Here is a 107,757-nt window from a genome sequence, read left to right on the forward strand (position 1 = left end):
CAATAAAACACAAGCATTCTTTATTTTCCCGCGATTAGCAACCCTGGTAAAAAAAATCTTGCGGGTTGGTGGTGCGTCAAAATCGGTTCTTGTGATGTCGAAGCAGTGAGAAGACCAACATCGGTTCAAATTTAGATTTTAGACGCTGTTTATGAGGACCGGTGTGTTTTGCTGCACTGATGTACCGCCAATAGTCCAAATACTCGAATGGCACGTTGATTCTAAATGTGGAAGGTTAAAAACCGGAGGACCCGAATATAAATCCACGGGACCACGGGGAGAGAGAACATGCAAACTCCAAATATACAGCAGTCGTGAGGGTCGGGATGGAACCCACAATCTCATGTATACCAGGCGAGGTAGTTAACATCTCGCCATCGCGGTATCACCAAAAAGCCTTCGGTTCTGGAACAGAGAGTTAGTTCATGGAGAAGAGTTGAGCAAGATGAGAGTGCCGACATGCAGGCGCAAGTTCGTGAAGCATCTTGAAGACGTTGAGAGCAACCTTGAAATTGATGTGGCATTGATTGGGACCCAGTAGAGAGATAACAGCATTGGGCTGACGTGGTCTCATCTATTGGTGCGGGTGAGGAGTTTTGGCATCGTTATTTTGGATCGTCTGCAAGTTTGGAGGGTTAGGGTATCGGGAAGGCTGTCGAGTATGCTGAAGAGACACTTGCAAATGTCGAGTCGGGTTTATTCAGTTGAGTATTGGCGCCCTCTGTTGCCCACAATGCGTGGTATGGTGCAGGACAGCCGAGTGTAAACGCTCACCATCATCATCATTAAATAACAGCCCTTGCATCACAACAACAACAACAACGATTACACCAAGCATCGCTTGCAGCTGTGCTTGGCTAGTGCACGTTCATGTTTAATTCCATTTTTCAAAAAGTCGAGGCGAGCCATCGACGGGGAAGACGTGCAACTCTTCCGCTGCGGGCGTGCTTGTTTTGCGTACGACCGCATTTGAGCGTTGATAGCGCTACGCAACTTCTGCGGTTGCTCACCGGGGTCACACGGTGAGCTGGAAGCCATCCCCTCCATCAGCCACGATCGCTCAACCACCGGCCCATCGCCGTGCTGCGCTCTGGCGTACACAAGCCCCTCGCCTTGGACGGATGAGCATCGCCATTCACGAACGAGGTTATGATCGGGCTGCATTGGGGTCATCACGTGGTGGGCAGCAGATGGCAGTGTGGCAAAATCCTCTGCTGTACTGTACTTCTAAGCTCCCACATCTATCCATCACCCACCTTCACCAACCGAGCGTGCGGTAAATAGTCAGAGCAGCCTCGCACGACTCGCGCATGTGTGGGGAGGCCCCTCATCCAGCAGTAGACTGACACAAAACATGGGCTGTCCACGCATATACATGGCTGCTATCCATCTTCACCCGCATTCCTGGCCACCTGCTTCTCATTATCATTGTTGTCGTCCTCCTCCTCCTCCTCGAAGAGGCTCCGGACTATGAGCGAGCGACGCCACAGCGCATCATCGATGCTCCCCTGTAGGTTTATCGGCGACGGCGGTCGGATGAAGTCGTCCCACGAGGGAGCGCTGGCCGCCAAGATGAAATCGCCGGCTCGGAAAGCGCCGCTCGGCACATCATAGTCGCCACCGCCGCCACCACCACCGGCGAAATTGCCGTACCTCGGCCTCTGCGTGAACTCGCGAAGGCTGCTCTGGTTGTCCTCTTCGCTCCCGATCGCCACAGCCAGACTCGCGTCGCGCCAGCTGTACCCTCGGCTCGCGTTGCTGCCACTGGTGCCGCCGCTGCTGCACTCCACCTCATCGTCCACTTCTTCCTCCCCGTTGCCCTGGAGGAGCTGAACTCGCTCGTCCCCGACGCTGAACCTCACGGTCGACCCCAGCGTGGCGCCGTCCCCCACGCACCGGGGGCTCGGAGGATCCGGCGCTGGCTCCCGGACCTCTCCCGCCAGCGCCGGTCTCACGCTGTCGTAGGAGGCGCCCTTGACGTCCGCGTGCTTCAACGGTGCCGAGTGTCTTCCGTTCCGCTTCGCGCGTCGCTTTCGCGCCTCGTCCGTCATCTCCGCCTCATCCTGCTGCTGCCACCGCCGCGACGAAGAGGCGGCGGCGGCGGTGAAACCGGCGCGGGGTCCGCGACGCAGCCACAGCGACGACGCGGCACATAGAGCCAGCGCGGCGCACAGCTCGCACACGAGACGGGCGGCGAGCAAGGGCGGCCCTACCCCGGTCCCCGCGCCGACCCCCAGCACCGTGAAGACGGCCTCGGCGCCGTGCAGGCAGCACGCGAGCATCAGCAGGCACGACGAGCCGGCGAAGCACGCTCTGATCGCCGTCGACGCCTGCCGGCGGTCGCTCCGGCCGGTGCCGCCCACGGGCCCGCAGGCCGCTGTGGCCAGGCAAACGCCGGCGAGCGCGAGGCCCCAGACGACGAGGAATCCCCGCGGCACGGCGAGGAGGAAAACGGCCTTCGCCGGCCGCATCGCGAAGGCGAGGGACGCCAGCGCGGCCACGCACAGGTGCGTCGAGAAGACGACGGCGAGCAGAGCGCCGCGGGCGCGGCCGCTCGCCGGCGACGGAAGGGACGACGAAATCAGCGACAGGGAAGAGGAGGACGACGGCGACGACGGCAAGGGGCAGGGCTTACGGGCGGCAGCGGCAGGTGGGACAAAGTGCAGGAGCAGCGCCGCGAACGCCGTGGCCAGGCAGGGCAGCGCCAGCTCGTGGAGGCTCACCGCCGCCACCAGCACGGCGAAGCCCGCGGCGGAGAAGCCGCCGCTCCCTCCGCGGAGCTGCGGCGGCAGGGAGCTGGCGATCAGCCCCTGCAGCTCGGCCGACCAGAGCACGAGCGCCGTGAGGGTGACGCGGAGGCCCGCGAACGCGAGCAGGAGCGCGTTGGCGGTGGCGGCGAAGCAGCGCAGACGGTCGGCGGCGGCGGCAGGGGCGACCACCCCACGCCGCGCGAAGATGGCGCAGTTGAAGAGCCCCCAGAGGAGCAGGAACGTGAAGGCGGGCAGCGCGGAGCAGGCAAGGGGCCTTGTCCATGAGCTGCCCTCCTCGCTGCTGCCATCTCTACTGCTGTTTCGGTTAGCATCGGTGTCATTGCCTGGGTCGAAGTGCGGAGGAGGCGTGCGGTCACCTGCTGGGGAAAAACAAAACAAAAACACGCGGGATTAGTGGAGGAATAGGAGGAGCGTGAGAGGGTGAGAGTCGGTGATCCGAACACAAATTGTCGCTAAATACATAAACATCACAACTCGTGAGGCCAGAGCGCTGAGATCCTGGGTTTGAACCCAGGTTTCAGCTGCCTGTGATGCAAACGAGTTCTCGAGTGGAGTGGACTCCAATGACTGCACACCAAAGAAAACGTTACAATTTTATTTCATTCTTCACTTCACTCAAAATTCAAATCCTCCTGTATTGTCCACATAAATACATCGGCGATGAGCGGTGTCACAGTGGTTAGCACACTCGACTCCAAAGCAGGCGAAATGAGTTTGATTCTCAGTCACAGTTAACATAAGCGGCGAGCCATATCTGAACCAGTTTTGGGGTGCCGCCTTAACCAACCCCCACTGACTGGCAAGGTGAAGTATGGTCAAACAGCCCCCATAACTGCCACGGCACGGGGAGGCCTTGCCACTGCACTTGGGTGACAATGGGCTGTATAAAAGTAAAATTCATATTTTGTTCTCCGTGTTTCCGTTGTACCGCGTGCTGTTGGATAGGTGTTCGTCATTTCGCTCAATGTGGAGGCATCTGGAACTTTCCTGGATCGGTTTCTGAACAAGCTCCTAGTTCGAGGAGTGAAACGTTGGACATCAACTCGAAAACGACCTCGAAAACCTACGTGGTCTCGTTGGTTCGGATTCTGTTATCGCAGTAAACTGCGCAGTTCTGATAGACCTCGCGCCGACTGAGAAACAGGTCCCGGTTCGGTATACAGTGGAAAAAGTGTCAGCGTACGGTGCGAAAGCAGTTCAACATGCATACATGCAACCCTAAGTACCGCTATGATTGTTGTTGTTGTTATAAAAACTGCTACCATTAACGTTCACCCTCCCCACGTGGCGCACGACTCGTGAGATATCTGATTGGGCCGCCTCCGTCTCCGTGCTAGGAAGCCGCTGTGCATTGATCTGTAACCCTGCACGCAACGCGAGGAATGCGTGTGTACACGGTGCCGCAAATGGGGCTTGGCTCGTCCCCGGTCTCAGTGTTGTTGTTATGCTTTAGCGGGAATCTCATAACAGAGTGGGGGTCCCTTCTCAGCCCCCCCCCCCCCCCCCCCGTTGCACAATCAACTTAAAAAGCGCAGTGAACTCAAATAGTGGTGCACGATGCAATCACAAGGGCACCGGTGATATGGGCCACTGCGTAAAGACTGTAGTGATAATAAGTCAAATTCCAGCGTTTTGTCAATCCACGGCTGGATGAAGGCATCTGCCCCACTCCCCCCGTCCAATCCATTGTCAGTCACGGAACTTGTTTGACCATACTTCACCATGCTGGTTTAGTGCAGGTTGGTGCAATAGCGGTGGACCCAGGATCGGTGTATTAACTACCCACTGTGGATGTTCGGCCGTGGCTGGGGATTTAACTTTGGCTGCCGATGATATACGAAGGCTATATGAACGTTATGGCGGAACCCCGGGGTCCCGAATAAACGGAAGTTAAAATCGTAATGAATCTATTTATTGTTGGCGACTCCGTCCCACCGCTCACACAAACATCGCGACCCGCCTGGCGCGGATCATTCTGTTGTCATGTCACGTCCAAGCGCAGCAGCGAGGACGAATGCGCAGAAGAAAAAAAACTTTGAAACTTTGATTAGCGCATCGTGTTGTACTAGTGGAGAGGAATAGATCCCCGTATCGTTCGCCTTCAACAGACATAGAATGACGTCGCAACGCAGTTTATGCGAGAGCCGGGGGCTTACGGGACCCCGGGGTCACGCCAAAAGGTTCAAATGTCGCAGTGCGTTCACCACTGCGCCGATTGCTGCCCTGTAGCAGGGACGAGTTGGCAGAGTCTGGTTCGTGCCATCTCTCGCAACAATGATTTCCGCAAGAAAGCCTCACTGAGTCTCAATAGGAGGGTGTTTTTTTTTCTGGAGAGGCTGCATTCGGATATTTGGCCGATTCCGTTCATGAGTGGCTTCGCGTGGCAAAATATAATCTGAGGAGCGTTAGAAAACCCACCACGCGTTCCGCGAGGGGGTGACACAGCACTGCCATCTCCTGGCACCCCGATAACACCTCACCATGGCTCGGAATCGAGTAGAAACCCACACGACCATCATCGAACAGCGGATTGGCAAAGGTTTTCACACCTGATGATGATTGCTTGTGTTGCATTCGAAAAGTCGTGAGAATTGTATTGTTTTATATTTTTATTATTTTATTGTTTCCCTTCAACGTGACTTTACCGAAAGAACCAATAATATGAATCCCTGCAGTCACGAAAGCTTTAAATCAAAATGTATTATTTATTAAACAAAAGCACAGTATATGATTGACGTTCGATTTACCCTTTGCAGCAATGTGAGACTTTAACGTAATTATAGTAGTTGGTGGTCATCATTCTGATGATGATGATCATGATCATTATGAAATCACTTGATGGTGAAGTGGCTAGCATTCGTGATCATGAAGATCACGATCATTTTAGTGGTCGCAGTCGTTCTGATCATGATTGCGACGATTAATTCCTAACCTTGGCCCCCGCTTGTACCATTACACACAGAGCGAGCATCCTGACATCTGCGTCGGGCAGTTTTACCGAGGGAAAAGGAAAAAAACATCGCTTAACAAAAACCCGGCCGCTGGCCACTCATGGGGGGGGGGGGTTGGCCCAGCGCTTGGGTAAACACGGGGAAAATGGCAGGAACGGCCCCGTGGGCGACTCGCTCGCTTCCCGTCCCAGCGGCACTAATTGAGGTCCCCAATGCGACGGTCATTATCCGCCCCAGTTACCCGCGCGGGCGCTGTGAGCGAGCGTGGAGGTGCGTCCGCGAAGCGAGAGTCGTCGTTCGCGTGCTTTGCGATTCTGAGCTGCGTTTCACAAGTAGCCGAAATTAACGCGATTTTTTTCCTGCTCAAAATGAGCATTGACGGACTGCTGAGATTATCTCCGGTTTGCAGCCCTGAACTTCGGTGGTGGACATTCAACACTGCTGTGGCAAGAGTAGAAAAAACACTCACAAAGTGGTAGAAATTGTATCTACCACTGAAGGAATGATGGTGCTGATTCAACCCACTCCCCAACCAAGCTTTGAACTCGCAACCTTACGATGGCGAACAGCTCGCTCTACCGCTCAGCCACGTGGCTGGTGTTTATCAAGATTGTGCCATTAAATATGAGTTGAGATATGAATTCTCAATAAACTGGCGAGTTGACTAGGAGCGAGCCAGCCTGCGGGATTACAGAGAGAGAGAAAAACCACCAACAAATGTAAGTACGAGTGGCCCATTCCGTGCGGCTATTTACTGGGAAGGCGGATTATCGGGGCTAAATCTCAAATTGAAATGAATTCCACCGGCTCAGTCTAAATATGGGGCGACCGAGCGGTGTTTCCCGTGGTGAGCGTGCGTTCCTGAGTGAGCGTAAACAATCCACTCATGGCAGGCGGCGAATTCATAGATGATTCGACCTCTAATGACTAAATAACTAGATAGGCTACATTTTGTAAATAGCCAACTAAAATACGCTTCAGTGACCCATTGGCTAAAAATAATCGTGAGTGCCAAATTACTATGATAATTAATCATCACGGTGCTGTATTTGCGCCGCCTCACCACTGTAGCTGCTGGTTCTCGAGTTAAATGTAGAATTAAAAAGTTTAAATAATTTACCAGTTATATGATGAAAACTAAAACAAATGAAGTTGATCAAAAGTGATACGATCGATGATGACAATGATGGCAAAGTCTTTTTTTAAAAACATCAATAGTCCTGCACAAGGCCGTAATTATAATATATATTGGGGGGGACACATCTCCCCAATATTAAAATATGCTCAAAATGTCCCCCCCAAAATATTGCTATAAAATAGATTTCTGTTTATATGATTGTGGTTATGGTTGTACTTTATTAATCCCTAATCTCTGCCATTACATACAATGAAACAAGAAAAGGTAAAAAAGAAAAAAATAGAAATGTAATACAATACACTATTGGACATTATTGTAAAAAATAAATAAAAAGTCCATCCTATGTGTTTGTAAATTTTTTTGTTATTTTAGGCAGGAAATTCGTTTTCAAATCTAGGAATTTTTTTCTGGGGGGACCCCCAGACCCCCTGGAAGATTTGGTCTCCCCCAATGTTGACTCCATGGCTACAGCCTTGGTCCTGCACCTGAATGAAATAATTCACACTTCCGTCAATAAGTTCCTCCATTGGCAAATAACAAATCGATCAATATCTCCGCCATGTAATGTGTTTGTCCGCTCCCCAGGTCACGCCATGCACTTTTCATGAAGACTAAACTATTTTTTTAATTTTACCAGGTAAGACCCACTGAGCTATATAGCTCTTTTTCAGAAGCGACCTGGCCACAAATGATAGCTCAACGAAGTGGCTTGTCGTGTGGAAAATGATTCCAGCCAAATACTCTAAACGTGTGTTTCTAAATGTAGAGGTAAAAATTGGTGGACTCGGAGAAAACTCCACGTGACCATAGGGAGCACATGCAATTCGAAATATACAGGCATCAGGGTCAGGATCGAACCCACGACCTCCTGTATACCAGGCGAGGAAGATGACATCTTGCCAATCTGGAAAGGGTGAACTGTTGCTGATGGTTGGTGTGTTTCTCAACCTTGGACCACTTTTAATACCCAATTTAAAATTATTGCGCACCCACTTCACTAACCCGCATGTTTAATGATCCCCATGACTGACATGTTGTGGAGAGGCTTGAATCCAGCAGTGGATTGATTATGGCTGGCAATGCTGATGATGATATATTTACGAGGATATAAAACATCTGTGCCTGTGAATCTTATTCACCACATCCTGAATGAGGTGTCTTGGAACAGCATAGCCTTCTATTACGAAGCTCATATATGGTACCTGTGCAAATGTTAAAAATATATACTTTTTGGTTAGGCCACAAAGATTTGGCCAAATATATCAGAATCTTTATTTAGACTGGAAGAATCCGATAAGCTATGAAGCTATTTTTCATAGGTGTCCAGTAGGGGCGGGTCATCAACAACAACAAAAATAAATAAATAAAGATACAAGGTAAGAGAGAAGGTAAGCAAGTTGCTCAAATAAATACTAATAAAGAGTAGAAGTACAATTTAGTTGTTTCACCTGATTATTGCTTGTGTTGCGCTCGAAACGCCGTGATATTTTTGTATTATTTTTCAATCTACGTGGCTTTACCGAAAGACTCAAAGAATATAGTAGAAGTACAACTTGCACAAGTTCGCTGAGAGCCAAACAATTTTTATTCGTCTCGTGTCCAAGCGTTGAACGAGGCGCCAATTATTCTTGATTCAGCCCACTCACAGATGAGTCCAAGAACAATTCTCACGCCCAGATTGAGCGTGTACTGCAGATGCAGCGTTTAGTGGTGGAAAGGTTTAACGACACGAATCTGGTCGAAGCCAAAAATTAACGATGAGACTTAACAACCCACCCCACCCCTTCCCCCTCGTGTTGTATAAAGCGTATGAGCAATAAGAATAGGTTAAACCTTCTCTGGGGGCAATAATAACACCGGAGGTGTTAAGATGTTCAAACAACAAATATTAACCTTTTGCAAGGAATAAAGTCTGCATTAACCACACGGACCTGTGGTGAACATATATACAAACAAACATGCTTTGATCGTATTCAAAGACAATGCATATATAATTATAATTAAATATGCATTGTCTTTGAAACTGATCGGTCTACACCAGAGACAAGCAGCCTTATGTATGGCCTCGTCCCACCAGTGTCAGAGCAGAGAACGTCAAAACAAAGACAATGCACTACCAGAGCATGTATCGCTCGGCGGTGAGCAGCTATATCATGGGGCCTTATTTATACAAAACGTGTCGACGACGTCAGGAAGGTGAGATAAACGTGTAATGCCGCCTAATTTGTACTAATATGGATATACACGCACACACAGTAATAGAAGACTCCGGCAATAGTGCACGTTTGAACCCAAATGGGTAAAATGTTTTACTAAATATACTGTTCCACGCTTGAAACAACTGCGTGTCTACTTCCACTGTGACATTTCTATATTTATGATATTATTATGCAAATTCTAGATTTGAAGCTTTCGTGACTGCAAGGAATCATACTCTTAGTTTTTTCGGTAAAGTCACGTAGGTAAAAAATTACTTTACCGAAAAAACTAAGAGTATTATGATGCAACTTGATGTTACAACTCACACAACCCAGCCTCTCTTCTTCTGCAGGCCAAACTGCCTCTTAGCCATCCTTCCACCCCCTTCTATCTGCCCTTCAACTTCCTTCACTGCCCTTCCAACCCCTTCACTGCCCTCAACTGACAGCCTCGTGGCTGTCCGCCTATCGCACCCCACGTCACATCCACGAGCTTGTAGGGCCCCTGGGCTCTGTCCACTCGGTGATGATGTGTTGGCATTCACATTAAGCACCGCAAGTCGGGGAGCCTCATCCCCGTAGCTCCCCGTTGTGGTGCCGCATCCTTTGCCGTACAGCCAGGGCCGTGTTATACAATAGGCACAGTGCCTTACTAGGACCTACGAAAACTAAAGGGCCTACGAAAACAAAATGTGACCACGTGTTTCTTTGTTTGTATGATAACAAAAAATGTAACCAAGATATCTTCGTAAATAAATACATTTATATAGCAAGGATAGCCACAGTTTATGTACAAAGAGGCAGAATCATGTCAATGTCAATCGTTGTTTTCATTAGGTGAGAGAAATTAACACCGGAGATGAACTTTTGGAGATTTTTTTTTCATTGCAAAATTAGCAAATAACATCTTCAAATGGTGTTTTTCGCACAATCTCATTCTCAATATAGAGTCGTTGTTGTCCTATGGTTGATCGGAGACAGTTTTTTTTTTAAATCAGCTTTAGCGAGTGACAGTGGCGGTAGTAACACGGGGCAGCAGCACCAACTGTACAGAGGTATCAGTGAAGGCCTACAAAACGGAAGGGCCTAGGGCCTACATGAACCTTAATCCGGCCCTGCGTACAACCCCCTCAATGCCTTCATACACGAGGCAATCTAAATATAGACTTTCATCTGTACGTCTCAAAAACCTCGAGGGTACTTCCTGACAAGGTAGAACGCTGACATTTGGTACATATGTAGCTTTTAGGACACAAACAACAGGAACAATCTGAAAATCCGAGATTTTTTATTTTAAGGACCCCAAATCTCGCCTTTAAGTGCCCCATAAACGTGCATGTCATTCAGAAACCATTCAGAATATAAGATTGCTTTTTTTTCATTTGATAGAGCGTTAAACATCAAATACAATTTAAGCGAGAACCATTGTTCTATCTTTAATTGTTTTTGAGATATTTCGGATTCAATCGGATTTGAACGAAAAAAAGAAGCATTTTATTACGTTCAAAGCTGAATAATTCAAAACAGTAAAAGATAGGAGCTTCCCCTCATAGAGTATTAAGTTCATGAAGTATTGTTCTGTCTAATAAAAAAATAACGGAATATTTAAATTGAGCAGTTTCCGATGGGTATATCTTTAAATATAAGAAGTTCAATCAAGTCGTCAATAACTTTTTTTTTGTGGTCATGGTCAATAATGTTGCTTTTTCCAGGGCTACACAGTCGGGCAATGTAAAAGTCAAAGTAATGAATGGAGCCCATCAAGGACAGCTCATAAAAACATCTCTAATTATAGTTTTACAAGGAATATCTTTATAGGGAAATATTGGGACCTCTTAGTGTTCCACAATAAACATTGTAAAAAATCATATGTGTTTAATTATTATATTTATTGAAAACGTTTGCCTGGCTTTATAAACTAGTATTTGCATAAGGATCGTGTTCCACTGCAAAGGGAAAGTAAATGGTGAGATTCTTTCAGTTGTTTTCTCACATCACTGCTGGCAGAATGGGTGCCCACTAGGGGCATTTGGCCTACTCTTTTACAGGATGAAGCCTTGTGACCCCTATTTCATTCTCTAAAACTGCATATTTCTAAAGTAAGATTTATTTATAACAGAAATGAATATACAAAGGAAAAAATGTTAGGGGGGTCAATGAATTGGGGGGTTGCAATACACCTGTACAACGCTGTACACTGGTCAATATGCTTTAAAAGAGGTGAAAGCACCCACACTTCACTTCACCGCACACGACCTTGCCCATTCTGTAATTCATCTGGAACCGGCGACCTCTGGATCGCAAGCCCAACTGTGCCGACCGCTCCACCAGGGCAGCGTCTCTCAAGGGAGGCGCGAGATCACATTTATCCTCACCTGACTCGGTTGCCCGACTAAATAATGGGGTGGTGGGTCGAAGGGGGTGACCGGGGTCCAGCGTGGTGGCGGCTGAGCTCCCGCCCATGGCCTCACCGCCTCCCCCATCCACCGGCTCGTTATTCCCGCTGCTCTGTCCCTCCTCGCCGGGCGCCGGGCTCCCCTCGTCCAGCGTGACCCGTGGTCCTCCTTGCGCCGTGAGCAAAGCCGGGGGCTGCTGTGAGGTCACCGCCCTCGGTCGTCGGTGCTGCTGCCGCCACCTGTCCAGGTGCGGTGTGGTGGCGAGGCCCGGTGAGTAGAGGCTGCAGCAGTGGGCGCTCAGAGCCAGGAGGAGCAGCGCCGAGGGTAGGAGGCTCGGCATGGTGCTGTCACAGGGAAGTAGCAATACAACATGGGCGACGGTGGTTATCATTAGTCTGCAAGACGATGGTGGATGAGTTAGGTGACATCAGTTCGTTTTGGTGTTTTTCCCCCAATTTTGTCCCGATGGTGCTATCGGTGTCATGTCACGAGACAAAGAATACACTCGGAAATGTATCAGAGCAGTACCACCACCCTTCGTATTTTAGAACAGCCCACGGAATTGGATATCATGGAACTGCCTCTGAGATCCCTTCACGTGATCTCTGTTGGACACAGTTGGGGGCAGCACTTTCCCAGCCACCCTGCCACAAAGAGTAATGTTCGTCGCTTGGCAGTCAAACTGATATTTTTTTCGTCTCAGATCTGAAATTTTGCCAAATTATGAACAGAACCAAATTTAATGATAGATTTTTTTGTGCAGCTATTGGTGACTGGTCTTATATCATCAACTCACCACCGTTGGGAACCTGGTTTAATCACGAGCAACTGCCTGGATTCAAACTCGGCTCTGTACTTAGATTTCTGAGCCACCCAACGTTCTTACCCCTAGCCCCTACTGGACATCTGTGAAAAAGAGCTTTATAGCTCATCGGATTTCTCCAGTATAAATCAATATTCTGATTCTGATTGACCTCCAGCTAATGCCCATTCAAATTATGTACTCCAAGGGGCTAGAGAAGCGTAAATTTGTACAAATATAGTCAAGACGATGTTAATAACCACACAATGTTCAGAAAATGACAATTTATCTCCTTTGGGCTCCAGAAAAGTGTGACCCTCCAACTTGTTTTAGCCTTTTTGTTTACCTAGGCCTATGCTCGTGCATTGGTGCCCACATCATAGATCCACAGCCTATGATGACAACCTCTTCCTTGCATGGTGGTCACCCATCCTTGCACACTATCCAGGTTCAGCCCCGCCGCGAGATTCGTACTCGGCAGAAATGGCTAAGGCTCAGACAGCCCAAGTAAGGCACGGTTGAGGGAGGCCATGTGCGAGCGTGCGTCATCCTTAGTCCCTTGACCTTCTCGCTCGCTGTCTCTGGGAGCAGGACGCATGCGGCTTCTGCTTGGAGCGACCCGGGGGGCGCCAGACGCGCGTGGACTTTGCCCATCTAGTGGTTCTTGCGCAACGAGAGCGAGGAGTGGAAGGGAGAAAGAAGGGCGAGACGTGGAGTCCGCGACTGCCTCCTTGGCGGTTTGCGCGACTGCGTGGACTAATGGGAGAACGGTGCGCATTGACACGCTGAACAAACGCGGTTGACGTATGAATGCGTTATTATAGTGGACTGATGTACTGAATATGTGAGTAAATGCCCAGTAAATATGCCAACATTGTGGTTAGGAACCGTTGGACCAACGTCGAATATTTACTGGGTATACACAGCACTGATGTAGCTCTCCGATGTAGTTTTGGGTTGTGCCGCCCCGCGCGTTGTCCAGCACGACGTCCGACGTTTCACTCCTCGTCATGAGAGCTTCTTCGGGAACTCAATTGAGCCGCCCGCTGTCTCCCTCGAGTGTGTAGGTACAGCGTTGTCAGCCGCTGCCGATGTTGCCGGTTCTTGATTGGGCTCAGCTCGCTGATGTCTGCCTGCGCAAGTTGTTTCACGTCGTCTGGGTGAAAGCCAGAGTGGCCACGGACAGCTCATCGCCGTGCACACAAGGGCAGACGAGAAGGCGCATCACTCGGGCATACAAGGGGATATGGCACTCTCTCAAAGTCCGCTCAGCAGAGTGGTTTCGTAAAACCACGTCTGCGCCTTCACCTTTTAGGCGAACATGATGGATGCATTAATATTATAACGGACGAATGGATGTTAGATATTAATTACTTTGTACTCCCGTGGTCACTGCCTTCACAAACTCATGCCGAAGATGTTTGGTTTTGTTTACCATCAAGCAAACTCCCACTACCCGCAGAGCGTGGGGTGGCCCTCATCCAGCAGTGGATTGACAAAGGGCTGTCCATGTCAGTGGGGTGAGTCGATGAGTGGGGTGAGTGTATGGGTGAGTAGGGAAGTGAACGGGTAAATAGGTGAATGTTTGGATGGGTGAGGTGGACCGAGTGAAGGAATAGGTGAGTAAGTGGACGAATACGTGAGTATAGTGGGTGTGCGAGTTGGTGATTCCATAAGTGAGTGAGTAAAAGAGGAAGTGGATACAATTGAGTGAGAGAATATGCGAGTGAGTTCGTGAATGAATTAATGAGTGGGTGAATATATGGGTAGGTAAGTAAGTTGGTGAGCCAGGTGAGTGAGCTTTTAAATGGAGGAGCACGAGTTTGATTGGGTGAGTGAGTCAGTGATTGAGAGAGTTGGTGAATGAGCAGATGAGTCGGTGAATAGTCCAGGGAGTGATGGAGTGGATGAGTCAGTAGGTGACGGAATTAGAGTGTGAGTGCGTGACAACATGAGTGAGTGAGCAGGTAATCGAGTTATAAAATAGAGCGGGTGAGTTATTCGGTGATTAAGTTAGTGAGTAGGTGAATAATGTATTTAACGAGTGAGCAGCTGAGTGAGTGTATAAGCAGATAAATAACTGCATACAGTACTTGAGTTATTAAATGAAGGGACAGGTGAGTGAGTGGGTTTGTAGATCAGTGAGCGAATGAGTAAACGTGTCACGAAATAAACGTGAGCGATTTTGGTGTGCAGGTAAGCTAGGAAATGAGCTGCTGAATAAGTGATCCAACGAGTGAGTAGGTGAGTGACCACATCGGTGAGTGAGTAGGTGGGTGACCACGTCGGTGAGCGAGTAGGTGAGTGACCACGTCGTTGAGTGAGTAGGTGAGTATAGTTCACTCACCTATACAGAGGTCACCCTCTGCTCCGAGCAACAGACGCCCTTCCAAGCGCGCTTGCCGAGTGATGCCCTCCCTCTCACGCACCGCTCCTCAGGAGGAGCAACGAGTGGTGAGAGTACACCCCAAAGTAGCACCGCCCAGAACCCCAAAACCACTACCCCTACCACCAACCCCCCCACCACCACTCCTCCTCCTCCAGCCCGGCGTTTAGTCCCACTGAGCGTTCGGGCAAAGCCATAAACGAACGGGAACACGCAGCATCGTAAATGAAAGCAACACAATGGCTGTTGTGTTCCACAAGTTATCGTGGTTATCGTCATCGGCCACGATCTAGCTACTGCTGGACGAACGCCTCCCTCCTCCAGCCAGCCAGCAACCCGCGCGCGAGCTGAATTCACCGCTCCGTCTCCGCACTAGGACATCCTCTCTCTGTGTGTATGGCTCGTCATGTTCCCTTCTTTGGCTGTCGCTCCGTTGTTAGTCGACCACCGTCCCGTCGTCCTTTTCCAGCGACGAGTCCCCTTGCCCCAAGCCGGCTTTACTTTTTTTTTTACCCATAAATGCGACGTCTCCAAAACGTTGCGTACATTCTCCGATCCATGAGCTCCTCTCTCCCTATCTCTCGGTCTATCTATCGGTGTAATTCCGATCGTTGCCATCGTTATATAAATTATCTTTATGGCGGTACCCCCGGGTACCAAATAATACTAAATGGCCGAGGCAATTAAAAATTTTATTTCTGGGACACAATTTTTTTCTAGGGGTGTACTTAACTCCGCGACTGGGGTACCAATCAATCCGACATCAGTGCCACTCAGCGATGTCGAAACGCCAAACATGAGCATACAAAAATATATCATTGAAAAATTCTACTTTGAAATGTTCATCGTGTATAGCTCGTCGAGATGAGTCGATTGCCGCATCGCCGACCATCAACAGACTAAAAATGACTGCATCAGGGACATTATGCGAGAGCTGGGGTCCTATGGCACCCCTGAGTACCCCCATAAGGTTCCTATATAAAATGCTGTGTATATTTGTAGGTTCCTATATAAAATGCTGTGTATATTTGTAGAGTATGGGCGGTGGTGTGGCTTTGCGTCATGTTGTTGGGCAAACGAACACTGTAAAACCAACGTCCTGGGTAACTTCTCATCAGTCACACAGTCCAAGGTCTCATTTTGTGAGTGAAAGGGGGCTTGTTTCCCTAGTGTGTGCTCACCTACCCATAAATTCGAGCCGTATTGTTATACAGTAATTATATATGTGTGTGTGTGGTTACAGCTACATTCAGTATCTCCATCCTCGTCATCGTCTAACAATCTAAAGCAGATTATTCTTAACATGTCGTGGGCAAGTTAGAGTGAAAAGGCAATGGAGGGAACACAGCCCAAATTATATTGTGCGTACAAATACCATTTAATTATTCTCCTGGCAAGTGGATAAGTTACGTGATTGCTCAGTGGCCTCTTACATAGCATATTATATATACAAGTTTAGTAATAGTAATGTTATTTATTTCACTCATTCTGCTCTGTTTACCATGGGAAATAGAGGTCAAATTTGTTAAAGATGTCAACCCTGTCACCGGCATGTTTAGAGAAGTAGAGCAGACGTGTTTTAATCACGGTTTCGGAGCACAACAGGCCAAAACGGCCAGCCACAAACAGCACTACGGAAGGTGTGATAGATAAGAGTTGACACATTTCTTGAATGGAGGAAGATTGCGAGGACTTGTGAAAAGGAGATGATGGCAGGGAATACGAGGAACAGTCAGTGCGAGGGAGGAATTGGAGAGCAGTTTAACACGTAGGCTTCCACGACCAATATTATCAATAATAGGGATTACCGTTTTAATACACGCAATGGACAGGAAGGACAAGATCAATGGACTCGCATAATGAGCATGCATCATGTGCGTTGACTCAAGAGCATAGAAGTGTGGTCACCACATCTACGCCTCTATATAAGGAACGAAACAGGTGGACTTCTCCAAAAATTTGGCTGTCACCTGATTAAGCTATTTGTAATTACTGGCGAAGCGTCGAACTCAGATTGTAAATGTTGTGACTTGGTTCTCCAACACACCGGTGTACTATACTAGTGACGAATTGGCATGTTCTGTTTACGTGACAACCCTTACTAATTGGCTGTGTCAGGTGGGGGACGGGTTTAACGACACATTGATATACTTACGCGATCAAACCCAAAAAAAACTCTCATTAAATCGGATAATGGCGTAACGAGCAAGGGGTGGCCAAAGCTACGAGTTTGGGCCCCTTGACACCCACCATGAGAGACAAATCAAATATTGGGGGCCCCGACCTGACAGACTGGGGCACCCTCTGAGCTGATAATGTAGTTAGCTATTATACCCACCGTCGGAGAGCGAGAAGTGTTTTTTTTGTACACCTGCCAGTGCCGCTGATGGTTGAAGACGGTGCCATGGACTGATGGATGAGATGGTAACAGGCAGTCTACTCGACCGAAGTCCCCAGCAATGGGTTGGCTGGGATTAGCGAGTATTGATTTTTTTAGCAAGAGGCGCCAACAAAAAAAAGGCACCGTAAATGGCAGAGGCCGTTGGCAGTTTCACTTACAATTGCTCGCGGGGTCGTTTAGTGTTTGTCGAGGTCCGACAAACCTTCCTGTTTAATTGAGGCTGTGTGACACCGCGCCCTCGCACTCCGATTGTGTGCTTACTGACGGGACGGGAAAAGGTAGCCTTGTTTTCCTTGCCTTTGTTTTCTTTCCCCTCGTTTTGTTATGACTTTAAACGCGTCGGTGTGGGTTTTTTTCTCTTTTCCGCAACATTTTTGATGTTTTTGGTTAATGCTCTTAAAAAGAACATTTTGGAAATAACAGCTCCAAAGTCAAAAGCCTGGCAGAATAATATTGTTACGATTGGAAGGACGATTTAAAAAAAAAATGGATTGTGCTTCGAGTTTAAATTGATCCCACTCTTATCCCTTCCCCCAATTGAGTTTGCGTACGCTTGTGTGATTAAGGCAGGGCCAGTTACACACACAGGCCCTGTCCACAATGGTTTGGCACCATGTGAGTGAGTTATCATGGAGAAGGTGCAACTTGAGAAGTTGCTCTCCGAAACCTCTCGGCCTACGCCGAGACCGCGATGTTGGAATACTCGCTAGGAGAGGGGCTTATTCTGAAGATGATGATAATGATGATGGTACTAAAGCAAGTGTGATGAGGCCAATACAAGTTTTCAGCTGAAGACTTCCAGGACGGCTGATTCATCGCTGGCAGCCGCTGGTGTATTTCAGCTGTCTCCCAGAAATGTGGAAGATTTATGAAAGGACAAAGGAACGTATATTCTTGGTTCTTTCGGTAAATAAAAATATAAAACAATACAATTCTCACGACGTCTCGATTGCAGTCGAAACGTTTCGATTGCAGTCGAAACGTCGTGAGAATTGTATTGTTTAATATTTTTCTTATTTTATTATTTCCCTTCTACGTGACTTTACCGAAATAACCAAGAATATGAATCCCTGCAGTCACGAAAGCTTTAAATCAAGACGAAGGAACGGTTAAATAATGATTATCACTCAACACCGATGTTAGGTGGATGGGTTCATAACGCATTGCGTAAACACTGGGCCACCTCTCCACCGAAATATTAGCATGTCTGAATGTATATATGTTTTGGAATATAAACTCATAGGCTTTCGCGACCAATATCCATAATAGAGAGTTTTTGGGTTACGCGATCTAACCCAAAAAACCTCTATTATGAATAATATCACATGTTTATTCATAAAAGTCTCAAAATCCCGTGACACTTTCCCCATGAGTCGCGCTTGGAATCGCTGGCCAAGCACGCGGTGTTTATTTGCTTTAGTGATGCCCATAGACGTAACACCTGAATAAAATCGAATTTTAAAACCAAAATAATAGATGTTTCGAACACAATTTTGCTCTGGATCGTAATTATCGACATAGGTATATGTCAATCGACTACTTTATAACACAGGCGTGTTAATTGCATATATGCCACCCAGGGGAATTAACAAGGAACGCGTGTGCTGTGCTTATGCCCCCCCAACCATCCACAATGCCCCCCCCCCATCTCATCAAATATCAAGCTAAGCAGATTTCAGCCTGTGTGTATGAACTTCTTTCGCACTGTACATAGCTAACCGTGCTCATCGGATGTGCGGGTAGTACTGCAAGCCTGTCAATCTATACGGTTTACCCGTATTCTTGTACAGGGAAATTGAGTTTTCAGGTCCATACGGCGTACAGCCGTTTCAATACGGGTAAAGAAAAGAAGAATGTCTGTTTGTGTATCTCCCTTGCAATGGGACTTTGTAGGATGAACTTTGAGATGTATAAGGGGCACGGGGTGACGAATAAGGTCTGAATTTGTCTGTAATAAGATAGGCACTGATAAGGGGTTGGAGGGCGTCCATAAATGACGTCACGCGATTTTGGTCGATTTTTGCCCCCCCTTCCCCCTCGTCACACGGTGTCACAAAAAGTCAGACCCCCCTCAAATATGACGTCACAAAGCTCTGCCCCCCCCAAACCATATTTCCATTTTGAAAATAAAACATGCTTCAAATCGCTTTAAACTATTGTCATTGTAGTGCGTATTTAATGTGGCGCTGCACCCTAATGTTGTAGGAGTGTTGTTATAACAATTAGTGTTGCTATAACAATTGTATACAGTATTTCGATTTATAGCTTTGAAAAAAGTGACGGTTTTTTTCTTGCTGTGGTTTTCAAACCTGATGATTGCTTGTGTTGCAATCGAAACGTCGTGATACTTTTATTGTTTTATTTTTTATTATTTTCCTTCTACGTGACTTTACCGAAAAACAAGAATGTTAATTCTATATTTATTTAAAGTTGCGCATTTTGATGTAACGTCACATTTCTCACCCCCCCCCCCCCGGTCACACATCGTCACAAATGTCTGACCCCCCTCCCCCCCTCGGTGCGTGACGTCATTTATGGACGGTCCCTAACAGGTTGTTATCGGCCGTTGTGTGACTACGTGATCAGTAGGGGATCGTGCATCAGCAAAACACAGTTACCGTAGAAACGTTGGAGCATATAGGACCTGAACTAATCCACACTGACACCAGCGCTGGTGAAGTATGGTCGAATAACTCCCACGGATCTGCGACGTCGTGGGGAGGCACTCATCCAGCAGTAGAGTGGCTAGACATGTTCGTGCATCGTGTTGTGAACTTGTAAAGCTGTGGATTTTTTTTTACATATTTGAGAAATTTGACTTGCTTATATTAGCGTGCAGCTAATGGCAAAGAAATGTAAACTGACGGTGCAATCTGTTTGTCGTTGTAAACTTAGAAAACAAATGAGTACAGGATAGGATAAACAAACATTGGCTAAAACGCCTCTTGAAATAAACAACAACGCCGTCAAATTGCCACGGCCCCTGGCACGTCCATTCTCAACCAATTCAGGCGATTCCATTTAGTTGTAGGGGTGTTGGTTGTTAAAAACGAATTTATATTCAAATAAAACAACATTACAAGTCGCTGAACATGTACACCTTGAGATTCTAATAACTACATGTATATACAGTTGGTTGTATAAGTCAGGTAAAATTATTACATATTTTAAAAAAATACAATTGGATGTTCTTCCCCCCTCATTTCTCATTCCCGAATGGAGGCTCCCATCATCTGGGAAGCGCGGGTCCACGTGTCCTCGTACAGTGCGGCTTGCTGGGGTCATCCCCCTGCGTGCCTGGCTGGGCTCCTAGGAGCTCTGAGGATCAGTCTCGTGGGTCCACGGTCGAGAGCTCTCGTCTCAAGCCCTGGGGCCAAGTTTCGGGCTTTTAATCCGTCGATCAGAGACCGGGTTCCAGGTTCTGCAAGGTGGGTGGGGGGGGGTCGTTGGCATCCCGTGGCCGCAATGGAACTCACCGACCGAGGCCTCCCCGCCTTTGAGGAGCCGAGCAAAGAGGCCAAGACCCACTTCAAGCTCTGCCGCTTCATCATGGAAGCAGGTGCTGTATTGTACTCGAGCGGGCATGGCCCACCAATGTATCGGCGATACAAAGACCCCCATGATAACTCACTCACATGGTGCCAAACCCATGTGGACAGGGCCTGCGTGTGTAACTGGCCCTGCCTTAATCACACAAGCGTACGCAAACTCAATTGGGGGAAGGGATAAGAGTGAGATAAATTTAAACTCGAAGCACAATCCATTTTTTAAAATCGTCCTTCCAATCGTAACAATATTATTCTGCCAGGCTTTTGACTTTGGACCTGTTATTTCCAAAGTGTTATTTTTAAAAGACTGTCCGGGCAAGTGCTATTAACGAGTAGCGCCTATGAAGGCCAACACCACGCCAGGCCGCCTTTATCTCCCCAGTGGCGATGGTTTATACACAACACCGGGTACACGTGCTCATTTGAGGCTGCATCGACTTAGGGGAGGCCCGTGACCGGTTCAGACAATTGTCACTGGTGTTGGCCGTGAGCGGGAATCGAACTCGTGTCGCCGGGGTTTCGTAGTTGCTAACCTTTGCACTACCGCAATTAGGCCGCGTGGAATGGCCACGATATCGGAAGCGAAGCTAATAAGGTGTGAGCCTGTCACCGCGAGAGAGCAACCCGCTCGTAGTGACAGATGCGGTTGAGCGCACTAACAATTGGACGCAAAGCAGCGCTGTCAGGTCGGAAATGCTCCCCTACAGTGCGCGATGAGTGCTACTAAACACATTCCTGAGGAGGAGGGAGCTGGTAGGAACGTTGGGTTGCTCGGTCAATGGCCAGGATCAACGGCGGCGTGGTGTATTCCGCAAATATGGCCGACTGTGAGGGCGAGCACAAGCCGGCGTGGGTAGGTTAAACGTTGAGTTTTATAAGGGCACCACGGGGTGACCAGCCCCTCCCCACCCAGCCCCACCCCCCACCCAGCCCCACCTGCAGTGTTGGTGGGGATTGAACACTTATGGATGTTATAAATCAGCCGGGCTGGTAGGGATTCACAAACTTGACTTCTTTTGCAAGGGGTGTAAAAGTCACCGCAATGGCACAGCGACCATGCGGCAGTTTCACTTAAAATTGTGTTGATGAGCGGTGTGCTCTGCACGTACGTTCGGCTCAGAACTTGTAGTGCATTGCCTCGAATGTCACTCGGCTTCAATTGAGCACTTTGCCCCCAGCTGACCCTGCAACCAACCGCTCTGCTCGCAGGCGTGAAGCTGGGCATGCGCTCGGTGCCCCTGGCCACGGCATGCACCCTCTACCACGCCTTCTTCTCCGAGGTCAGCCTGGACGACTACGACCCGCACCTGGTGGCCGCCTCCTGCCTCTACCTGGCGGGCAAGGCTGAGGAGCAGCATGTGCGCCTCCGCGACATCATCAACGTGGTGCACAGGTGGCGAGAGCGGCCCTCGTTCACCCGCGCCACGGCGGTTGCCTTCCAGCTTCATTCGTTCTTCTCGCGTCCCCATCGCGCCAACTTAGTCGCACCTCCGATTAGCACGGCTGGCTACCTTCAACACACATACACGCGTACATAGTCGCACCTCCTGGTTTTGACGTTCCTCCTCGAAGACACTGGTGTGACCGTTCGCCGCGTCACATTAACAATGGGCTGATGCTGCAGCGCGTCTTTATGAATGCAAAGTTAAACGCGCAAGCCACAGTAGCAATTGTGACCACGCAACACAAACTATGGACCTTATATAGCAAACCACCGTACTGCAGTCCGCGCTGCTTCAACGGAGGAATAGCCAAACTACACGAGCTCTCTCCTGAAGGCCTCTCGTCATGGCTAGCAGGCCTCACGACGTTGGCATTTAGCTGCTGAACGTATTGCCTCTCCACCCCCCTGTGCACGGTCAGCCTTCCAGCTGTTCCACTGAGTCTTCCTCAATGGGTTTTTGGTGATTTAAAAACATATAAATCGTTAGTCAGTGGAGGGTGACGAAGGGCCATTTCCTGAAATGTGACTGTCATGTGTTTTTTTCTTCTTTTAAGGGCACAGTTTTATTGATTAATGTTTTTTGTTATTAATTGTGCTTGTGCACTGCTGCCAATGCAGCATCGCCAAATAAATTATTTAATGTTGTGATTTCGGACAATTTGCTGGCCCTTTGCTTTCTAACCTTACCCCACACTTCCAATGCACTAACCATTACTATGCTAGTTTGTGGATTATGTAAAGTGGTGACATTTTAATAGATTTACACCTCTGTATTTCAATCTGTTGCTTTTAATTAGTATAAAATCTGACCGGATTTGTTGTTACATTTTCCATTATTGCTGATTGGTTGGTGCTGAATATATGCACGTGTCTTTGCACTGACAGGCATCTGAACCCTGACAAAGAGCTGCTGCAGTTGTCAAAGGAGTTCTGGGAGCTGAGGGACAGCCTGGTGCAGTGCGAGCTCCTCATCCTACGAGTGCTCAAATTTCAGATCTCCTTCACACACCCGCACAAGGTAAATTGTCACCTTTACTGTAGTCATGATCTACCCTATGATAAATAAAGGCGTCCCCAAGAAAGGCATCACCATCTAGCTCCCGCACGTGAGCTTGTTTTATCGCTTCACTTCCGTGGCGGACGTGTTCTTGGGTATAAGGATGTCTACCACAGGCATACTCATTGGTTCTTTCGGTAAAGTCACGTAGGTATAAAATAAAATAAATCACGACGTTTTGGGCGCAACACAAGCGTCCGTCATCAGGTGCGAAAGCATGATCTGCTGTTGAGGCAGACTGTGACTTTACCGAAAGAACAAAAGAGTATGGATTCCTGCAGTCACGAAAGCTTCAAATCAAGATACCACAGGCCTCTTGCCTTCTCGTGACAAATCCAGTGCATTGTGAAAGCTATCACATTTCTTGGATGCTCAACCAGGCAGGACACATGGTGAGATGATAGCCCCTCCCTCCATGAGCACCACAGAGCGAATGTCCAGGATACTGCTCATATGGCCCACCCACTCCTCTTTAAACCATGCCCACTACTCATTTAGCCCAAACGAATACAAAACATCGCAAATGCTTTGGTGGGATACCAGGATAACTTTTCGGAACTGGGAAACATCCCTGTCAAACAACCAGGGACGTTTGGTAGATGTATACGCACCACCCCACACCAGTACGAGTAGAGCAAGTTTTCACTACTTCCCACCGCAGTACTTGCTGTACTACCTGACATCGCTGCGCAACTGGATGGGCACGTGGGCGTGGGAGCGGGCGGGCCCCCTTGCCGAGACGGCCTGGGCCCTGCTGAGCGACAGTTACCTCCGCGGCGGGGCCATCCTGCGGCACCGCGCGCAGCACGTCGCCGCCGCTGCCCTCTACCTGGCGCTTGAGTGCCGTGGAACAGAGGTTCCGGGCAACCGCGAAGCTCGCACCTCCTGGTGGCAGGTGTGTACCTCCCGATTAGCTGGTTACGTATGGTGCGAAATAAGTTCTACACACAGTCTGTTATCCTATAATGCGGTAGTTGTGTTCCTGAAGAACACCGTGTTATGGAAAAATCGGGTTGGAATATATAATGTATAATATAGGGAAAAAGCACAGTCACGATAACACGTGAGATGCGTACGCAGGCGTGTGGGTAGCATCTAAAAGGATCCAGCAGCATCCCGCCTTGTATGATGCAATGCCGAGGCAGCGGTGCAACCGCTTAATCTTTCTCACGCGACTTAGCTCTGTTCACCCAATCGCGTTATATCCAATTCACATCCGGTATATAAAAAAAAATTTTCTCTAATACGTTCATCGCATTGTATCCAATTTTCATTATGAAAACATGCGTTATAGAACAGACTGTAGATATTACTGCATCATCATCTTGTGACGTGTGTTGGGGTAAAGTGTGGGTATGGCCCACCTCTTTCTTCCATGACATCTGGCCAGCATGGACGAGTAGGCTCAAATACCGCGTAGATGGGCTTTAAAGGTCTCCCTCTTGTGGTATCCCCATTCACGCCAGTAGTGGTGCGAGCAAGCAATGGCAATTGCAAGACTGCACCATTGCATTTTTTATGTTTTATCATAATCATCCATGATCTGGCCACTCGCTCTATAAGCGCCTCCCCAAACCGTCGCTGTCTTGCATGGTCTTGAGATGCAGCGATCCTTCAAGCGAATTTAATCCATTCATCTCCGTGATGGACGTCCTCTTGAGCTTGTTCCACGTTTGGCTCTCACTGTGTCGTGAGTCTCAGCCTTTGGCTGTCGTCCATACTCGTAATATATCTTTCCCAAACCCACTTGACTTCACAGTCAAGAAATATGATCTCATGCGTTGGTTGGTGAAAGCGGAGACCATAGATGCAGGTGCATAGTAGTACAGTACAATAATGGACTTTGCTGTCCGCTGGCTACCACACAGCCCCCCCCCCCCCGCACACTACATTAGCGCAGTAGAATGATAATGTAAGAACATCAGTATCAGGCAGTGCACCTGGTGACTTTGCATCATGTTGCTCTGAACGCTTGTCTGTGGACAGGCGCTGTGCGAAGAAGACCTTTCCTATGAGGTCCTGAACGAGATCGTGTGTGAACTCATCTCCACCTACGACCTGGACGGCCGCGTGTGACTGCCATGAAATGTGCGATGGAAGAGAAGAAAACCGTCGCTTAAATGACATGGCAATATCGGGACAGTCAATGTGTCGACACAAGGGATTATCCATGCAGTTGATGATTTATAAACTGGAAAAGGTGTGATTGTGACCATAAGATGGGTCTTCCTATTATACCTTGCATATGAAGTGACATCACAGTACTTCTTGCATCTAACTTGCGCAGAGCAACTGTTTATGTGCCATGCCCTTTTTCAAAGATGTCACCAATCATGGCCTTACATTTAGTTCTGTCCATAATATTACTCAAGAACTTTGAATTTAACTAGATTCGAAGCTTTCGTGACTGCAGGAATTACTCTTTGGTTCTTTAGGTAAAGTTATGTAGAAATAAAAAACACATTTCTTTGGAAGAATGTAATCAACCAAGTGGGGTGTTGACTGTTTTGTTGGCCGACTCTGTTGTATTGCATTATATTTCCAAGTTGATTATGTTTGTTTTCTCATTCATTTGTACCTGATAATGGTTGCTTGTGTTGCAATTGAAACTTAATTTTCTTATATTATTTAATTAAATTTATTTCTGCGTGACATTACCAAAAGAACCAAAGAGGAGCATTTAATTAGTTACTCCCAGTTGCATCACATTTATTTCGCCCTTAATTCGCTGTCTTCCCTGTATTTTTGTGGTACCTATAAATTTCACAATTATATTAGGTCTCTTTTCTCATGACGTCCAAGAAATCTATGACTTTCCTCTCTATTTCCATTAATTTTCTTCGTGTACCTGCTAACCGTGATACGTTTGCTACTCACCTTGTCTGTGCGTGACGTTTTGAACAACCGTAACGTTTATAGTAGATATAATGTGTTTTTATTCGCAGATTAAAACTTATTTCACAAGTGATACTCATTTTACATTCACGAGTCTCTGTAATCTGAGCCAGGGATTAAAAACTGTGCCCTGTCCGCTCAGCTACAACGTCTTGTGACATGGGACGGCATCACCTCTGGCCTGACCATATTCCCCACAACTCTGCTGCCTTATGCCGCCCACCTGGAATCGGTTTTGGGCCCCCTAACTCGTAAAATGGCAGCGCTATTTATTCAAGAGTGCTGTCGTTTTCTTGGAGTTGTGATGTTCCACACTATTTGTACATATTTCTTCGACGACTTACGTTGGTGGACTCTCAACGAGCATTTTTCTAATGTTTTGTCCAATGTTGTAAACTTGTATCTGTATCAGATGCAATAAAGCTTACACTCTGGAGCACTGAAGTGTTTCATTCATTTGTTTTCAGTATTCTGCAGTCAGAATACTGAAAGCAATATTTGTGCTTCAGGTATTTTTGTAAAGTAACTTACAGGCTTGTATCAACCTGCTGCTGGATGAAGGCGTCGTCACGCTCTGCCTGCAATGGACATGTTCGACTAATTGTCAGTGCGGGTTGGTGGAGAGAATAGGGCGTGGGCAGCATTGCGAGGAATCGAACTCGGGTCTCCAGGTTCATAGTGCGGTGTTCATCTTTGTGTAATGCGGGCGTAAACGACCTCCCGGAAGTGACGTCATGGGGGGAGGAGTTACGTCACGTGGGGGAGAGGGTAAGGGTCTATAAGGGGGGTAACCGGAAGCAGTCGGGAGTGATCGGGGACTGGGAAAAGTGAGAGGCCACGCAGGGCGAAGGGTGAGAGAGAGTGGCGAGGTCGCCACACACCCGAGCCACGAGGATCGGCACCGTCGGCCAACGGTGACCGACCCCGGGGCAAGAGGAGCAGCGAGGAGGCTGCAGAGAGCAGCGGGTCTGCAAAGGAGGAGTCGGCAGCAGGGGTCTGCACGACGTGACAGCGGCGGGGCTGCTAGGAGGGAGTTTGGGCTACGTGAGCGACAGCAGCCTGGGGCTGCAGAGTGGAGAGTATATAGGGGAGTACCGTGAGGGAAAAGAGATCGAACCCAAATAAAGGACACAGGACAGAGAGAAGCGTCCGAGTCTTTTATTACATTTGTGCCAGCTTTCCATCCCTGCCTCGGTAGGGTTTAGATGGAAAATTTTGCGTGTATAGAACAGTCTTTAGCTACTGTACATTTAAAAAAATTCGTTTCCACCAATTACAACCTCATTTATAAATTGCATTGAGCGCACCATTCCGAGGTTTGACAGGCTCACCACGCCTGCCAGCTACAATACGGAAGTATGGTATCCAGGATGTCAGCGGTGGTATTCGGACCACAAGAAATAACACTGCTAAGCATTAACAATTATCAAAAAAGACACCAATGCCAGATAAACAATGCATCGATGAGAGTTGCATACCTTGGTTTAATTTCAACATGAGGGCATGAACATTCTGATCTATCCAGCTACGACAAGAATTGTAATACTGTACCAATGTGAAATTGCGCATTTCGCCTTTGCGGTTTTCATCGCCCACATGTCACCACCACCAACTAGCAAGGCTTGCCAGCTAATTCAGTCTGAGCCCACTACAGTACAGCATTGGATATCAGGGTGTCTGCCCACATGCCACTGCTACCCAGCGCTGTCAGCTGATAGTCTGAATATAACTAACCGTAGCATAACATGAACCAATATAAATGCATTTAAAACAAATTGGTGATGCTACTGCATTGGCAGTTGTACACAATTGACAATAACACATTCACCAACAATGCATTGGGAGTAAAGACGAATAAATAACAATACAAATGTATGATGCAACGTTTCAGGCAAAACGTCACATTCCAAATTTTTGTACTTTAAGGCCAATGTTATTGTATTATTTAAGTTGACCTATTGCACCGTACGTAGCCGACTTTGCTGATCGGAGGTGACACATTTGTTGAGTTATTTTTTTGCGAGTTGTGATTATGCACCATTACCAACACAGCAACATCACCAAATCAATTTGTCAAATTATAGTACTGGACATATTTCCAATTATTGGCATTGCATTATGTATTGAGATGTTGCTGTCCACGTGCCAACTTTAACGTTGATCGGAATCAGGAGGAATCCGCTGAGCTATAAAGCTCTTTTTCACAGGTGTTGGAGCGGGTAAGAACGTTACGAGGCTTTTTTGAGGGGGGGGGGCTGTACTCAACAGCCGTGCTTATAAGCAAAATTACGTTTAATAAAACATTAAAAAATATATAAAACACGTTTTAATGAAATGTACTATCCGAGCTGCCTCTCCCCCTGCCCCCTTCCCCCATCGCCCCTCCCCTCCTTCCACACCCCCCGCCCCTGGGCGTGGCTCCCCGAGGCTTGCCGTGACGTAAGGGACCGTGGTGATTTACAGGCAACGTCAGTTGAGCGTGGACAATTGGAGCCGTTAAAAAGATTGTTTAAAAATATGTTTAATTTTCAATGATAGAATATAGTGTTGTCATCAGTATGACATAGCTATATGAAGTTTGCAGTCGATAGCACATTGGGAAGTGTGTTCAAGCTCACTTATTAGGTATAGCCCTGTGAGCCATTCGGCTCTTGAATCAGGTGCAACCGCAACACAAAAAATATGAACAAGAAAACATCTTAAAATGACTATGTGACTATGTGCAAATAGAAAATTCAAGAAAAGACTGCAAAATATTTCAGAAAAAGCACCGTACACCAACGCGGTGTGCAAAACTCCCAGTGGGATGCAAGTCAAACAACAACCACAAGACAACTTAGATTAAGGTCATCAGTCTAACTCTGTACTACAACAAACAAACATGGCCAAACCAAAAAACTTTTCGAAAAATCACCAAAATAAAGCCATAAAAGCAATGAAACAGTGACCATAGGAACTGTGACCGAATTTTCACAATAAACGACGTAAACAACATGTACTACCAAACTCTGCAGTGTAAAAATTGAGCAACAAGATTTCTTTCTTAAGGATACAACAGACGAAGTGAGTTAAATAAAAGCGTATAATAATAATAAAAAACACCCCTGCTGGCTGGTTTGAGCTCCCACTAACCCAGCCCGATGATGATGACACCTGCGCATGCGCGATGGGGGGGCAGGCGAGACAGCCTCTAAATCCCTACGGTGGATAAGCGCGGCGCGGGCCCACGTGACCCGCGTCCCAACGCCGGAGCGCAGTGCGGAATGTGAGGCGTGGGGCTTGATGGAGTAGACGCCCTGTGCCCCCGTGTCCACATCAGCTCCTCTGTCCGCTGTCTCCCCGTGTCTCCTGTCTCTCTACCGTGTCTCCATCAACTCGCGTGTCCGCTGTCTGTCTCCCCGTGTCTCCATCAGCTCCCGTGTCCACATCAGCACCTGTGTCCGCTGTCTCCCCGTGTCTCCTGTCTCTCTACCGTGTCTCCATCAGCTCCCGTGTCCACTGTCTGTCTCTCCGTGTCTCCTGCTCCCGTGTCCGCTGTCTTCCCGTGTCTCCTGTCTCTCTACCGTGTATCCATCAACTCCCGTGTCCACTGTCTGTCTCCCCGTGTCTCTCTCGTCTCCAGAGTGGTGTCTCCTGTGCCCCAGTCCTGTATCAATCACCAGACCGTGTCTCCCTATCTGCCCTATCTCGGTTGTTTCTCTTTCCCGTGCCTCTCCATAAGTTTCCCTGTCTTCCCCTCACCTTCTAATCCCTCTGCCCCTAGTCCGTCCCCCCCGTGTCACGCCGTGTCCCCCTCGACATGCCAGGCATGGACAAGCTACCACTGGAGGACGCGCTGGAAGACAGCCCACAGGTGCGCGGACATTGCACATTCCCATGCCGGAGACTTGTACATCCGTGACACCGCTGCTATTGACCTGTGAACTTACAGAGTTGAACTCGATTGTATCGACCGCTGAATTGATGGCTGCGAGACAAAGTCTCAGAGCCTCTGCGCCACTTTGGTTGGGTGTAAATCCAGGTCTGGATTCCACTCAAGACGATCGCCATCATTGGCTTATTGGCATCATCGTTGGTCGTAGCTTCGAGGGTCGATACAATACGTACTGGAACCAATTTTGGAGAAATTCAAGCGTGGTAATTTAGACCGCGGGGCCAATTATGAATACAATTAGGCGCAACTTTGTTGGCTGAAATTACAATGACAAATACGTTCCGATTGCAATTATTACAATGACACTATTACAGTATTCCCCCCCCCCCCAGGCCTGGAGGTAATTCTTTGGATAGACTTGTCCTTTCCATGGGAATGTGGATTGGCCATCACTGAACTTATTTATCCCTCGGTGGTAGCAGAAAGCCCCCCGGAGGTAGGCAACAACCCCTTTGGACCAATGGCAATACAAGAATAGCAATCCACAAATATATTCTAAATACAATACAGTGATATATTACAGATCTCTGTGTGTATACTCTTTGAGTGAACATATATGTATGTTCACATTGCAGCTCCTTTTATAAGCATACATCTTTCTGGACGACGGCCCTTTTTCCGCCTTGTGATTAGTGGGGGTTATTGTGGCCATACTTCACCACGCTGGTCAGTGCGGGTTTGTGAAGACGTGGTAGCTTTGAAATGCAGTGCATTAATGCATTTTGCTTCACTGCCCTCGGCTGGCCCACCACATATCCCACAGAAGAGCCTGTTACAACCGGTTGTGCATAGTGGTCCGCCCATTCATTAAGGGATATCTATCCAGGCTCAACTCGGCTTTGCTTCCAAGCTGTGGGTGACACATCTGTGAATGCTATGCAACGTGTTAGCACACCTCCTGTTGTTACGTTTCTCTCAAACATTTTGGACAGCGGCATAATGTAAAAGGATAAATAATAACATAGCCACTTATGTTGCTTGTGGCCCTTTTCTTACGACGGTCAAGTCAAATTCGTTTTGCCAGGACCATTTTTAAATGCCCTCCACCATACATGTGCGAGTTGGAGTGAGCGAATTGTTCATGAATGTATCGCCAGCGTGCTATTTACGCCGGTCAGCGTTATGCAGTGGCTGAGTGAGTTATTGATTTTGTTGTTTTAATGGGCTGTAACTGTGTAACATGTGTACTTGTAACACATTCCTGCGGAGGGAGCTGGTAGGAACGTTGGGTTGCTCGGTCAATGGCCAGGGTCAACGGCGGCGTGGTGTATTCCGTAAATATGCCCAACTGTGAGGGCGGGCACAAGCCGGCGTGAGTAGGTTAAACGTTGAGTTTTATAAGGGCACCACCCGGTGACCAGCCCCTCCCCACCCAGCCCCACCTACCGTCCCCTCTCCACCCAGCCCCACCCCTCCCATGTTTGGATGCAGGACGGACGGACGGACACAATAATCCCCTGTGGGCTGGTGTAACCAGGAGGTTCCTACCAGTATATTGCCCTCCTGTGTCTTGGTGTGCCAGTCAGATTGTTGAGGGTTCGCAAAAAAGGTTGTGAACTTGAAGCCAGTGGTTTGTGAGACAAAAAAACACTCACTGCAAGTGAAAAAAAATGCACCTTGGCTTTGGTATTTCAAGTGGCACACGTTAAAGGGAAAAACAGTGAGCCACTCGAGTGTTCACACAGATTGCCATGTACATTTGGAATGAGTTTTGGATTTAAAAATATATGATTAAAGAATAATTTGAGATATCTTTCGAATCATTTCCATTATGTACCCACGTTAAATGCCTTCGTGCCAACAATAGTCATCACACCCGATGCCAGAAAACGATCAGAAGTGACGTGTGATGTTACCGATATCAATCCCGGTTTTCGGATCGGCCCGAAATTTAATGTATCGACCTGATTTTTCGGATTAATCAGACATTCGTGAGCACGACTCTAATGTACTGTACATGTACAAATGCACAGCACTTGTGCCGCGTGTACACATCTACATGTCCAGTACATTAGAGACGTGTTCAAGCAAGCTCACTGGTCCAGAAAACACTGGACCAGTGTGCTTACTTGAACAGATGCTGCTGGATAATATTGTTCTGGAAAAACAATGGACAACGTTTAGTTTGAATGTGGAGATGCAGAATGAACATCAGACTTGTTACGTTCTTACCCGTAATAACACAACGCGTTTGTATTCATTATTACGAATACAGTAATTTTATCCTGCAGACTGGATGAGCGATTGGCTGTCGGGTGGCTATTGGGTTCAATCCAATGCGCTTGTTGAGGTGCAGTGGCAATTTGCAGGGTTATCGATAACCAGGACGCCCCGCCACTCGCGCATTAGCCTGGCCCTCGTTCAAGTTCTGAGTGTCTCTCAATTCCGTGAGCCTCGTCTCAAGCCCGTGGGCTGTGCAAGACACATCTATTCAGACGTGTCTTCCCATTAAAAATGTGAAATTTCAAATAGAAACTGTTTCTTTACTTATTATTTATTTTTATTTACTATCTTACCTTTTTCAATTTGATTTAAATCTTTCGTGACTGCAGGGATTCATATTCTTGGTTCTTTCGGTAAAGTCACGTAGAAGGGAAATAATACAATAATACAAATAAAAAATAAAATTCTCACTACTTTTCGATTGCAACACAAACAATCATCATCAGGTGTGAAAACCACAGCAAGAAAATTTGGGGGGGGGGAAAACGCCACTTTTTTCAAATTTTCTTGCTGTGGTTTTCACACCTGATGAGGATTGCTTGTGTTGCAATCGAAACGTCGTGACAATTTTATTGTTTTCTTTTTATTATTTTATTATTTCCCTTCTACGTGACTTTATCCAAAGAACCAAGAATACCTTACTTTTATTATGCTATTCGTTGGCCGCAATTGCACTTTGTTTTGCGCCCGGTTGTAATTTACTTTGCTCAGTCGGTGTTGGCCGCTGAGGTCGGGATGGATTTCTTAATTCCTGTTGCTGTATGCCCCCTGTACCCGACCCCGTTCCCTTGCAATGTGCACTGATGCCTACTTTATTGAGGGCGATACTGGCACTTATAATAAAGCATGATTGATTGCCGCGCTTACACGTGACGATCCCGTGGCCACGTGGGGTCAGAGTCGTGTAAAACTGTAGACCCTTGCGTGCGTTATACAACCCAGTGCTGTGTGTCCTGTCAATGAGTCAAGGCCTTTATTTCCCCACCGACGTGTGATTTTAAGTCAACCAGTTGTGGGTTGCACCCGGATGGCCAATTGTGGCTCGTGTGACCTGTCAGGTTTGCATGTCTTTGCAGGACACGTGCCTCAAGAGGTTGTTAGTGTTTTTTATTGCCGAAAGGGACAGCTGTGCAAAGTTGGTGCAGTGACAATTCATGGCTCTGTAGCTCTCCATTGTGCTTTTAGGTTCTACAGTACTGCGTGTTGTTCGGCACAATTAATTCGGTTCCTGGAGAAGCACCTGACACGTTGGAGAGAAATGTCCAATGGCATGCCGTACAACGTGGAGTAAAACCCTGATACAACGTGGAGTAAAACCCTGATACAACGTGGCGTAAAACCCTGATACAACGTGGAGTTAAGCCTAAGAACACAGCGAAGAGCAACGCTTCACAACCGTGATGACTTGCGCGGTAACATTCTGGCTTCCCCCCTACCGCCAACACTGTTATAGAGGCTGTAATAAAAGTGTATTTTCTTAGCTGGGGATTTGGTATTCAGAAAACTATAAATAGTTTGTTTTGCCTGGTGGCAGAGTGCAGATGGCAAGCCTTCCTGCTTCGAGGTATAGTGTTGTGTGGGAGTTTTTATTTTTTATAATCATGATTTATATATGGAGTGAAGTGGTGGCGGAGTGGTTAGCGCACTTCACTATAAACCTGGTGACCTGAGTTTGATGTTTGGCCACAGCTAACGTCATTAGCAAGTGATATCTGAACTGGTTCTGGTCCCCCCCCCACTTTACTAATCCACATTGACGAGCATGGTGGAGTGCGGTCAAACAAACTCCACGGTCTACTCAGCAGAGGAGGAAGCCTTAATGCACCAGTGAATTGACAAGGACTGTAAATTATAAAAAATAATATATATTTTATATTATTACACACAGTGAAGGGCGTGACCTTTGGAATGACCTTCAGTTGGTGATTGTAAACCACAATTGAACCCAGCAGTACATCAAAATGAATGGATTTAAACTTGAGCTGTCTCTGTTTCGGACACAACACTTACTCGCCTACAAGTTGAGCTTATGTATGCCCTGGGGCATATGAGATTGCCTTTTTACGTGGGTTCAGTCATCCATAAAAGGGACTTTTTTTAGGGCATGTAGGGTTTTAAAAACGAATATCTTAAATGTCTTAAATGTTTGTTGCAACCCTCACCACACCCCGACTGGGTCTGGTGTCAAATGTTTATTTTCGTCATAATCTCTATTGCAAGAGGGTTTTTTTTCAATCTGCTCTCTTGTCTGGTTAGATAAAAGGATTTCGAATTTGCTCTCGGCACTCGGTGTTGCACTCACACCAGTGTTGAGCGTAGCTTTGGCAGCCAAGTATTGTGTTCTGCTGAAGTTATTGCCTCCGACTAAAGCACTTAAATCTCAAAAGCTTAGCATGTTTGAGTGTGGACAGTGCCTGGATGGGTTACCACCATGCAGGTTGTTTTTTGACCTGTATGGCATCGGTAGGCCATCATCCAGCAATGGATCGTATGTGTGTTGTGCTAACAGTGCGACTGGGGCTTCGGGGGGCTGTTGCATTTCTCCGAGGTTGTTGACACGAACTGGCCATGGAAACCAACATCAAACGGAAATCTGTGGTCGCTTGAGTTAACTTCCACCTCCTTGCCCAGTGCCGCAGTAGTGTGCCCTTGACTGCATAGCGCACACATAACCATTTCTTCTGCGCTGGAACCACACTGATCTGGAGGGAACTGGGAGATATCGGAGTGCGCTGATGTATTAACATAGCAGAGCTCATACACACTTCGAAAAAAACCTGCTGCAATGTTATAATGACATGCAGCATTTGCAACTGTGTTGTTGTTTTATCTAAATGTTCTGTACAACTTTCCGGATTGAGTTATGAACGATGTTATTTGCAAAATAAATTGGCCATCATCGCTAACATCGGTGACAGTAAATATGTGAACCAGTCCTGGGCCCTTCCCTGTATCAGCCCACACTGACCTGCATAGTTAACTATAGTCAACCGGTAACATCTTGGGGAGACCTTCATCCAGAAGTGGCTTAAGAGGGTTATACATTATTATTATTGATGTAAGTGACTTTTCACAAAATGATCATAAAGCTTTTGGACCAAAAAGAAAGTCACTAAACTCCCTTCTCGAGCACCCGTTGATGCGCTAAATCTTTTCCCACACCCCACTGTCTCCACAATTGCAATTGAGTAAATTTCATGGCATTCACGTTCAAAATTACCTTGAGCTCAGATGAACGAATCTGAACATAGCCTTGTAAATAGAGCTGAGTTATCTGATTATTTAAGGAATCTCTTAACTCTAACAATTATCAGATCAATTACTCGACTAAATTGGATAACAGTAACAAAAACATCTCACCTTTTTTCCCATGTGTACCCCTGGACGGGAGGTGATGGGGGGAACTTGGTGACATCGGTGGTATCATCATTTGCTTCACTGCCGGACTTGGCTTGTAGGGGTTTTCCACCTTCGAGAGGCAGGGTGTGAGGGTGGCCACCATTTTAAAATCTGGACATCTTTGTAAAAGAGGTGCATAGCTCATCGGATGTGTGTATTTACCGACTAATTGTCCCAGCTCTACTGATATTTTATTATTCTTTCAGCCAAAATCCGTAAGTGACAAGAACAGCCCTTCATAACAGAAAAACTGTGCAAGCCAGAAAACGATGACTTTCAAAACAACTCGCTTGAAACATGTAAAAAGCACTCTGTGTGTTATGCAAAAAAAACATCATTATTGTCTGATATTGGTCATCCCAGACAGGAGGACCACAATGCAATTCTTCCAGAAATGTTGATTGTTTTTGCATCGCGCACAATTCAGCCACACACTGGAACATGACTGCCTCCTCTCACTTGTCTTTTCCACTGCACACTCCCAACAGACTCGCTCGCTGATGAGCGTGTTCGAGGAGGACGCCGTGATGTTTGCGGAGTTCGCCAACCGCCTCTCAGGCGCCATGCAGAGGGTCCACCAAGCACAGGTGCTGCCCGTTGTCCAGCATCAGCGTACACATCCCGCATCCGCATACGTTTGTAATATACTCGGGATTTCAGCGGTGCCGGCTCAGCACTGACCCCTGAGCAGCCCAGCCACCTCTCTCTCAACTCATTACAACGTGAATCAGGTTTAATCTTGGCTAACTGCCTGTATTTTAACCCAGCATCTTAGCAGTGTAATAGTAGTCTCAGCAGTATTATAATACTTGCACAGTGTGATGCATTTATCCTAAACTTGCCCAAATCCAGATCATCTGGAATGCACCCGATCTTGTCAGATCTTAAAAGCTAAGCAGCATTTAGTTATGATAGTGTTTGGATGGGTGACTACCATGCACAAACATGTCATAGGCTGTGGGGCAAAGTGGTTGACAGGAGAGACCATTGCAGCAAAATCCAAAGTTTTACTGTGTTGCTTTGCTCCCACATCTGTGCTCCCCGCCTTCACCAACCTGCACTGTCCAGTGTGGTGAAATATGGTCAAATAGCCCCCACAACTCACACAGGCTGTACAGATGCCCGCCACTTTACCCCACAGCCTATAACATATATAAATATATGTACATCGAGCTTAAGTCTTGACTTAAATATTTCGTGACTGCAGGAATTCATATTCTTTGGGTCTTTCGGTAAAGTCACGTAGATAGGTTGAAAGAAAATAACAAAAAATTACGACGTTTCCATCTCAACACAAGCGGTCGTCATCAGGAGGAAGGGGAAAAATATTCGAAACGTCGTAGTTTTTTATTATTATTTTCTTTCAACCTATCTACGTGACTTTACCGAAAGACCCAACAAATATACATCCAGCTTATTATCAGAGTTGGTCACACTTGACAGACGTACAAATCAAGTCCTGTCATTCCGAAAGGCTGCAGTTCCGCGCCCCGTGCACTCGCACCGCTGTGTGATTCTCTGCCGCATGTGTTGTCGTTGCAGAATGAGCTTTCTCTGGCGACACAAATGCTCTCGCAGCAGCTGCTTGGCTATGGCAAACAGGTGACGAATTTATTTTTTTACACAATGCATTGGTGCACATACATCTCGTCTTGCAGCCTTGTCAAATTTCAAGAAGTCATTTGCTTTCTCCATCTGATTTGTTGGTTCCCATCTTCTTTCACTGATGTGAGGTTTGGCTACCTTCCTGGTCCTCTTTCTCCACTCATTCCTGTCAATTCCTGTCAGGGGGGGGGGGGGGGCATCATCTCCACATCTACTCCACAGTCCTTCATATCCTGGTGCACCACTTGAAGATCCCTCTTTCTGTTCCTGCTTCTCAGTCTCCATGCTGGGGCTTCTATGCTCATTTCCTTTTAGATGTGGTTTCCTCTTTTCTTAGGACATGTCCTAGCCATCAGAATCGACTTTCTTTTGGCTTGTCCTCATCTCTTAATTGCTGACCCGATCAATTCTTGTGATCCGAGATCCACCTTATCATCTTCATTTCTATGGTGCACAACATCTGCTCATCCTTGATTTTTAGAGATGGTTAGATCCATTCGCTATCTTAATCCATTTCGTTTTCTTGTTTTTTGTTCACAGCGTTTCCCATTGGCTGGCGACGATGAGGTCATGACGTCGACCCTGCAGCAGTTTGCCAAGGTCATCGATGAGGTTGGTTGTTGCAATCTCAAGCTTTAGCATTGCAGCGCCTGCATTGCTGATGATCTATCATCGTTCCTACTTATTTTAATGCAGAGAAAACTTAAAGTGCATCTCATTTAGGTGGCTGGGTGGCTCAGAAGTTAGAGCACTGAGTTGACACTGCTAAGATCCGAGGTTTTAATGCAGAAAGTACGCCTGTGATGGAAACAAGGTTTTCAGTGTAACTAGTTGATGATTCCAGCCTGGTTACCAGTAGCTGCACTGTGCAAAAAAACACATTCTGAAATGTATTCGGCTCGATTCCATATCTGAAAATGTAAAAGTTTAGTTTGACTGTCACAATGCGATGAATATTAGCCTCGGCGGCAGAGCACATGATAAAGTGTTGCCTCCTCTCTTATCCAGAGGTCACTTGAATGGTCATATCTCCTTCCATGGCATGTTCCTGAACACTGATCTGCGAGCGTTCCGAATGAATTATTTGTATTTGATTACCACAATCGGGGTGTAACTGAGTGAAAAGACGTGTTCTTTTCACATGCATTTGTCATTTCTGAGTGTGCAGTTGAGTATTAAAAATGCTTTCACAACGTATACGCATCGGATCGCTTAATCTTGCCACCTCACCTTCCTCTTTTTCTCTCTCGCTCTTTCCTTCCGAACTTTTGATCATTGTTGCCCCACAGCTGAGCTCCCAGCATGCCGTGCTCACCACACAGATGGCCGACGCCATGATATTTCCCATGAAGCAGTTCAGGGACAAGAATCTTGCCGGTATGAAGTAACGATTTTGAATGAAAACACAAAGACAAAAATCACCTGTATAGCCTTAACAGACTGTTGGGGCAAGTGCTGTTACGAGCAACTATGAAGGCCGGCACGGCATACGAAGGGGTGGGTGGCCAGCACTACGCCCGGCCACCTTTATCTCGCACACATACATACAAGAATGTGCAATAAAAAAATGTGTATGACCTATAGAACAATCATGTCTTAATGCAACCTTTCTTTTGTGTTTGCGTCTTTTCTGTGTTGTGTGTACAGAACTCCTCAGCCTCAGGCAGATGATGCAGATTTCCACCAGTGGTAAATGTCACTATAGACAGAGAGACGTCCTGTGCATAAGGAGTTGAACATATAATATCCACACATATGTACGTATATGTACATTCAGCCGTTTTGTCCATCCACTGCTGGATCAGGGCCTTCCCATGCCATGGAAGTTACTTGACCATATTTCACATGCTGGTCAGTGCGTTTTCGTGGAGGTGGAGAGGATAGATGTGTAGGAGTATAGAAGTACAGTACAGCAATGGATTTTTTGCACTGTTCTTTGCTGCCCACCATTTAACTCCACAGCCTATAACACCTGCTATGCATGGCGGTCACCAATTCAAGCATAATTTATCTAGGCTCGAACCTGTTTAGCGTCTGAGTGCTGATGACATGTGCATTGTGGGTGGTTTAGTCAAAGCTATATAGATAAACAACCGCCATTCGCCACTAAGTGGCGGTGACGTCACCACGACGCTTGTGCCAGGCCATGTGCACCTTGAGGCCATGTGAAGTGTCGAACGCCCGCTGGCAGGAGGTCACGGGGCAGACTCAGGTGCCATAATATTTCAGTCGTGGTTTAGTGGTAATTTATTGAAGGTGGAAGGGTTACCAGCCCCTCGCACCCATCCAGAGCTACATAGATGTACACCCACACACTCGCACTGTACGCCTAGATTGACCTTAGTAACTAAACATCTTACCACGCACATTTACTCAGTGCACAAGAAAACCCTTGCAATTCAAGATGTTCATCGAAAATGTCTGCAGTCGTAAAAATAAATACAAAACATGATCAGCAATAGATTAAGTACAATGCCTAATCGATGACCAAGGCAGAGAACACGCCCGAGCCTAAGTGTGCCGTGGAGATGGAGCGATGAAATCAGCTTGTGCGCTGGTGCTCGGTGGATTGTGAGAGATGGTGATGCCATTGGGAGGCATGAATTCAGCAGTGGATTGATCATGCCTTTTCATGACGATGATGATGATAACGATCGTAATGCATTTTTTATTGTGTGCGTCCGTTATTCTGACTTTCAAATGTTGGCCCCGAACTTGATTTTCTCAGAGCACGAAACTGCAGTGACAAAGTACAGCCGCCTCTCCAAGCGGCGCGAGAGCGAGAAGGTGGGTGGCACAATGACAACCAAGGCACACGCACACGCTGATACGCACACACTGGTACAGACGCAGACACTGGTACACAAAAGACAAAGATCCCCCCTATAGCCTTAGCAGAGTGTTGGGGCAGGTGCTGTTTGCGAGCACTCATAAAGGCCAGCAGGGCACACGAGGAGGTGGGTGGCCAGAACGACACCCTTTGTCTCTCATTTGAGGCTGAGCCAACCTAGGGGATGCCCAGGACCGAATCAGATCAATTTCACTGGTTTTGGCCGTGAGCGGGAATTGAACTCGGGTAACCGGGTGTGATGCGCAGCACGCTCGCCACTTCACTACCACTCCACACACACACTGGTACACACACACACACTGGTACACACACACACACTGGTACACACACACACACACTGGTACACACACACACACTGGCACACACACACACACACTGGCACACACACACACACACTGGTACACACACACTGGTACACACACACACTGGTACACACACACACACTGGTACACACACACACTGGTACACACACACACACTGGTACACACACACACACACACTGGTACACACACACACTGGTACAACAACAACAACAACCGCCATTCGCCACTAAGTGGCGGTGACGTCACCACGACGCTTGTGCCAGGCCATGTGCACCCTGAGGCCACGTGAAGTGTCGAACGCCCGCTGGCAGGAGGTCACGGGGCAGACCCAGGTGCCACGGGTCGACTGACCGAGATGACCGAGATGACTGGCTGATGCACCACCTGTGCCCCCTACTGTGTCAACTTGCTGTGCTTTAGCCACCCGGCGCTCCGCTCGTTGTTGTGAGCGTCGCTCCTCCGCCCTCCGTTGTTGTTGGAGGGCGACTGCCTCCAACTGCCCAGTAGCGTCCTTCACGAGCCTCCTCCACTGAGGCCGATCTTGACACCGCTGGTACCAATCATCGGCAAGTCCACTCAGCTCCACGTCCTCCTGTACCACATCACTCCATCTCTTCTCTAGCCCGTGCCGCGCCCGTTTAGCCCCCTCGATCCGGCCGAACAAAAGCTGTACACACACTGGTACACACACACACACTGGTACACACACACACTGGTACACACACACACACTGGTACACACACACACACAGGCATACTCTGGTACACAATCACTCGCTCGCACACATGGGTGTGTTTCATTGTCGCGCACAGGCGAGGCACGACGCCGCCGAGGAGGTGTACGCCTTCCGACGCAAGCAGCACCAGACGAGCCTGCAATACTGCGCCACCCTCAACGCCATGCAGTACCGCAAGAAGGTTGTCACTCTGGAGCCCCTGCTCGGCTACCTGCAGGCACAGGTGTGCCGCCGCACTGCCACCGCCGTCGCCCACGTAAATCGTCGGTGCACAAGCTACCGCGGTCGCGACGTTCGGCTCTCTCCGTGGTCGATGTCGGTGTTTTTGTTGTAAAGGCATTGGTTATCTGTCAATGTGTCTGGTAGGAATGTAACAACTGCTTGTTTCATCGATTTACAAATTGATTTTACGTTCATAATATAATTACTGCACGTAATTAGCGATTATGTTCGATTAGTGTTGGCATCGGCTATAATCTATCCACGGCTGAGTGAAGGCTTCCCCAAGTCATGACAATCTCAGTCCTGCAAAGCAATAAATAGAAATATGAGCAAAAGCAAAAGTCGCTTACAACAAGATCATTGGTTTTTTACTCTTCTATCTGGCAACAAAACTGACACCTTTTTTACAAGGAGTCATGTTTGCATAGACCACAATACCTGCAGTCATAATGCAAACAAAAAACACAACTCTGATAATGTGCACTGTCCTTGAAGTTGATTGGTCCACACCCGAGACAGCTTTCCTTAGAGCCTAGTCTCACATGAGTTGGACCAGATAACACCAAAAGGCGCACAACTCAAAGACAATGCACCATCAGAGTATGAGAGCTCGGGGTAAGCATTTACACCATTGGAACCTCATTTGCCAAAAATTCTTACCCCGAGTTCTCATACTCTGATGGTGCATTGTCTTTGAGTTGTGCGCCTTTTGGCGTCATCTGGTCCAACCCATGTGAGACTAGGCTCTAAGGAAAGCTGTCTCAGGTGTGGACCAATCAACTTCAAGGACTGTGCACATTATCAGAGTTGTGTTTTTTTTTGCATTATGACTGCAGGTATTGTGGTCTATGCAAACATGACTCCTTGTAAAAAAGGTGTCAGTTTTGTTGCCAGATAGAAGGGTAAAAAACCAATTATGTTTTTACTGGCAAATGAGGTTCCAATGGTCGCTTACAACAAGTTTGCTAAGCAACATAAGTTATATGTCGGAGGAACAGAACTGGAAACACGAATACCTAGCATCGTACAAGATGCAAGAATCGAAAAAACCTTGATTCTTACACTCACGATTTGACATATGTGTTGTGAGCATAAGAATCGGTTTTAATCGATTAATTGAGGAATTAACATGAGATGTGTCAAGACAGCAGACTTAAGTGTCCCTCCATGAATATGTGAATTTCATCTTGTGACTTGGAACTATTTCCAACGACTGTAATGTTGAAAACGTTTGTGTATTAGCTCTGTCAGTCCGTCCATAACGAGGGTGGTGGGGTAGGGGCTAAAAACTTTCGTTAAGATGGTCCGGTTTGAACTAAACTGGCGTAAAACGTTCTGTTGCTATTAGGGACTTACTCATTTGAAATCCTGCCAAATTGTTCAAACGTTGTATCCAATACTTGGAGTAACAATCCAGAGCAAAACGGACTATTAGAAGATATGCAAATGCATATTATCTTTACAGCTTCCCAGCAGCTATAGTACTGCCAATTTAATAATTCTAAGGATACGTGCATGTTGGTAAGTGCGAAAATATAATCCGAAGTTAAGTGATTTTTCGACAATTTGTTATACACCAGGCATGTTGTAAGTACCACCTGTTTAACGGTGTTGTTTTTAATGTCGTTTGGCCGTGTTCAGTTTGGATTCTTCCGCATGGGGTCCGAGAGTCTCTCCCAGCAGCTGGAGGAATTCATCGGCAACATCTGCGCCAGCGTTCAGAGGTAGGGTTCTCAACAAAGCGTGTACTTACTTATACATGCAATTCCAGACCCTTGCAACATTCAGTACATTAGGTGTTTGTATTTGACTCGATACAGAATCGGAATATTTATTTATACTGGAGGAATCTGATGAGCTCTAAAGCTCTTTTTCACAGATGCCCAATAGGGGCTGGTCAAGGCGTTACAACAACAACCAATACAAAAACACGATAGGAGTGAAAAGTATAGGAAAGTTAAGCAAAGGAAAAAAATACGAATAAAACTAAGCAATTTTTACTTCACAAGTTAAGGCCCACTGAGCTATTAGCTTATTTTTCAGAAGCCACCTGGCCACAAATGACAGCTCAATGAAGTGGCTTAGCATGTGAAAATTTAAAGCAGCCAAATCTAAATGTGGAGGGTAAAACTGGAGGACCCAGAGAAAAAAATCCACGTGACCACGAGGAGAACATGCAAACTTCAAATACACAGGCATTAGTCTCTGGATCAAATCCCGTCCTCTAAACCAGGCAAGGAAGATAACATCACGCCACCCTGGCGCCCCTCATTACATGGCCTGTGAACAAATTAGAAATAGAATGTGCCTGATCTCATCAGATTTGAGAAGTTAAGCAGGTTTGAGCTTGGATATTTTTGTCCCAGTTCGACTATGAAGTAACCTCTCCTCTCCCACGCCTGCCCCCCCATCCCATGTCCCTCCTCCCCCCCACCTCTCACCCCCACCACGTGCTCGCCACATCCTCGGAGTCCAGCGTGCGCAAGGAGCTGGACACGGAGCAGGAGAGCTCGGACCTCAGGGTGAAGGAGCTGCTGGAGGCGTGCGAGCATCTGTACTCGCCCGAGCCCCCGCCCGGCGGCGCCATGCCAGACTGCACGCTCACACGCAAAGCCGGCTACCTTAACCTGCGGCAGTACGAGGCGCCCACGGCGTCCGCTCGACGCACTGGCACACGGCCCGCTTCCACTACACGGCGCTTGGCCGATAATAATGAAACAAAAACATGATTTTGATGCCGCATTGCCAGTGGCGCGCAAGCACGAATAACTAAAACTCAACACGTTAGTCAATGACACTTCCCTAAAGAGGAAAAACACGATATCGAATCTAATAGGCGACGTTCCAGGCAACTGCCCTTCTTCACAGCAGTGAGAGCTCTGCTATGAGAGATCTCTCACCTGCAAAGAAGGGCAATTGCCTTCAGGACAGTGTTGTTGACAAATCTGTTGAGTTTTTCTTTGACAATAATAACAAGTTAGGAAAAAATAATACATACGCATTGTTTCGTAGTGCTTTCCAACACAGGCTTGCCTTCGGAAGTCTTTAATTAGCAGTATTGAAGCCCAACTGGTAGCAGTCAAAGCAAAATAAATTTGCATATTTCCTGTGGTTTGTGTCTTCAAATTTTTGGGCAGCCCTTTGATCACCTTGGCCAGTCATCAACAGTCAGCTGCTAATGAGCAATACAATTGAATTAATATTGGGTCATGTATATCACAGTGTCGACCCCGCCCCCCCGTGTCCAACTGACAGAGCTATTGATGCTGGACACACGTTTGGGGTTGCGTCTTACTTTCCAGAAGGTCTTAACAACCCGTGGAATAACAGTGTTAAAGAAAGACTTTGCGTGTCAGCCACCTTGACCGAGTTGGCACCGTTGCTGTGTGTCCCCGTAAGTTTATATGTTATGTTGTGCGCGTCTGTGTGTGTGTTTGCCGTACCGATTGACGCCATGCAGTAAGACGGGGCTGGTGTCATCGGCATGGGAGCGGCTCTACTTCTTCACTCAGGGAGGGAACCTCATGAGCCAGGCACGCGACGCCGTAGCCGGCGGGCTCGTCATGGACCTCGACAACTGCTCCGTCATGGCGGTGGACTGCGAGGATCGCCGCTTCTGCTTCCAGATTTCCGCCTTCGACGGGAAAAAGTATGCGCATGACGTCGACCGGGGCTGCGGGCCGTAGTAACGCGCGAAGCTGGGCTCTCCAAGCCCTTTACGACTCACTTCTGACACTCGATTGAGCCGTAATCCTTGCCCTTGAATGCTTTTAAAAAAAATTATTCCTATGTAACTTACATTTTGGGTGTAAGATTCGGTTGTTGGAGGTGGTCAGATGGCTAAGGGGATTAGTTTAGTTAATTTACCCTTTCCCATTCCGAGACGTCTACAAGGTTGCAGAGTGGGTCCCGCTCACCTCTGAATCTCGGAATGTACAAGTGGTTCGGCGTTAATGTTATTGAGAGGCATAGCGCCGTTGTTTTTAAAGACATTGTTCTCACCGCAGGGAACTGTAGCGACACGACTGCACTCCATGATAGCTGGCGCCAAACTGTGCCGCATGCCTCCCTCCGACATGGCCTTGTGGGAGCCTCGGTACCGACAACGTTATTTTTTTTTAGTTTTTCTTCCGGTTTTGTTTTGATGATGTACACAAACGTCATCGAAACGGAATCGTAATAAAACTGGTGACGTACACGAACGTTTGAGAACATACTTTTTGGAAAATGTGCACAGTTCTAGCTCACATTATGGCTGTTGTTGGGCGGTTCGGGAAATTGAGCTCCTAACTCAACTGACCCCTCACTTCTGAATGACCTCTGGGCCATAATTCGAGCCCATGGCTGACACTTAATGAATGTTGTCCTACCCCTGATTGTAGAGATGTAATGATTCATCATTGAAATTGATTTTCATTGTGTGATAGGTACATCAAACTGTGTGTACGAATCAATTCCTTTCTCATGGATTTATTTTGTCTAAAACATTTTACCCGTGGGACGCCACTGAAAGGGGAGTTGAGACAGACAAAGAGATAAGCAGCAGTGATAACGGCGCAGCACTCGGCAGGAAGGGTAGGAGGGGGGAGAAGGAATGACTGGGCCAAGATATTGGGGCTGAGAGGGTGATGATGATGATGAGAGGGGAGGGAAGAGAGGGAGAAGACAGAAGGAAGGAGCAAGCAGGAGTGAGCTGCATGGAGGAGTAGCATCTGAGTGGGAGTATCCATACAAATCACGTGATTTACGGGAGTCTTTAGCTGAATGATGTAGAAGTGATTGGTGCATGGAAACATCATAGCAAATACAATGGCAACAAAATAGTGAAACAATGATTGCTTTGTGAACAAGCGTCATGACTTCTCATCGAATCGTGACTCGAGCGAAAGGTGCATTGCTACCAAAATGAACCCTCTATTTTTAAAGGCAGATTACTTGGCCCATAGTAAAAACACAACAACAACACTGATACCACAGTTTCCCCAGTCATCAATGCTGTCGACATCTTGCCCCTATTCAAGTCTAGGCTCAAGACCACCCTGTTTTGTTCTGGCTCATGCCGGACTGCCTCTATTAAATAAGTAATATGTAAAAAGCTTTTTTTTAAACACGCTTTTATGAAATGTACTAGTAATGGAAGAACTCCAGGAAGTGGCCCCGAAGCTTGCCATAACGTAAGGGACTGTGGGCAATTACAGCCAACGTCAGTTTACCGTGGATAATTAGACCCAAGCCGAAACATAACATATAAAAAATAATGTTAAAAAATATATTTTATTTTTTATGATAGAATATAGTATTGTCATCAGTATGACATAAGTATACCAAGTTTGCAGTCGATACCACATTAGTAATTGGGTTAAAATTGAGTTACAATATTTGAGGATACAACAACAACGACAACAACAACAGACAGAGTGAGTTAAATGAAAGCGTGTAAAAACACACGCGGTCGTTGATATGAATTCCAAATTGCATTATGATTTCTCTTTACTTTTCCAGAATAACAGTACAATCAATTTAGTTTAGATTACATGTCTGTATTAAATTTCGATTTAAAGCTTTCGTGACTGCAGGGATTCATATTCTTGGTTCTTTCGGTAAAGTCACGTAGAAGGGAAATAATAAAATAATACAAATAAAACACAATAAAATAAAATTCTCACGACATTTCGGCCACAACGCAAGCAGCCGTCCTCAGGTGAAGAAACAGAGCTGTCGGAAAGACAGCGTCCTAATGAACACTGCTAAGCTTGGCAGCGTATTTTAAGCTGGGTGGGAGGAGAAGAGTGCCTTTACAAAGGAGTTTACATATCAACAGAGGAATTTAGCATATTGATGACATGCAAAATATGGGTTTAGTCATTCCTTGTGGAATGTGTAGGCGGTGGGAGGTCTCAAAGTCATATGCTAGTGTATTATGTAGGATTAGCAGTAATGTCTACTCCATGTGTATTGATCAAAGGGTCATGCTTTGTGTCAACTGTGCTTTGTCGCAGGGTGGTGATATTACAGGCCGAGAGCAAAAAGGAATGTGAAGAGGTGAGCTCTCACAGTCACATGGCACAGTTTCGTCATGCCAAATCATTGACATTCATCCATCTAATAACTATTCTTGAGATACAATAACGTGAAATAAGAGCAAGGGTGTGCGTGTGTGTTTTTCTCTTTATTCCCCAGTGGATTGTCACGATCAGCAACATCTCCCGTCAGATCTACCTGACGGACAACCCACAGGTGCGATGCGGGGTTTTCGTGCAGCGTTAGCTAAGACATAGACACCCCATATAGCCTTAACAGACTGTTGGGACAAGTGTTGTGAGCGAGCACCTGTTGAAGGCCGGCACGGTACACGAGAGGGGGGGGGTGGCCAGCACCACGCCCGATTGCCTTTGTCTCCCTAGTGGTAATGTTTACACATCGCACCAGGTACTCGTTTGAGGCTGAGTCCACCTATGGGAGGCCCAGAACCGGTTCAGATAATCGTCACCGGTGTTGGCCATGAGCAGGAATTGAACTCGGGTAGCTGGGTTCGTAGCACAGCACGCTAACTGTAACACGTCACATGATATCTTAATATTACAGTGTCACATGTATATACGTCAATGCCGTCTCCATGGCATTGTGACATCCTATCTTCTGTACATGTGACCGCTGAGCTATAGCTGTTGTCTCCAGCTCTCACCACTCTTTGTATCTCTTTCATGGCCTATTCGTGCCATATGCATGTTGGTGTTGTGTGTCCACGTTATTGACATGACTGTGTACATGTTTGTCTCGGAGAGCGGTAGTGTTGTGGATTGCACCCTATGCTACGAACTTGGCAAACCAAGTTCAATTCTCGCTCACAACCAATAAGTGGTGAATAGTTGAGCTGGTTTTGGGCCTCCCTTGGATAGACTCGGCACAACCTCCGACCCTCTCGTAGGTTGTGCCACCCTTCATGGGTGCTAACTAACAGCACTTGCCCCAATAGTCTGTTGAAGGCTATATGGGGGAACTTCGTGTTGCGTGTTGTCATGTTGTGTGCTTGTATGCGTTGAGTATGTTGTACAGGTGAGACTGTTGCTTGCTTTCTGCATGTCATGTGTACGCTGTATGCGGGTGTGTGTGTGTTGTTTGCATGTCACGTGTGTGTCACGCCAGTTGGGTTTCACACACGTGTGTGCATGTCATGTGTGTCATTTGCATGTGGGTGTCAGATGTCTGTGTGTTCGTTTTGCATGCTGGTTGTAATATTTTTGCTTGTGCGTGTGTCTTGTGCGTGTACTAGGAGGTGGCGGCACGCGTGCACCAGTCGGCCATGCAGTCCGTGACGCCCACATCCTCCTTCCAGGAGAGACACCGAAGCCTGCGACCACGCACGTCAGTATAGACGCACAGAGACATGAAGATGAACATCCCCTGTAGAGCCATTCAGACTTTTGGGTCAACTGCTGTGAGTGAGGATCTATGAAGGCCGACAGGGTGCACAAGAGTTATGTACGGTCAGCACCATGTCCAGCCACTTTTCCACTGCTGATGTTTACACACCGCACTAGATGCTCATTTCAAATTGAGTCCTCAGGAGAGATCAGGACTGGTTCATATATTCTCTACTGATGATAGTCATGGTTAGGAATTGAACTCATAATACGGTACATTAACCACTGGATTAAATACTATGTATGTATGTATATTGAACTTCTTTTGCACCATACGTAGCCGACATGTGCTAGTCAGAGGTACTCACAGACAAAAATCCAGCAGTGGATTGATAAAAAGGCTGTACATGTACACATACAGAAGGACTGTATACATGTACATTGATGCACCATCACATGGCGCCGTGTGACTTTGTCTAACAGGAAAGTCGCCTGTAGTTACATTTAGAGGCTGGCATTGACACCTCACGAGAGCCCACTTCTGCCGTGGCCCCCACAGCTCTACCTCGAGTCCCCGCTCCTCGGTGAGCGATGACGCAGCACAGGCGGCGACTGGCGGCAGTGGCGGCGGCTCGTCGGCAAACACCCCCGCGTCGACGCCGGCCAAGACCGCCGTGGCGGCCCAGGCCTCCCCCCACCGTGCCACCACCCTGCAGCTCGTGGTGCCGGGCACGCCGATCCAGTTCGACATCATCTCGCCGGCAACGGAGGAGCAGGAGGGACGTGGAGGCACAGGGGCCGGGGGCACCGGAGGAAGGTGAGCAGGCGCGTGTCTGTGTAGTTCGAGAAGTTCGATAAGCCTTCCATTGCTGTACCAGTGGTACAGATACAATGGGAGGCTGATCGATGCCAGGGTACGGTCAAGGGATGGCTCCCTCCTCATCAACCATGGTATGTATGTTGATGATCTGGTGGTTGCTGCTCACTATTGAGATGGAGTTGGAGGTTCTGCTGCTGAATCTGAAGAGTACCACTACGAGGTGGCGCCTTACCTGATATCAGCCGCACAAACACTAAGCACCTGGCCTGGGTATTTTGTATCATCTAATACACCACCACCTCAATTTCCCATGAGTGTTGGGGCAGTTGTGGAGTGTGGAGAAGCTTCCGTACCTAGATAGTGTGCTTATAACCAACTACGGTTTGGCAGCAGAGGTCTCTGAATCAGCAGAGGCATTATCTTTTCATCAGCTGCGTAACACTGGAAACTCCCAGATCTGTTGCTCCACATTAAGCTCCGGGTCTTCTCAGCCACAGTCATGCTCTTCCTTCTCTTTGCTTGTGAAACGTGGACCCCTCAAATAGACCATCTGCACCGGTTTGAAACTTTCAGGCTGGTCTCCCTATGTTCCATCCTGGGTTTTAACCAGGCTGGATTGTGTAAAGAACTGACAAATCCTTGAAAGATCTGGAAACATTACCATCATTGAGCTCCTCCGGCACACAAGACGGGATTGGCTGGGTTATGTAACCCGCATGCCCAGCCACCACATGCCCAGCCACCACATGCCCAAGCAGCTTCTGTTTGGCCGGATAGAGGGGACTAAATGGGCACAGCACAGGCTGGAGAAGAAATGGACTGATGCAGTACAGGAGGATTTGGAGCTGAGTGGACTAGCCGAAGACTGATACTGGTAGTGTCAATATCGGCCTCTATGGAGGAGGCTCGTGAAGGATGCTATTGGGCAGTTGGAGGCAGTTGCCCTCCAACATCAATGGAGGGCAGAGGAGCGACGCTCACAAAAATGAGTGGCGTGCCGGGCGGCTGAAATGCAGCAAGTTGGCACAGGAGAGGGCATCGGTGGTACATCTGCCAGTCATCTCGGTCAGTCAACCCATGGCACCTGGGTCTGTCCTGTGACCTTCCTATCAGTGAGCCTTCGAAAATTCACGTTGCCTTGGAGTGCACCTTGCCTGGCACAACCGCCTTGGTGATGTCACCGCCACTTAGTGGGTAATGTCTGTTGTTGTTTGAGCGCTAACACATGCAGCTGGGCGTGGTGTTGGCCACCCACCCCCTCGTCTGCCATTCGGACCTTCATTGGTGCTCGCTAGCAGAATTTACCCCAACATTCTGTTCAGGCTATACAGAGGATCTTTGTTTGGACTGGGAAACGAAGGCAGCCATGAATGGTGCTGACCACGCCTGCCCCCACATGTCCCATGCCAGCGTTCATAGTTGCTCACTAACAGCACTTGCCCCAACAGTCTGTATGCCTGTAGGGGGATCCTTGACATTGTGAAACACCTCACTCTGTCACGTGACCTACCAACTCGCCTCCGACACTTAATGTTGCCTCAAAGTGCACCTCGCATGGAACGAAAGCTACGGTGACATAACCATCACTTCCTTGCAAATGGTGGTTGTTGCTGTTTTATGTGGGTCGGAGTGGTAATTAGCGCACTTTGCTACAACCCCAGGAACCTGGGCTCGATTCTCCGTCACGGCTAACATCAGTGGCAAGTGTTATCTGAGCCCTAGCTGGGCCTCAAGTTAACTCGGCATTAAATGAGTACGTGGCACAGCAAGAGGGAAAAAGATGTCAGCTGGCGGTTGTGATGTGGTCACACCACCCCTCTCATGTGCTGTGCTAGCCTTCATAGGTACTCACAGCACTTAACCCAGGCGCTATGGGGAAGGATGTTTGTCTTTCCGTATGGGCGTGTGTGGGCGTGTATGTGTGCATACATGTGAGTGTATATGCACCACTTTATCGTTCGTTGTGTTAGCTTTAATGGGCTCCATAACAACAATTGGTCGGTCAGCCTGCAAGAGATTTCATCTCGAGTTGTTTTTACGTGCGCCTGGGTGGAGTGTTTGCAAGCACGGACAACATCCCACGTTGACCTCTGCAATTACAAACATGACTCGTAAGGATCATGCTGCCTTCAGATCAACATCGAGTGCTTTACATCTTACATTGCTTGGCCATGATGGACTATGAATGCGAGTGCAAGCACTGATATTGACCTTGTCGTTAATTTTTCAGGCGGCAGAATCCGTTCGGGGAGGAGGGAGAGGAGGATCAACCAGGCTCTGAAGGTTTGTTTGCTCCAAACACACAAGTCATTTCGATAAATAAGCCACGCCAGGTCTCAACCACATCCTTAATTACATCGGTGGGTATTGCCGATAGTGCCGAGAATGGATTATCGGGGCAAATAACACTGGTGTGTGCATAATGCAAGCATACGTAGCCATTAAGCCTGTATGCCCATGTGTTATGTTCATTATCAGTTGCAATTGTTTCCTCTGTAGCACCTCGAAGTCAGGTTTAAGGTGTCAGTACCACGAAATAGTTTTGTGTACATATGAGGCACATTGATGATTGGACCCTCGTGCGAATTGTCACGATGTAATGTGTATCTCTGTTTCTTAAGTCTCGTTAATGTAACTAACTGCAAGATAACAGCATAACAGCAGCATTTAATTTGCATATTTTCAGTCAGTTCTTACACGCATGTATTCATACCTGAATTGTATTTTAATCGCTAAATCAATTCATTGTGAAATTCTTAGTGAACATAGGCCAAAAAAGCCCACTCTTCAAATATTTGAGTGGGCATTAAGTATTTATTTACTGTGCTTTCCTTTGTGCCCACTACAATATGGGCATCTGCAAGAATTTAAGGAAAGATGCCCTCGGTAGTGTGTGGAAGACCACACTTTTGCCCCAACTCATCGCCACGAACGTATGATAACCACCTGGCGACCCCACGTCCTGTTATCTTGTAACACGCCGCGTCCCCTCCGTCCACTTTCACCCGCTCGCCCATCCTCCCGACACCCAGAGTCTCAGCTGCTGCAGCAGCTCTACGTGGTTCGCTTCCTGGGCTGCATGGAGGTGGGTGCCGACCCAGGGCCCGACGTGATCTACGAGACCATGCGGCACGTGCTGGCCTCGCGTGCCATCCACAGCATCTTCCGCATGACCGAGTCGCACCTGCTCGTCACCTGCTCGCAGCTCAGGTAGCAACGCGGCGCCAGGGCCTCTCACTTTCGTATGGATACGGGTTGAGTAGCAACCATAATCCTTAATGGGTTAGATCGCGTAAATGTAAATTTGTCGTTAAACCCGCCACCACCCGACACAGCAAATTTAGTAAGGTTAATTAGTTACTACTTCAGCACAACCGTGTGTTGTATCGTAAACCGACAACATTTACAATTCGAGCACCACACAGCTATCGCTCGTGTTGGCTTTGATATTTTCACACGTTTGATTCACACCGTGGTTTCGCACGGTCCCCCGAAATTCTCATCCTCTTCGGTCAGGGGTTTTATTTAATTTTGCTTTTGTCGTTTTGGTGACACAGGTCACTTGCAAATGATTTTATATCCCTGTTGTCTTGAGGTGTCACCTGGCTAAACTAATGGAGAGCCTTATCCTTCTTGAGTGCCGAATTTTACTTGAAAATTCCTCTGATGGGCTATTGTATGTATGTTTAACTTCTTTCACACCGTACGTAGCCAACCGTGCAGTGACATAAGTGGCTGAACGTGCCAAAATGTTTAAAAGTTGTTGCTCAAAAATATTCTAATCTGATACCCGGTTCAGAGCACCTAACATACTCACAATGATGAGGCCAGTAATGCCATTTGTGCGCCGTTTCAAGGTAGTAGGCCTCATGCTGAAATAAAGTTGTGGACTTTGTTTGACTCACTGGCCATAGGATGCCCATGCTAGCTATACATCCTCTTTTCTGTTACATCACGACCAAGAGGCAACAGACACTCGTGCTTGGATTTTCATTTGCTGTCTGTGGCTGAGAGATATGAAACATAGTGGTCATCAATATTTCGTAATATGTTAATATCCACTGATGGATCAAGGCCTTTCCACGCCATAGTGGGTTGTGGGGGTTATTTGGCCATACTTCACCACTCTGGTCAGCAGCAGGAGCGAAATGGACTGTCGCATCCTGGGATCATGAGCAATGGTGCTGACATGTCGAGTTCTTCATCCGGGAATGGATAAATCATGGTTCATAATGAAGATAATGTTTTCCTTTATACCTTATTCTGCTGTTTTAATAAATACTTTCATATAAATATTACATAACTATCAAATTGTGTCATTGCTATTGCCTGCAAAAAACATCAGTCGGTTGAATTGCTAACGAGAGTTAAAATTGTTTACATGCATGTGTACAGCTATGGGCTTTCTAAAAAAAAAATATCTCGCTCTCTCTTTTCCAGGCTGATAGATCCTCAGTCGCAAGTCACTAGGATTGGTGTAAGTAAACTATTGCTCTGACCTCCTACACCCACCCGTGTTGTCCACAGGCATACATACGTACATACGTACATGCGTGCACACGTACACGATTGGCCCCACTTCAATAGTCACAAAAAAATGCATCTCGTGTGGTGTGACCAGTGTCTTGATATCTTGTTACATTTAAACTTCATTGGAGACTTTATTGAGACAGGTAAGGCCCAATGAGCTTAAACAGCTGCAGTTCAAGGGTTACCTGTAATACACTCTAAATTAAAATAGTTCTGTGCCGCGCAGACTCGATGGGGGGGTGATGTTAGAGTTGCGAGTAGATGTGTAAATGCGTATTGTGATTATATAAACTACCACAATTTGGGGTTGTGATTCTAGATTAGTTATTTTTTTTATATTTTGGTAAATTTATTACCTCAAGTTCCTTGAGTTTTTGTGAACCATTTACATAAAACATACATAAATAATAATCAATTTTCACACGCACAAATTTCATCCATGTTTAAGGGATCTGCGAGCCACCCACACGCACCATGCAAACACGACATCTCCGCTCTCATGACAGCACGTACCAATCACACGTGCGGGAATGCGCGGGATGGGGGTCAGGGGTCAAAGGGCAGTGACGTCACTAGACACGGATGTGTATTGGGAGCGAAGATTGAAGGATTAAAAGGGGCTGTGGGACGTGTGTTCAGGGGTTGGTCTTGGAACGAGTATTGCTGTGCATTGGTAAAATAAAGAAGTGCTTTAACCATTCTACGACTCCTCTTCACATGTATCTCAAGCAAAACAATACAATGTAAAAGAGAATCTATGCATCGTTATATCCCGAGTAGTTATTGCACCACTCTGCCACTTTGCTCACCAGGGTTTGAGTCCAGGTTGTTCGCAAAACAACAACTTTGGGGAAGCCAAATCATCCAGACATTTCGCTGGCCTCGACTCCACCCTCGTGTTTCGCGTCAGCCTCAATAGGCGCTTCGCGAACATCTCTTGAGCCCAGCATGTCGAGCTAACCGGGAGCGATCTTCGCCGCTGTGTGCATGTTCGCAGTTCCCGCTGCGCCAGGTGGGAAGCTGCGCGCCGCACTCGGAGAACCCGCGTCTCTTTGGCTTTGTGCTGCACACACCCACGGCTGTGGGGCCCGAGGGGAGGACTTCGCTCTCCTGCTACGTCTTCGAGTCCAACAACGAGGGCGAGAAGGTGAGGGCACAGGAGGTTCGCGTCACGTGCATGTGATCTAGCCACCCAGGGCTTTTTTTCCTGTTATTTATGAGGATAATATGGGCGTGTGTATGTTTTAGGTATGTGTGTATGTACGTCTGTGGGGAGCGGTAGTGCAGTGGTTAGCGCGCTGCGCTATTAATTCGGCAACCCGGGTTCGATTCCCGCTCAGTCAACACCAGCGACGATTATCTGAACTGGTCCTGGGCCTCCCCTAGGTGCACTCAGCTTCATATAAGTCCCTAATGCGGTGTGTAAATATCGCCACTGGGGAAACAAAGGCGGTGGGGTGTGGTGTTGGCCACCCACCCCCTTCGTGTGCCGTGCCAGCCTTCATAGGTGCTTGCTAACAGCACTTGCTCTTACAGTCTGTTAAGGCTATACGGGGGACCCTTGTATGGGGAAAAGCTAGATTGCTCCACAATTTTAAATCAATGAGGTGTGATTTTAAATCTTGTGATATGTGGTCATGTGAACGAGGTTAAAGTTACCAAAAAATCACATTTGACCTGATAAGTTGTTTTATGGCCCCTGGCTCTGCTTATCTATGACAGCCCCTGTGTGTGGCACAAACCCAGTTTACAAAATTGTTCAGTCTGTTGAAGGATCTAAGAGTCCGTTGGAAAGATACGAGAGGGAAAGTGCTGTGGATGGACTACAGTGGACACCAAGGAGATCGCGAGTGAGTGACAAAGATAATTTTCCGAAACGAGGCCGTCATGTTAGAACTCACCGTTTGCTTTTCAGATCTGTGACTCGATCGGACTGGGAAAGCAAATCTCGCTTCACAACACGCTGGTGAGTAGAAGCACAGCCCGGCCAAAGCAACATCACGTGCACAACAAACATTCTGGGTCTCTGTCTAGCACTGCTCAGGCGATTCATTTGGCCGCTCAAACCTTTGCACTCTGTGTTTTTACTGCCTTGTTATTTCAAGGCCCTGTGGTTGTGAAGTGTGATGTGCCGCCTACGTTATTATGCATGTGCTCCTGTGCCCGAGTGTGTGTATATATGTATCGGTGACAAATATCTCAACCGCTCCTGGGCCTTCTCTAGGTTTGACTCGGCTTTAAATGAGTTTCTGTTGCTGTGTGTAAACATTAGCACTGGGGAGACAAAGGCGGTTGGGCATGTATGGCTATACGGTGGACCTTCGTATTTGTATGCATTTATCAATGACGAATATCTAAAGTCGCCCTGGGCCATAGCTGGGTCAACTCAGCCTTAAATGAGTAAACTGTTGCAGTGTGTAAACATCATCACTGAGGAGACAAAGGGGGCCGGGCGTGACAGCCAAACCCCACCCTCTTGTCTGTCGTGCTGATCTTAACACTATTACTGTGTTAAATATGGGATTGTGGTCTCATTTGTGTGTGTTTGTGTGTGTATAGGAGCGCCGTGCGGCAGAGTGCGAGCAGGAGTTACAGGCTCAGCGTGAGCGACAGGAGCTGGAACTGAACAAGCAGAAGGCCATTGAACAGGTACGTGTCAGGAGGCTTACCTGGGAGGGCAGGCAAGAAATGTATCGTGTCGTGATTGTGGTTGATTAGTTGTGCGTGATGGCTTTCTACAGACACCTGACGACAGATAGCTGAATTTTTTTTAATAATCGTATTGCCATTTAAAGATGCTTGTTATCGTCATCAACATACTACTGTTGATTTATTGAAAGATGTTTGTTTTTCTGCTTGTAACACCAGAACCAAAAGTAGTACAAGGATGAGACCCTGATTACACAGTAATCTTTCTGTGTACATTTCCACAGTGGTGTTGCCAAAAGCTAGTCGTAATAATAATAAAGTTAATTACTTTAAGATAAAACTCGAGAATGGGGAAGGTATTGTAACGGAATTAGGAGAGAGCTTATGTGAAAATGTCACTTCATACCAAATAGCTATATTACGGATTACGAGTGTGTCATCAAATGTCATTCTTCCTGACCGCCTGCTGTGGACCTTCTACCCCGACCACAGGACTTGGAAGAGCAAAGCCGCCTTATTGCCGCATCGGCCAAACCGTCCAATGAGCATGCATCGTCGGGTGACGGACAGACGCTGCGGCTGAGCGATAACCAATCAGCGATGGACAAGGGGGTGGATCCTGGAAAGGGGACAGAGTCGGAGGCCTGAGCTCATCAGTGAAGGGCCTCTTGTGTTTTTTCACGTACTCAACGGGCGGAATATCTTTGCGCACTTTCTTGTCTTTCTATGGAGATGTTATGCATCACTGCAGTTTCTAGGGGTGAGACCGACCAACTGAACAAAATCATCCTTATGGCGGTACCCCGGGGTACCAAATAATACTAAATGGCTGAGGCAATTAAATATTGTATTTCTGGGACACTTTTTTCCAGGGGTGTACTTAACTCCACGACTAGGGTCCCAATCAATCTGAAATCAGTGCTACTCCGCGATGTCGAAACGCAGCGAGGACGATTGCGCTGAAACCCTGAACGCTCGTACGCACCATAGTGCATCGTGTACAGCTCGTCGAGATGAGTCTATTGCCGCGTCGCCGACCATCAACAGACTCAAAATGGCTGCATCACGGACATTATGCGAGAGCCGGGGTACTATGGTACCCGGGGTACCGCCATAAGGTTCAAATGTCATTTGTAAATACAACGGCGTCATTCTTAAATAATAAGCTAGAACAAAACACAAAATGTAACTGAAACACATTATACAAAAACTTACTATTGGGGAAGTGGTAATAAAATATATTAATATGGGTGGAATGAGTATGACCTTACTTGCATCACGTTTATTGGTGGCACTGGTGAAGGCAGGTGTTAAGATATTTTAATGCGTGGAGTATAATCATGTGTTGGCAAGTAACGGGTAAAGATAGCTGTGATTTGACAGCTAAATATTTCCAAAAGCAGTCTTTTCACGAACACATAAATTTGACCCTTTGGCTGTAAGTCTGCCTGTAATGACTACTAAGCTATTGAGAAAATTTGATTATTTGTACTTGCACTTTGCGTACAAAATATAAAAAGGGCAGAAGGGTCAATAAAAAATAATAAATTGAGTTGCATCACTTTCAACTCCATACGAGATCTTTTTTTTTACGATTTTTATGTAAAAACAATAGTGGTTACAATTGCTGTGGTTTGCATTTTAAGTTTAATCAAACTTTTGTTTTTCCCTAAGATGACGGCAACTGCTCTTAGCAGGATTTTGGCGATGCCGCGTGGGTGACTTGGGAAGTGGATTTCCTTGACCGACCGAGGCTCTTGCTCCCCCGTGTCCTACACCCAGGGTGAACTTTTGAGATAGCCTGTCGTAAATTGCAGCAGAGGTTGAGATGGCTGAAGAGCTTCAGTAAGGTGCAACTCCCTATGTCTCAATAATTACACTTTGGAGTAACAAGGGCAGTGTCGCCGTTACATTGATCGATAAAAAAGTTTAGTTTTGATAAAATGTTGCATTCGCGAAGGTGCAGTGATGACGACAACGAACGTTAACTGTAAATATGTACTTGATCTTAAGGGAAGGTTGAGGATGCAATTAGCACGGTGCGTGAGGCTTTTGTTTATTTGGTGTGCACTTGCATAGGTTTATAAAGTCTTTTATGCCACAACGGCAGTAACTTTGTGCGGCGAGACATTTTTACATCTTAATTGATTCCGAGTGAGAGTTAGAGCTGTGTGGCTGACGTTTCCAAAGTTTATCTCTGCGTTAACCTGGCTGAAACAAAATTGAAAAACGTCACTACTGCTGTCATTCTTTAACCATTTGTCCAGGAAAGCCTCGCCAAGTCTCAGAACTTTCAAGAGGAGCCTGCTACATTGGCATTTGCCAATTTAATTAATGAGCACTACGGTCCAGGTTTTCGTGATTAAGCTGTGCATAGTTCTCCAAAGTAATTACCACCAGGGATATATTGACCTATACTTGCCTGGATGTGTTCCCGGGTTGCACCCACGTGTTGTTCTGCACGATGTCCGATATTTTGCTCCACGTGCCGGAAGCTGCTGCAGCAACCGAATTGAAACGTAGTGTTGTGCATGTGCTTAACAGCACACGGAACGTAAAGTCTGGATGTCCATGTAAAACAAACAACGTGCAGTACATCCCAGAAACACCATCGGAGAGCTATCCATCAGATGCGTGCCAGGCATTTGGGAAGCTGAAAAGCCAAACTAATTAACTTCACCCCTTCCCCTGCCTTGCAAATCATGGAGTGTACCAGTGTAATAACCAACTCTTGTATCTGACCTATATTTGGTTGTAAAACTTTTTCACAAGCACCATGAAAACATTACGGTATTTTACGTGTACTGTATATTTGAAGTGTCTTGAATGCACTTTCGTTGGCCCTTTTCTGTAACGTCATATGCATCTTCGTCCAAAACGTTTACGGTCTTTTTCAACGGTTTTACTTAACTTGACTCGTCGTGGTCAAATCTTGTAGTCAAAATTTAGTCTACTTCCTGTTGTCCAATCAATTCCAAATTTTGCACACTTACTCAGATCCGGTGACAAGGCCTGCCTGTATCAAAATCGGCATAAGTTAATCAATTCACTACTTTAAAGCAATTTACATTGTGTATGCACGCCTTATTATTTATATATATTTGTGTAGGCGAAAAACACCGCGGTTCCTAAACTCTGGAATCGCCTCGCCCAAGAAGCAGGCGCCACGTGTCTCAGGCGCGCCTGCTCCGTGTCGTCTACGAGTTAAGAAAGTAATTAATTCAAGTCAGCGTTGATGTGGGAGCAGGCGCTGCATCATTGACGTACTTCTCGACCGTGAGTTAAACAAAGTTCATAAAACCCTTGTTTTTTAACGTTTTTTTAAAGAGTTTATTAAATTCCTTCCTCTCCCCCCAATGCAATTGAAATTGTCTTCACATACTGTATTTTTTGCGTTTGGTATAGTTCCATTTTGTTACCGCCAGATGGCAACACTAGTGTATCAACGGACGCATGATTATAATGCCGAACATACACTTCCGAAGTATAGGGGATAATTGAGATCAACGCACGCAACGAATACAAAGAATTGAAATCGATATATTTATATTCGAATATTGACGGCAGATCCCATTTGTCGATCCACTGCTGGATGAGGGCCTTTCCCCGCCGTGTGTGGGTCACAGAGGATGTTTGACCAAACGGGACTTCAATACGCTGGTCAGTGTAGGTTGGCGAAGGTGGGCAGAATATTTAGTGCAGTACAGCAAGAGACGTTTCTGTACTCGAGTATTATCAAGGCTTCTGAGTTCGGGCACATTCCGGTGTGATGTCATATAGACTCCTCTATATACAAATTGTATGCAATGTAATGAGGTGGGCCACGTTACAATAACAAATAAATATATCGATTTTTGAATCGATCGTGGAGGAAGAGGGTAGTGTGAATCGTGACATCCCTATTTGGTGTGGCAAGTATGGATGTTAAGCTGAAATGGAATTTCGCGTATGGGTTTAAATAAATAGTTGTTTCTGGAACTGTTTCGTGGTGGTCCCTGCTGTTTGATATCGTAAGCCCAACCACAGAAGTGTGATATTCTTTGGGTCTTTCGGTAAAGTCACGTAGATAATAGGTTCAAAGAAAAGAACAAAAAACTACGACGTTTCGAAGTGAATTTAATCAACTGATTGCATTATGTCAGCAAGGTTCTCAACATCCACGGGTATGAAGGGGCGAGCGATGTTGCGTGGTGTGTGTGTGTGTGTTAAACAAGTGGTGTGAAGAATGAGTGATGTCAGTATTTTGTTTGAGACAGATGAGAGGTGTGTGGGAGTGGTGAACAATCGTGGTGTTAGTGGTATGTGTGGTGACAGTGGTGTTTGTGAGAGAGGTGACGAGGAAGCTCATGTGAATGCTACAATGACTCCGGCAACATCGTTGCTCTAACCAGCTTCGACATATCTACCCCCTTCGGCACTCTAAACCATGAGATTTTAATTGAGCGTTTAGAATTCGATTTCTCCACGAGAGGCATAGCTTTAGAGAGTTGCTGACATCTCCAATGGAAGGTCCTAACGTCACAGGTGGCAAGTCTTCAACCCACGTCCACCCACGACATCAACTGCCGGCATCCTTCAGGGGATCCGTCCTGGGTCATTTGTTTGGTTTACATTTTTCCCAATTGGTCACCTCATCAAACAGTCACGGCATAAACATTCATGTGGCTAGATTTGACGCTTTCGTGACTGCAAGGATTCATACTCTTAGGTTTTTTTTCGGTAAAGTCACGTGGGTAAAAAAATAATGACATCAAAAAACCTAAGAGTATTCATGTGGCTCCAGCTTCATTGTCAGATGAAGAGGCAGTTGATACTGCCCCATCGTCTGCATAACTCCACCACTGCTCACCCAAGAGGTATCGATCAGCATGCTCTTAATCGTATGCAGTTCGTATGTATTTTCTACACTTCATGATATTTAGTCATATTTTTTTTTCTTCCATAAATGTCAGCTCAGAACGCAACCACTGATTTTAACATTATCTGCGGGAAATTAGAGTTTGCTTTAAGTAATTTCGAGTTAAGTAGTATTTCCCAGGAACGCAACCCTTATGCATAATGGGGGATTCATGCACCCATCGCCGGCTCCACCATCGGTCTCAAATCACTTGGAAATCCTCGGTAATGCCTCTGGACTCTACGTTTTTACTCAACAACCACCGTCTAAGGCAATGGTCAACATTTACTGCAGCCTTGCACAAGTGCCGGATTAAGCTAGTGCGGAGCCCATAGCATATACTACTTTTGATACGAGGATAATCCGGCACTGCCTTGCAACCCCTTTGGTTCTCAGTCGTTAAAAAATGTCTAATGTTAATAAACACATAGGTTTGATGAAACAAAGTAGTTGCACTTACGTGCCGTGCTTAATTTGTGTTTTCGATTATTTACCTTTTAAAAAAATCTGGCCATGTCTCGCACCCCCAGAAAGAGCATCTCGCACCCTCAGGTTAAGAACCAATGATCTACAACTTGGATTGGTGCAGAGGCTCCAGTTAGTGCCAAATGCAGCTGCCCGGATGATCAAGGTGGGTAAGCCGTTTTGAACACATCACAACCTACCCTCCTTAGCTTGCAATGGCTTACCAGTCCACGTCTGCATCCAATTCAAGGTTGCTCTTCTAACTTCGAACCTATAAAAAGTCCCTGTTTACCTGAAAAACTGCTTCTCCCTCCAATCATCAGGCACATACAACACACTCCGTTCCCCGAGACCGACAAGACTTGCCCAGCCCAGGATAGTTCACCAGACGCTGGGGTGGGGGGGAAGGAGCCTTCTCGAACACAGCCCCAAGTATCTGAAACACCACACCTACCTGCAACCGGACATCCGAAACATGCCAAGTCTTTCTCAATTCCGTGATTTTGTGCAAGACACATCTCTATACTTTGGCTAGCCATGGTCTGTGCAAGACAACATCTCTATACTTTGGCTAGCCATTGAACGAAGACGGTCACCGCATCACACGCTTTCAGATACGCTTTTGTGGCCGTCCGGAACGCTCTTCCTTCCAATATTAGGAAGCTTCTGCGAAATATGCACTTTTAATCATCTAGAATGCAAACTCATTTCGTTAGAACAGTTTTTTGTGTTTAGTTTGTAGTCCTTCCTCCGATTAGCACGGTTGGCTACGTACGGTGCGAAATAATGTTATGCCTTCCCATAACATCTAAAAAAAGCAGCTTCTTTACTTACTTAATTTATTTATTATTATTTACTACATACATTTCTTATGCTATTCGTTGTTGCACGACGATTGCACTTTATATTGCGTGCGGTTGCAATTTACTTTGCTCAGCCGGCGTTAGCCGCTGAAATCTACACGAATTTATTTTCTCATTCTTGTTGCTCCTTAACCTCCCCTCCCCCCATACCTTTCCCGTTCCGTTGTAATGTGCACCGATTGCCTCCTTTATTGAGGGCGATTATTGGCACACAAAATACAGATTGACTGATTATGGCACATCCATCCGCCCAATGTTACCCGCAGCCGCAGCAAACACTCTGGATTGTATGTGCGCATTGTCGGCACTCGTCTCGATCGCTGCAACGGCATCCTTATTCAGACCTCAATAAACTACAGCGTCTCCAAAAACAACTTGTCTCGCCGCCCAAGGCATCAGCCGCGGCCACTTGACTTCCATGGTTTCGTTAAAAGCCCTGCAATGGTGGCCCCCATCAAATCAAGGCAAAAGTACACAATCGCAATCATATGTCACATGAGATCTCTAAAGGTCCCCCCCTTCCCCATCATACTCTCTCCATTCTCACTCCACTGACCACAGCAAATTACCGCGTCCGAAAGAGCACGTCTAAATCATCACGTCCAACGATGTGCCTCTTCGTACCCAGAACCAGGACCTAACTGGATGAATGAAGTTTCTCCATCGTTGCACCAGCAACTATTGGGAACTCTCTCCCCAGCATCTAAGCAATATCCACCTTCGAGCAACAGCTCAATGCCCGCTTGTTTTATGCGCACCTGTTCAGGCTTATTTGTTCGCCTTTCTGGCAGTAGCGTAACTCGCGTGGGGACATGGTGCCTTGGCACTCCCTGGTGGCCAAAGCTACGAGTTGGGGCCCCCTTGATCAACAACCATGAGATGTGTTTTCAAACGTAATTCGGCCCCAATTGACAGATTGCCGCACCCCTTGAGCTGATAATGTCGTTACTACGGACACTGGGTTCAGCTCTTCATGGTAAGCTGTTCTGGCTCCCCTGTTCAGGTTCAAGTGTTTAGGTTCACTTGTTCAGGCTCATGCTGTTTTGGGGTTCAACTTATCAGACACCGGATCAGGCTTACATTTTCAGGTTCAATTGTCCAGGCTCGCCTGTGAGCTGGATCCCGCGCAGATGCACGGGAGGAGGGAGATGGAGGTTTGAGAAAGAGACGTAGAGGCGTGGGCAGAGAGTGCAAGTGCGTGAAACGGAGAGAGCAAAGAGGAGAGTGAGGGAAAGCTACAAGCAATGGAAGGGGGATTGGGGAGAGGCAAGAGAGATTGAGGCAGGAAAGGGATAGGTGGGAATAAGGAGAGTGAGGGTGAGAGAAACAGAGAGGTGAGGTGGAGAGAGATAACAGTGGAGGGAGGAGAGGAATATAGAGGCAGAGTTAGAAGAGGGGACAAGGCTAGAGAAACAGAAACAAAGAAATAAATTGAGATTAATTGTAATATACATCGTACAGAAGAGAGTAAGCAAGATATATGCGGGGAGAGGCAGGATTAAAGATTGAAAGTTTGGCTGGCTGGGAGGGAGGGTCACGTCCAAAGGCCGTGGGGGTTGCTCGTGTGTTAAACAAAGGCCATGACACCAAAGTGCCCATATGAAAATAAACTATAGGTATCGTCAATTGGCATATGGGGCCTTCTGGTCCCAGGTTTAATGGTGAGCAGATTGCAGAGGTGGGACAAAGTCATTGTTATGCAAGTCCAAGTCGAGTCGCAAGTCATCAAATTCATGACTCGAGTCTGACTCGAGTCCAAGTCACATGACTCGAGTCCACACCTCTGCCAGATTGTTCATGCAGGTAAGCTCTGGACCAGTCGAATCCGGGGTTGCAATAAAGCACACTCCGTGACTCATTGTGGCGCGCGTATTGCACGCAGCAAATGTGCCAACGTTAATTCACGTGGCATCTGGTTTGGTTTGGAGGCGTGGCAGGCCACTGTACAATCTCGTTCCAAAAAACTGGCCACTCTGGTCATCAACCAGATGGCGGAAACCCCCAGCTACGCCTCAAACATTCCTCCCTCTCGATAGGCAGCCGTATAGTACAGCCCACTCGCTAAAAATAGCCTCTTCAGGCAGTTTGGGCTCGTGTGATTGTGTGTTGGACTGTGATTCAGCTGTCAGCAGTTGCCACGCTTTGGCTTTCCCAGCTTCCTGTTGCGCTCCTTCGTCGAGACTTTGGCTTATTACCAGATCTACCCAGCGAACTTGAGTGTCGAACAAAACATCTGGGGGGACACGACTGCAGTTTTTTATTCGATTTTAGAGAACAAATGTGGAGATTTTAAAATGCAATTCTGCGTAAGGACGGCATGAATGGATACTGTACAGTGTACACCATAAAATCCACAGATGGCGGCAACGTAAGAGTGACTGATGCCGAGGTTGTTTATGGGAAGTCGTTGTGACCAGAGCTTCTATCCTGCAACTCTTACACATCAAAATGGGCTTCAACAGTCACAAACCATTTTCACCTGAATGACCCCAAACCAGGCTTTGAACTGCAGCCTCAGTACATGCGCTCTTCTGAACTGGTTTTGTACTGGAAAAGGGCATTGTATGGCCAAAGTGGTCAAATGGGGTATTTGAGATGCCGTGAGTTGTCATTTTTGACAGGTGTAGATTATGATTAATTTTGCGGTGGAGGATTATCCTCTGACCAGACTGAGAAAACATGAACACTCAAAACGATGATGCTGTGGTTGTTTTGCCAAGTACGCATGAGCTTGAGAGGAATTACATCCCTCACCACTCCATTCAAATCTCAAGGCCTTGGCCTTCCACCTGGAATGTGAGAATAATTCATGTAGTTCGAACTGGCTTCAACAGATAGGCACTCTGCTCGTGATACGAGAGCTCTTGGTTATTCTATTTGTAAGACTCAAAGCCTGAACATGAAATCATACAGCGCACTCTATTTCTCTGATCAATGGCAAGGCCTTTGATTGGGTGGAATGGAAGGTTATCTCTGCATGGGTTTGGAAAAAAACACTTTATACACATGTTGAGAAGTGGCTTCTAATTACTTATACTCTCCCTACCACACCCCCAGTGGGTCTTTGAACACAGAGTGGAGAGCCTCCCATTAGCTTGGCGGTGTGCCGAGTTGTGTAGAGCAGCCAATTGAATTGGATGGTTGGAACGGCCAGCGGCCCTCTGATTAGCTGCCTGTTAGAAATAAATGTGGGCCTGAGAAATTCCAAGGGGGCACGGTCAGGTGGGAACAAAGGGCCCGGGAAATATAAGGGAACGTGCGCGCCAGTTACTTGGGTCTCCCTACATGGTGTGTCAGTCAAGAAATCTATAAGGATTAGCCGGGTGTCGGCTAACTGAAAACTTGTGTCAACTTCTGTCTTCGTACACATCTGTAATATGTGCTTACAGTTTCTGTTACCCTCGCTTGAGTCTACCCTGGGGCACTAGACCTTTAACCCTTTGCTATTACAATCTGAGATGCGGAAAATGGCCAGAGGTCATTGCGAATGACGTACTGTTGAACATCTCTCAGCCATATACATTGAACCCTGTGCCCTTGGGTTAAATGTGGCAAGACAGTACAGTACACGACTGCCTTGGAGTTAACACTTTACGCCACTAAGTCTAGTCCCGGACTGGCCAAAAGGCAAATGCCCAGTGGGCCGATCCATTCCGAGGGCCGGTAGGTCGGTCTGTGTGGGGAAATTTCAAATAGTATTAAAATATGTTATTGCCTCTAATATGTACGCTTCATTGCTTATTTGCGCTCTCATTTGGCAATAAGTCTCCATATTCGGCAGCCCCAAATATGCTTCATCACCGACCCATTTGTTTGTTGTACCCAGCCCCAGATGGGCCAATGAGATCGCATGGCAAAATCACGCAAATACGTCACATTGCAAATCTACAAGTGTAATGCGGGCGTAAACGACCTTCCGGAAGTGACGTCATGGGGGGAGGAGATACGTCACGTGGGGGAGAGGGTAGAGGTCTATAAGGGGGGTAACCGGAAGCAGTGGGGAGTGATCGGAGGACTGGGAAAGTGTGAGGCGACGCAGGGCGAAGGGTGAGAGAGAGAGTGGCGAGATCGCCACACACCCGGGCCACGAGGATCGGCACCGTCGGCCAACGGTGACCGACCCCCGGGCAGCAGGAGCAGCGAGGAGGCTGCAGAGAGCAGAGGGGAGGAGTTGGGCAGCAGGGGTCTGCGCGACGAGACAGCAGCGGGTCTGCTGGGAGGGAGTTGGGCTACGTGAGCGACAGCAGCCTGGGGCTGCAGAGCAGAGAGTATATAGGGGAGTGCCGTGAGGGAAAAGAGATCGAACCCAAATAAAGGACACAGGACAGAGAGAAGCGTCCGAGTCTTTTATTACACTGGTGTCAAAAGTGTAACGGCATGGCTAAACAACTGAGAAAAAAGAATATTCCGTCTCCGGCATCGGCTTCATCTTCCGACGACGATGACCTTCCTCCTGCGGTGGACCCGACTCCGGCAGAGGAGGAGATCCGTGCTGGGACGAGTGCGCGTCCGGGGGTCCAAGATGTCGCCGCGTCGGCGGACCAGTCTGCACCAAAGGACGCGGATTTAAGATGGAGTCAGATGGCGGAGCAACTTGAAACTCTCAAGAACGTACTTGCACAGTTGTGTGAGCTCGTTACGCCGAGGGCGGCGTCGGAAGGAGATGTTGGTGGTCCGCAGGAGCCCGGGTTGTCTTCGATGTCGACGCCATCAGCCACGCGGCACGAAGACGCCATCTTGGGCGTGGCGCACGACGAAAGGCGGGAAGCCGCCATTTTGGGCCCTCCGCGACGGAAGGCCGCCATCTTGTCGACACCACGCTGCGACGCCATGTTGAACATGCCACCGGATGAGTCAGCGGCTGGAGGGAGCGCGCCAAGGAGTCGCAGTCGTCACCTAACGACTGTCAAAGAATTCTCCATCGGGGGCGATTGGAGTGCGTTCGCCTGCAGATTTTTGGCAGCGTTACGCTCGGCGAGGTGGACTGACGCCGAGGCATTAGAAGTTCTTCCGACTCTCCTTGATGACGAGTCCGTTCGATTCTTTCGCTCTATAAAAGCCGCGAAGAAGAAAACATTGCGTGGTGTGTTCGACGAAATGGCAGACGCTTACGAGCCGCCGGATGATGCTCATCGCCGGTTTGTACAACGACAACGCGCACCCGAGGAGTCTCCGGTGGCGTATAGGGGCGCGGTACTGGAGCTGGCAATGGCCGCATACCCGGAGATGGAGCCTGACCTGTTGGAACCTCTCATCCTGGGGAAGATGCTGGAGTTGTCCCGGGATCTCGGCATTCCCATGCCGGTGTGCGGTCACGAGAAGCTCACATCCCGGGCTGCGGCTAAGTGTCTGGACGCCCAGTTCAACCTGCGCCGGTGGAAGCAAGTTACGGCGTGGACGGGGGGGCCCATCGTCGAAGGGGGAGCCGTGGGCTGGGACCCCAAGAAGGCAGTTTATGTGCCGGACGACAGGAGCCCGCAGGAGCTGTCGGCTGCCGTTGCTCCGTGGCCGGGGCCGCGGGCTGCGCCGCCGACACGGCCGCATCGGGACGGGGCGCCCGCAGCAAGGCGCAACAACATCGACTGTTTCCGCTGCGGGCGTAAGGGCCATTATGCCAGGGACTGCTGGGCCCGCGTCCCGGGTCCGCCCCAGGAGGAGGCCTCGACAGCGGCCGCTCCAAGAAAGGATTCGCCAGCACAGGCAAGTCGGTGCGCACCAGACACCCGGCAAGGCTTGACACCTCACTCATCACCGTTGTCATGCGATCCGGGTGTTGTTAATAACGGGAGGCCATTGACTGCGCCTTGTCGTTCGGTAACGCAGTGGCGTAAATTGGCTCGGCGGGTCGTCGCGGCCGCTACAGGTTCGTCCACCGTACCTGGGTCGATACAAGGGGTGGATGTACGGATTTTGGGAGATTCCGGAGCGTCCGCGACCATTATTTCGGATGTAATATTCCATCTCTTGAACATCCCACCAGAGGCCGTGAGTCCGGCTTACGCTTCCTGCGTCGCCGCGAACGGGGGTAGCATGGGCATTGTGGGCCAGGTGTACGCTACAATCGCTATCGGGGGAGTGTCGGCCTCGGGAATTGTGTTAATTCCGAGGTCTCTTGCGGTTCCTTGTTTATTAGGGACCGATTTTCTGGCCAAAATGCCCATTCTAATTAGAATTAATGAGAACTGCATTCAATTACCGGAAGGCCGTAAAATTGCGTTTTTGCCGTCGCCCTGGGGGCGACCTGCTCCTATCGCACAGGTGCAGGCGTTGTCCGAAGTGTCTGTTGATATTCCACCTGGCTCACAGATTCTCATTCCTTTGCGTTATCGGAAGCCTGTACCTGGTCGTCAAGGAGCGATTGGGGTTTTGTTGTCGCCGTCCGCCACCATCACGGGTGGATCGGCGCTGGTTGGGGCACAAACTATTGTTCGGCCAGACCAGCAGCCGTTTTTGCAGGTGCTTAACGCGAGTGCCGAAAGCGTGTGTGTGCCGGCGGGTACCGTTGTGGCACATGCCACTACTGCGTTTACAGCTCATGATGATCTGTCCGGCCGGGGGTTTGTTGGAGGTGTTTCGGGCCCCGGAGCTGCAGATGACCGCTGGATTGCTTAATTGTGTGGGGAGAATTCAGCCCTTTCCGGGGAACAGCGTTGTGCGATTCGTAAATTATTATCGAGCTATTATGATGTGTTTAGCTCCGACGATTTGGACTAAGGACGCACCTCGTTGCTTTACCATCATATTGACACAGGGGACGCTGCCCCTATTCGGTTGAACTCGCATCGGATGAGTCCGGCTGAGCGAGAGCATGTTCGAGGGGCAGTGGATGACATGTTGGCTGCGGACATAATATCTCCGTCTAACAGCCCATGGGGCGCACCTGTTGTTTTGGTCAAGAAGAAAGATGGCAAATTGCGATTTTGTGTAGACTTTCGTAAATTAAATAAAGTGTCGGTGGCAGATGCGTATCCCCTGCCGCGTATGGACGACTCTCTCGATGCCTTGTCGGGGGCGAGGTTCTTTTCAATGCTAGATCTCTCTTCGGGCTTCTGGCAACTTCCCCTTGACGAGTCCTCGCGAGAAAAGACTGCTTTCCGTACGCCGCAGGGGTTATTCCAATTTAACTGTCTTCCGATGGGGCTGAATGCGGCCCCTGCCACTTTTCAGAGGTTGATGGAGTTGGTATTAACGGGGTTGCAGTGGGAGACATGTCTTATATATTTGGACGATATTATCATCTTCAGCCGCACATTTGACGAGCATTTATCGCGGTTGGAGGCTGTGTTCATCAGGATGCGTTCTGCTAATTTGAAATTTAAGCCTAAGAAATGTCACCTACTGCAACACTCCGTGCGTTATTTGGGGCACATCGTCAGTGCAGACGGGGTGGCCACAGATCCGGACAAAACTGCGTGCGTCCGTGACTGGCCAACCCCTGCCACGGTGGGGGATGTGCGTCGGTTTTTGGGGTTCGCCTCATATTATCGGAGGTTTGTTCCAAATTTTGCTACGATCGCGAGGCCTTTGCATCTCCTGACGGGTAAAGGACACAAATTTGCTTGGGGACCGCCAGAGGAGGCGGCGTTTCGAAGCCTACGCGATCTATTGGCTACGGCACCGACGTTGGATTATCCGGATTTTGCACATCCCTTCATTCTGGATACGGACGCGAGTGACACGGGCATTGGGGCGGTGTTATCTCAGTCCAAAGGTGGTGTGTAACGCGTGGTGGCGTATGGTAGCCGGGTTTTGTCTCCCGCTGAAACCCGCTACTGCGTCACTCGCAGGGAACTTTTGGCTATTGTTTTTTTTCTCCGCCAATTTCGACCGTATCTGTACGGTCGTTCGTTTATTGTTCGCACGGATCATGCGGCCTTGCAGTATGCTCTTAAAATGGACCAACCATCCGGCCAGCTGGCGCGGTGGTTGGACACGCTGCAAGAATTTTCCTTCCAAATTCACCATCGGAAGGGAGTGCGTCACGCTAATGCGGACGCACTTTCCAGGCTGCCGCAGCGATCCCCTTGCGCGTGTGCGTCGGGGACGCATAGGTGTGGCCCGATTCAGCACCCCCCTCAGCCTGTCGCGCTGGCAGTCGAAGTGCCTGAAGCTCCGCTTGAGCCGGGGCCGGCTGATGCGGGGCCGGCTGATGGGGGACCGGCTGATGGCATTCTACATCTCCCGAGGTCTGTGTGGATTCGGGAACAAATGTTGGATGATTCTTTGGTAACGTTGCGTAAGCGGCCTGTGAAGGGGAGTGGGAGACTCTGTGCGGGAGGCGTGCCGGAAACCGCTCTCCGTGATGGCTTGCTGATGTGGAGGGAAGGGATGCAGGAACGCTGGCGTCTTGTTGTACCGGCATCATTGCGGTACGAATTGATTAGGACTCTGCATTGTGACACGCTTTTACATCTGGGGGTGCAGAAGACGCTATTGACGCTGCAGCGAGACTACTATTGGCACGGCATGACGACGGATGTCGTCGGGCACGTTCGCGCGTGTCCCGATTGTGCCCGCCGTAAGCCACCTAAACATCCATATGTGCCGCCGATACAATCTATTCAGGTGTCTCGAGTTAATGAGTTGGTGGCATTAGATATTTTGGGACCCTTTCCGCCATCCGCTAGGGGAAATAAATATTTGCTGGTAGGGGTGGAGTACCTCTCCCGCTGGCCGATGGCCTGGCCCTTGCCTGACCAGTCAGCGGCGTCTATCACAGACGCCTTTCTATTTGGGTATGTTATGGACAAAGGGGCGCCGGAGAGGCTCCTTACAGACCAAGGCCGGAATTTTTCCTCTAAATTGTTGGGGGAGGTGTGTGCGGCTCTGGGTACAAAAAAAATACGGACATCTCCCTACCACCCACAAACGGATGGTATGGTGGAACGGCTTAATCGGACCCTGTCCGCCATGTTGTGCCATACGGTTAGTGAAAAACAATCGGATTGGGATTTGCATATCCCTGGGGTGCTTTCAGCGTACCGGATGACGCCGCATGCGGCTACAGGATATTCGCCGTTTTTTCTAATGTACGGTCGTCAAAACGTACCGCCGATTAATGAACAGTTGGGAACCGGAGCGAGGGGACCTGTCAAGCCTCTTCCTGATTATATTCAGGACACCGTTCGCCGAGTTACTGAGGCGCGGGTAGGGGCTCGCATGGCTACGGCCAAAGCCCAGGCTCGGAACGAGCGGTGTGCGCGACGTTCGAAAGGGGAATGCCCCTGGAAAACGGGGGACCTGGCCTGGCTCCATTGTCCACAGGTGCGGCCAGGTACCTCTCCTAAGTTACATAAGCCATGGCAAGGGCCGGTTCGCCTCATCGAGGTTCCCAACCCACAGTCGGCGCGTGTTCGGTTTGGTTCTCGGCGTTGGTTCGTCCATACATCTCGGTTGAAACCATACGTGGCCCCTTGACCGGATGCGTCATCTCCTGAGGTTGCCTTGCCGGGGTCTGTTGCTGCCGACTCGCCCTTGCCTGTGCCTGCTGACTTTGCTAGAGCGCCTGTCGTGCCTTTCACAGACGAGCCGGCCGTGACGCGGCAGGGGAAAGGAGACTCAGCTCGGGGTGCGCCTACCACGGCTGCGGAACCCTTGAGACCCGCAGCCCTTCCAACCCCGCCGCGGACACGATTGCGGGACGCCTCTGATGCTGCGCGTTCGAGAATAGGGGACCGGGACGTTGCCAGGCTTCCAATAGCGACAGACGAACTTCAGCCTGTCGCTCTTAAAACCCTGCCACGTTCCCGCTCGGCGGGAGGGCCACCGACCGTCCGGGACGGCCCGGCGAGCCGCACCCGCTCGAAATCCCTCATTTCGTTAATTATTGTGTTGTGTTCTTGTTCTTTCGGTATATTATGGTGTGTTCTGTGTCCTTTTTCGTATTCGGTCGTGTTCGCTCGCATTGCTTATTGGAGTTGTGTTCAGCCGAGGTCGGCTGGATTTTCTCTACGGGGGAGGGTGGTGTAATGCGGGCGTAAACGACCTTCCGGAAGTGACGTCATGGGGGGAGGAGTTACGTCACGTGGGGGAGAAGGTAGAGGTCTATAAGGGGGGTAACCGGAAGCAGTGGGGAGTGATCGGAGGACTGGGAAAGTGTGAGGCCACGCAGGGCGAAGGGTGAGAGAGAGAGAGAGTGGCGAGATCGCCACACACCCGGGCCACGAGGATCGGCACCGTCGGCCAACGGTGACCGACCCCCGGGCAGCAGGAGCAGCGAGGAGGCTGCAGAGAGCAGCGGGTCTGCAAGGGAGGAGTTGGGCAGCAGGGGTCTGCGCGACGAGACAGCAGCGGGTCTGCTGGGAGGGAGTTGGGCTACGTGAGCGACAGCAGTCTGGGGCTACAGAGCAGAGAGTATATAGGGGAGTGCCGTGAGGGAAAAGAGATCGAACCCAAATAAAGGACACAGGACAGAGAGAAGCGTCCGAGTCTTTTATTACACAAGTATAAAGTTCGTCTCATAACTCATTTAAACAAAAATGTCCATAGCCCAAATTTTGGGCTTGTGTTTTTACAAATGGCTGAGCCAATTTTTTGTCGCAGTCCATCTCTGACTAAGTCTATGTTGCTATTGATTCTACACCCCATAATTGCCAACTTTTTGTCTAGTTATTTGGAAATCGGAGGCTATTGAGTATTTAGAAGATACATAACTAATACTATGGCTTGGTTGTACAGTACACGAATAACTTTAATCAGACTGTGACACGAGGAACACTTTAGAATTGGGACTCTCGCACTCCCACCTATCAATCGAGTAAACCTGACAAAGACGATTTTCCAAAAAATATTCTACTTCCTCATTCTGCTCTCCATCAAGTCTCAGATTCATTTTTCAATGGTTAAACGTGTTTATACCAAATTCCCCACAGTAACATCTGTCTTCTGATCAATCCCAAAAGCTTCAGGGCCTTGGGACTCTCAGAAGTTAATACATATCTTGCATCCAATCTAGATTTGAAGCTTTCGACAACAAGAATATATTGCATCCAGTGCACACAATTTGAACTCATGGCTGGATAATCCAGTAACCAGATTTAGAAAAGAGTCTGAAGTCGCAAATTGCCGGGTCTCTTGTGGCCTTGTGTTTCGCCGACTCCTGGTTGTCCGTAAATTATTGAGCTTTTCTGCAATTTTCCACATTGGGAGGCTGAGTGGAATTCTGGAAGCTCACGGCCTCAGTGCCACCCCCTCGTTCGGTATCTTTGTACGTTTTATGACCTCACAATTGGGGGCTTTTATCAGGAACTCTGCTCACTCTCCTTCCAATGGTTGAGAAACGAATGTGGCAATCCAAACCCACATTTATTTCGATATTTAAAAATGGAGCTTGGCGAATTCGTAAATTACAATTATTAATCGGCTAAAATGTTCATAATAAAGGTTTTGGGGTAAGAGCGCATAAGTATAAATGTGTTGTTAACCCGGCACCACCCGGCAAAGCCAATTTAGTAAGGTTTGTCACTTAAACAAAACGTGTCAATTAATTATTACTTCAACCCACTGGTGCGTTGGAGAGTAAATCCACATCATTTACAATTTGAGAACGATGTTTCGCTGGAAATTACATCTAGCATCATCTGGCGATTTTGCTATAATTGTGAAGAAATCTACCTGCTTTCCCTCTTAAATAGTTGTGGATTTACTCTCCAGCACACCAGTGGGCTGAAATAGTAACTTATTGGCATTTTTTGTTTACGTGACAAACCTTATTAAAATGGCTGTGTCGTGTGGTGGCGGATTATCAACACACTTATACTTATGTGATCTAACCCAAAACAAATCTTTATTATGAATAATATTGGTCGTGAAAGCCTACGTGTCAAACCGACTAAAATGTAAAATCGACCACTATTCTTTTCATCGACGATTTACTCAGGGCCCCTATAACATGGCAGTGGCTGCATCCCGAAGGTGGGAAACTCCTGAAAGACATGCCCAGTGACACGTATGAAATCGCCAAACACCCCTCATCCCCACAAATCCAACGGCACATGGGAACACACGTGGCTTCCCCAAAATCCCCCATTTTCTTGTTATCGGAGGAGTAGAGGAATTGAACCGATAATTTGTGAAGTCATTGATTTCTCAACTTAAATCAACTATATAGTTCAGCTTTCACCATTGCACAATGAACCAGTAAGGTAAAATAACACTACCGGCAGAAGGTGGTGTGTGTAACCTTGTGCTTCCAATGAACAGATGCGCATCTGAAACCGAAGTAACCTGATGTCACTCTAGTTAGTACTGCAGACCCACACTTGCAAATATACAGTATATCCAAGGGTGCTTTTGAGCTGGGGTTGTCTGGGTCACTGACCCGCAAACTACGTAAACCCAGAACAACACATCCAATTTGCCACTTGCTATGGCTGCGGCCACTCGTCACGTGCTACCTCCTGACCTACGAGCAACCTATGAGCAACCTGGAAAATATTCAGTGAGGAATTTATCCCCAAATATAGCCGATATAATTGGGTATTCAAGCTCCCTACAGTAAACCCTCATGAGTAACTGCCAGTAAGCACAATGTATGATTTAGTAAGCACAATTAGTTTGGTGAGGTTTTGTCACATAACCCCCATGACCCCACAGCCTAAGGCAGTCCTCATCCAGCAATGGGTTGGCAAAATCGTGTTTACATTTAAGCACGATGGTAGTAAGAACATAATGTCAGAAATGTTAATAGCATTAAGCACGTTGAACACGTAAGCTTTCGCGACCAATATCATCCATAATACAGTAATCCCTCGCCACTTCGCGGTTCAAGTTTCGCGGCCTCAGTGCATCGCGGATTTTTCGAACTGATTTAAAGGCCTCATTATACCTGTGCAGTAACACCATCATCATCATCATTCATCATCACATTCATCGAACTGCACAGGTCTGTCATCGTCGTCATTGTCATCGTCATTGTCATCGTCGTCGTCGTCATTACTGGAGTCAAGTCTCAAGATACTACTGTTATTGGTGAGTGTAGAACACCATAATACGTATCGTATGAGAGAGAGAGTGAATGTATAATATTAAGGTTTTATAATTAAATAAATGTAAGTAAAATATATATATAAAGTATAAATATACATATTTTAAACATTCTGGTACCCACACACATATACGGAAATTCCTAGGGGCCAATCCTACTTCGCGGATTTTCACCTATCGTGAGGGGTTCCGGTCCCCATTAACCGCGATAAACGAGGGATCACTGTAGGGTTTTTTTTCGGTTAGATCGTGTAAACAGTGGGCGGAATCGGGTGGTGGCGGGTTCTAACGACACATATATTTACGCGATCTAACCCTCGGTAGCCTGTCCTTAATCGTGCACACTTTCCATATGCATCATAACCTCCTCTCCTTAATTACATCTACAACAAATTCCGGACACGTTTGCCAAACTTCTAAGTTGTTTACCCTCTCCCAATCATCTGCTTCTGGACGGTTGAAATATTCACCATTTTCTGTCGTGTGCCAATAACACCGAATTATCCAGGTGGCACACCGCCTGCTTGACTTGCAGCACAACAGTAACCTCCAACTACATGGGCATAAAATAAATTGAGTGCCACAGGGGGTCCTTGGATAGAGCAACACTGCACATCGGTTGGTGTTTGCATTGAACTAATTTATTTCCCAGTATAAACCGGTTCAATTCCTCAACACGTGCCGGGATAAGTTACTTGGAACAAGGTGTATCCACACTGCAATTACTTTCCCAGGGGCAGTATTGAGTTTGCTCAAGAGCTTTCTAAGTGACAGATGCTGGAACATGGTGCTATTTGTAAAACGTATGTTCTTTTGGTTGTGGATGAGGGACATCCATTCTGTCTGATGCATCGGCACATGCATGTGAAGAGGAGTCTACACGAGACGTGTCTGGGGTAAGGCACTTTATTCTTGCCCGCATCACACACACACATTCCCAGGACGCTTCACTGATAAAGGCCTCGTGCTCTCGCCATGCCCTTTTTTTATGCTCCCCACCCCCCATTACTACGCGAACCTTCCAGGTGTTCTGTTTGCTCCTCCTTTTCTCCGCCAATCACATTTTCTCTTCCTCAACTGCCCCTAACCATGCTTCACTTCGTCGTCCTGTTTTCCTGCCTTTTTACAAATTGAACCTCTTGGTTAATTCCATGTTCCGCTTCCCGGCAACTGTCCCACCCTACCCCAATACTTAGCTACTAATAATTTATTTTTAAAATATTCCAACTATTTTTTTTATAATATCAGGTAACGTCCATTGAGCTATATAGCTCTTTTTCAGAGCAACCTGGCCATACATGATAGCTCAACGCAGTGGCTTATCACGTGGATATTTATAGCATCCAAATACTGTACTGTGTGGAGGGAAAACCCAGAGGACCTGGAGAAAAAAATCCACGCTACCACGGGGGTGGAGAGACATGCAAACTCCAAATAAACAGCAGGCGTCAAGGTCAGGATCGAACCCACGACCTCCTTTATACCAGTCGAGTTAGTTAAGATATCACCACCTTGTTTAAGGCATCCTCCTTTGACCCTCCGATGTGTATTTCTCCACTGTACAGGTTGATCTTGCTTAGCGCGACCTCAGAATGCTGATTCGTTATAGTGCTCTTTGTCCTGGAGAATATTTTCACTTAAAATATTTAAATAAAAATATCTACAATGCAACAATGCTGGCCAAGGAAACGTACACATCAATCGCTCAGCCAATGAGAGCTGCGTACGCTGAGCCAACCAGACCCCACCCCGCGCAATTCGATTATCACAATTTGTGGTCACGATGACATTTTACACGTTTTTTTTTATTACAGGAGTCACCTAAAAGAAACCTCACAACAGAAATTTAAATTGAGAGTTGGGAGTGCAGCAGCTCCAACATACATACAATGAGGGAAAAAAAGTATTTGATCCCCTGCTGATGTTGTACGTTTGCCCACTGACAAAGAAATGATCAGTCTATAATTTTAATGGTAGGTGTATTTGAACAGTGAGAGACAGAATAACAACAAAAAAATCCAGAAAAACGCATGTCAAAAATGTTATACATTGATTTGCATTTTAATGAGGAAAATAAGTATTTGACCCCTCTGCAAAACATGACTTAGTACTTGGTGGCAAAACCCTTGTTGGCAATCACAGAGGTCAGACGTTTCTTGTAGTTGGCCACCAGGTTTGCACACATCTCAGGAGGGATTTTGTCCCACTCTGATTTTGCAGATCTTCTCCAAGTCATTAATGTTTCGAGGCTGACGTTTGGCAACTCGAACCTTCAGCTCCCTCCACAGATTTTCTATGGGATTAAGGTCTGGAGACTGGCTAGGCCACTCCAGGACATTAATGTGCTTCTTCTTGAGCCACTCATTTGTTGCCTTGGCCGTGTGTTTTGGGTCATTGTCATGCTGGAATACCCATCCACGACCCATTTTCAATGCCCTGGCTGAGGGAAGGAGGTTCTCACCCAAGATTTGACGGTACATGGCCCCGTCCATCGTCCCTTTGATGCGGTGAAGTTGTCCTGTCCCCTTAGCAGAAAAACACCCCCAAAGCATAATGTTTCCACCTCCATGTTTGACGGTGGGGATGGTGTTCTTGGGGTCATAGGCAGCATTCCTCCTCCTGCAAACACGGCGAGTTGAGTTGATGCCAAAGAGCTCCATTTCGGTCTCATCTGACCACAAGACTTTCACCCAGTTGTCCTCTGAATCATTCAGATGTTCATTGGAAAACTTCAGACGGGCATGTATATGTGCTTTCTTGAGCAGGGGGACCTTGCGGGCACTGCAGCATTTCAGTCCTTCGCGGCGCAGTGTGTTACCAACTCTTTTCTTTGTGACTATGGTCCCAGCTGCCTTGAGATCATTGACAAGATCCTCCCGTGTAGTTCTGGGCTGATTCCTCACCGTTCTCATGATCATTGCAACTCCAAGAGGTGAGATCTTGCGTGGAGCCCCAGGCCGAGGGAGATTGACAGGTCTTTTGTGTTTCTTCCATTTGAGAATAATTGCACCAACTGTTGTCACCTTCTCACCAAGCTGGTTGGCGATGGTTTTGTAGCCCATTCCAGCCTTGTGTAGGTCTGCAATCTTGTCCCTGACACCCTTGGAGAGCTCTTTGGTCTTGGCCATGGTGGAGAGTTTGGAATCTGATTGATTGATTGCTTCTGTGAAAAGGTGTCTTTTATACAGGTAACAAAGCACTCCCTTTAAGAGTGTGCTCCTAATCTTAGCTCGTTACCTGTATAAAAGACACCTGGGAGCCAGAAATCTTTCTGATTGAGAGGGGGTCAAATACTTATTTCCCTCATTAAAATGCAAATCAATTTATAACATATTTGACATGCGTTTTTCTGGATTTTTTTGTTGTTATTCTGTCTCTCACTGTTCAAATAAACCTACCATTAAAATTAGACTGATAATTTCTTTGTCAGTGGGCAAAGGTACAAAATCAGCAGGGGATCAAATACTTTTTTCCCTCACTGTACCTGTCAATCCCTTATCAGACCAATTCAGAGCTCATTGGTCACCCCATGCCCTTATAAATATCAACGTCCATCCTATAAAGCCCACCTTAAAACGGCTGGACCTGAAAACTAAATTTCCCTGTACAAGATTACAGGGTAAACCGTATGGGTTGACAGATATGCTCCAACCTGGTCTCTCACCGCTGCCTTGTAGGAGTACTGTAGAATGCACTCGTGAGTACAGTATATAATGCTGATGTTACAATAATTTTTGTAATGAAATTATATTTACCATCTGTATTATTATGAGTGTTATTTATGATGTCCCAATGAAGCCCTTATATATTGTTCATACGAAAGAAATAACGCTGTCGGGAACACATTCCCATATATAGAATGGTATAATGACTAATTTTAGCACTGATTGCATTAGTGCTCACTTCTCCGGGAATGCATCTTGAGCGCTAAGCAAGGTTTGCCTGTAAAATTTCCAAGGCCCTTACACGTGTAATTCTACACTATAATTCAAAGTGTTCTGGTGTATTGTTAGGGGCCGTCCATAAATGACGTCACGCGATTTTGGACGATTAACCCCCCTCCCCCTTCGTCACATGGCGTCACAAAAAGTCAGACCTCCCCTTAAATATGACGTCACAAAGCTCTGCCCCCCCCAAATCAAACATGCTTCAAATACGCACTACTATTGTCATTGTAGTGCGTATTTAATGTGGCGCTGCACTCTGATGTTGTAGGATCTTTTTTTTTATTGAAAAGTCTATTTAATTAAGTATTTAAAGTTGCGCATTTTGATGTGACGTCATATTTCTAAACCACCCCTCCTCGTCACACATCGTCACAAATGTTTGACCCCCGCCCCAGGTGCGGGACGTCATTTATGGATGGCCCCTTACGAATACATTACTTGTGTAGTGAGTCCAACTGAGTCGCAGACGTTATTCTTTAGAGGCAACACTTTTATTATAAAACGTATATACAGATACAGCCTGGGGTGGTGACCACCCAGCTAACTACACTAAACGTAGGAGTTACAGCTACGAAGGATCGGACCCTCACTTGGATCTCCGGCCACGTGTTGATGCCTCGTAGGACGTAGAGCTTCCAGCTTGTAGACGTCGAGCTTCCAGCTTGTAGAACGAAGACCCCGGTCCCTCTCAGGGACCCACCTTATATCCTCCCGGGTCGTGGCCGCTCCACCCTCGGCCCCGTCCGCCTTCTCGAGCGTTCTAGCTCCCTCTCGATCCCTCTCGAGAGCTCTCCCTGGACACGTGATCACCCCATAGCCCCCTCACCTGGGGCCTTCTCTGTGGACACTCCAGATCACGTGACTACGGGGTCAACCAGAGTGCCATGGCCCGGGGCAACCCTGCCCCTTGGCTGACACTCTCCTACTCCCCTGTGGGAGCCCCCCACCACACGCTATGCGTGGTGCCCGCGCTATCCCAGCGTACACCAAGCCCCGCTCGGGCTGGTACTACACCCACACGGTGCTGTCCGCGACGTAAGTACATCGCACACCACGGCCCTCCCGGGCCAGCACCATACAGTGACATCCTCGATGTCACTACACTTGTGTTACAAATACATTAAGATGTGGGGCGGTGGTGAGTGGGTGGCAACCTGCGACCTGTCTCCCGTGTAACTGCCAGGCCACGAATTTTTAAACCCACCCCACTCAGGTGGACTTCAAATGTTTTATATGGGCATGTTGGTTTGTGTGAGTAGGGAATTCATATTTTAATTGGGGATGAAGTCAAAGTGGTGGGGAAATGGAGCAGCACATTACAGTTATCATCTTACCGATAAAAAAGGCATTTTTTGTCTGTCTGTGTGTCTGTGTGTCCGTCTGTCTGTCTGTCCGTCTGTCTGTGGACGCAACTTGCGAAAGATTTGGCGTTTAAGAAAATTAGCATCGCTATTGAATTTTCCCATCTGTCAAATTGAAAGTAGTTAAATTAACAATTTAGGGCTATTCATTATTTATTGATTTCCTTACGCGGCTGCACGCATTTGCACACGCGCGTCAAAGCTGTCCAGGGGTTGCCCCTAGCAACGCACACGCCTTCGTTGGGAGGGGGGAATTTTCCTGACTTAAATCTTTCGTGACTGCAGGAATTCATATTCTTTTGGTCTTTCGGTAAAGTCACGTCGATAGAACAATAAAATAATGAAAATGAAAATAAAGTGAATAAAAAATTATAATGAAAATTTATAAAAAAAAAATATCACGACGTTTCGATTGCAGCACAAGCAATCGTCATCAGGTGATGTCAATCGCTTGTATTGCGATCGAAACGTCGTGATATTTTTTATTATTCTTAATTATTCACTTTATTTTCATTTTTATTATTTTATTGTTCTATCTACGTGACTTTATGGAAAGACCCAAAGAATATGGGAAATTTTCTATTTGGCGTTAAAAATGCACAAAAAAACCACATAACCCTGACGTAAATTATTCAAAGTGTCATGTGTTCTTCTCCCCCCCCACCCAAATGTGTGCACTTACTACTATAGCGTCGGTAGATATTAATATTATAGCGCTTCGATACTATTATTGTAGAGTGGGCGGGGGGATGGTGGGGGGGGATAGCGGCCCAGCCTGCCAAGGCGAGGACGGGGGCTCTAGATGGGACTAGGCCTCACGAAGGCACTCTGTCAGGTTAGTAGTTTGTGCTATCGAGTTAATAAATACTGCTACAGAGTCAGCATGTACTACTATAGTGATAGCAGGTACCACCACAGTCAGTATGCACTGCTGTAATCATGGCAGGTACCATCACAGTCGGTATGCACTGCTGTAGTGAAAGCAAGTACCACCAAAGTCGGTATGCAATGCTGTAGTCATAGCAGGTACCACCACAGCCAGTATGCACTGCTGTAGTCATAGCAGTTACCACCACAGTCGGTATGCACTGCTTTAGTGAAAGCAGGTACCACCACAGTCGGTATTGCACTGTTGTAGTCATAGCAGGTACCACCACAGTCGGTATGCACTGCTGTAGTGAAAGAAGTTACCACCACAGTCAGAATGCATTGCTGTAGTGAAAATTGGCACGTCGCGTCGTCGCGGTCGCTGCGGGATTCTCGGCAATACCTGGTTCCATTCAGGGCGTAGATGTCCGCGTCTTAGTTGACAGGGAGGCTTCCGCTACGATCATTTCGGACGTGATCTTTCAATTGTTATCGATTCCCGTCTCACGTGTTCGTCTGGCCTTTGCCGCTTGTGTAGCTGCTAATGGGGGTAGCATGGGCATCGTCGGTCAGGTGGACGCTCATATCGCGATCAGGGAGGTCGCCATGTCGGGGCCGGTTCTGAACTCCAGGTCCTTGGCCGTGCCGTGCTTGTTGGGTACTGATTTCCTTGCGAAAATGCCTATAAAGATATTGGTGGACCAGGGCTGCTTGGAAATGCTCTCAGGTCGCAATGTGTTCCTTCTGCCCTCTTCGCTGGGTTGCTCACCTTGAGGTTGCTGACGTATAGGGGCTTGTCGATGTCACGGTTGAGATCCTGCCGGGTTCCCAAATGTTGGTGCCGCTGCGCTATCGCAAAGGGGGGGGGGGGGCTGCAATAATTCGGCGGCTGGGGTGCTCCTGACCCCATCTAATGCTGCGACTCGTGGTCGGCGCTCAGACGATCGTTCGCTCCGAACGGGCACCGTTTCTGCAGGTTCTCAACAGGGGTCCGGATGAGGTTGTCGTTCCCGCCGGCACTGTTTTGGCCTATGCCACCACTGCCTTTACGGCACGCTCCAAGGTGGAGCTGCACCGATTGGTGGGGGCGACTCATACTTCTCCTGTTTCGGATGATAGATGGATTGCAGAGTTGTGTCGCCCGAACAACCGAATGGGTTGTGCACGCTTTTGCGTGATTTTTCTGACGTCTTTAGTTAGGACGATTTCGACTTGGGGCGCACATCCCTTTTGCCTCACCACATTGACACGGGCGGGGCCAGCCCTATTCGCCAAAACTCACACCAGTTGAGCCCAGGGGAGAAGGAGTGCGTCCAGAGCGCTGTCAGTGACATGCTGGCCGCTGATATCATTTCACCATCTAATAGTCCTTGGGGTGCGCCAGTTGTGTTGGTAAAGAAGGATGAGAACCTCAAGTTTCGTGTGGATTTTCGTAAATTAAGTAAGGTTTCGGTGGCCGATTCGTATCCACTGCTGCGTATGGATGACTCCCTTGATGGGCTGTCTGGGGCATGGTACTTTTCCACTCTCGATTTGTTGTCCGGGTTTTGGCAATTGCCACTGGACGACTCGTCGAAGCCAAAAACCGCTTTCCGCACGCCTCAGGGACTCTTTCAGTTTAACTGCCTTCCTATGGGCTTGAATTCAGCTCCGGCTACCTTCCAACGTTTGATGGAGCTCGTGTTGGCTGGCTTGCAGTGTAATACGTGCCTTATTTATTTAGACGATGTGATTGTGTTTAGTCGTACGTTCGATGAACACTTCCTATGCCTGCGCTCCGTTTGTGAGAGAATGCGCTCTGCCAACCTCAAGTTTAAACGTAAAAAGTGTCGTCTGCTGCAGAATTCAGTGCGCTATTTGGGTCACGCAGTGTTGCCATGGATCCGACGAAAACTGCTTGTGTCCGTGACTGGCCTACCCCCACTTGTGTGGGTGATGTTCACAGTTTAGTTGGCTTCGCGTCGTATTACCGTCAATTTGTGCCGAATTTCGCTACGGTCTTGCACGCGCTGACTGCCAAAAATCAGAGATTCAAATGGGGTCCTGAGGAGGAAGCGGCGTTCATGGCACTTCGCGCTCGCTTGTCCGATGCGCCGACGCTCCAATATCCCGATTTTTCGTTGCCGTTTATCATCGACACCGATGCCATCGATACGGGCATAGGCGCCGTTTTATCTCAGTCGAAAAACGGGTGGAGAATGTAGTCGTATACGGCAGCCATGTTCTTTCCCCCGCGGAAAGTCGCTATTGTGTCATCAGGAGGGAACTGTTGGCCATTGTCTATTTTGTGCACCTGTATAGGCCTTATCTTTACGGCAGAAGTTCATTGTCCGCACTGATCATGCGGCTCTCCAATACTCGTTGAAGGTTGAGCAGCCAGACGGCCAGCTCTCTCGTTGGCTTGAGATATTACAGGAGTTCTCGTTTGACGTCATTTATCGTAAGGGTTCCCGGTATTGTAATGCCGATGCACTGTCTCGACTGCCGCCGGTGACTCGTTGCGCGTGTTCATCAGGGACAAGTCGTTGCTCGCCTGTCGCTTCACTGCCGTGAACTATCATGTCCGCGGTGAACGAGTCTCCCTTGCATGGGGCAGATGTGCCGGCCGACGATGTTTTGCAGTTGCCTCGCTCCGTATGGATGCGCGAGCAGCTGTTGGATGACTCCTTAGGGGCTCTGCGGCATCAGGCGGAACAGACACGTGAGGGTTCTGTGTCAGTGGAAGGTTGTCGATTGGCTTTTCAGGAGGGTCTTTTGTTGTGGAGGGATGATATCGTGGATCGTTGGCGCATTGTAGTTCCCATTGCTCTCCATGACGGATTGGTTCGCGTGTTGCACGGTGAAAAGTTGTTGCACCTTGGTGTTCAAAAGTCCTTGCTAACGTTGCAACGGGATTATTATTGGCCCAGTATGACAGCCGACGTCTCTAAACTTATTTGCTCCTGTTATGAGTGCGCCCGGCGAAAGCCGCCGCGCCTGAAGTGCCATCCGCCACTGCAATCTATTTCCGTTACGCGCATCAATGAGTTGGTGGCTCTCGATGTCCTTGGGCCCTTTCCGATCACTCCCAGGGGTAACAAATACCTTTTAGTGGGTGTGGAATATTTTTCCCGGTGGCCAATGGCTTGGCCCTTACCTGACCAATCCGCATCCTCCATCGCTGATGCATTTTTGAATGGCTATATCATGGACAAAGACGCCCCCGAGCAATTGCTTCTAAATTGCTACGCGACGTTTGCGATGCTTTGGGCACCAAAAAGATTAGGACATCGCCATATCACCCTCAGACTAATGGGATGGTCGAGCGTCTAAATCGGACTTTGACAGCCATGCTCTGCCAGACTGTGGATGCCAAACAGGCCGATTGGGCTTTGCACGTGCCTAGCGTGCCCGTCGCTTACAGGATGGCTCCGCACGCTTCCACGGGGTTTTCTCCATGTTTCCTCATGTATGGAAGGGAAAATGTGCCACCTATTGATGCTCAATTGAGATCGCCTGTTGGGGGTACTAAATTGACCCTGCCTGACTATGTGCGGGACTCCCTGCACCGGATTTCTGAGGCACGGGAGGCGGCTCAGGTTAACACCGCTTAAACGAAGGCACGCAATGAGCGCTGTGCGCGCAGGTCTGGCCATGACTTGTCATGGTCCGTCGGCGAACGGGCCTGGCTGCATTGCCCTCAGGTGCCTGTTGGCACCTCTTCCAAACTGCACAAGCCGTGGCATGGGCCGGTTGAAGTGGTTGAGGTTAGGCATCCACAGTGTGTAGTATTCCGGGGTCTGGCGTGTCCGATGAGCCGAAGGGGGTGCGGTTGCACGTTGATCCTCTGAAAATTTCTGTTTTGCCGTCCACAACATCTGAATCCTTGACTGCCATCGCGGACGATGGCCTTGCCGAGTCCACCCCCTATTTACATCGGACCCCTCCGCTCTTCTGCCGACCGCTACACTTCTAGCCGCGCCAATCGACGCGGAATGGGATACGGCTACCACGGAGGGCCCAGCGTCGCGGACCCTTGATGTTCCGGTTTTAGCTGATGTTCCGGTTTATCTTCACTTTGGTTATTCACCTTTGTCTGTTACACACCCTTGTCGTTGCCGCGAGGTATTTAATTGCGTCTCTTCACTACTCGTCCAATTTCATTTTTAGCCGGGACGGCTAGTTTTTTTCATCACGGGGGGGGGGGGGGGGGGGAGGTGATGTAATGAGAGAGCGCCACCCGGGGGGTTACAGGGGACATCTGTATAGCCACCACTGGGTAACCGGCATCCAATCTGGAGTAGGGATTCGAACTAGGCCAAAGGTAACGGGCGGAGCTACGGGGAATATACAGGAACCATACAGAAGGTTCCACGAGGGGGCGTGGCGGTAGGCCGAGCAGCTCTGTCGAGGAGCATATAAGCGGAGGCAGGAGAGGACTTGAGGTCGGTGTGGGAAGCCTCGGGTCCGGGCTGCATCGCCGCTCTACCTCTCCTCGCCAGCGACCACGTGGCGATCCTCCAGCGAAGCCACTTCTCCTCCAGGCACGCCGCCAGCCAGCGGCGTGAACGGAAAGAGAGAGAGAGAGGGAGACGTGCCACAACAGCGGACAGGGAAGCGAGAGAACTACCCAGAGAGAGAGAACGCGGAGCTGTGCAGACCTTCTGTTAAATAAAAGACACCAGTCCAGAGTCGTCGTGGAAGTCGTTTATTACACCGGCATTGGTGCGGTGTTATCCCAAGTCGTAAATGGCGTGGAGCATGTGGTCGCGTATGGCAGCAGGGTGCTGTCTCCAGCCGAGCAGCGGTACTGTGTAATGCACCGGGAGCTATTGGCCATTGTGTTTTTTGTGCAACAATATCGGCCGTACTTGTATGGGCGACATATCGAGGTGCGAAATGGTCAGTTGTCACGCTGGCTCGAAATCCTGCAGGATTTTTCGTTCAATGGCACGTATCGTAAGGGTTCCCGCCATACAAACGCCGACGCCCTATCGCGATTGCCAGCGGGCGAGGAGTGTGCTTGTTTTTTGGGTTCCAGTCGTTGTCGACCGGCCTGCTTGACCTCCCCCTCCCCTCTCGTTGCGTCCACCGCGGACACGATGGGAGGGACGGGCGACGTCCCTGCTGCACGGGATGCGATTTTGTGGTTGGATTACGAGGCATGGCTCTGCGAGGTGTCACCTCGTTTGTCCTGTGGGGCGGGCTGGTCATGTACTGGGACGGAGGATTACGCCGTTATGCTATTGTTGTCCCTACGAGGTTGTATGGGCTGTGCATAAACGGTTGTTTCATCTCAGAGTGCAAAAGATGCTGGCCGCTCTTAAATTGGATTTTTATTGGCCGGCCATGGCTTCCAATGTCGAGGATCTGCTTGAAGATCTGCTTAAGGGCTGCATGCAATGTGCCCGGCGGAAGCCGCCAGCGAGATCCTGTTGCCCTCCGCTGCAATCCATCCAGGTGTCGCGTGTAAATTGAATTGTTGCCCTCGATATTCTCGGGCCATTTCCTACTTCCGCGAGTGGAAATAGGTACTTGCTCATGGGCGTTGATTATTTCTCACGTTGGTCTATGGCCTGGCCGCTCCCGAATCAATTGGCGGTGACTATTACCAAGGCATTCCTCAATGGCTATGCTCTTGATAAGGGTGCCCCCGAGTGCCTCTTGACGGATCAAGGCAAACAATGTTCGTCTAAGCTGCTGCGTGAGGTTTGCGATTTTCTGGGGATGAAAAAGGTATGCACGTCGCCGTACCACCCGCAAATGGATGGCATGGTCGGACTCTGACCTCCATGTTGAGTCACTTGGTCAGCGAGTTACAGGTCGATTGGGACTTGCATATTCCTGTGGTTCTCGCCGCTTATAGGGCGTCTACCGGCTACTCTCCCTTCTTTTTGATGTATGGGAGGGAGTATGATCCTCCCATCGATGTGCAGTTACAAGCCGCGCCCGCCCCGAAGGTGTCCAAAATTTTCCGAGGCGCGGGAAGCTGCCCCTGTTAACTCTCGGGCCAGACAGTTGGCCAACAAGCGGCTCAAAGGTCGCCGGGGGACAGGGCCTGGTTGCATTGTCCGCAAGTGCCGGTGGGCACATCTCCCAAGTTGCTGCAACCATGGAGAGGGCCGGTTGATGTGGTTCGAGTCGTGCGGCTGCAATGTGTCCAGATTCGGTTTGGTAAGCGGACCTGGTTTGTACACCCCTCTAGTCTTAAGCCGTTTATCGTGCCATGTGAGTTTGTTTCATCTCCATATCGCAGGGGCCGAGTTTCGGGTGTGCCCAACGAGCTGGGACGTGCGTCTGCCGACGCTGGTCCTCTGGAGAGTGTTTCTGTTCCGCCCCCAGGTGCCGCGTGATTGATGCCTCGCACGCGGCCACTCGTGTCGGCCTCACGTGCTCTGGACATGAAGGACCTGACGACCCGGCCTATTGCTTTTCATGAGAAGCCGGCTTTGTCGGGTCGATTTCTTGTTCTCCCCGGCCCTTCCAGGGCGGACAGGCCCAAGCCGCCTGGAGGGTCGGCATCACGGACTTGTTCAAAGACTCGATTCGCGTGATCCCCACGCATTGCACACTCCCACACCGTCATGGGTTGTCCCGCTCGCATGAGTCGTGGCGAGTATTTGGCTGATCCTGCTCGCCATCGAGCTCATGGGCGTTGTTACACATTGTGGGTGGGAGATGTTGGTTGTGAGGATCTTGTATGACGTAATTGTTGGGTTGTTAATTTTTATTATTTTTTCCTGGTGTTTATTGTAATTCATTGCGCTGTTCTGTTATTGTTGGAGAACACTTGTTTGTTGTTCTGTTTCATTGTACGTCGGTTGCTTACTTGCGGGGGAGTTGGCAGCCGGGACGACTGGAAGCTATGGAGGTGGGGGGGGGTGATGTCGTGACTATGAATGTCACTGTGGTAGATACAGTAATATCTCGGTATACGACCGCTTTGGAATACGTCTAATTTGGTATACGTCGTGTTTTGACGAGAAAAAAGTCTTGGGATACGACGTCTTGCTTGGGAAACGACGCGCTTGCTAGAACTTGTATGGGTCGGGATGAGTCACCGCGTACAGTACCCGCGTACACAATACAGTATTGTGTGTAATAACCAGACAATGTCACACTTCAGGAACATTCTTAGAAGAAGGCAAAAACAAACTTCAATGGACAGGTTTTTATTAAAACTCAAACCTGGTGAGCCTCAACCAGGTCCAAGTCAAGAGAAAAAAAACCCAGAATTTAAGCTTCCTGAAGTTTTAATGGAAGGGGACTCTCCTTTCAAAAAATAACATCTCCTCCTCCCCTTCCTCACCACGATCATCGTAGGATATCAACTTCTCTCAGCAAGGTAAAGTGATATTAAATGTTATTTTTATTTCAATTTATTTTAATTTACGTATGCATTTTAGTAATAAGTAGTGTCTAAATTATATTATACAACCGCATTAATGTTTAATATGCCATATAAAATATAATTCCTTATACTCTGGAACGGATTATTTCCTTTCCCTTTATTTCTTATGGGAAAATTCGTTTGGTATACGTCATTTTCGGTGTAAGTCCTACTTCCTGGAACAAATTAACGACGTATACCAAGGTACCACTGTACTACTATAGCCAGTGGATACTACTATAGAGTCAGTAGATACTACTATAGAGTTAGTAGTTACTACTATAGAGTTTGTAGATACTACTGCAGGGCCAGTAGATACTACTACAGTCAGTAGTTACTACAGTCAGTAGATAGTACTGTAGGGCCAGTAGATATTACTACGATCAGTAGTTACTACATTCAGTAAATTCTACTGTCGTGACTGTGATTGTCACTGTGTGGTGCCGAGCTTACGAAGCCACAGCAGATAATTGCTGACATTATGTATAGCCCGCTTACGGGGCATAGTACCAGCCCTAGCGGGGCTTGGGTGAGCGCTGGTCAGCGCGGAGGCACCACGAGCAGTGTGCGGTGCGGGCTCCTGGTGAGGGAGCGAGAGGGAGCGTCAGCCAGCCAGGGTTACGTTGGGGCATGATACGCTGGTTGACCTGCTGACACGTGACTGGATGATATTGGAGAGGGGCCACCGGTGGACGGGGGCCGCTGGGCGGTCACGTGGTCTAAAAGAGCTCTCGGGAGCCTTCGAGAAAGAGCTCAAGAGATCTGGAAGGTGGGCGGGGCGAAGGGCGGAGCCAGCCCCAGCCCAGGGGGATATAACGGGGGCCCCATGAGGAGCTCGGGGTCTTCGTGTGCTAGTGTGAAGAAGATCCACTTTGGGGAGAAGAAGCCTCTAGATTTTAAGCTTTCGTGACTGCAGGAATCCATACTCTGCATTGGCATTGTTGCTACATTGGCATTGTTGCTGCATTGGCATTGTTGCTGCATTGGCATTGTTGCTGCATTGGCACTTGTGCACCGCCAATGCTCCCGGTGCTGTTGATACACTTGGGCCTGATGACGACCACTTGTGTTGCGATCGAAACGTCGTGATTTGTTTGATTTTATTTCTAACTATGTGACTTTACCGAAAGTACCAAAGAGTAAGAAGTCTCTAGCTACGCGGTCCGGGACCCAGCTTGTGGTCCGGACCGGGATAGCGAACCTTGTCTAGTTCTGACGTAGCGTGGTTAGATGGGCATTCGAGACCTGAGTGTAGATTGTGTGATGTTGTGTTAAGTTACGTAATAAATAGTGTTGCTCCCAAGATAATGTCTGCGACTCAGTTGAACTCACTATACTACTATACAGTCAGTAGCTACTACTGGCTCAGTAGATACTACTGTACAGTCAGTAGATACAACTACAGAGTCAATATATACTACTTATTTTGTTGTATGTGTAGTTTTGTAAAGGACGGACTTCTAAACTTCTTTATGGCACACACTGCTTATTGTCTTAATACACAGTCCCTATCACACAAAGGGGTATACGGTCCCCTTACCCGTTACCCTGAGGAGGTACAGCCTCCGGACCTTGCACCGCTCCACACTCACGCTTAGCTCCTATTCTAAGGAGGTACAGCCTCCGGACCTTGCAGGCTATCTAATCTCCCTGCTATCCTAGCGTCCTCTGGCTGAACCTAGGGGAGGCACATTGACCCATCACTGGCCCAGCGGGTCACCGACCTCTGGTCGCTCAGGACCTTCGCCCTCACAAGGGCTGGAAGGCTTGGTCCAGGGTCCTAGCTGTCTTCGACCGACTTGGGTCTTCGTGTAGCAGAACTGGCCAAGAGCTCTCAGTGCTCTGGCTTTTATACCTGTTCGTGGCCGGGTTGTCCAATCCCCGGCCACCTTGTGGAACCCCCCGATTGGTCCTTCCCAATCTGGCGTTTGGATCCTACCTCACCCCATTTGACCCTGACCGTTTGATCGAGCGGGAAAACGTTGTTTACGATCCGCTCTCTCACAGCTTGCGAACAGCGAGTAGTTATCACCACTACATATGTATGGTGTGTAGGTATATATGTAGGACTCATACCGACACGACAGCTTCTTTGTCTTTCCTTGGTTCTTTATTAACATATATACTGTAGTTCCACATCTCTTCCGTCGACATCACTCAACGTTCCTCCGTACACTCCAACCCACAACTCCCCGTCAACATCACTCAATGTCCCTCCGCTCGCTCGCTGCGCTTCGCTGGCTTTGCTTACTCTCCTTTGCTCCTCCAGCGATTCTCCTCTCCGCTCTCTCTCTGCAGCTCGGTTGCTCTTTGTTAACTCTGTCGTCCCACTCTGTTGTAACTCTCTGTCGTCTCTCTCTCCACTAAGGTCCGTTACTCCGCTGCTATCCTACGCTGTACTCGCTCCATCCACTGCTACTCTATACTGTATTCTCTCTATCCACTGCTACCCTATGCTATACTCACTCTATCCGCTGCTCTGTCTCTCCATCCGTTCCTCTCTCGTCCCAGGCACCAACTCCCGTTTCACTCTACCATCTCACCCTTTATCCCCGAACCAATTACCCTTCATTAATTAGGTCATCCCCCGCGACGTCACTCGCCCCCAGCCCCCGGTGCCACGTGGCGTTGTTGTCCAGACACGCCGACGCCAATTCCAGACACCCATACCTCTCGTCTAATCAACGGCCTGCGTCCTCAATTACCCCCGGCCACCTGCAGCCCCCTTAACTATCACGCCACCTTAATTTGTACGACAACAGCTAGCCAATCAGTGCCCTGTGTCCTCGTTCGCCCTTACTGTCCGCCACGTGCGCGTAGATCGACCCAGCGCGTGACGCTTGTTTCAAGCCCTACATATATACCTACGCAGGGGTAAAAATATTTTTTTAGGAGGGGGGTCAACTATTTTCGGAAACCTTTTAGATCAACTATTTACCCCCCACTTTCTATTATTTTTTGGACTTCTACAAGCTTCTTATAGTTTTGTTGGTGGACAAATGGACAAACGGCCCACTGGGCTTTCACAATAGCTTAGTATCTGTGTATGCATATGTAAGGTTTTTAAGAGAAGTTTTGAAATATATTTTTCGCCCGGGCAACGCCAGGTACTTCCTCCTGGTACTTAATAAAGGTTATTGACATTTCGTTTGTAACATGAAAAATGTTGGGTTATGTGCATTATTTGAACGCTGCCCAGAACTGCTGTACCAAAATGCTGACAATCGTAAAAAGGACCCTCCTAAAAAGAATCTCATTTTAGAGATAGGCCTCAGCAAGGTAAGGTAATTTACCCTTTTTACCGGGTAAAGGGGTAAAGGGTAAAGGTGTCGACATGCAAAGGGGTAAGGCAAAGGGTAGGGTAAAGGTACCGCGGAAGAATTACCCGGTAGGGTAAAGGTAGCACGAAGTGTTACCCGGTAAATACGGTACCTTGTTTACCGCTAAAAGCTCCGTGGCGCAATCCGTGGCGCAATCCGTGGCCTCCATTTAATAAGCAATATTTAAAAAAAACTTTTTTTAAAAACACGCTTTTATTAAATGTACAAGTAATGGCAGAACTTCACGACTCCAGGAAGTGGCCCCGAGGCTTGCCATAACGTAAGGGGCCGTGGCCAATTACAGCCAACGTCAGTTGAGCGTGGACAATTAGACCCAAGCCGAAACATAACATATAAAAAATAATGTTTAAAAACATATGTTTTTTATTGAATATAGTGTTGTCATCAGTATAACACAAGTATACCAAGTTTGCAGTTGATACCACATTGGGAAGTGGGTTAAAATTGAGTTACAAGATTTGAGGATACGACAACAACAACAGAGTGAGTTCAAAGAAAGCGTGTAAAATTGGAATCGAGAGTATTCTATATGTATAAATTGCTCTACCTAGCATTTACCGTTATAAACCTTTTTCATGTGTAGTACCCCAGTTATTATCCTGTAATCGGGTAATTTGTATGGGGTAAGGGTAAAAGGTAGGGTTAAGGTAGGCTCGTTGCCTTTTACATTTTACCTTACCTGCTAAAGGGTAAAAGGTAGGGTAGAGTGATTGTATTGTGGTAAGGTAAAGTAGGCTTGTTTTTTTAACATTTTAACTTTTACCTTACCTTGCCGAGGCCTATTTAGAGACTCATTTCTGAATAAAGGATGCACTCTTATTTTAACAAACCAGTCCGAGAACACAATGCATGATTTGAATATCTCTGTTTCGCGCGAGAATCTCATGAATGTCAAATAGGCTCCAAATAAATTTTCAGATATGGCGCGAACGTCTCCATCTTCATTCGCCAGGCTCGGAAGCTCGAATCCAGAGATCAAAATCCAATGCCCCAGAATCGTGCACCACACGCTGGAATAAACTCTGCATTACAATGCTGTGCATTTTCTTGGTGACTCGGTAGCGTAGTGAGGTGAGGTTGTATTTTGTTATGCTGAGCGGTGGTACAGTTGAGGAGAGGGGCTTAAATCCCATGGATGACACTCTGAACTGAGGATTTATTGGCATGCTAATACCTCGTTATGCAAATGTGACTAAGACCCGTTGTCACTTAATGCATTGTTCTTCCATTGCACTTTTTAACATGCAAATGGTTGGGAGAACAATGGGCGGTGATTTACATATCTTTGAACAAATGTGCATATCCCTTAACTCCTAAAGGATTGATGAAGATGGGTTGTTCCCATGGTTTGCTCGCAGCACGATAAACCCGCTTGACCAGTTGGTACTGACCAGCGTGAACAATCTTGGTCAAACTGACCCCTGTGAATAAAACACAGGGTGGTGATGGTGGGGTTAGAATAATTATCGTCATTCATTATTTAACCCAGAGTGACACCGTCCGTTTCGTTTCACTTGTTTCGATTCGAAGTCAGTCGGGTTTGTGCGAAGGCTCGGAGCTAGGTGCACATTCGTTTTGCAATTTCAACATAACCACAAGAGGCGTGTTGAAGGGTGTTAGGTGTGCGTATAGCACACTCGTGCCTTGTGTATGTGGGTCACGAGTCTGCGAAGTAAACGTGGCACGGTTTACTCTACTGTAGTTCGTCGATCCCTTAAGAAAGAACACCAGTGAATTGTTACGACTTGGTCAAAGTGCATCTTTAGACGGGACAATGCAGACCCAAGCACGAACGCGTGTAACGAATAGGCGGTTTGGTAATCCACTGCTGGATGAGGGTGACACCTGTGGGTTGTTTGGGAGAGGGGGGGGTTATATGACTGTCCATACTTCACCACACTGGTCAGTCCAGATTTTTTAAGGCGGGCAGCATGGTACAGTACAATTCATAATACGGGTTTTTTTGTGGGTTAGATCGCGTAAATGTGTCGTTAAATCCGTCACCACCCGACAGCCAATTAGTAAGGGTTGTCACGTAAAACAGGTGGTGCCAATTCGTGACGAGTACAGCACAAAATAACAATTGTTTGTTATTTTTGCACTGCCGCCTATGCACTGTACTCCAAATGCATATTAAGACGGACTTAATGTTATTATTGAAGGGTGGCTGAGCGTGGCATAAACCAACGAGATGCAGGGCTTCACTTCCACGTCTCTGAAAATTTCCGTTTCCATGGCAACGGCCGCTGCCATTTTGGTTGCCCAGCTGGAATCGATTTAGATTCACAAAATGGCTGCGCCCGCGCCCCCCCCCTTCCCCCACACTGTGCAAGACGGGGCTCGCTGATTGGCCAGAATGAAATTCGCTTCGTTTGACCCCTCCCACCTCTCCTATATTGTGTGGGCCGGGGTTGGCTGATTGGCTTGAATTTAATTCGGTTCATAGTCTTGGTCCTTTCGGTAGTTACGTAGAAGTGAAATAATATTGTTTTATATGTTTAATATTTTATTATTTCCCTTCTACGTGACTTTACCGAAAGCACCAAGAATATCAATCCTTGCAGTCACGAAAGCTTTAAATACAAATTTTAGTCGGTTCGTTTAAACCCCCCCCTCCCCCGCACTGTGTGAGACGGGGCTCGCTGATTGGCCAAACTGAAATTGCCCCCTCCCCCGCACTGTGAGAGGGGTCTCGCTGATTGACCAAAATTAAATTCGCCCCCTCCCCCACACTGTGTGAGACGGGACTCGCTGATTGGTCAGAAATGAAATTCGTCTCCCCTCCCCCGCATTGTGTGAGACGGGGCTCGCTGATTGGTCAGATTTTTGGCAGCCGGCCTTGTTTTAAAATCAGACCGTTGAAAAAAACGTTCCCGCACGGTGATCCTTTGTTAACAGCACATTACGTTATAGGAAACAAACGTTTCGTGAATTAAACATATAAATTAGATTTATTCACAAGAAAGCACATTCAGTTTTCCCTCCCTTACGGAGAGAGGCGGATCTAGATCAGAATATTTATACCGGAGGAATCTGATGAGCTATAAAGCTCTTTTTCACAAATGTCCAGTCGAACCGCTATGCACTGCCTTGCCCCAAGCGTGATAAATCGGACTTATATAATTAATTGGTTTCTTATTTATTTATATTTCGTAACCAGCTTACCCTTTTCTCTATTTTGCACTCCTATCATGTTTTTTTTATTGTTTGATGTCATTTTGCTGAACCGTCCATACTGGATAAATGTAAAATATGCTTCATAGCTCATCAGATTCTTCCAGTATAAATTAAGACTATAATTACCCAATTGGAGGCTCGGGGGTGGGCGTCCGTTTCCAAAATATTAACATTTTAAAGGGATTTTTTTTTACCGGCAGGCCGGTAACCAGTTTTGACCGGTTTTATGCTGTTTCTGATTACAGTATGTAAAAGCACTACCTCGCAGCGGGAAATACAACATGTGGAGAGTATCTTTGAACAAAAAGCTTCATAACTCATCAAATTCTTCCAGTTTAAATATTCTGATTCTGGCATTGCAACACATTGCACTACCCCACACCACGTAACTCCACCGCACGCAGCCTGTAACATGTGCATGCATGTTAGTCGCCCTATCCAGCTCCCAACTTTACATAACTTTTTAAGATGCTAGACCATCGGACACATTCCTGGTGATCTGGCCATAGATCCGCCTGGGCACTGATTCCAGATTGTTATGGGCACATGACTAACCAGAACAATAGCGGAACAATGAACACCATCGATGATGGCTCCTCGGTGTATGCTTTTTTTTGTTCCAGGACAATGATGGGTGCTTACATTGTAACATCGCAGAAGGCGATATAATATCTCAGAAGGCCATGCCATTGGTCAGTGCAGTCTCTAGACGAGTTCAATACGTGTGCTCTCTGCAGCTGTTTGTCTCGTTATATCCTCTTTTGTGGCTGCTTGGAATCATTTGTCTCTCTTTGCATCAGTTTCACGTCCAGAGCACAATTGTTTTAAAATGTCGATTGACACACAACTAATTACACGAACCGTGTACTGTGTATGTCTTTCTCTCAGTCCATTGCTGGCTGAAGGGGATGCAGGACCGGTTCACATAAATCGCCACTGATATTCGCCGTGACCCGGTGGTGCTAACCACAGGATAACTATTTTCCACGGGACAAACCTTACTAATTGGCTATCACGTGGTGGTCGGTTAACGACACATTTATATTTACGGTGATTTAACCCAAAAACCTTTATTATGAATATTGTATAGTGGAAACAATTGCCACGCATCTGTTTCCCATATCTTGGCACCATAAACGTGGGTGGCACCTCTCTTTTCAGCAGCATTTAGGTAGTAAGGCAATCTCTGGAACGGTTTTGAGTTTATGCCCATCAGCAGGGTTGTGGCCGTGTTAAAACAAACGCTTCTGGGTTGCCCAGTGACATAAGATGAGAGTTTGCCATCTATAAACAAAGGCTGCTAAAAAAACATCGTTCCAAAAGCGCACATGCTGATGGTCTGAAATGTTATTTACGTGGACGGACATGTATTTGTGTTATTGAACATAATCCTCAACAGTGGCATATACTGAATTTTTGTATCGTTACACAACAGCTGTGTATGTTGTGCCGTCACAAAGCATTTGCAGTAGAGACACGCATACCACATGCTGACACGCACAATACAGTACACACTGTACACGCTATAACACCAGACTCGCGAATGAACAACATATTTTTGTATGCATGCATCGTTGCGGATAAAGCATTGTTCGTGGTTTGGTGCTTGGGTTAATGATTTGGTTGGTTTGGAGTGAGTTTTTTCTTGGTTTGTGTGGGTGAGGGGTAGGCCATGGAGTGGGTTAAGATTATTTTGTTTGGGGTGCTTAGGATTGTGAGGATTTGGCTGATGGTTTGGGTAACTGGCGCTTGCCTAGGTTGGGAGTGACCAGCTGTTTCGGAGTTGGGTTGGGTTGGGTTTTCTGGGTGCTTAGACCGGTGTTTGGGTGAGTGGCTTCTGCTTTCGGTGATGGTCGTTTTGTGGTGGTGAGGCAAGTGGGAGGGTTTCTTGACTGGGTGGTTTGGGACTCATTTCTGGGCGTGGTGTGGATGAGTGATAGATTCTTGTGTGGGTGAGGGGTGGTTTAGGGAGTAACACATGCTCATTTGTGGTGTGGGTGAGGGGTAGATGATGAGACGGGTGAGTTGTGGATTTTAGTGTAGTGAAGTGGAGGTTTGGGTTATGGTAGTTTTTGACATAGTCGGTTATGGTATGGGTGAGGGGTGGTTTAAGATGTAATTTAAATAGTAACATGTGTGAGTTGTGGTGGGGATAAGGTAGTTGGCAGATTTCTGACTTAGGGTGTGTGTGGGTTTTGGTTTTGGCTGAGTACGGGTGGGTGGTGGATTGGGGGTGTGGTGTGGGTGGGCCATGAGTCCTGCGCGTGAGTCATGAGTGTTGTGTGTGACCAGTTCATGGGAATGTTCTGGTAAGGCATAGTGAGCGATTACTGGAGCGAGTGGGTTTTGTTATTCCTGCGTCATGGTGTAATTACCCATGGGTGGTATTTATACTCTTTGATTCTTTCGGTAAAGTCACGTAGGTATAAAATAAAATAAATCACGACGTTTCGGGCGCAACACAAGCGTCCGTCATCAGGTGGGAAAGCATGGTCTGCTGCTGAGGCAGACTGTTTTAAAGAAGTGGCCGGGGCTAGTGATGTTAATGTGAGAGATTAGCATGTAACTGTAGAAAAGGAGAGCTGCCTCCTCGACGAGGGCACGGAAGTGGCTATGTTAATTGTGAGAGATTAGCATGAAATAACAGCTGACATAGGCAGGTAAGATGGAAACATCACAGTCAAATTTCGATTTAAAGCTTTCATGACTGCAGGGATTCATCTTCTTGGTTCTTTCGGTAAAGTCACGTGACTTTACCGAAAGAACCAAGAAGACATCACAGTCAGTAAAGACTTTACCTGGTTAATAGCGTCCTTCCAATGATTGCTCAGTTTGTACCCATCCTCTCAGTTGAAGTTGTGTCTGCGTTTATATATCTGGTGGTTTTGGTGGATAACGTGTGGATAGTGTTCACTACATCAAGTCATTATGTGAATAATGTATAGGTACTATTTCAAGGCATGCTGTGATGGGTCAGTGATGTGATTGGTGTTTCCATCAGTCACGATGGGTAGCTCTTTGCAATGTATAATGGGTAATCACAGCTTCAAAACTATGTAACAATTTTTTATTTTACTAGGTAAGGTCCATGGAGTTATATAGCTCTTTTTCATAAGCTACCTGGCCAGGAATGATAGCTCATGTAAGTGGCTTATCATCATGTGGACATTTATAGCAGCTATTCGATTCAGCCATATCTGCTGGGTCCGCGACCCGATATTATCGTACACCACATCCATTACACTTCTTGCTAGAGCTGTGGTTACTAGTCACCTACTGCAATCTATTAGTAACCTGACTTTTTTTTAAATCAAGCCCTGGTAATGAGTTCATGGTAATTTCATTATGAATGTCACACAATGCCCGTAGATTGCAACTATATGACACCACTCGACCAACATCGTAATGTTGAGAGATATTGCTTAAGTGTGCTAATGTATTGACCAAATTCTAACCAATGAAGCTTGACACTGGTGGTTTTAGAATTTTCATGACTGAATTTAACATTAACATATACGATATTTCACTCAAACTGCTTGAGCCCTATGCGGTTTGAGCGAATCATATGTTGATGTTAAATTCAGTCACGAAAATTTTTAAGTCTCACCAGTGAGGAGCTTTATTGGTCAAAATTTGATCGGTACACTGACATGTGTCAATAATGCGTCAACGGCGACAATTTTGTTAGGTGGTGGAAGGTTAGTGACAACAATTTTGGTATAAAATTACTACATGGCCGAACCACAAACAAATATAGTTCCTTGTATTGGCTACGGAAGCCTATGTTTTAGTTGATAATGTTGCAATACAGGTTTCCCTCGTTATTTGCGGGTTTGGTTTGTGCGATTTAGTGGATATGCGGCTAACCTATTTCTATCCAAAATGTGCTTCGCCAGTCTTCCCTCTCCCGCCCACCATTGCTCAAACTGCTCGTGTTGATAAAATTTTACGTGTGTTTTTGCAATTATCAAGTGATTTTATTACCCCCATTGTCATCCAAACGACCATCTAGTACAAGTGGCCTTGTGATCAACAAATACAACGTAGAGGTGGGTGAGATTAAAAGCGAAATTGCATGTTCATTAGGGATAGCACAGTCCACTTTAAATACTTTTAAACCAAGGAGACAAAGTAAAGGCTACTGTGCAATAATGTTTTCCAATTATACCCACCTTCACTGATATCCTGGAACGCATCCCTATGTCTGCCGCAGACACAGCTTAGTTTGTAGACACCGGGGTATTGCATGTCAGGGATCCCTGACATGCAATATTACATTGTGGAAACTAAGTGACATGTCTCGGACCGGGTTCGTGAACATAACGCAGATCTGAAACACGGTAGGACCAATACCTCAGCCGTGGCTGATCATTATTTTAACGCTGTGGGCACACGTAAAATTGATTTTTCCAAGACAAAGGTACTCTCAAAGCCACTGGCTATCAGCAAAGATTCGTCCATGAAGCCATCCAGATATATAAACACAGACACAATTTCAACTGAGAATATGGGTACAAACTGAGCAATCATTGGAAGGACGTTATTAACCAGTTTAGGTCATATGTTAGCAGTTATTTTCGACTCTGGTGAGTTACATTCACTAACAGCCACCGTTAGCTGTGTTAGTAAATGGTGGCTTGCTATCTTTTACCACCTCCATGTGGCGATGTTCCTTTCCGAGCTCTCTCTCTAGATTACATTTACAAGCAAATTTATTCCATTGACATGCTAATCTCTCACAATACAATGGCCGCCCCCACAGCTTAATTTATCAAGATTTCTCCCATCTTATATTTACAAGCTAATTTCATCTCTAGCCCCGCCCACTGACCCTTGGGCTACACCCATCTCAAACCTTTATAACTTCCTGCCTTAGCAGCGCTCCCTCCATATATGTTTTTTCTGCCTCAGCAGCTCTCACCTGATAACAATTGCTTGTGTTGCGATCAAAACGTCGTGATATTGTTATTATTTTTATGATTTTTATTATTATTTTTATTTACGTGGCTTTACCGAAAGACCCAAAGAATATGAATTCCTGCAGTCATGAAAGCTGAAAGTCAAGATTTAGTATTCTAATGATCAACAGTTACTTTTAGAACATGAATGACGTAGCAATGACGGTATTAAGTTAATGGTGTTGATCTTCAGGCACGGTACCATGAGTAATGGACATGGTGATTATGGCAATGAGTTTGGTTCAGTAATTGACATTGTGATCATGGCAATGAGTTTGGTTCAGTACCATTTCCAGGACACGGTTTAAGTGCAAACCTGAATGACCAAGTGACTTGGCCGAAAAACATACTGAATGTGGAGAAGTTGTGAGTCACTAGTGGAGGCGTTTAAGCAAGAATACTGAATACATGAGTGGTGGTTGAATGGGCGAGTATTATTTGAGTGCTGTACTGCATCTCAAAAAAAGTGGGGGAGGTAGCAAGGAGCTGAGCAGTTAGGGAATGTGTTTAAGACATTATTTAACCACAGTGAATAATGGGTGAACGAGCAACTGGTGTCTGGGCGGCTGATTAAAACTGGCAAGTAGTGGTGAGAGTATGCCTATCTGAACAAGTACTGTATTGAATATAAAAGGGGAAATATCCGATTGAGTGGGTGAGAAGCCAAGTCGAGTGAACGAATGGGTGTTTAAGGAAGTATCGGATGTGAATCAGACAATATTCGAGTGGGCGGTGAGTGGAGTGAGTAATTTACTCGGATGTGAAGTCATGGCAGTGGTGACTCACCCGCCTACCTAAACGCGTATCACAATAGAGATTGGGCGGCTCGCCCGAGAGGCGTAACTGAGACCAGAACATTCGGTAGACTGCATTAGCCGCTTAAGTAGGCGGAACGCAAGCATTGGTATTAACGCACGAGTATATAAACAATGTGAGTGGGTGGTGAGTAAATGAGTAAATGGGGTAACTGAGTGGTGAGTTAATTCACTCATAAATTTAGTCATCATCACACAGTTGACTCTGTGTCATCATCACACAGTTGACTCTGAGTCATCATCACACAGTTGACTCTGAGTCATCATTCCAGACTGGTGAGATAGACCACTCATAAGCCACAACATTTGCACAACAGATACAGTGGTGGGCGGTTCCGTTCCAACTCGTGGGGGTGGGTTGGAGTGGGCGGCCCTGGGGGTGGGTGGAATGGGCGGCCCCGGTCCATCTCCCTCATGGGGGGGTGGGCGGTTACATCTCTCAGTGGGGGTGGGTAGAGTGGGCGGTGCCGTTCCAACTCGTGAGGGTGGGTGGAGTGGGCGGTCCTATTCCGTCACCCCCGAGGGGTGGGTGAAATGGGCGGTCCCGTTCCATCTTCCCATGGGGGGTGGGCGGTTCCATCTCTCTGTGGGGGTGGGAAGAGTGGGCGGTGCCGTTCCAACTCGTGAGTGGAGTGGGCGATCCTATTCCGTCACCCCCCGGAGGGCGTGTGGAAATGGGCGGTCCCGTTCCATCTCTCCATGAGGGTGGGTGGAATGGGCGGTCCTATTCCGTCGCCCCGTGGGGGTGGAATGGGCGGTACCATTCCATCTCCCCCATCGGGGGGAAGGGGGCGGATCCACTCACCTCCCGCCTCCATATCCACCGCGTTCACTCCTCACAGCGCCATCTTCACTGGCGGGCGGGGGTGAGAAGCGGGGTTACGGCAGGCGGAGTCGTGCGGACGGAGAGCGAAAATAGTTCCGCTATAATAACCCCACCACCCACTCCAGTGTGGCGGTACTTGCACTATTTTATTTTCGCGATTTTCATCGCCGATTGCTATTACGGGAGTATTTTTTTTATCACGAGTTTGTGTGTTAAATGTGAGCTGAGGCGGCGTTTGGTTCGTGTGGTGGGATCTGTTGTCACCATTAAGTTCGTTCATATTTAAATGTTTTATTGACTGCGTCTTACGGACTGGCGATGAAGAACGACTACGACTAAGAACTATTTTTGTAAACTATACAGTACAGTACTCGTGTTGCTGATGCAACAGCAATACTCTTGAGCAATATACAACAGTAACGCGAGAGTAAGAATTGTTAATTAAGGAACATTTTAAAAGCTTGTTTGAAAACGATGCGAAGATCTTAACGGTCATGGCCAACGAAGATTGGAACCTGGGCGCCATGATGATGATGGATGGAGAAGGAGGTGATGATGATGTGGACGATGAGGACTACTACGACAACGACGATGATGTTGATGAACGCCACGGCCTCGTCCGTGGCCGTGGGGTCTTGGCCCGTTCTCGTGCCGGGCTTAAGTCCGCGACCGGCCGAGTCATCGCCGACCTCTTCAGGGTCCTGGCTCCGTCCGTCCAGGCGAGTCCCGGACCCAGAGATCGCCCGTCAACGTCCCCTGCCTCTTCGGCTTCTTCGTCCGCGTCCTGCTCGTCCGAACGGGAACTCATGAGGCTGTTAAGAGGCCTGCGGGACGAGGGCCTTCACCCGACGGTGCTACGCAGCAAGGACGTGTACGGGTACTCCTCCGTCACGAACACCCACCGCACTCCGCCGCCTTCCGTCGCGTCGTCTCCTGCCTCCGTGTCGTCACTATCGTCGTCATCGTCGTCGTCAAATTCCTCCGTGACGTCCGCGGGCTCCCTGGACCCCGGCCACCATTTCGGCGGTGGCGGCAGCGCCCCCCTGCGGCGGCGGCGGCGCCGCGGGAAGAGGCGGCAAAGTTTGAAAGCCCTCGTTGAACGTGGAGGCCGCGTCTCGTTGCTCGGCAGCGACGGCCAGACTGGCCGAGTGCGCAAGCGGAGGCCGCCTCGTCGACCCAGTTCGTCGACGTCCGGCGACGCGAGTGCCAAAAAGGGTCGAAGGGAACTGGCGAACCGGAGAGACCGAAACGACGAGCCTTGGCGTTCGGTGTCCGTGACGGTCGGAGACTCGTCGTCGGACGAGGGAGTCGCAATTGCGCGCATGCAGGCGCAGCACCAGCTCCGGGTCAACCTGTCTCCTGTCATCAGGCTACAGCCACTGCCCGTTTCTGTGGACGAGAGTGGCCGGCTGTGCGGTGTGAGACGCTGACCGTACCGCGGGTACGCCAAAGCCTAACGGGCCGAACCACAACAGAAACGAGGGGACCCCTCCTGTTTTGTTGGGCTTGTTCTGGTTTCTTTACAGCACATGAGTCCTGAAGGACCATCGACGAAAAATGGGATTGGGCCAGGCCTGAGCTGGTGAAGAGACATTTCTTTCAGGATGATGATGGGTGGTGCCCAACTTGGCTGGGTGACTATTTCTGTGGTCTTGTCTGCCTTGACAATTCCCAGTGATTATCTGGAACATTTCAGCGAAGCTGCGTTTTGTTGTGAAGATTCGTCGACGTGTGTAAATAGAAAAATATACTGTGATCCGGATTTGTATTTATCGATTTGTATGCTATATTTTTTGTTACTTTGTAAAGCATTTGTGTTCTTGTACTGAAAAAAGTAAGTAAGTGTAATGAGCACCTTCAGGGTTGTGTGTGTATCAGACCTGGAGTCAGAATTTGTATTGCAAGCACAGTGTAATCGTAATTTCGTCGCATACTGCTGGTATAATTGTACAGGCTGAACCCGCTTAGCGCGACCCTGTAGAACGCTGATTCGTTGCAGCGCAGTTTGTTGTGGAAAACATTTTTACAAAAAAATTAAGAAAATCAAAACGTAAATCGTTACGAGTGAGAACACGCAGCTCTGGCCAAGGAAATCACAATTCATGTCACGATATTATGAATTGTAATTTTTATGCCATGAAATCTTTACAATCTGTATTATTAGTGCAATTACTGATACCGAAATGGAGCCCTCTCATATTGCTTGTAGGAAAGAACGCTTTCGAGAATTAATCACCAAATATACAATGGTATAAATCTTGACTTAAAGCTTTCGTGACTGCAGGAATTCATATTCTTTGGGTCTTTCGGTAAAGCCACGTAGATAGAAAAATAAGAAAAAATATATCACGACGGTTCAATCGCAACACAAGCAATCGTCACCAGGTGAAAAAATATAGCGGGAGAGCTGCTGAGGCACAATTTTTTTTCTATCTACGTGGCTTTACCGAAATACCCAATGAATACAATGGTATAATGATCCCGTTTCGTGCCGATTTGATTAGTGCTCATTTCTCCAGGAACATATCTTGAGTACTAAGCGAGGTCTGCCTGTACTGCTAATTGATCCCATGTCCAGTGTGTACCAGGAACGTTTTTTGGATGACCTTTTGGTCAAGAGGGGGTTTATCTTGTGCTTGTCTTAATTAAATTTGTGAAAAGTTATATATATAACTGCATCATGCCTGGCAAGCTGTGCAGTAATATAAGGTATTTTGTTGCACATATATTTTTAGTTTTAATTTGGTTTTAGGGTTCTTCGAGAAGGCACTCAAATTGCCTATGACAAATAGACAATGACAATTTTTCACATGCAATTGTCACTGATAGTGAGAAACTTTGAAACCGTACGGGAAAAAATTGTGTCATCCAAGAAAACTGATCACATTTGTCTAATAATGCCTCAAAAGTATAAGGTCAGTGACGTTTTGGGCAATGACCCCTTAATAGCACATTTGCCACATTATATTTGGGTAGTGGCCTCTCATGGCACAAACATTTGTGGTATAAAGAAGGGCCATTCACTGAAACATCGCTTATTTTCCCATAAGGTAGTGTTTACCAATGTGTTTTTTGTTATTTGTGCTTATGTAGCACTGCTGACACGGTATGACTAAACTATTTCTAATATAGATGCATTTCTTCGTCTTGAAATGTGTATTCTTATCTTGCGTCTTCACGCAAAATGGGTGCTTAGTGCCCAGTTGTGTTAAGACACTGGTGAACGCTGCTGGTCTAGAGGGGAAGGGCTCGACATGACCTTAATTTATTGACCCCAAAGGACCATGTAGCGTTGTACCGTAATTTTAAGAAAAATGTATTCGGATGTTTTTGTCCCTATAATATGGCAAAGGTGTTGGTGTAAAATACGTGTCTGGTGTGACCACGCACTCTTCTTGACACGTGGAGCTTGTTAAAGTTTGTGCCGTAATCTACAAATTGCCAGTAAAACATTTGAGACATTTGCTATGCTATTTTGGCCAACATTGTGGTGACTAATGAGATTTTTAAGTTTTAATATCTGTTTTGTACACCAGTATGCAATATGTTGCCTTACTTTTAAGGTTGATATTTAATAAAATATGAAAATAATTTTGCTTCCCTGTATTTTCTGGTCTGTGGTGGTCTTTTATATGCACATGGCAGACCCGTAAGTAGATGAGTTCTTAATAAATGTATAAGACTTCATAGAAACTTTATGGATTGGTTTTAAGAGTTTATAGCAGTTTTTACTCATTGAAAGTTGTATATATGTAAAGTCACGTATAAGGGAAATAATATTTTATTATTTCCCTTCTACGTGACTTTACCGAAAGAACCAAGAATATGAATCCCTGCAGTCACGAAAGCTTTAAATTGAATAGTGTTATGTCAATCTACAGGTTGAAGATTCTGATTCCAAAGAACACAGGATGAGATGTTACTATCCTTTGTGCAAGCACTTCCAAGAGTTCATGAACAGTGAGCCTGGTGAAATTTGGGGAGCGCATCGTCAGTAGTGAACCTTTGGTTCCTAGGGTGTTTCGGCCTTTCATACTATACACCCTCCCCAAAGGCGGCCAGCGACAGACAAAGACAATTTGTCAAGTCTGTAAATGACAAGAAAAAACCCATAATACGATGATAGTGCAGGCTTATTTTTTTTAAAGTACATCCTTTGAGCATTTACAAAAACCAGAAGCATTTGAACTGCGCTCTGTCGGGTGGTGGTGGGTTTTAACGACATTTATATATTTACACGATCTAACCCACCCCCCCCCCCCCCTCTTATAGTGACATTCAAACTATTTTGATAATGACCAAAATGTCCTTAAAGAAATGTTGAATGGACAATTTGTGTAGCATGTTTGAAATTTGCAACTGTTTTTAGTTTTTTTGGGGTTAAGTTTTTGTTAGGTTTTTTGGGGGGTTTTTGGAGTTTTTTGGGGGGGTTTTGGGGTTTCATTTTTGTTAGTTTTTATGAGTGTTTTTTTGGTTTTTGTGGCTCCTTTTCAATGTGTCGACTAGTTTACAGAAATAGATGCTTTATAATTCACTGCAAGTAGCCTTGAGCAAAATATGTGGTCTCTGCAAATGAACTATTCAGTTCGGTTATTGGGAAGATGGCGAAAATAAAAGTGGTGCACCCCCATGTAAGAACGGCACAAGTGATGCAATCAAGTCCCCTTGTTTATGGAAGTTGATTTCGCAAACTAGGCCTGGCTGCTCGTCCATTTTCTTTAGTGGCTCAGGAGTGGGGAAATTTGTGATTTATTTTAGTTTCTTACAAACCAGTTTTTATACTGGTAGGAACCTCCTGGTTACACCAGCCCACAGGGGATTATTGCGTTGGTCGTGCAGGGAAGGGCTGGGTGGGAGGGGTGGGGCTAGGTGGGGGGTGTGAGGGGTGGGGCTGGGTGGGGAGGGGCTGGTCACCCCGTGGTGCCCTTATAAAACTCAACGTTTAACCTACTCACACCGGTTTGTGCCCGCCCTCAGTCGGGCATATTTGCGGAATACACCACGCCGCCGTTGACCCTGGCCATTGACCGAGCAACCCAACGTTCCTACCAGCTCCCTCCGCAGGAATCTGTTAAGTGTGCGTGGTATGGGCAGTGATGAGTTCAAGGGAATTTTAGTTTTTCCTTGTGGGTAATAGGTTATTCAAGTTAACATTCGAGTTACCGTTATATGTGGCATAAGTAGAAAAGGACTTAAGTGTAAACCCCATTTCAAAAGTGAACATGAAGGAATTGGCCAAACATC

General features: G+C 47.5%; 4 protein-coding genes across 5 annotated transcripts; 3 read left to right on the forward strand and 1 right to left on the reverse strand.

The window, feature by feature from the left end:
• Window positions 1-1,240: 1,240 nt before the first annotated feature.
• On the reverse strand, window positions 1,241-14,716 carry LOC144730114 (uncharacterized). 2 transcript variants are annotated; one of them, XM_078610682.1, is made up of 3 exons: window positions 14,604-14,716; window positions 11,434-11,798; window positions 1,241-3,127 (listed from the first exon to the last, which is right to left on the reverse strand). In XM_078610682.1, the coding sequence occupies exons 2-3, from the start codon at window positions 11,792-11,794 to the stop codon at window positions 1,383-1,385; spliced, it is 2,106 nt and encodes a 701-aa protein (XP_078466808.1). In that variant the 5' UTR covers window positions 11,795-11,798; window positions 14,604-14,716; the 3' UTR covers window positions 1,241-1,382. The 2 variants fall into 2 exon arrangements, with proteins under 2 accessions (XP_078466808.1, XP_078466807.1); XM_078610681.1 differs by having other exon boundaries at window positions 1,241-3,130.
• A 5,597-nt stretch (window positions 14,717-20,313) lies between these two features.
• CCNQ (cyclin Q) lies at window positions 20,314-26,423 on the forward strand. The gene is made up of 5 exons (XM_078610687.1): window positions 20,314-20,602; window positions 21,801-21,984; window positions 22,921-23,053; window positions 23,754-23,987; window positions 25,079-26,423. The coding sequence occupies exons 1-5, from the start codon at window positions 20,509-20,511 to the stop codon at window positions 25,166-25,168; spliced, it is 735 nt and encodes a 244-aa protein (XP_078466813.1). The 5' UTR covers window positions 20,314-20,508; the 3' UTR covers window positions 25,169-26,423.
• A 2,758-nt stretch (window positions 26,424-29,181) lies between these two features.
• On the forward strand, window positions 29,182-60,621 carry APPL1 (adaptor protein, phosphotyrosine interacting with PH domain and leucine zipper 1). Its single transcript, XM_078610686.1, has 22 exons — window positions 29,182-29,840; window positions 36,032-36,130; window positions 37,086-37,145; window positions 37,689-37,760; window positions 38,438-38,525; window positions 38,796-38,837; window positions 39,877-39,935; window positions 41,135-41,281; window positions 42,922-43,004; window positions 43,757-43,915; window positions 44,741-44,929; window positions 47,280-47,322; window positions 47,461-47,517; window positions 48,554-48,645; window positions 49,204-49,461; window positions 51,695-51,747; window positions 52,497-52,674; window positions 53,905-53,941; window positions 54,992-55,141; window positions 55,910-55,960; window positions 56,554-56,643; window positions 57,136-60,621. The coding sequence occupies exons 1-22, from the start codon at window positions 29,787-29,789 to the stop codon at window positions 57,289-57,291; spliced, it is 2,217 nt and encodes a 738-aa protein (XP_078466812.1). The 5' UTR covers window positions 29,182-29,786; the 3' UTR covers window positions 57,292-60,621.
• Window positions 60,622-102,523: 41,902 nt separating this feature from the next.
• Window positions 102,524-106,104, forward strand: LOC144730118 (uncharacterized). Its single transcript, XM_078610688.1, has one exon. The coding sequence runs from the start codon at window positions 103,008-103,010 to the stop codon at window positions 103,941-103,943; it is 936 nt and encodes a 311-aa protein (XP_078466814.1). The 5' UTR covers window positions 102,524-103,007; the 3' UTR covers window positions 103,944-106,104.
• The last annotated feature ends 1,653 nt before the right edge of the window (window positions 106,105-107,757 follow it).

The sequence above is a fragment of the Lampetra planeri genome, chromosome 34, assembly GCF_965212315.1.
Source record: "Lampetra planeri chromosome 34, kcLamPlan1.2.h2, whole genome shotgun sequence".
Taxonomy (NCBI): domain Eukaryota; kingdom Metazoa; phylum Chordata; class Hyperoartia; order Petromyzontiformes; family Petromyzontidae; genus Lampetra; species Lampetra planeri.

What these genes read in the sequence shown, in the direction of transcription:
- LOC144730114 (XM_078610681.1), bottom strand. Translation starts at nt 11,794, where the DNA reads ATGCCGAGCCTCCTACCCTCGGCGCTGCTCCTCCTGGCTCTGAGCGCC. An exon ending in TAGTCGGGCAACCGAGTCAG is followed by an intron (nt 3,131 to 11,433) that starts GTGAGGATAAAT and finishes GTTTTTCCCCAG; the next exon opens with CAGGTGACCGCACGCCTCCT.
- CCNQ (XM_078610687.1), top strand. Translation starts at nt 20,509, where the DNA reads ATGGAACTCACCGACCGAGGCCTCCCCGCCTTTGAGGAGCCGAGCAAA. An exon ending in CCTTCACACACCCGCACAAG is followed by an intron (nt 23,054 to 23,753) that starts GTAAATTGTCAC and finishes TTCCCACCGCAG; the next exon opens with TACTTGCTGTACTACCTGAC. An exon ending in CTCGCACCTCCTGGTGGCAG is followed by an intron (nt 23,988 to 25,078) that starts GTGTGTACCTCC and finishes GTCTGTGGACAG; the next exon opens with GCGCTGTGCGAAGAAGACCT.
- APPL1 (XM_078610686.1), top strand. Translation starts at nt 29,787, where the DNA reads ATGCCAGGCATGGACAAGCTACCACTGGAGGACGCGCTGGAAGACAGC. An exon ending in TCTCGCTTCACAACACGCTG is followed by an intron (nt 55,961 to 56,553) that starts GTGAGTAGAAGC and finishes GTGTGTGTATAG; the next exon opens with GAGCGCCGTGCGGCAGAGTG. An exon ending in AGCAGAAGGCCATTGAACAG is followed by an intron (nt 56,644 to 57,135) that starts GTACGTGTCAGG and finishes CCCCGACCACAG; the next exon opens with GACTTGGAAGAGCAAAGCCG.
- LOC144730118 (XM_078610688.1), top strand. Translation starts at nt 103,008, where the DNA reads ATGGCCAACGAAGATTGGAACCTGGGCGCCATGATGATGATGGATGGA.